The sequence below is a fragment of the Setaria italica genome, chromosome I, assembly GCF_000263155.2.
Source record: "Setaria italica strain Yugu1 chromosome I, Setaria_italica_v2.0, whole genome shotgun sequence".
Classification (NCBI taxonomy): domain Eukaryota; kingdom Viridiplantae; phylum Streptophyta; class Magnoliopsida; order Poales; family Poaceae; genus Setaria; species Setaria italica.
The window spans coordinates 30,332,329-30,472,272 of record NC_028450.1 but is presented as its reverse complement, the minus strand read 5'-3'; the positions used below and the strand labels follow the sequence as shown (position 1 = coordinate 30,472,272).

Here is a 139,944-nt window from a genome sequence, read left to right as displayed (position 1 = left end):
ACGGAAGTAGCGCGCCAATTCGTGAACCGCAAGCTCATGGATCAGTGTAGCTTTCCTTAGAGTATTCCCCCAAGGTTATCAATCCGTGGAATAAGTGGATGCTGACTCTTACTTATACCAATCTTTATAACCCTAGGGATGTTGCGGACTTCCTCCTGGTGAAAGGGGTTGACGAACAGAGCCGAAAATGGGCCAGGCCAATCGGCCTGCCCTGTTTTAGCCTCCAATGCTCAAGTGTTGCATACAAAAGTTGTAGATCTCGTCGAGCCATGCAATTTTCTCAATAAATTTGCCCCAATCGGAGTGCGGATGACCCCACCCTCTGCCCCCTCTCCTCTACTCTCCTTGCTCCTCTCCACCCCTTCCCTCTACCCTAAATCCCGGTGAACCCCGATCGCATCTCCCTGCTGGATTGCTGACGCCGGCTGCTAGAAGTTGGATCCGCGCCTCCCATGGCCGGATCTACCTTCTCCACCACCATATCTACGTGCTGACCTCGTCTTTGCTCCTTCCTACCGCCGCCATGGATGCGTCGCACCAGCGCCGTCATGGCCTGGTCGCCCGCCGTCCATAGCCGGGCGCTGTCGCCGCCCTCGCGTTCCTGGGCAGGCCATCCGACGCTAGCCCGGCGGGTCACTGCCCCGGCCGCACCCCGCTACGGCCTTGGTGGTGCTCCCTGCTGCCCCCTGGCTGAGGCTCAGTGGGCACCGCCCGACCACGCGTCGCACCGTCGGTCCGTGCTGCTCCCGTCGTTGGCCCGCTTGGCTGGCCGCCGCCGTGGGTCTGTCAGGCGCTGTTGTGGCCACATCAACGAGGGATCATCGGTCGTCGTTGTGCCTAGATTCGCACGGAGGGGCCTCGGTGGCGCCCCAACCTCGTCGCGGTGGGTTCGGCAGCTACCCTCGCTGTGGGGCATCGCCGTTGCCGGATCTGGGGGAGACGGACCTGTCCGACATGGTGGATGGTGACTGCTCTCCTCCAACAGGGACTGCCGAGGGGTAGCCCACCCTTGGTGCGTGGTGGCGGCCTGGAAGGTTGGCGGCGTGCTCTAGGAGTGGGGTAAGGCAAAAGCCTCTGTTTGCTTGCGAGCAAATGACGGCTCGAGCGCCGTTTACCTCCTTGGAGGCGTCATTCTTCTACCCCTCTCCCCTCTTGTACCTATGAGCTTCCTGGGTGTAAACCCTGCTCGTGTCGGTCGGGCGACAGTGGCAATAACGGTGTCGTATCCCTCCTTGGAGGTGTCATCTTGAAAGTTCATGCTAATGTGTAGTTGTCGTGGTGGTGGTCGTCGTCAACTCTACACGGGATAAATTTTCTTCTGCACCTACCTTCGCTTTGAATTGTCCATCGTTGTCTTGGTTGCTTGGATTGCTGTCTTCTAGCGGATACTTTGCCGCCATGGTCATGCTGTTTGGTGCTTGCCGTGGCCGTATGCTTCGCCACCCAGGATGTAGTCATTGGGTGGGTGCTTTGCCACCATTCTTGGTTGAGGTGGATGCTTTGCCACCGTTTGCTTGGACGAATGCTTTGCCACCATGATGCTACTTGGGTAGATACTTTGCCACCATTGGTTGGTCCAGGCAGATGCTTTGCCGTTGTTCTTCTTCTCTGGCGGATGCTTTGTCACCGTGGTCATGTGCTTCAAACTTGCTCTCTCTAGGCATCTTTGGCGACGGTGTATCCCTTTTGCAGGTTTAGTTATTAGGGTAGCCTTGTTAGGGTGGTTGGGTTGGGTGTGCCCTCCCCTCCCTTCGTGCTTCTTCTGCTGTTAGTTTGTTGTGGTTGCGGCTTCAGTCAGTTGTGTGTTGGTTGTACCTTTCTTCAGTGTTTCTCTATCTCTAGTCCTTTGTATTTTTATGTTGGCCAATCCCTACTTGGCTGCATCAAGCTTTGTCTGTAAGCTGCTTTCTTTTTAAGGAAACACGTGGTAAGGCACGGTCGCTAAAAAAACTGCTTTATATGAGTTCGAACCTGAATGCTTTTTTTTACATATAATAAACTTTCTTCAATGACCTTATCGGCCTCTGCTACAAAAGGATGGTATCACTGTATCATAATTAGGGATGTTATAGGTCCCTCTAATTTAGCCTAGCAAATTTAACAATCGAATTCAATAAGGATGAGGCCATAATAATATATGATTTTAAACAAAAAAAATAGATAGGTTTGAGTTGGATTACGAAGGAGGTATAAGGGCCACGATACATTACCACCCCTAATCATAATGCATCGATTCTGTTATTTTTGTGTTAGTGTAAGCCAACTTTTGATGCGTGTTGTTGGATTAGATGCCAAATTAATACCCAACTATGACCGATGTCCACATAATCCCTTAAATTATAAAACTGTTTACGTAACCCTCTAAGTTCTCAAAACCTATAATTTCAGAACCCAGAAAGTCCACGCTAGACCAAAAGCAAGAATTTCATGGCCCAGGATACATGTGGTACAAGATAGACAAATCGTAGCATGGGAGACCTCCAGCGTCGCCACCACCGCCGCCGCTCTAATCTCCCTGCTCCGTCCTGGTCCACGTAAGCCGGCTGCTGATCAGAGTTCTCCTCCACACGCTCTCTCCATTCATCCTATCGGCAGCTCATCTCGTTGTGTGTGGGGGGAGATCAAGAAAAAAGCTTCATAGTTGCTGCGGCCAGCTGTTTCAGCTCTGTGTGGCGATGTGAGCCTGCAGCCTTCGTCGTTCGTCATCTGTCAGGGGCGGATCTAGCTAATGGACATGGGTGTACAGATGTACACCAAATAATTTTGAAAAAAAGGCTACATGTAGTAACGAGTGAAATAGCTTGCTCAAAAGTGTTCTAAGATCCTCCTCCCTTCGTGTTGATTACTTGGTGCTGGCATGAGGAATGCAAGCATGCATACATATGGGTCGTTTGGTTCACAGCCGATGCTTGCCCGACCAAATAATTGGTTGACCAGACATGGTGAGTTCGTTTGGATGGCAGCCAATATTTGGCATGCCAACGGAATTTGCCCACGCTAGTTTATTTTGGCGCTCGCGCGAGGGCAACACGGCAGCGGTAGAATCCTTCAAAAAAATGGCATCGACGCGTTGGCGCGGCGGACAGGAGCATAAACTAAATGACCCCTACCATGTACTCCCTCCGTTTCAAATTATTATTCGTTTTAGCTTTTCTAGATACATAGCCTTTAACATACACCTAGATATATAGTATGTTTAGATACATAGTAAAATTTATGTATCTCGAAAAGTTAAAATAAATAGTAATTTGGAACGGAGGAAGTAGGACACAAAGCCATCATCACATCATTGGTCTTCCTAGCGCGGCTGCGAGAGAACCTGACACCCATCCCTAATTCCAATTCGTTGTGTCCTCTCAAGTGTTTAATGATATTTTTTGCAATGAATTTTGTGAAAAGGCTATGGAATAACATGGAAGATCAATACTTGAATGACTTGTTGCTACATTTATTGAGAGGGATTTTTTTCTTACATGTTGCTGATGAATATATAATCTCTTGTTTTCAAAAGCCTCCTCATTAAATTAACTGTAATTTTCCTTTAGCTACTTGGGAGCTGAGATGTCTAGGAGTATGGATTAAGGAAGTATTCATACTCTACCATCTTGATTCATGGACTTTTATTTTTTTTGTATGCGGAAATGTTCTATTACCTATGTACACCCAATTTTAAAATCCTGCGCCCGCCACTGTCTTCCATCGTCCGTCTTCGTCACCGCCGCCTCCAGGGCTCTCCAGGAGGCTCCTTCTGTGGGTGAACCTGCAGCCTACGCTACCCCCATGATGTTGGAGCTAAGGAGACCTCTGAGATAGGAAACCGCCTACCGCACCACCTGCCGGAGGCCCCTGCTCTGCGCTGGCTCAGCGCAGCCCCCCTCTGTGCTCCTCCCGCAGCCCACCTCGCATCTGCTTGCCGCAGGCCGCAACACGCCCAGGCCCCCAATCAAGATTCAAGAACCGCCGCGACACAAGAGGAGATGTCGCAACACAAGAGGAGAGGAAACTAAATTGAAGACAGCCCCCCTCCGCGTTCCTCCTGCAGCCCACCTCGCATCTGCTCGCCGCAGGCCGCAACACGCCCAGGCCCCCAATCAAGATTCAAGAACCGCCGCGACACAATAGGAGATGCCGCAACACGAGAGGAGAGGAAACTAAATTGAAGACGGGTGTCTCCAGCACTGTCGTCGCTCCGATCTCCTAGCTCCGACCTCCTACCTCAACTGGCCACAAATCGAAGCATTCCTCTACCTGGTTCCTCCCCTCGTCCCAGCTGCAGCTCTTTTGGTTGCACGGGTGGGGAGATTGGAGAGCACTTCGCTGTTGCCGCCACCAGTCGATTTCACTCCCAAGCCGGTCGCTCCTGAGAAGGAGGTGGTCCAGGCCGCTGCTGCAGTTGCCTGCAGTGGTAGTTTTTGACCACCGGGATGCTGCGGTCCGTCGTTGTTGCCCCATGTCTGACAACTGTGGCTTTGGTGGAGATGGCCGAGCCGTCAGCGCCCACGCTCACCAACCGCAGCCCTAACCACCCTCTGGAGATCGACTCGGACGACAATGATGTCAATGAGGTCATAGTGGTAGATCCACCCCCACCACTCGTGAAGCCGGCCCATCACAATGACGTGATCCCACCTTCGGGGACCTCTGCTACTCCATCCTCTCTCATCCCTCCACCTCCGCCAACGTCGTTGCCATCGCCTCCGCCCCTACCCGTTCCCTAGCGCCACCTCCTCGGTTAGCGTCACCCATGCTTCTACGACAGCTCTTTCCAAACACGTTCATCTCGTTAGGAGGGTCGGCACCTTCTAGTGATTTAGGCTCGAGCTACTTCAACATCGACACAGCTACACTGCCACCCAACACCAAGAATGACCCCGTTGCGCAGATGTAGGCACGCCATGAACAAGCTATCCTAGTGCCCAATCGGGGGCGTAGGATGCAATCAAGATGTAGCACCTCACCAAGCCCGCGACGCCGACGAGACTGCCACTCAAGGTTGCAAGGAGAAGGGCAAAGCAGTTCATGATGCCCATTCTTGACATCTCATCCACTACACCACCAATACGTCTCGTCGGGACTCCACGCCTTCCGCGACAAAACTAATGGATGATGTTTTGTCTGCCTTGCTCGTGACCACCGCGCCACAACATGCCGCAAGCCTGTTCATTGCTTCACCTGCCTCCACTCCAACCATCGTGCCCGTGACTGCGGTCGTGATGACACCACACGTCTTTCCTCACGCTCGTGTGATGCATGCCAAGGTTGTCCCCGTGCATCGAGCTTCCAACAACCTCTTCAGCTGCTGTTAGAGCTACTTAAATCCAAGGAGTTATCGAGCCTACAAGCTTTTTTTTGCCAAGAGAAAATACGTCCTTGATCGTGAGGGTCCCAGCACTTGTGGGGCATTTCCAAAGCGTGAACGCCTACCACAGCGCGATGTGGCTAGTAGTAGCCAGGAGGCTCCTAGTCTTCTTGCGCAACTGCCTTTGGTGCCAGTTCATCAGGTGTACAACAGGCTTATGCAGGACATGCCATTAGTCAAGATGAACTTCTCTTCAAGCCCTGTCTCTCACCAGGACGTAGAGGATGCGCTCCAAAGGCTCGAGATGGCTACGAATGGTTACGCCAAAGGGAATGTGGATAATAGGTTGGGTCCTTCTAGCAAAGGTCCAGGCAGATGGTCCCTTCCAACAAAGAGTTAGCTAGCAACAACACTCTGCATGATGAGGTAATTAGTGATGTGGTGGTCACTAGGGTAGAGACTGAACATGATGAGAAGGTCCACATCAACATGCCACAGCCGACTATCCACGTTGCTACAAGTCCAGCCGCAATTACTACCATCAACAACAACCTTGTTGGGTGCAGCCCCATCACGTCGGGGATATAAAGCCTCTTCGTCACTCCACCTTTGCCTAACAGTAACAATGACAACACCTGAGTAGGCGTGTGAGGTAGTTCCACCTGCTGATCAGCCTGCAAGCCCGTGGGTGGGCATGACAAGCCTCTTCACCACCCCACCTTGGGCGATGCTTCAAGCCCTAGCACCACACAGAGGGATCCAGCACAAATGCTAACTCCTCGTCGATGCCGGAGATGCACTTTCGACATGTCATTAGTACGACACAGCGCGCGTCTCTCCACCGCACAGCCAATGACTCAAATGCAGCAAGCACAGCGTAACCTTTATCGCAAGCTTGATATTTCAAATGATGAGGCTGCCCCAATTGAGGTTGCGCTGCAAGAGTTTGTTGACATGTTCAATGGGCCCCTACCAACGGATGTGGACACTGCTCTGAATGAGATGTTCAACCTCAACGATGGCGAGATTGAAGCGATGGACAATGGTCTAATTGGAATGGTTGGGGAAGGTGTCGATGACCTACTAGATGCAGTAGTACATGAACCAGTTTGAGGTGAGTTTCCACATAGTGACGGATGTATCAGTCAAGCGGCGGCTATGATAACGTTGAGTTGTAGAGTTTGCGAGGACTGAGTGGTGCAATGTTTGGAGTATTGGCTTGATGTTTGTGATGTATTGAGTGGTGCGATGTGTTTGTTGAGATGCTTGATGTTGGGTTGTTGTTTTTTCATTTTGTTGTTTTGTTGTATTGCTCAATCTGAGCTTTCATCTTCTTTTTAATACAATCGGTAGCTCTCCTATCTGGTTTGTTTAAAAAAAATTCTCAAAACCAGCTCATTTTGCACCTTTGGCACAAATTAAAACTGGTTTTGGCCATATAAACAGTGATTTGCTTGTGTTTGATGACTGGATGGCTACAACATCATTCATTATCCTCATCTGCCACTAGCCCGTCCCTCCTATTCTCTTCTTCAGCGAGTTAGCAGCACCTTCCTCCTCTGCTCCTCTCTCCCATGTGAGTAAACAATCCAATCCATGAAGGCCAAGAAAACCAGCACTCCTCTCCACCAGACCACCACACAGCTTCTACATCCAGATCCAAATTTAACAGCTTCAGCACCACCTTACTCTCTTCCCCTCTCGCCTCTCCTATTTTCCTCTCTCCACCAAAGCAATCCGGCAGCAACAGCTCCAAGCCGAGCCACAGCACCTCCTCACGCAAGCAAGTAGCCAAGACCCAAGGCCAGCTCACGTGCTCCTCTCCCGTGAGTTCGTAGGCACTAGGACTGCAGTGCCTTTGAGCCATCCCGTCGCTCCCTGGTGAAGTGCTACGGGTTCAGAGCTGCGCTAAGCAAGCCGGAGCTCGATGCCCAGTGTAGTGTGCCCGTGCAAGAGCTCCTGCGACTTGAATTCTTGAATCAGTCATCGTCCGTGTCGGAGCTGCGACGGTTGACTGTGCCGACCATCGTCACTTCTACGGCTCTACGGCAACCAGGAGCTCGACGCCCTCAACGACAGGCCACCCGCTAGCCCTTCATCGAGCCCTCACCCTTTGGCAAAAGTTCGTGTTTTTCGATGCCAAGCTGCTGCCTCTGTTGTAGCAGCAAGAGGAAGAAGTCGGCATGACACGTGAACAAAGATTGATGTTGTGGCTATCCTAATCATCAGAACAACAAGGCCAAAACCGATTTGAATCAGATGCAAAGGTGAAAAATAAACTGGTTTTGGAAATCCTAGGGTTAAATAAACGATTTTATAATTTAGGGGGTTACGTGGATTTCAGCTATAATTGAAGGTAGTACTTTTTCCTATCTGAAAATATGAAAATGGCCCTCCAAGAATCATTGATGCATCAAATTGAGACCCAAGATAAGCAAGGATACGTAGGTGCACCCGGCCGGACCGTGAGACCCAACGGCCTTGGATTTAGGTACACCATGCGGTTGCTGTTTACGATGTAATGTTGAATTCTAGGTCTGCAACACGGACGGCATCGTGACGGGAGGATTTCCACACCTGCGTAATGATAGAATGAAGAATTTTCATGTAGATGCCATTCGTTATTGCTTTCCGTTATCGAAGAGTAAAATAGGCACCGTGATCCTTAAACTTTGCACCGAGGATCAAGTTCGTCCCTCAATTTTTAGATTGATCAATTTAGTCCCTCAACTTCTATTTTAGATCAAACTCGCCCTTATGCTGATGTGGTGCTCAATATTAGCATGAGACTAATGCAAAAAGTCACTTTTGCCCTTACCTCTTATAGGTATGTGCTCATACTCCCATAATACATACACACAACAATATATTTTTTAACTAACACAAATATGATTTCTAAAAAATCTATATAGCTACTCATACTCTTTTAGTCATACATGTGCTCATACGAATTTGATATGCAAAATGTATGTAATCAAACAAGTATGTAGTCATATTATTTTAGCATATATACAATTCAGTGTATCTACGCATGCTTTAAAATTAAAATTTACATGTGCTCACATACTTAGTACTGTATACATGCTCTATATGTATTCATTCTATCTCAATAAACACATATATATTCATATGTATTTTGGATCATACTGTTATTATACTTCTAACATTGGAAATTGAGGAGGGAAGGGGGCCAAGGGTATAAAAAACTTTTCGCATCAGTTTCATGCTAATATGGAGCTTCATACTAGCATAAAGGATGAGTTTGATCAAAAACAAAAGTTGAGGAACTAGATTGACCAATATAAAAGTTGAGGGAGAAACTTAACTCTCTGCGTAAAGTTCCGTGCAAAGTTCAGGGATAAGGTACCTATTTTGCCTTATTGAAAACGACTATTGGCCAATTACAACAGAATACACTTGCCTGCAGCTTGCGATGGTGCGCCCCTGCTGCATGGTCGAAGAGGCACCAACTGCGCAGCACGTGCCGCGTGCCGCCCCGGCAGTCCAGGCAGAAGAGCAGCCATGACGCAGAGGCAGAGGTGGGGCTCAGGGCTGGTCAAAAGCTGCGTGTGATTATAAAGGCAAGGGACGGTTCCCCCTTCTATAAAAACTCTGCCCCTTTATACCATGCATACAGTGGAAACTGTGGAGTCGTCCATGCGAATTGTGGCGGTTGACCGGGACAAGGTTGATGCACTGCGTTGGGTGAATCCGCTTGCATGGATGGTTACGCGACTGTGCATATGCAGAAGGTCTCGATGCAGCTCTCTTCCTTCGATGGACAGCCAATACTTTGGTGCCCGAACTGCAAAGGTGCATCGCTTCGTCCTCTGTCTAGATCCGTACACTGGAGGTGTCAGGTGATCACAGATACTAGTAATGCTTGCTGCACCACCACGACCCGGGCCGACGCGCTCTGTCAAAAAAATCGTGCGCTCGATTGGATGGCAATTGCATCGTGCGTCGCTACCCACCGTGGCATCATGTTATCTGTATACTTCTTTCATTTTAAATTGTACTAGTTTATTTTGACTTTTTCTAAATAAATAGTTTTAGCTATGTATCTAAATATAATATATATTTAGATGCATAGCCAAAGCTACGTACATCAAAAAGCTAAAACGACTTGCATTTTGAAACTGTGGTGGTAGCATATTGTGCTAAACAACATACCTATGCATATAATCTCAGCCTTTGCAAGAGGTGAGAGAGAAAGCAAGCATTAAATGAGTTAATGATAGAATCAATAGGGAAAAATAAAGAATTTCTTCGTCAACTTTGGAGCAACGAGGAATGTGAAAAAAAAATGGTATAAAGTAATGGTAGAAGGATCCATCTTCACGTCATTCAGTAAATTTCCTTTCAACTTTTTTGCATGTGTTAGAGCTCAAAAGTGGCAGCAACGCCGATCAGGCTGGAACAGCCGGTCAGACCGGTCTCTATAGGCAGTCTGACCGGTCCGGTCGCTGCAATCGGTCTGGCACGCGCCCACCGGTCTGACCGGTGGTCCCGACCGGTCAAACCGGTCGCCCCGAGTCCGAGATGAATTTTGGAGTCCTGGTCAGATTGGAGTTAAAAAAGGAACTACCTTGCGAGAAAAGACCTCCCACCCTATAAATATAAAGCGCCTTGGCCCATTGAGGGCAACCAACCCAATTGACAAACGCTTTTATCTACTTTTTATCTCCAAATGTTAGCTTTTCCAACCCCCTACTTTCCTCCGTCTCGACGGCAGTTGAGGACGTTCTGAGCGGCCTGCCGATCTCAGAGCAACCCTAAGTTCGCCATCTCCGACGGGGTCCCTCCCGAGGTGGTGGACATAGGTTTTCGCGACGCCCCTGTGCTGGACTGGCCTGACCGGCTTGCCTGACCGGTCTGACCGGCCAGGAGCAGGAGCTCCGATGAGGTGACATCCTGATCTACGCGCGAACTAGCGCACTCGTGTGTTGGCCAGAAAAAGCGCCAACACATTTTGGCGACTCTGCCGGGGAAGAAAGATATATTTTTTACAACCGTTCCGAAAAAAACCTAGCAAGATGGGATCTACTACGGAGATCGACAAGGACAATATCATCAAGGCTTCCATGGAAGACCTCAACGAGGAGGACCAAAAGGATCTTGCAGCATTGCAAGAGTACGTTAGAGGGAAGTTCCTAGCTGGCGTCAAAAAGGATCGCCACGGCAAGACTTCGCGAACTCAAGATTTCGAGATGCCGGCAATCAAGATGAACCACAACCGTGTTGAGGAAGTGAGCAATGTAAGCAAATCGTTCCCCAATTCCTCTACACATGATAGGCTCGCCTCAATTATTAAATCTCAGAACGAGCTTTTTGCTGCTTTACATGCGCGTATGGATAAATATGAGAAGGGTAAATTGGCTGAAATTATTGATTCTACCCTCCCTCAATTAGATTCATGTGGGGTAACACATGGAAGTTCATTGGCAAATTCAGGGGCTCCTACTGGAAATCCTATGTATGGCATGCCGGCCAATTTCTTTCAAGGGCAAATGCCACCTCCCGGCCAACTATCAAAGCCGATCACGGCTACAATGGTCAGACCAGTTGGGGCTACCGATCAAGCTAGTCAGGCCGGCCAGCTGACAGTTGTTCCGGAAACACCAATACCGCTCGTTGTTATACCCGGTTCAATTCCTCCTAACCGTACTGGCGACATTGGACTAGGTGCACCTTCATCCAATGCGATCGCATACACGTCGCCTCCCATTCCTAATGTTGGTGTGTCTTTCAAAGACATACTGAACGACGTGTATGATGATCTCTATGCCATTCAGAGTGGTAGCATGCCTCATGTGAGTGAGATGAATACGGTGGCTACAATGCAGAAACCACCCAACACATGGGATGAAAATCTCAAGTTTAGAGAAGAATTGCTTAAAACTATAAGTAAACTTGGGATCGATATTGGCAACTCTAAGTTGCATCAAAAACCTTATGATGCTAGTTTTGATTATGTTCCTCTTCCCCCTGGTTGGCGTGTGCCTAATTTTGTTAAATTTAATGGGGAGGATAATCGTACTACATTGGAACATGTTAGCCAATATCTTGCTCAGCTAGGTGAAGCTAGTACCTATAATACTTTGAAAGTTCGGTTGTTTTCTTTGTCTTTGACGGGTACGACTTTTTGTTGGTTTTCTTTGTTGGCTCCTGGTTCTATCGATTCTTGGGATCAATTAGAACAAAAGTTTCATGATCATTTCCTTAATGGGAGTCTTCAGCTAAAATTGACAGATTTGACATCGGTTAGGCAAAACAAGGACGAATCTGTTTCTGATTACATGAAACGATTCAGAGAAACTAAAAACTGTTGTTTTAACTTGTCACTTTCTGAATCAGATTTGGCCGATTTAGCCTTTAAGGGTTTAAGGTCATCTATTAGAGATAGGCTGGAAGGTTAAGAATTTATTAATGTTGCCATTGTGCATGTGAGAGCTATGGCACAAGAAGCTAGATTAGCTAAAGAGAAAGATAGCTTCAAACCTCGTCGTTCAAATATGCATGATATTGAATATGATTCTGATAGTTCGAGTGACGTTGATAATGAAGTTTATGCTACTGAATTTGTTTGGCCCTCTAAAGCTAAGTCTTACTCTTGTGCATCCCTTAAGCCGGCCCATAAGAGTCGGAAAGAAGAAGTGAAATTTACTTTTGACATTTCCAAGTGTGATCGTTTGATGAATTACTTAAGCTTCATCTAAAAATATCTCATACTATGCCTCCGCTTGAAGAGCTGAAAAGGAAAGCATATTGCAAGTTTGATAATACTTTTTCTCATGCAACTAATTATTGCAATGTGTTTCGTCGACAGGTTCAATCGGCTATGAATGAAGGCCGTTTGACTTTCCATGAGATGCAAGTGGATAAGACACCATTCCCTGTCAATACCATGGACATACAACAGCCTAAGGTACTGGTTCGGCCACATCAAGCCGAAGCTACTAAGGGCAAGAATGTCGTGATCGGGGAAGAGAAGCCCGATTTAACGGGAAAAGAGTTGATGAGGGAGGTGGTGTATGAAAAAACTCCAGATGGCAGAGAGTCATTTAAAATTACTATAGAAGCTTCTGGACACCAGGGGCAAGCGACGCCCGCGACATCTGGTCAAAAGTTGTTCGAGTCTGCTGGGCAGACCGAATTGGTCAGACCGGTGTAGGGGATAGGTCGGACCGGTCAGCCCCAGGACTGCCCCCGGATGCTGAAATCGAAGCGTCCAAAGATTGGGACTTGGAAGCTTAACGTGGCAAAAGATTAGGGGAGCAGCCCTAGAGAAAAAATCACCTTTGATATGCTTCTGGACAAGTATTCCAAGCAAAAGACCATTACAAGTGTTCGGCCATTGAAAAAGAGAATGAGGTCACCTACTCATCAGGGGAGGCAAGATTCACCGCCAAGAGCGGTTGCAAGACACACAGGTGACCAAGCTCAACCAAAATAGTTCCCCTCCACATCTTGGGCTCTTCCGGCATCAAATCCTCCATGCCCGGTGTGGGACGATAATAGGATAATGTGGATGCCTTACTAGTCCATACAGCAGTCGTCTTTTCATCCTGGATGGGGAGAATCGAGAAAGTTGGCTTTGGATAGAATCTTACACCCCATGCAAGGTTGTTGGGCACCCCGTTCATCTGGTCCGGGTGCACAGACCCGACCGGTCAGACCGGTCTACCCCAACCGATCAGACCAGCCTATCCAGGTACCTAGAGTGCTTCCTTCAAAGCAAGTATATCATACTAAGAAAAAGGAGGAGGAGGTTCATAATATTAAAATAGACTCAGGGAAAGGCACAAAGAAAGCTGTAATCCAGATTGGGTCCATGGACGTTCCCGTTGAGACTAATGTGAAAGGACCAATTGGCATAGGCAATCTGGTTGTGCTGTCTGTTCAGAAGGCTCCTGCTACTAATGATCACGAGGCTAGTAGCAATGGGTCAAGCTCCAAGTACTTCTTGCCAAGGTGGTGTCCTCCGGGTTGACTCGCACCCAAAGGAGAAAGTTGCAGAAGCTGAGGCTGCAAGAAAAGAGGGAACATGAGCTTAAGAAATAAAGGGATGAAGCACTCATTAGATACAGACCCATGGTCCCTCTAAAGAAGGAAGAGTCAAGGCCGACGCCCTAGCTCCACCGGTCAGACCGGCCGAGGAACCGGTCAGATTGGTCGAGGCGTCAGCGCTAGTACCTGAATCGGTCAGACCGGTCGAGCCAAAGTTGCCATCCGGTTTTGCTTCTTCTGCTCCTATGGCTTGTGACAATGAGTTGGCATTAGTCCATGAATTAGAGGACAATGAGTAGCTTGTTGATTACAGTTTTTCGCCTGAGTGCATTAACCTGGATATAAATGTGATTCACATGTTGATGGATGGTTATGTTATCTCGGAGGACGAGTTGGCTCACCTTGACTTTGGGCCTAAGGAAGCTGTGTTCCAGAAGCCTGAAGCCACTAAAAGTCATCTGAAGGCGTTGTACATGAAAGGCCATATCAACGGGAGGCCAATCTCTCGGATGCTGATTGATGGAGGGGCTATTGTTAATTTGATGCCCTATTCTTTGTTCAAGAAATTGGGAGGTTCAGATGAGAAGCTGATCAAGACCAACATGACTGTCAGCGGTGTTGGAGGAGGCGGGCCTATGGGAGCTAAAGCCGTTGTCTCTATGGAGCTCACCGTTGGGAGTAAGATATTGGCTACCGTTTTCTTCGTCGCCGAGACCCAAGGTAACTTCAGTTTAATTTTGGGTCGTGATTGGATACATGTGAATCAATGTGTCCCTTTTACTTTGCATCAATTCCTAATTCAATGGGTCAGCGATGAAGTGGAGGTTGTGCATGGTGATACGTCGGCTTGTGTTGCTGTAGCCGATAGTTCTACCATAGGCGGGCAGGATAATGTTAAGTGCTTGTCTGGTTTAGATTTTTTTGATTGTGAGTTCATTAGTTGCACAAAGGATGGCTTTATCGTTGTTGTATTAAAGCCGGTTGAGGATCGGCTAACTTATCACATATGATGTAATGGATGTAAATCTAGAATGGTTGCAGCAAAGGCTAGAACACTATCGGGCGCAAAAGAACGATATATGTGAGGCCATTGAGGACCTTGATGATATGAGTAAGTTAGGATAAGGGTTTACGTCAGCCGATCCTTTGGAGGAGGTGGATATTGGTGATGGTACTACACCAAGACCGACATTTGTAAACAAAAATCTTGAGCCTACTTTTAAGGTCGATTTAATAAAGTTATTGAAAGAGTATGTCGACCGTTTTGCATGGAATTATACTGAAATACCCCGTTTAAGCCGTGAGCTAGTTGAGCATTGACTGCCCATTAAACTTGGTTTTAGGCCTCATAAACAACCTGCTAGACGCTTTAATCCTATTATTTATGATCGAGTGAAAGAAGAAATCAATCGGTTGCTTGATGCTAAGTTTATTAGGCCTTGTCGATATGCTGATTGGGTTTCTAATACTGTGCCTGTTGAGAAGAAGGGCATGGGTAAGCTCCGAGTATGCATTGATTTTAGAGATCTTAATAGAGCTTCACCAAAAGATGAATATCCATGCCTATAACCGATGTGCATATTAATGCTGCATCTGGACATAGAATGATTAGCTTTCTTGATGGCAATGCTGGATACAATCAGATCTTTATGGCCAAAAAGGATATATCGAAAATGGCCTTTTTGTGTCCAATATTTGTTAGTTTATTTGAATGGATCGTTATGACTTTTAGTTTAAAGAATGCTGGTGCTACTAATCAAAGGGCTATGAATTTGATTTTTCATGACTTGCTTGGAGTAGTGTTGGAAGTTTACATCAATGATATTGTGGTTAAATCGGCTAGGTCGAAATCCCATTTAGCTGATTTGAGGCTTGCGTTTGAGAAAATGCGTCGATATGGTTTAAAAATGAATCCACTCAAATGTGTTTTTGGTGTATCGGCTGGGAAGTTCTTGGGCTTTGTAGTGCATGAGAAAGATGTTGAGATTGACCCTAAGAAAATTGAATCTATTAGGAAACTATAAGCTCCAACTTACAAAAGAGAGTTGCAGAAGTTCTTGGGCAAGGTGAACTATTTGACAAAAATTATTTGTAACTTGTCTGGGAAGGTAAATGCGTTTACTCCTTTATTTTGGTTGAATAATGAAGCTAATTTTACTTAGGGGCAAAATAGCAAGAAGCTTTTGAGGAAATCAAGAATTATTTATCTTCACCATCCGTTCTTTTGGGGCCGAAACATGGTATTCCTTTTAAACTATATGTGGCAGCTGAAAAAGGTGTTATTGGGGTTGTTTTGACTCAGGAGATCAAGGGGAAGGAGCATATTGTTACCTATGTGAGTAGAAGGTTATTGGATGCCGAAACAAGGTACACTTTTATTAAGAAGTTGTGCTTATCGTTGTATCATGCTTGCACCAAGTTGAGGTATTATTTATTATTAAATACTTGCATAGTGGCTTGTCAAACCGACATAATTAAGTTTTGTAAAAACCTATTTTGAGTAGTAGAATTGGAAAATGGGTTTATTCTCTCATTGAATATGATCTGGTTTGTGATCCGTTGAAATCAATGAAAGGTCAAATTGTAGCTGATTGTATCATTGAGCATAGAATTGATGAGCAACTTGATTTAAATGTCAGTTATATCACTATTACCCCTTAGAAATTGTACTTTGATGGATCAATTTGCAAGAGTGGTTGCGGCGTTGGTGTGGTTCTTATTTCACCAAACAGAGCTATTTTTGAGTTTCTTAGCCGATTGGATCACAAGTGTACAAATAATCAAACTGAATATGAGGCTTTGTTATTCGGTTTGGAGATTTTGCAAGAGATGGGGTGAAACATGCTGAAGCTTATGGAAATTTCCTACTGGTGGTACAACAAGTACACAAGGTATGCTAGTGTTTGGATGGGTTTTTAAATATCTATCTTGATAAATATCTAGACATCATATCTTGCATGGATGAATTTACTATTTATCACGTACCACGGGAAGAGAATCCAAGGGCTAATTCTCTAGCACAACAAGCATCTGGCTATAACATTCAGAAAAGAAATTTTCACAAGAAAAAGCTGGCGCTTTACGAGGCTGAGGGTTATATCCTGGAGGAACCGGTCCAACCGGCCTTCGAAACCGGTCTAACCGCCCAGACAGCCGGTCTGACCGGTACGTCTGGTGAGATTCCCACTTCGGCCATGGAGCGTTCCAAACTTGCTAAGGATGAAATGGATGACGGGAGAAAACCTCTTATTGATTATTTATAGAATCCTAAGTGTTCAGTTGATAGGAAAATCCGATGTTGAGCACTCAAGTTCACTTTGGTTGATGATGAGTTATATCGTCGGATTGTCGATGGTTTACTTTTAAAATGCTTGGGTTCTAATCAGGCCAAAGTGGCCATGGCAGAGGTACATGAAGGAATTTGTGGTACGTATCAATTGGCTCGTGTGATGAAATGACTTCTTAGGCGAGCTCTTTTATTAGCCTAATATGATAGCCGATTGCTTTCGTTACTACAAAGGTTGCTAGGAGTGTCAGAAATTTAGAGATATTCAATTGGTGCCTGCTTCATTGATGCACCCAATTATCAAACCGTGGCCGTTTAGAGGATGGGGATTGGATTTTGTTGGCAAGATTCATCTTTCTTCATTGAAGGGACATTGTTTTGTGATTGTGGCTACTAATTATTTCACCAAGGGGACTGAAGCAATTCCCCTTAAGAACATGACACATCGGAAGGTGATTGAGTTCATTAAATAGCATATTATACACAGATTCGGCATTCCACAGACTTTGACTACAGATGAGGGAACTTCATTCATATCTAAGGAAGTGCGTGAGTTTGTGGAACCTTATGGAATTAAATTGTTCAATTCATCTCCTTAGTATGCTCAAGCTAATGGTCAAGCCGAGTTTATCAACAAGATTTTAATTAAGTTCATTAAGAAGAAGATAGAAGACAATCCTAAAAGATTGCATGAGGTATTATCTGAAGTTTTATGGGCTCATCGTATTTCTAGACATGGTGCCACTAAAGTTACTCATTTTGAGCTTGCCTATGGTCAAGAAGTCGCTTTACCCATTGAGGTGAATTTGAGTGCATATAGGTTGGCTAAGTAAAATGATCTTGATTTTGACACCTATTATGCTTTAATGATGGATAATATTGATGAGGTGACCGACAAGCGAACGAAGGCTTTAGTTGAAATTGAAAAGGACAAAACTCGGGTAGCTAGAGCATTTTGTTAAGGCCAAGACATTTCAGGTAGGAGATCTGGTCTGGAAGACGATTCTACCTATAGGAACCAAGAGCAATGAATTTGGAAAGTGGTCTCCAGGTTGGGAAGGACCATATAAAATTACAAGTGTGCTTCGTGGGAATTTCTATATGGTAAAGACATTGCATGTATTTCAGCTACCTAGAGCTCTGAATGGAAGATACTTGAAGAGGTATCATCCAAGTGTTTGGCAAAATGCTTGAAGCAATATGGCCGATATTCTGAAATATCGCCCTTAGACAAGTGGCCGATGGAATTCATCGTCCTGACGCTTATTTTATTTCTTGATACGTAAGCTTTACCAAGAAACAAGGGGGCATGTGTTGGAGCCTAAAAGTGGCAGCAATGCCGACCGGGTTGGACCAGCCGGTCAGACTGGTCTCCATGGGCGGTCTGACCGGTCTGGTCGCTGTAACCGGTCTGGCACGCACCCACCGGTCTGACCGGTGGTCCCGACTGACCGCCTCGAGTCCGAGACGAATTTTGGAGTCCTTGTCGAATTGGAGTTAAAACGGGACTTTCTTGCGGGAAAAGACCTCGCACCCTTATAAATATAAAAGGCCTTGGCCGATTGACGGCAATCAACCCAATCGACAAACGCTTTTATCTATTTTTTATCTTCGAATCCTAGCTTTTTCAACCCTTTACTTTTCTCCTTCATCCCGACAGCGGTTGAGGACGTTCTATGCGACCTACCGATCTCAGAGCAACCCTAAATTCACCATCTCTGACGGGATCCCTTCCAAGATGGTGGACGTAGATTTTCGTGACGCCCCTATACTGGACCGACCTGATCGATCTGACCGGTCGAGAGTAGGAGCTTCGACGAGGTGACATCCTGATCTATGCGCAAGCTAGCGCACTGTTGGCTAGGAAAAACGCCAACAGCATGTATCCAATATCCTTATAAAGAAACTTTTTTGTGCACGTACAAATCTACGGTACCAATTCACGTTTTAAATCGAGTTTTAAAAAAGCCATTACGACGAATCACGCAAGCGCAATGCAAACCAGCAAATGTGCAGTAGCATAACCAAACAATCGAGGGTCCTAAATCGAAAACCGCCGACCCAGGATTCCTAGGTCCCCGAATCCCACTCGAATTTATTTTCCACTTCCCTCGTCCCCCATTCGATTCTTCCGACTCCGCCGCTTCGCCTCGCTTCCTCCGCCGCCTTCCATGGCGACCGCCGCCGCCACCACCACCACCTCCTCATCCGCCTCCACCACCACCGCCCAGAACCCCAACCCCTTCAACCTCAACATCAACCTGCCTCCATGGCTGAACGGGCTGCGCGGCCCCTTCACCTTCCTCTGTCCGCCCCCACCGCCGCCGCCGCCACCTCCCCCTCCTCCTCCGCCTCCGCCGCCGGAGCCTGTGGTTCCGCGGTCGCGGCGGCTGCCGGGCCTGCGGGTGACCACGGAGTACGACAGCGAGGAGGGCGTGTTCGCGAACAAGGTGTCGTGCAAGCTCGCGGGGGGCCTCGCCAAGCTGCGGCTCTCCTTCCAGAGCGACCCGCAGGGGCAGTGGCAAGGGGGAGGGGAGGAAGGGGACCCGCTGCAGCACCTCTTCGCCAGGCCGTTCCTGGGGCTCATCACCAAGCACTTCTCCGTGCTGTACGACGTCGAGGAACGCAACGCGCTGCTCAGCGGCGACGCCGCGCTCCCCGGCGGCGCCGTCCGGCTCCGTGGCTCGCACGATGTCAAGGTATTTACGCCCTTATTTTGATTCGAAACGCCTTTTAGAAAGTGGTCAGGTAACCATACATGCATTTTTTTTTTCGTGTAATCATATAGTCATTTGTATTTGGCGTGTTACCTGCATATAGAATTCTTATTTTGCTTAATGTCTTTCATCCAGTAGATCATGCTTACAGTCTGTTGAGTTGAGTTGCCCATATCTTCCTTTCGTCTGGTTTGATGTCCCTTTCCTTGATTTCTCAGCTGCAAAAAGGGGAAATTTCGGTGATCACTAGGTTGGGTGACCCATTGTATAAACTCGAGCTGTCATCTTTGGTGCCTTACGGTGGTCTGGTGAGTATCTACATTCCTGCAGCAGGTGACACAATTTTATTTTCATCATTTATCAAATAGACTAAGCAATTGCAACGAGATTCAGATATATCCTATTAGTTTGCTGCCATTTTATACAATTAGAAAAAAAAATCTTTGATCTTTAAAGTTGCAATTGGTAAGTTCACATGAGCTCCGGTACCACTTCTATCCTTGAGAACTACTATAAATACTACTATTAGGAGTTGCAATTAGGAGATTTTGTGAAAAATGTAGACATTTATGATTTAGGAGGCAAGAATTCATCCATTTCTCTTTTGGCTAACACATCCCTATTAAATGTAAAGATTTCTCCTTTTTATATGGCAGCCGAGGGCAACATTCCACTTTCCTATTGGTCAAGTTTCAGTGGAAGAGAGGAGAAATGAAGAGGAGGAGAAACTGTTGTCCGTATATGGAATTGCGAAATCTGATTTCTTGGATGGTGTTCTTACTGCCCAGTATGATGGAAATAATGTTGATCTAAGATACTGTTATAAGGTGATCTATCTAATCCCTTCCTTTATTCTATTTTTATAGGTCTCTGCTTAATTTGATTTTGTTCATACCTTTTCCGTGGCAGGACAATAAATTGACTTTGGTTCCAAGTGTCTCGTTGCCTTCCAATGCAGTATCCATAGACTTCAAAAGGCGTTTTGGCCCTTCTGATAAATTGAGGTGAGGTTACATTGTTCTCATGGCCATTAATAAATGCATCAGCTAAACATTTTACACTGTTAATGCTTCAGATCTTTAATTTCTCAAGCTGCTTCCAGTACATATTATGCAAATTGCATTTGTGTTCTTTCTGTTTCACCGAAAATTAACAGAGTTTTCCTGACGATATGTTCATTAATGAAATCACCAAGAAGATTTCAGCAAAGAAAGAAAAACTGAATTACTTTATCTGCACAGAAACTTTGCTTCAGTAAACCTGAAGGATTTGAAAAATGGACAAAAGACACACTTGCATGGTGCAACTTCTGCATAAGCATCATCTTCTTAGTACATTTATTTTATACAAAAGATCATATTTACACGTGTTCAGCATGTTTTATGCTACTATCCAAATTCTTGGATGTCTGTCAGCTACATGGTCTGCTTGATGCTTATATGTTAGTCGTGTTCATGGATCTTAAGCCTGCAGTGTTCTGTTTGCTAACTATCTTGTTATGAACTTGAGAAGCATAATTAATCAAGCACAAGCATAATTGGCTATTTGGCTTCTCGAGTGTCATTCTCCCCTTTTGTTGATCATTTTCTTACTATTTTTTGACTTAACGCAATCTGAACAGTTGCTAGCACTTATGGACATTCATCTTGCCAAATGCCAATGTTAAGTTTGAAAAATTTTCAATGGTTTCGACGGATTATTGCATGGTGCTTGACTGCTTTCATTACTTTTGATTATTTCAACAGTTGGCTTGTTTTCCAGTGGATCTTTAAAAAGTTGATTCCCCTCTTTTCAGCTATCGTTACAACTTTGAGACTGATGACTGGAATGCTGTTTATAAGCATACATTGGGTAAAAATTTCAAAGTGAAAGCTGGTTATGATTCTGAGGTGCGAGTTGGATGGGCTTCCCTTTGGGTATGTACATTACAGTTACTCTGTTTTTATGCTTCAACAGCATATGCTGCTTTATTTATAAGTTATGGAGTGGTTGAGCAGATTAATTTGAAGCATTTCACCCTTCATTCCTCATTAGTTATTGCACCCTTTGTTACAATTAGGGGTGGTAAAGGGCCCTCTTATCTAGTCTAGCAAATTTAAGGATTGGGCTTAACAAGGATTGGGCTAAAATACTATATGTTTTTGAGCTAAAAATAGATTGGGCTAAGTTGGATTGTGAAGGAGGCAGACCGCATGAGGGCCATGATCCATTACCACCCCTAGTTACAATGTATTCAAGGTGACAAACGTGACATCCTTATGGAAAACTGCTAAATGGAGTGTAATATTTGCTATGTATAAGACTATCTGTCAGCTATGCTTGTGGGGAAAATTCCGTAGGCTAGGTGGTTTCAGCTATACTTGCTAAGGTGGTAGATTTCTGTCAGTAGTCCGAAGCCCTACCATATTTGCACACATTTAAAGCTGTGGAGATATGATTGGTCTCTTCTCGTTGAGGCCTTTGGTGAAACGGCTATTTGAGAATATTGTGAATCGTTTCAATTTTTTATAGCTGATGCTTGCGAACCCTGACTTCACATCTGTGACTAGTAATATCTACACTGAAGCTATTATTGCCTTCTGACGGCTTGAATTGCATATGACCTGCCTGAGCAATACATGAATTTGTGGCATGCTTTTGATGTTAGGTTGGAGAAGAGGGGGGCAAAACAAAGACTGCGCCAATGAAAACAAAGCTTCAGCTTATGCTTCAAGTACCTCAGGATAATTTCCAAAATCCTGCTTTCCTCTTTAATGTGAAGAGACGATGGGATCTGTAACCTGGTAAAGCTACCAAATGGAGATTCAAAAGGCTTCGGCCAACCTTTTGTTGCAGTAGGTCAGCAATGACTCCAACATTCCATGAGCTCTTTCTATCTACCACATTCAACTATTGTACATAGTCTTCAGCGCCAGAAGCAATCCAAATTTATGTAAGCGTACTGAAGATCAAGGTTAACCAAAGTTTGCAGCGTGTATGACCTCTTCATTCAATGGGATCATAGTCTTGCCCGCAGGGAGATTGTACTTAATTCTTTTGATGGCTTAATTGGGTAGAGCTGGGAAGCTGCAGCAGTGGGGGCTCCGTTTAGGCTAGGAATTTGGGGATTTATGTAAGAGTTGTGCTGGATGATTGTTTCATACATTATGTCCAATTGTCGAGCCTGTTTAAAATGCAGGAACTTCAAATGAAGTTAATTAATTCCTGAAGAAATTAGGGGAAAATAAGGAGCATGTTCTCTCGTTTGACCTCAGCTTATTGTCACATGGTCCAGAACAGAAATGGGCGATGCCCATCAAGAAAATTAAACAACATTTTCCATCACTCGTCCTATAAGAATTATCTAATATCAAAATTACATGCAGGATTAAACAACTGTATTTGTTTTTTCCGTTCGTGTTGACAAATTAGTTTTGACGTATGCCCTATGATATCTTTTCTTAGCAGGCTCAAATATCGGTTCATCAAAACATGCCCTTGAACACAAATCAAAATATGTTGAAGATCTAACCAGTTCGCAATGAGAAACAAACTAACGGACTCGAAACAAACAATTTGCACCAAAGGTCCGAGCGCCTTTATGAATGTGATAAGTTAGCATGAGAAGATAACACTTCAAAACGAAAATCATAATGAATGTATTTTTAGCATGAGAAGACAACACTTCAAAAGAAAATCATCTCATCTAGTGCAACGATCCCAATTACTATGTGCTAAATCTAAGGCTTTCGAAAGTTATATGAATTTTTTGGCGACTAGACTATCAGCGTGTTCGGGGCGCTGCTTTGCAGCTGCCTACTGCTGCTCGGGTGAGAGCAGCTGCAGCGTGCAGCGTGCAGCGGCAGCAGCAGCCGTTCGAACACGCTGTATAACATGGAACAGAGCAACAAGAGGAACATCAAGCTTCCAGGGTAACAGGAGTGACCATGACATATTACCACTCTCTTATCCAAGGTACCAACAGTTAGGAGATACACTGTCAGTATGACCACACGATGTACTTGTAGGAACGCACATGCTTATCAAAGCTCTTGTCTGAAACAAGGTGAAATGCGCACACTATGAAGTAGAATTGACGTTGAGGTCCAAGCATGGAGCGGATCCCCAAACCAGCCAAAGCAGAATCTATGCTTCTGCATCACAGCCAGCAAATATGTATTAGGCGTTTGATGTGCTTGGAGGTTTCTCCTTGGGATGTTTCGATCCATAGTGATCAGTCAGCTGTTTTTCATTTGCCAATTGTACCTACACAAATAGCAACACTGCGTAAGCAGGTACATTCCTTCAAGTGCAACAACTACCCATGTAAAAAGCATGGCAGCCGGATAAGGCATAATGAACCTGCAATTTTTTCCTTAATGAGTTCGATGGAATTTATATAATATGGAAGATGAGAGCCAATGTTCAATAATAATCTGTGTGTTATGAACTTATGAAGAAATTACTCATAATGGAAGAGTGGTATAGAGCTGAAACAACTCAAACAAGTTTTGACAAACCCACAAAAGGTTCAGCAACAGGACTGCATTTTGACTCTACTTTTGGGGAAAAGGGTGATAAAAGTCTATTTACTCATGGGATCAATTCATGGCAGGTTGCAGCGAAGCTCATGTGGCACCTTTGCTACTAACTACTAGCAAGACTCAGAGACAAACCAGTAAGAGATCCTACTTCTACGTACTCATCATCATAGCTACGGTATCTTACTACTCCCAGTTCCTAGGGCTCAAATAAAAGGAGATTGGAAGAACATATGTGGACGGTTGGCCTACAAACAGGCTGCTTACTATCAAAATCCGGCTGGGAGCAATAAGATGATAATCCGCAAGTAACATTTCAATTTCCTAGCACTGATTTTACTGGCATAGACCGGTTACTTTGGTCTTCGTGGCGGCGCGGTAGGTACTGTTCTATCGCCTGAATTTTGGGTAAAAAACACGAATCCGGGGAAATCGGGCGGATGGACCGGATCTGCTACCCAGGCGACCCAGCATGTCCAGGCGGCAAGTCGCGAAGGTGGTTAGGCAGTTAGGCCAGCGATCGGGGGAGGGGCTTTACCTTGCAGATGGGGCAGACAACCTTGAGGCCGACGGCGCGGGCCTCGATCTGGGACCCCTTGGCTTTCTGGTTCTTCTCGGCGTTACGCCGCTGCGCGTCGATCTTCTGCTTCCCGCGCGTCATCCCTCCGTCGCCGCTACCCTCTCAGCCGCCGGTGGTCTCCTCCTCTTTTTCCGGCGATCGGATTCGGATCGGCGCCCGCCCTTGGCCGTCGAGGGAGAGTCTGGATTCTTCCTCGCTTACGTTCCCGTACTTTCCTGCCGGATGGGGGCGTATGCCACTGCCACGACCTCTCCCCTCCGATCTCCTCCGCTCTGTTGTGGGCTACTGGGCTCCTTTCCTTTTGCAGGCCACAACATAGACAGTTGCACGGCCTCCGGCCGGGCCGATTGGCCCAAGATGGCGTGCGATCGATCACTGGGCCCCAAAGCAGCGACCACCAGCTAGCCCAGTGCCGTGCGTGTGCTGGGCTGGGCAGCAGAGCAGCGTCTCCACGAGCAGCAAGAACACGCGCCAGTGCGCGCGCGCCGTGCCAGTCGATTTGCCCACAGCCCACAGGGGTCTCAGACTCCGATAGTCCCATGGGCTACAGAGATGCGGAACAGCGAAACCGCGGGGCATACGCGCAAGCCGCAGTCCAGAGGTGAGAGCAGCCCTCCATTTCTCCTCCAGATGTGCAATTTCTTGCCAAATCACCATGAACAGAATGAACGATAGGAAAATACGGGCCAGTTAATTTTGGACGCTGTCCACATCCCTCCCAACTTAACCAAGAGGATACACATGCATCTTATTCTGACTGTCAACGGGATATATATTGGAGGTGTTTGGTTCGTGAAAATGTAACGTAACGTTAAGCGATAACGTTTGTTTCAACCTCCTCCGTAATTTGATTACCCGTAACCAGATAACGGCCAACACCCCTCCCTCCCCGGTATTGCATCGTGATACCGCTCCCCGACGTCACCCCTCTCTTTTCCCCTTGGTGTTGTCCCTCTCTTTTCCCCGACACCGTTCCTCCGGCCGTGCGCTGCCCTTGCCACTCCACGTGAGCAGCTTCGCTGGCGACCACACACCACCACGGTGAGCACTGCTCCTTCCCCCTCTCACTCCCTCTCTTCCTCGTCCACGTATCCAGAGCAGTTTCTCTCCTAACCCTAACCCTAACCTAGGTTCTTTTTCAGAGGATGTAGAAAGATCCGAGGGCAAGGAAGCCCAAGGACAGGAGGAGGAGGAGCTCGGCCACCATCCGTTTTACTTACGGGAAGATCGATGTGCACCACCGATATTCCACCCTTGGTGAGTTCTGCCTATCTTCCTCCACATGTGAGATATCTTCCCCTTTCTTCAATCTCTCTAAATTCCCCTTGTTTGATCTAGTTTTGTGTCAATTGATTTCTTGAATCAAGGTATTGTTGATGATGTGGTTGATAACTCAAGATGGATCTGTGGATTGTATGTTTTTTACAGTTAGTTCTGATTTTTTTTTTTGCTTCTATTCATGACTACAGTGTGCAGTTAATCACTTCTTGTCCTTGCCTTGAATCAGATTCCTAATTTTGCATCACTGCTCCAATTATGCATGTTAATTTGTGGTCTAGTACAAGTAAACTCGTATACTTGTGTGTCAAGATACTTCATAATAGAGGAACAGATCTTTGCTGGTAAATTAGATGTTAGGTTGTTTTTTTTCTTTTTCCTAACATGGTTAAACTAAATATGCTCGATATGGTTAGCTGAGAGCCATTGGTGGTACCTTTGTTTTCATATTGTGAGTGAAATCAGGATAACAGTAGCTCCCCGTTGGTTACGTAAGGATAGCTCATGCATCTTTATTTGATTGAAATTAAAGCAAGTTACATTCTCTGTCAGGACTCGGTAGTTCAATCAAAAAGATAACATTGCAGACACATGTTTCCTGTAGTATTACTCGTAATAGTTTTTTCTAGCCCTAGCTAGATAGGCATGAGACATGATTAGTGATGTCAGCAAAACAATTTGCCATGGTGAGATTCTGTTTAACTTATTGAAGGTTGACGGTGTTACTCGGTTCGGCGCAAAGATAATCGTTATTTTCCAAAAAAAAAACAACCCTTAAACCTAGACAAATATTCAGTGCATGCTTTGCATTCAAAAGCTGATCCTATGGCAATGTCATTCACAATTCTTTAGATGATGCTTCTCAGAGAAGTAGTAAAGAACTATGCTATTTGTTCCCTGTGACCAATTGCTTGGTGGTATGTGACACTTTGCTATCTTGTTTTAGATGTTTATTTACTACCATAATTCAGATGCTGGTTCTTTCACAAGAATCCAACCAAGGTTACAGATATATCATGCCAATATATTCTAGTATATGTTGTTATATGTTTGCAAGTTAAGGATGCTGATCTTGAGCAGAAAATTCGATCAACTAGAAGTACATCTTATTGGACATTGTTGATGAATCGATATACCATTATTTTAAAAAAAATATAACACCTCCTTAACTGTTCACCATTTTTGTAGAGGAGAGAAGATAGAAAGTGGAAGATCAGCAATCAAGCAACAACGAATCTGAAGATCAAAAGGGTGCTGATCATGCTTGTTGTCTTCCATTTGAAGTATCTCATTTTACCTATGTCTCCTTGGCTAGCTTTCAGTCTATGTTGAATATTATTTGCATCGTGAGGCTGCAGAGATATGCTAGTTGCTATGTTTGATCTCATGAATAGTTGTTAAATTTGAAAATTGTCTTCCGATACCTGAGTTGCAAACCAAATAGTTGTACCGGTATCTAATACCGTTACATTGTCCAACCAAACAAATCCTGTAAACAGCGATCCCACCTCAAATGCTCCTGTGATTTATTTTCAGTCCCGTTAATGTTACCAGTGCGGCAACCAAACACCTCCATACAACCTCAGCTTGCGTCCACCAAGGAGCATATTATTAAGAAAGAAAGTCAAGGAGTCGACGAAATGAAATGAAAGAAACAAGTCCTGCAGATGCACAAAACCGAACAAGGGTTCCCTACACAATCTGCTCTAGCAACCAGGCACGCGCTTTGCTGGGCCATCATCACAAATGCCGGGCTACAACGGGAGCGAGAAGCCGCGGAGGTACTTGGAGTCCACTCCGGATTCGCGGACCAGCGCCACACGACCTGTTCTGGCGACCTGCCATGTGTGCAACACAAAGGTGAGGACCAAGGGGGCGAGGAAAAAACATCTATTAAGATTGTAGGTGTAAAATCGAAGAGAGCATAGAGCAATTGCTTTGCAGAGAAAGGAAAGCTAACGTATCGATCCAACGTGATAAAACAGGTGCACAACTGATTGGGAATGCTTTAGTAGCCGCAAAGATTTTCCCTTTTCTCTAACTGCAGATGAATCAATTAGATTATTAATTGGCTAACGAAATCTAGAAATGATCCCGCTTGCCAAATGTCAATTGGCTGCTAAGAAAACACCTCTGGGTATTTGGAACATTGTTATTAACCATGTGCAATGTTGCGCACAATGCTTTGATTGACATTATTAGAGTAGTTAGATTCTGTTTCATAACTAATCTTTGAAAGGAATGTCTGTTTCACAGGTACATGAGAAAAACAATAAAGTAACAAACGTGGCCAAACAAAAAGCACACATACCTCACAAATGCCATAATGCTCCAATAACCTTTGTAATGCAACCATCTTGTTAAGATCCCCAGAGAGCTACAAATTATCAATAAGAAATCCATTATGTAAGAGTTTTGCAACACGCCAATAACTTGGAAGCAGCGAGATAAAGCAGGATGAAGAATAATGGTGGTGTCACAGACTCAGTGTTTCTATGGTAATGTTGCTGTCATACTAAAAGAGTGCTCTGGCAAAGAAAATGGTAAAAGCACACCATGATCTAATTTGTCGATTGTGTGCAAAGCTTGTTCTAACACTGACTCTACTATGATCAGTGTTGGTAAAGCCACTGAAGTAAATCTGGGAGAAACACAATTATTAGGAAGCTAACCTGCAGCGTAACTGTGTGGTCAGAAACATCGACAGGTTTCGCTCGGAAGATTTCAGCAATATCTAGGATCTCCCTCCGAGCAGCAGTGTTTACAGAAACCTTAATAAGCATCAGCTCCCTTTCAGAAAAAGGTAAGTGAGTAATGTCATGAACCTGCAGGGGTTACATGTTTATGTTAACATAATCAAACTGCAACCACAAATGATTTCGATAAAAGTTACATACAGCTCACCTCATGCACATCAATAAGCTTATAAAGCTGCTGAACTAACTTCTCAATGGATTCATTAGTACCAGGAACGACTGTTGTAATACGTGAAATGCCTTCCTTCTCAGCTGGGCCAACAGCAAGGCTCTGACGAGAAGTTCGTCTCATTAATAACTAGCCTGGAACTAGCAAGAAGAAAGATAACTTTTCAATAAGGAAAACCTGTATATTGTAGCCCCTGCGAGCAAAGACCCCTGTTACAATGTTGAGGACACCAGGACAATCATTCACAAGGATGGAGAGGGTATGTGAGCGAAGTCCAGTTGACTGTCCAAACAAAATCAGTACTAGTTAGCAGCTGTTCCATAACTATGGTATACATAAACATGCAGACTAGCGGTTTCACCATTGCTTAAAGCTATATAGGCTTTGCCTATGATTGACTTTTTGCACACATTATGAAAGTGGTAATTGGTAAATGAGAACTCACTACAGTCACATTAGAATTAGATTCAGGATGCAATTATGCATACATCAATACATTCTATATAGCACTAGACACTAATCACATGATGGAAATCTCTAAACTTACATCATCATCATCATCAAGAACACCCCAATGGGCATCAAGTACTTGGTTCATCGATAAGCTCTCATAAGGTTCCACAGGATAAACATCACCCTGAACAGTTCAAAAGTCAAAACAACATATGTTATACAAATGTATAGATTGTACTATCGCATCACATTAATTCAATGGCTGAACAATTTCATTAATGATATTAGTAATTAGCCCAAGTTTTACATACTGGGCAAATGTGAACTATGACTAGGACTGCAATGGCTCACCCATTAGGAGTGCTGTTTATGTATGTTTGTGCACTATGGCGGGCAACACCCAACAATATGTTCCCGCATTAACGTAATAGAAAATATGTACAGTCCACACCTCACAAGTTTAATGTACCAGTTGTCATGGTACTGGCCATACTGCAATGACTCGTCCATCAGGAAAGTTATTGATGCATGCAAATATGGAGTATGTACCTTCAGTTATTGCTTGATAACTCATAAGAGCATTATTATAGTGCATTTTGTGACTTCTGAAAGTAGTATCATGCACTGGCAAAAATGTATTATCTTTGGTGAACTAGCCCTAACCACTTCACAAGACTCAAGGTAATTATTCAAACACATTAGGTCCAGCAAACTATTATCTCTGCATCACTGCAGGTAATTGCTTAAACATAATAGGTGATTATCAGCACTTTTATCCATTAGCATATAAGTTTAACCATATTTGGTTAAGTGAATAGGTATTACTGATGTGACAGGTTTTTTCTATTTAATTCGTCCAGCTCAAATTGCTTAGATGCATCTTCAAGAAAACAAAGAGGCATCTTCTCAGTTCTCAATTTCTCATCCTAACTAAGTGTTGTAAAATTATAAATAGAGCAGGACATAATTAAAGGGGGAAGGGTAAAGGGAACATACCCCAGCATTGGATGGTTGATCCAAACTGCCATTAACTGTCCTATTTACAGATGTAAGTGGATTTTTTGGCAGTGCCTCTATAAGGTCTGGGTAAGAAGCAGCAGAAAATCGCCAGAAACGGGCAGTGGCACCAATCTTTTCACGTCTCAAAGCAATCTAAGAAGGTAGAGCATTAAGAATTAGCACTACGAAAAACAATAATCGCATCCATGTAAGGAAAGAATATTCAGAAATTACTTTTCCCGTTCGGCAAATTTCTTTGATTCCAAATTTCCTCAGGTTCCTCTGCACTGCAGCAATTTTTCCAGGATCTCCAGCTACCTAACGTTGGTCAAATAAGCATCATACACATAGTTCAGTGCACAAAAAGGGATACCAATCAAAATATGTACACCGGTTAGAGAGTTTTTTAACCTCCAGGGTAAGGGTGGTATCAGATATATCAACAACTTTTGCTCTGAAAATATCAACTAAAACCATGACCTGTCAGACATGACAAGAAGCACTGCAATAAGATTCACCATGTAATTGAGTATCATAAATAGAGTATGCTTTTCAACTTTTGGGGTACAAAGACATAGTCAACACCATATCATACCTCAGGGCGCTGATCAGGTTTGACGTTTAGTTTTATAAGCATCAGCTCTCTCTCAACCTGAGGTTCTTTAGATAGATCTTCGACCTGTCATTAATGGTTCGAAACAAAAAATAAATATTTAGTGGTATTGTCCTTATTGCGACATAGCAAAAGTAGTAAATACTTTTCCGAAAGAAGATGTCACAGTATTGAAACCCATCTAAATGGTAGTTGGGACAAATAGTGCAGGAATGGTGATCCATATAGTAATTTTCAGAGACTTTTCCCTAATAAATCAACATTGCCAAGAGCCAAGAAAATTCAGAAACATTCCACTTCTAAGGCTGCTTTATATTATAGAATATAGACTTGCCAACAGGATAACACTAAAGTTGAACTAACTAACTACCGCATCAAAATATCGAAGTCATGTTTTTTTTTGTGATGATTAACCCAGTAAACATGATATGACAATGTCACTGTTGAGTCATTACACAACCAGAATAATAACATGCACATTTCAGGCGCCGCCTAGAAAGGAATATGTGCACGCAGAGGAAGTGCATGACAATGCGTATAATATCGATGCACATTTGAAGTAGGGTGTTTGGGAACACCGTGCTAAACTTTAGCACCTGTCACATCGGATGTTTGGATACTAATTAGGAGTATTAAATAGTACCGTGCTAAACTTTAGCACTTGTCACATCGGATGTTTGGATACTAATTAGGAGTATTAAATAGTCTAATTACAAAACTAATTGCACGGATGGAGTCTAATTCGCGAGACGAATCTATTAAGCCTAATTAGTCCATGATTTGACAATGTGGTGCTACAGTAACCATTTGCTAATGATGGATTAATTAGCCTTAATAGATTCGTCTCGCGAATTAGACTCCATCTGTGCCATTAGTTTTGTAATTAGCTCATGTTTAGTCCTTCTAATTAGCATCCGAATATCCGATGTGACCCTGCTAAAGTTTAGCACCTCGTATCCAAACACCCCCCGAAGTATGTCCCTGATGTTGACATGACTGTGAAGCAGTGATTCTATGGGGAAAAGTAACAGAATATCAAAAAAGGGTTACAGCCGAATCAGGAAAGCAAAAGGTTTTGTATACTATACTAAGAAAAGATGCTCCACGAAAGTGGAAATTGTGTTGTAACAGACTGAAAGGGATAGGGCATTCAGCAAGCTATACTCACAGAACACAATCTCACCATGTGCTCGAACCCCAAGACACCAAATTAAAAGGAAATTTCAAGTAATCAAGTATGAATTCGCATGACTCTGCTGGAATTTCAGGGTGGCGAACTCACACTGAGGACGTTGACAAGCTTATTGAGCTGCTCGATGACTTGGTTGAGCACCTTGTCGGTCCCGGAGACGACAATGGTGAAGAGGGCTTTGTCCTTGTTGAGCCCCACGGCGAGCGACTCGATGTTGTAGCCTCTCCTGGCGAAGACCCCGGCGATCCGGTTGATCATGCCGCTCTCGTCCCCGACGAACACCGAAATCGTGTGCCGCCGCACCCTGCATTTGCCGCCAGAAACCCGACCAGCCCAATTGGAACAAGTTTTTTCTAAAACAAAAAAAAGGGCAGCGGAGGGTCCACGAACAGTAACCGCGCCACCACTGCGCGGCGCGAAAAATTATAAACAAGGACGCCACGATTCGGCGTGGGGGAGGGGGGGGGCGCTTACTTGTCCCTGGCGGCGGCGGCCGCGGGGGCGACCGCCGTCACCGCGGCGGGGGCGGAAGCCGCCTCGCCCCCAGCGCCCGACGCCGCAGCCGCGACGGCGCAGCGGCCGCGTGACGGGGGCGACGCACCGCCGGGCCGGAGCGCCACGCGCGGCGCGGCGGCAGCGGCGAAGCCAGGGCGCCGCGCCGGACCGGCCGGCGACGGCCGCAGGTGGTGGGAGGAAGCGACGGACATGTCCATGCCCACGACGAGCTCGGGGGGTGGCGGGGGCTTGCTGGCCTGGGGGGCAGTGGCCAGTGGGCGTACTTGCTCGGTATGCCTCGGTGGCCGGATGGTTGGTGGGCTTGGTTTAGCCGTAGGGTTTATGAAGGGGCGTCGCCGCGCCGGGCGAAATGACGGGCCTGCCCCCGCAGCGGCGCAGGCCGAGCCGGGGAAGCTGTCGCTGCGCGTGTGATCCGCGCGCGAACCGGTGATGTGGGATCACGGGTGGTGTGACCTGCCGTCGCGTCGGGCCGGGTGCGCGACCGGGACCGCGCGGATTACTTCCGGTATCTCGTTGACGTCGAGCGCGAGGCGAAGCCGAGGCCGAGGCGCGGCACGCTTGCGCGCTCGTCGCCCGCGCGCGGCACGCCCTGGCTTTGCCGTCGCCCACCCAAAGGTTAAAGCGACAAAGCGTGCGGCGCGGGGTTTTAGCAGTTCGCGAGCGGCGGATAGGTGCGCCGCCGTGGCCCGTGGCTAGGCTAATCCGTCGTTCTCCTTTTTCTTTGCACATTAGAAAGGCATTGGCCATTGGGCGCGTTTCGTGGGGGTGCCTACATATCTTCGGTGCGATATCCTTTGATCGCACAGCCCATATAGCCCACCAGACAATGCAGCGCCCCATGCGCACATGCAAGGCTCAGGGCTTCAGGCGCCCAGCGCTCATCGCATGCATGCAGATAAAAAAACCATGCATGCATGCATGGTGCATTATGTTAATATTTGATTTTGTTTTTTCCAACACGATACTTGTAGTAGAAGATTCAACATTTTGTGAAACTGAATCAACATCTTAAAAAACTAATCCAACAGTTTGGAAAAACTAATTCAGCATTTTCTTTAAAAATGTTGAAACAGTATATTAAAAATGTTGAAACAATATATTAAATGGTGAAACAGTATACAAAAATGTTGAAAAGGACATATTTAAAATGTTGAAATCATATACTCCCTCCGATTCTACAAAGCATGTCGCTGGGAGGTGGTGGCGGAAGTGGCGAAATACTAGTCGTTTCTCACTTTTGAGCCTATTCTACAGTAATGCTAGTGCTTTGTCTCCCGCGTCAGTTACTCGCGCGTGCGTTGCTCGCTGACTCTCGTCTTCCCGAGGCAACGTTCTTCTCCCATGCGGCCACTCCTCTCTTATTCTCGCGTGCGTCGCTCGCGTCCGACGTCAGTGCTTGTTGTTCGCGTCCACGCAGCCATGGACGAGCTCGACTTTAGTTTGCCCAGGCGGACGATGTCGATGCGCTGAACGATGCCGACGCCATGGGAGAGCTCGCAAAGAACACTAACGACGCCGACACTATGGGCGAGTTGGCAAAGGACATCGACGACTCCGAGGCTATGGGTGAGCTCGACATCCAGTTTGCCTAGGCGGACGATGTCAAGGTCCATGCTCGTGCAAGAGACCAGGTCATCGTTGTGGTCTCATTCACTGCGAATACATGATCTCATCTTGGATGTACGGTCTCGACTATTTCGACTGCAACGTATTCATCCCCGACCTCAATGAACACAAGATGGATGGTGACATGATCTTGCTATCTGAGCGTGTCATCAAGTTTCTTGACGACTTGGCTGAGAGCAAGCGCAAAGTCGCCGAGGTCAACAACGACCCTGTTGATGACTCCAATGAAGTTCTTTTTGTGGCGGACTCCATGGCCGGAGACACGGAGTTGCCGGACTCACAAGAGGAAAATGAACAAAACGCAGAAGGTAAATAATCATATTGTTCTAATGCTAATGCCCATCAGATTATATAGAACTACCATCAAGGTAACATACTAATATTGTTCTAAATATTTCTACATGTTCCATGCAGCAAGCTTGGCAGTGGCTTCAGTAACTAATTCAGGCTCACAAGCAATCTGAACAGGAAGGCGACCTTATCTTTCGAGGCTTACTTTCTTCGTGTGAGGGATTTGGAACTTGTTTGAACCTTGTACTTTCATTGCTTCTTTCCACACTAGCTGTAGTGTGAGATAAATTCGATTAGCCTTGCGTGAAGAGTATTCTTGAAAGGCCTGTTTCATGGAAACAATTGTAGTTGTAGTAATAATGAATTGAGTAGAGCTTGAAGTAAAAATATGAAAAACATTGTACCTGTTGAACGACTGGAACAAGGTCTGCAACTGTTTTGGCAACTTTCTTATATTGAATTGATTGGATTGCACGAAAAATCTAAGGTCTAAGATATTAAAATCCAGTGAGTTTGCTAGTTGCCAAATGATTCTAATATCAAAACCACCTTCCTTAGCAGCTTTCAAGAATATTGGATCATCAAGTGCTATATGAGAAGGTGCATTATCTTGTTGTATGTAGATAGGCCTATTCACATCTTCATATGGTCATTTAGCTCGAATAGCAGGAAGAACCTTTTCTATCATGAACTCTCTAATGACATCTCTTTTAATTGATGCTATCGGCTTCACTTCCATTGTCCCAGCTGGCCGGTTAACACTACTCCTCTTAACAGCCTCAAAAGTAACTAGAGGAAAGCATCCAATCTTTCCATCAAAAATGCATACCCTATTCTCATCAAACCTTGGCCGAGCAATCACACATAAGAACATTAATTTAGGAATGTTGTTCTTACTTCTACATGTTCTTAAGGGATCATCCTCCTCTGGAAGCAAATAATAATTCTCAGATTTCTTAGTAAGGTAGCACCATTTTTCATCAATGAAAACAACATCAAACAATCCCTTAAACTTTGGATCATTTGACGAGCTATCTTGATCAAGCATATCCAAACACCATTGTAGCATTGCTTTCTTATTTGCATCCATTAGGTGTGGCTTTATACTACTTGAATGTCGCTTAATGAGACCTTTACGCATGTATTCCAGCAGCTTCTTTTTACTACAATGCAACATGGCACAGACTTGTTCTAACGTCATTCTGTCCTTAAGATCAGCATTTCGTAACACTTCTAAATCCAATGGAATAGGCTTTCGGCCTACTCTGCCACGCTTTCTACTAGAAACATCAACCGGAATGCCTTGATCAAGTGATGGTTTACCTTGATCCCATATACGCTAAACCGTGTGTATATGAATTCCAAATTGCTCGGCAACTTCCCCGGTTACATGTCCCTTGAGCTTGTCGTCCGTGCTTCTTGCCAACAAAGTTTGGTAGACCCTTTTTTTATCTTCATCAGAAAGATCTTTCCTTCCTAAAAAAATGTTATTAAGGTTCAAGTCAATCCCACCGTCAACATCGTCGTCTTGAGGTTCCAAGGTCAAGTCCATCACATCTTCAATACCATCATCTTGAGGTTCTAAGTTCAAATCGAATCCACCTAGAAAAGCATTGACAGTAGAGTACATATTACAATTCAGAACTTGTGTACATGTAAATTTCAAACAATGATTGTGCAGGAAATGAAAAATAAAGGAAGGAAAAGCTTTACCCATAGCATCTTCCAATGGAGCCTCCAGGTTTAGATCGAACCCAGCAAAGAAACTTTCCTCCGACTCAATGTTCAAGTCCATCTTTTTTGCTTGGAGTATTACTATGAGTGGTTGCTGGCACTTCACGTGCTGGAAATTAGACTCCTAATTAATAACTTCTTGGTATGTGAGATCATGTCCAAAACGACATGCTTTGTAGAATTGGAGGGAGTAGTAAAAATGTTGAACTAAAGGTTGAATAGTAAATTAAAAAACATAAAATAACAAATTGGATCTCATTCTATCCCATTAATTTAAAAATGCTATGGTTCAAATGGATTTCAAATTGAATGTACGAGAAAACATGATCTGAAGTTTGAAATCTCATTCGAATCCCACCCACCTCCCTCAACTTGCGACATGACACGTGTCCCTGCAAGCCTGCATGCTGCGCTGTGCGCCTGCTGCTGCTCCACATGCACGCCGAACCGTGTCTAATGTGATAGGTGGCACGAATCTAAAATATTGGAAGGTTAATATCCTCCCACGTTCCGGAAGATGGATAGGATTCCCGCCTTTCGTCGCGCCTCTGGGCCTGACTACCGACCAAAGATTGGTGCTGCCTCGTGTCATGTGCGGCGGTGGCGCTATCTCTGTTGCTGCACGTCACGTGCAATGGCTTTTGTTATTACGTGCAGCTAACCGCGCGTGTTTGTTTCTTTCTTTTCATCTCTGGAGGTTTGTGCGTACTATAATGGACCTCGGAGCTCGGGTCTTCTGTAGTCAAGGAAAAGAATGACAAGACCACAAGCCTCTAATGTTTGTTATGATGGTGAATATAAGCGGATTAAAGAGATCCACCCAGCAGGAGCTACCAAAGTCACTGGCGGTGGCGCTATCTCTTTAATTTGCTGCACCTGCAATAGATTTTGTTAGGTGCACCATGTGGGGTTTTGTTTTTTCAATCTTGGAGGTCTGAGCAACAGTACCATGTCCAATTTTGAAATCCCAAAGGAGGTGGAAAGGTAGTGTTATGATCCGGTACTAAAGGCCTCTCCACGGGTTACTTTAAAAGAAAAGTATATCTATCTTCATCACATGTGATGTGTAGCTGTGTAGGTGAGATGGTACTAAGAACCCATTTAGGGCCTGTTTGGTTTGAGTTGCTTATTATAAGCAACTTGAAGTTGCTTATTTGGAGTTGCTTATTTTTAGTCTAGCTGTTTGGATACCCTTGCTTATGAGATGGACATTGTCATATTTGCCCCTTGTGTTGCTACCCCTCCAATTTGCCTCCCCACCCTTCTTCTTCCTGCACATGCCCGATCCCGGGGGCCGGCGGCGGCCGGGAGCGGCGGCGGGCGGCTCAGGGAGCGGCGGCGGGTCTACGCGGCGGGTGGCGCGGAGGCCGGCGGCGGCGGGTGGCGCGGCGGCCGGCGAGCTGGTGAGTGGTGACGGGGGAGGGGGGAGAGAGAGATAGGGTGCATTGAATGAGGGCAGGAGGTATAAAGTGCACCTTTTAGTCCCCATAAGTAAGAGTTGCTTAGAGTTGCTTATTTGCTTATAATAAGCAACTCCATAAGTAAGAGTGATTGGTTTCGTAAGCAACTTATTTGCTTATTTTAAATTGCTTATGCATAAGTATGTGAAACAAACAGGCTTTTAGTACCAATTTATTAACGGTACGGTTGAACAATCGGTAGTAAAGGGAAGTTTGGGACCGATATTAAAAGTCGATTCCGCGGTCGTGGACCGGGAACACCGGTCTTCTAAAAAGAAAAAGAATGGCAAGGCCGCGTGTCGGGTCTTCTATGGTGAAGAAAAAAGAATGACAAGACTATGTCTCGGGACTTCCGTAGCGAAAAAAACGAACGGTAAGACTAGAACCCTCTAATGCATGGGCTCGGAATGACGGTGAATGAGCGGATTAAGACCCAACTAAAATTTAGTCAGGTTGCAATTTTTTTAGCTAGCTAAAGGTATAATTTTATGTTCACTTAACGTATGGGCTCGATATGATGGTGAAGCTATTTTTTTTTTCTCCTTCCCTTGGTAGGGTTTTTGCCTGATTTCGAGCCGTTTTTAAATTACCTCTTTAGTAGGTTTTTATAAAAAATTGATGGAGAAACTGTTTGAGAAAACCTACCAGGTGGCTCTATGAATCCGTAGTAAATCATTTTGTGTTACTGTTCACTCATAAGCCTGTCTTGGGCCGGTTTTGACCCACACCATTGTTTAATAGTCCATAGTAGAGAGCCATTTGAGTTTCTCAAAAAGAAAAATAGTAGAGCCATTTGAGGGAAGCCTGGCCCAAAAGAAAACAACAAGCCCGATATGGTCTTGCTGGGCCAGCTTAGCCAACCATATTAAGTCCCGAAACAAAACTGATGGATTTTTTTCGAAAAAAAACTAATGGAGGTATTCCATCGTATCGCACTGTCTGTCGTGCACTCTGCACTGTATCTGCATGACTCGAAGCCTCCTGGAAGCGAAGTCTTCGTCGCCATTGACGCAGATTGATGGAGAGAGTTTCGTTCAAAAACTAGTAACAAAAGATTGATGGAGACAGTGTGCTCGTTGAGAACTTGAGATTTTCTGAAACAGTAAAGAATGCGCAGAAAGGTTGATCGCCTCAGTAATTACCGTCTGGAGGATGACTCGTGGAAGAGCGGAACCAGAGTACCGGACGACAACAGTCAGTTCAGTCATTCTCACCTTCCCTGGCCCACCGTTCTCGGCACGTACGAACGAGTGCGCGTCACACTCCCCGCGCGTCCCGATCTGCTGCAAGAACGGACACGCCCGTAACACCACCACGTCCCCACCAAATGCATCATCGCAGACCCCTCGTACGTCGTAGGTGCCAATAATATCCATATCCATATATCCCTTGACCCTTTGCTTTATAAAGCAAAGGACGGAGGACAAGGGGACTCGCCCGATCGAAGACGAACTGTGCCGATGGCGGCGGGCGCCGGGCGGCAGCCGGTAGCCGAGCCCCCACACCGCGTGGATCATGCTCGAGATGCTCCTCGCTTGCCGGTTTCCTGCGAGAGCGAAGGGGAACACGACTACACGAGGTTGGTTGGCATACACTCTCGGTTGCGTTACGATTTACGAGTGGCTCAGCGGCTGGCGCTCCATCCACCTTTGAGACAGGACGACGACTGGCGCTTTCGCCGAGCCCGCAACGCGCCGGCGCCGGCTGGCTCGCGGTCGCGCGCGACGGCGACGCGCGCGGCCGACATGGCTACGGGGAAGAATTGGTTCGGTGTTGGGTTCCGTTCCATTATTATGATGATGACGAGGAAGTCCAAACCACATGCGACATTATCTGGCATAATCATCCTCAGCCAGAGGACACCGGCTGCTAACGTCGACGGCAAGGAAGCTGCCACCGTACCCACCACCGGACCCACCTGGCGGGTCGCAAGTGCTAGTGAGTAGAGTAGTGACCTACTCCTGCTAAGTAGACTCGGTCTCAGTCCGCGTGACCAACAGGGAGTCCAAGGACAGGTCCTAAAGGTCTTGTTTAGTTGGCCAAATTGGAAGGTGCTAAATTACTGTGCTGGCACTGTAGCATACTGTAGCGTTTCATTTGTATTTGTGAATTATTGTCCAAACATTGACTAATTAGGCTCAAAAGATTCGTCTCGCAAAGTACAACAAAACTGTGCAATTAGTTTTTAATTTCATCTACATTTAGTACTCCATGCATGTACCGTAAGTTTGATGTGATGGGGAATCTTCTTTTTGCATAATGCCAAAGTTGGGAGTTGGGGGTGAAGTAAACTAGGGCTAAAACTGGGGCATTTTTTAACCTGACCGCAGCGGCGGATCAATCCAAGGAGAGGCCGATGGCTACAGTCCGCTTAAAATTAGTGCCGGCGAAATTCTCGTGGCTTAGAAACAAGATAAACATATAAAAATTGAAATAAACAACCTTATCGACACCTGACAACTAGCAGCAACAAGCAGGCAACTTTGCAGTGGTTTGGGAGGGCTTCGGAGGTGCGGAGGTTAGGGACACATTACCATTGAGCTATTGATTGCATCAAGGTCTTGCTATGGCATGAACAGGGTCTCTGTTTGATTCTAGATGAACTACTCCCTCCATTTTTATTTATAAAGCGCACACGTATACCAAGATTTAAACTTTGCAATTTTTCATTAATAATTTAACTATTAATTTTTTATTTTTATAATATATACTTTATATGGTTGGATTCGTAATCAAATATACTCTGCAATGACTATAAGTTTATAACCATTAACAATATAATATAAGATAAATAAATGATCAAAGTGGTACTTGGAAAATCGTGACAAGTCATATCATACCTTATAAATATAGATGGAATAGATGGAGGGAGTACTAATTGGCTAAAATTGTTATTGCATGTTTCTGAGTCAATGGACGAGAGGGTTGTTATGTTTGGCTCTTCATAAACTGTCGCTAGGCAAGGGGGGCGTGGCCCACCTTGGCCAATAGCTCCGCCAGTGCCTGACCGTTCCTATGTGCAATTGGTTTTTATGATTCGCTGAGATAACAAACCGAACGCCCCACTCAAAGTCAGAATGGAGTGTTTCCTATTCATTCACCTTTGTGTCCCCTCAAATTTTAGTCGATGACGGTAGTTTGTGGTTCGGAAAGAGTGGCGCCAAACTTAAAAGAGAGGACCCCAGTGCTCTTGAATGATAATCTGATGTGCACGAGAAAAATGCCTCATCATCAGCTAACCAGATCCAGCCCCCACGCTCCCACTGAGATTCCCGATGGCAGACACGGCGAGTCGGCAGCGCAACGTTGAGTTGGCGCTCGCGCGCTCCGTGTCGCGTGACGGGAGGAGCGAGGGGCCCACCGGCTACGTGCTGCTGCCGTCCGTTTTTTTTCTCCTTTTCCTTTTCAATTATTTTTTCAATCCAATTTGTAGTAAGTAAATATTGTTATGCGTATAAATTATATGTATATAGTAAAAGTACGAATAACGTTATGTGTATAAGTTATGTATATTATGAAACTGCATTACAAAATTTATCACATAAGTTGTTAGGGAAAAATTATACGTACTAATCGTGCGTGTAAGTTATAAATTACCAAAAATGAAAGTCGATTCGTTCTTTTAAAAGTTGTAAGCATAAGTTTTGTGTGCTAAAAAATTCTCTCGTAAAAATTTGTTAGTACAAAATCATACGTCAAAGTTATGTGTATAAGTTATAATATTCCAAAAATAGAAAGTTGCGGGATTTAAATTTTTCCAAAAATAAAAGGTTCGGAGAAGGTGGGGGGCTGTCGGGATTCGATGGCTGGAAGCCATCCCAGCGCGCGCTGGTTAGATAGCCTCAGTCGGTAGCCACTTATGATGAGATGCGCCGAAAAAAATAATCTTGGGGGCGGGGGGGGGGGGGATCAGGCGTCCTCGATCCCTCGATCCAAAGCGCTACATGATGTGCCACCATCTCTACCTTTTCTGATGATTCCAAGAAAAAGAAGGACCAATCCTTCAATACCTGTAGGCTTGCCACTGGGGAGGGTACGGGCAATCCCACTCTTGTTCACACCCAAATCCATATAATTATTATCTACTCCTTGCCCTCCCCGATCCTACTCATATCCAATGGATAATTAACTTTGTACTACATATATATACATATCTAATTAATTTTGTACTCTTCTCATACCCTCTTTATTTTTATGGGTATATAATTTTTTACCCATATTCTAAGTGGGTGTGAATTTGAGGAGAAGATACGTATACTGGTGGCAGGCCTAACCTGCTGTCCACATCTCGTTTGTGATGGCATAAAAGAGGTAAGAACGCCACCGAACCATGATGCCGCTACGGCAAAAGCCACCAAATCTCAACAGGACCCAATAGGCCAATACCAACAGTAAAGTGATGGCACTACTCAGAACGTCTTTCTAGCAGATCAACTAACGTGTTCACCTGTGTTTCTTTCTAGCAGATCAACGTTTTCACTAGGCCTTTACTTCCAAAAGAAAAAGTTTTCACTAGGATAAGAATCGAACACCTTATCATTTCAATAATTTCAGCTACTGTAGCAACCGTTCGCATAATTCCAAAGGATTACATTTAATCATTTTCCGTTTAAAAAAGTCTCGTGGATTGCAGGAGAAAACTATAGTACACGCCAAGAAAATTCAACGTATACAAGTCGCAGGCTGGCTGCTGGTCCGATGGCCCATCCAGGCATCCAGCATTCCAGGTTGGCAAAGATACAATAAACAAACACAAACAACTGGAGTGCGAAGCAAACAAAAGAGAAGATGAAAAAGTCGTCGGTAAGCGTTCTCACGAAGCGAAAACACGGACCGACACCCAGGCCACCGTCCCCACTCACACTCACTGACAACCTGACCAAGCCCCGCTCCGGTCCCGCCTCTCAGTGAGTCTGGCTCCTCAGCATCTCAGTAGGTGACACGTGGCCGCGTTTTAAAACCCCTCCCACCTCACCGCGCTTTTTCCCCCGCACCGGAGCGGTTACTCGCCCCGTCGGCGTTTCCATTATCCCCCCCGCACTCCCACACCGCGCTGCTCGCAACAATTCCTTATTTCCATCACAAGAGAACAATTTTCCATATATATTTCCATCCCGTTGCTGCTTGAGCTTAACTACCAGTAGTACAACCAACACCCAGCGCTGCTGCGTGTAAATTTGTACTGCTGGCGTCGATCGAGTCGTCGGCCAATTGGTTATTCGGGGGGGCAGAGCATCCGCCCACGCCCAATCATCCGCCCCCAATCCCCAAAAGCACCCACCCCTCGCGTCGCGCGGTCGCGAGATCCCACGCGCACTACCCCTCCGCGGCGCGGATTCTCTCCTCCCCTCCCGCGGCGGCCCCAGGGCCGGCGAGCTAGCAGCGATGGACGGGGCGGCGAAGAAGATGACGCGGACCATCTCGCGGCAGCTCTCGTCGGGGGCGGCGAAGCTGTGGCGCCAGCTATCGCTGGACCCGCACACCCCGCGGCGCGGCGGCGGGCCGGGGGGCGTCGGGGCGGGGCCGACGCGGTTCGCGATCGCGAGGCAGTCGTCGCTCGACCCGACGCCGCGGGGTGGGCCGGACGGGTCGTCGGCGCACCAGCAGCTCGCGGTGCCGGAGAACCTGGACGCCACGATGCGGCTGCTCTTCTCGGCGTGCCAGGGGGACGCAGGCGGGGTGGAGGAGCTGCTCAGGGGCGGGGTGGACGTCGACAGCATCGACCTCGACGGGCGAACGGCGCTGCACATCGCCGCATGCGAGGGGCAGGGGGAGGTCGTGCGCCTGCTGCTCGACTGGAAGGCCAACATCAACGCCCGCGACCGCTGGGGAAGCACGGTGCGTCAACTGTACCTGCCGCTTCATCAATCATCGCTAACTCTCTCTGTTCCTCGTCCAGGAACGTGATCGTTCTGGTTGTGGTGTCTTGTCCAGTTCTCTGAACCGGAGCATGTGCATACAGTATACACGGACTGATAGACCTGTTAGTTTCGGTGTACTTCAGTTCATGCTAAAACTATGGCTGCATAGCAATGTTAGATCAATACGACGCTAACTGAACGAACTTTATGGTTTAACCTATGGAGCTCTGGGTATTGATAGAGAATAGTCAACGAGTTTGATTAGACCTGCATGATAAGAGGAAGTACTTATCTAACTTAACTTGGTCTCTGCTTGACTGCATTTTTTTGCACGATTTTCAGCCGGCGGCAGACGCAAAACATTACGGCCATTTTGAAGTATATAACCTTCTGAGAGCACGAGGAGCAAAAGTTCCGGTACTATATTTCACTTGCGCAAAAATTTCAGAGCTATTCTTCTTCTCTTGCTTTTCACAGATACACATATATTTAACATGTGCTTGTTTTACTCCCCAGAAAACCAAAAAGACTCCAATGGCCGTGTCAAATCCTAAACAGGTTCCAGCGTATGAGCTGAACCCACTTGAACTTGAGTTCCGAAGAGGGGAGGAGGTCACAAAGGCATGTGTTTTTTATCAACTTTGTTCATTTATTCTTCACTTTGCTGAGTTTGCTCTGTTCTTGTTTGCACGAACTTTTCAGAGAATTTTGACAGTGCTACTTGCCATACTATTTTTACAGGGTACCTATCTGGCGAAATGGTATGGCTCAAAAGTGTTTGTTAAGATACTTGACAAAGACAGCTTCTCGGATGCAGATAGCATGTAATACTTGCCTCCACGAACGCCTATCTTCAGTAACCTTCGATAATAATTATAATGGTTCATTCTTTTAATACACTGCTTTGTGCCAAATAGTGTTGAATAATGACTACTATGATTTATTCCTTCTCATTCACCCAGTGAAACTATCTTTCATGTGTACCATGATTTCAGCAGGCTGATGTTTTTATTAGGGATGCATATCCAAATTTGAGATGTTGGGCTGTTTAGTGCGTATTCAGACTTTTTATCCATCGTATTTAATAACTGATACTATAAGAGAGTTTGCCATATAATTAATCTGTAAATAACCTAAAAAAATCTGAAGCATTGTTATTTGTTATTCTTTTTCACAGTGAATTAACCTATTAATTAACTTTTGAATTTCCTGTTTCTTTTTCCATGCAATATTTCTAAGTTCCGTTGTTATGTCAATTCAGAAATGCATTCGAACACGAGCTTACCTTACTTGAAAAAGCACGGCATCCCAATTTGGTCCAATTTGTGGGAGCTGTCACACAAAATGTACCAATGATGATTGTTTCCGAGTACCATCAGAAAGTAAGTAACTGTGACGAATTTAACAAGACAAATGCATTTCAAGTAGCGCTCCTTTCCACATATATCCTATGACTCTTTTGTCATCAACGACTATATCTGTTTTCCCCCCTGATTTTTTTGACTAGGGTGATTTAGCAAGTTATCTTGAGATCAAAGGTCGCCTGAAGCCTTACAAAGCTATAAGATTTGCTCTTGACATTGCAAGGTGTGTGAGTACTCAGGACATTATCTCTTTCTGTATATGTTTGTCCTTTCTTGAAGTTCTATTTATCTTGCAAACTGTTGATTGAAACACTACATATACTCATTACTCACCTGGAAATAAGATACTCTCTTCCGGTTTATTGATCACAATGATAGGATAGATTTTTTAGTTGTGGCATTATAGATTTGTATTCTCATATTTAAATTTTGTGTTGTTTCAGTTGAACTCAATTGAAATTACACTATCAAGCTCTACCATTGTACCCAAAAAAAATTCTTCAAGATTTCTTTTTTGTTCAGGGGACTGAATTATCTCCACGAGTGCAAGCCTGAGCCAATCATTCATGGCAATTTGTCACCAAAGTAAGCTAATTAAGCATTATTTCATCAATGGATTTGTTCAAGACTTCAAATATGCGTTGCTACATGTACACTATACGCTATGATACTTTGGTAAGGTTGCAGAAACATCGTGCGGGATGATGAAGGACAACTTAAGGTTGCTGGTTTTGGATCACTGAGTTTGATTAAAGTCTCCGGAGATAAACTACAAATGGCTCAGCCAACGACACAGCTAGACAGTATGTAGTACTCACTCTGTTATTCAGATGGATTTTTCATTTGCTGGAAATTTTTTTTTGGGTTTTTCGATGGAACTAGTTGTCATCATCTTGGAAAACTTAGTCCAATCCATATGCTATACTACTGATGCTGATCTCTCTAATCAGTCCTCTTTTTTTACTATGACATTATTGTTGAAATGTAAGTCCATGAGTTTTGTTAGTGCCTTCTTTGCGGATGTGGTGCTAGTTTGTTCCTATTATCAATTTCATGCCAAATTTCTTTTATAACACCTGATTAGAGATACTTAATGTTTTGGGCAAGGTTTGATCAAACTTTTGAAACTTTGACTATCAATAAGATTTGGCACATTAGGTTTCAGAACTTGAAAGCAGCATGTATAGATTAGTCTTGAAAGATATTCCATAGTCTCATAATTTTTTTAGATTTTATAAATATATCTAATAGAAAATAATGGTCAAAGACACATTACATGTCTAAAACGTAAGTATTTGTTACATGACCATTTTAACTAGTGTCAAACGTTTTATTTCCCTCTACCCCCATGCGAATGGAACAATGCCTGTTATCTGGTGACTCCATGTGTTTTATAGTCTTGCTGATACATTATATTGTTTTCTACTTTTCTCAATGTGCCTAGGTGTATACACTGCTCCAGAGATGTACAGAAACGAACCATTTGACAGAAGTGTAGATGTATTTGCATTTGGTCTCGTTCTTTACGAGGTACACGAAACTATTCAATCTACTTGCAAGGAGTCATGGCTAATTATTTGTTGCATCTAGGTCGATGCGTCATTCGATGAGCAGAAATGCCAAGTTAACTTCGCAATTTCCACATTTACATTACTTGTCCGTTCTATTGATGTTCCAGATGATCGAAGGTACTCCTTTTCACCCGAAGCCACAAGAGGAGGCAGCTAAGATGATTTGTTTGGAGGGGCTGAGACCACAATTCAAGAATAAACCCAAATACTATCCCAATGATGTGAAAGAGTGAGTGGATCACACGCTCTAGCTTTGCTTTCACTTGATCAAGCGAGTTTAGCTGTTGCCAACTAGACCGCCCTAGCAGGATGCTAAAACGATTAGGCTCATGGTTGGATATTACTTAACGGGATGTTTGAATACTAGGTGCTAAACTTTAGCAGTGTCACATCGGAAGTTCGGATGCTAATTAGGATGACTAAACATGAGCTAATTATAAAACTAATTGCAGAACCCCTGTGCTAATTCGCGAGACGAATCTATTAAGCCTAATCAATCCATCATTAGCAAATGGTTACTGTAGCACCACATTGTCAAATCATGGACTAATTAGGCTTAATAGATTCGTCTCGTGAATTAGACTCCATCTGTGCAATTAGTTTTGTAATTAGCCTATATTTAATACTCCTAATTAGCATTCAAATATCCGATGTGATAGGTGCTAAATTTTAGCGGAGCATCAGGGCCTTTCTAGGCGAAAGGCTGTCTAGCGTCGTGCCATTTGGCTGCTCATGATGTTTCTTTGGCACGCTGCAGGCTGATTCAAGAATGCTGGGATCCAACGCCTTCTGTCAGGCCGACATTCGCAGAGATAATTGTGCGGCTGAATAAGATACACGCAAGCTGTGCTAAGCCAGCTCGCTGGAGAGACACCTTCAAGCTTCCATGGTACGTCTCTGGCTGATCTTATCATACGAACAGCATCAGTTATCAACCCCAAATCCAATTCCAGAGAGAAGCTCCATGTCAACTTATGCCTGTGATTTGGCATCGGAATCTGTCTTGCCGTGAGTCTCATACTGTCGCGTTTTATTACCTGACGCAGGAAACATGCTGAAGAAAGGTAGCTGTAAAGTTCCGCGAGGCCGTCATCAAAGATTTCCTCCTTTCCCTTTAGCAAAATGTGAGTAAACATGAGTGAGAAATCCTGCCGAGTTACGGAATAGAAGCCAGTTCCTTTTCAGGTTTTATACGGTCCCGAAGGAGAATGCAGTTTGTGTAGCCCGTATGACTGTATCTAGGCTTGTGCCTCCGGCCCAATCTCTTCTGAGCTATCTTCATCCAAACGGGAAAAAAAACTGATCAGTGTATTAAGTTTCTGAATATTCAGCACGTACCACTTCCTTCTTATGAACTACGGCACGTGAACGTTGTAAATTCTACACGGGTTCGGGGATCCTTTCCCAGTTTCCCTTTGGACGGCTGGCATGTCCGAATTTTGCGTCTTGAGGTTAAACACAGATGGGGATGAGTTGATACGGAAAGGCACGGGTGGAATATGCTTGGATTTGAAGGATTCCGTCGGTTTGTGCAGTGTGCGCCGAAAAGGAAGATGAAGCATATGCCAAAAGAAATATGCTGCACCTGCACGTGTACGCTCAGCGAGCGAGCGGAGAAAAAGAAGAGAAGAAACTTTCGCAGCCCACAGGTGTCACGGCGATCGGTGAGCCAGCCAGCCGGGCATGCCTGCCCGGGATATGCCATCTGGGCAGGGCACCCCATGCGAAGTAGTATAACGGTCAGCGCGGCCACGTATCAGTACTGATAATCGCCCTGGCGAATTTTCAAAGTCATTCGCGTGTTTTTTATACGGGCTGCCAAGAAGTTTGGAACTGATCACTCGACATTCGGCAACAACATCAAAAATTCCAATTTGTTAATTTGAAATAAGAGACGTCCAATCCAATGGGAGTCAATAAACAACGATATGATACGCAAGCATACATGATAATGCGGGCTAGTTGAGCTTGGTTTGCAGTTTGAGAACTTTCCGTTCAAATCGTAGCCTCTCCGGTTGGTTCGATCACACGGCCAGCGCCCAGCAGCAGTCCACTCCAAAGCAGAGGACTTGGGCCCGCTGGCCGTCCGTCCTCTGCAACTGCAAGACGTGCGGCGGCTTGCGGCAACTCCAGTCCCTTCCTTTTCTTTCTTCCTCCACACGGCTGCTTCCCCTGCCTCCTTCCCTGCAACTGCCCCTCCTCTCCTCCTCTGCCTCTTTCCCCTTCCCATTCCCCTCCTCTCCCTCTTCTCCACTCGTCCAAAGCCCTATCTAAACCCTACCCCGCGCAGCTCGCCGGGCCGGCCCATCCACCCGCCCTCGTTCGGCGCCGCGTCCCTCGCCCGGTGAGCCCCCCGCCGTCTCGCTCGAGGCGACCCTTTCCCAGTATCCCTCCCCGATTATTTTTGGCTGGCATTGATTTCTAGTTCCGTTTGGTGCGGGTGGAGTTTTCTCTCCGATTCCTTCGGTGCTTGGTGATGAGCCTGGGATGGTTTGATCAGTGCGATCATCAACCAGTGACTCCGCGCGGGGCTCGTTGTATTTTTGTTCTTTTTTTTTTGCGAATTTTTAGGGGGATTATTTCAGTGGTGGCGATCGGTGAGTTTTGGGCATTTGGGGGCCTTTGCGGTAGCGAAAGGGGCCGAATTTAAACGGTGCTTAACTGCTTATCGATCCCAATGAGCCAATTATTTACCTTTTTTTTTTAAATAAAAGATTGCGGTGACGTACTAGTGATACGCGTCGTTGGCTCGTTGCTCCTTCTGCCACCGTAATTATTTAATGTTTGCGCTTCCATGATTCCAGCCATCCTTGCACATGAACTGCACTGTGGGGGTGGTCGCTGATGAATGATGGTAATTGGGAGTATTGACATTCTGCTTGACCATGCGCTTAAGTTATGAACTTATGATGAATGGATTTCAAACATATTCTAGTAAGATGACCCCACCCACCTGTTCATATGTTCTTCAGCTGTTTAGGATGGGTGCATTAATGTGGATTGCGATTGTAGCATGAACTGAAATGTCTGAATTGAACTGTTGCTGATTGCAAAAGTGTGGGAATACATTGATTTGAATCATCGCCTCCTTACAATATGTTTAGTTTTTGTGTTGATATGTGGATAATCGTTAGATCCCTCGTTGGAATCAGATAAACACATAAAACTCTGGCCAAATTGGATGGATTTGTCAAAGTGAACTAGGAATTTCTTGGAGTGGTTGGCTACTGATTTTTAGTCTATCTGTTACTGATGTTCACGAAGTTTCATCACTTTCTATGATAGTTAATAGTGATAAAGTATTAACTTCTTACCAGCATCTGTGGGAAGACTCTAGATATTTGCCTAGCTGAGAATTACATGAACTAAATGCTGAGGTCACATGCCCCCCAAAAAGAAAACAACATTGTAAAGTTGCTTGTTGTAATGCCTATTCGATTGGACGGACTATGCCAAGCTTGGATTAATCACACTATATCAGAACTAAGAAACTGAGCCTATTGGTTCTTTCTTACGGCTTGAACAACTGACTTTGGGTGTAAAACTTAGTTGCTAGTTGCTTTATATGTGGAAATATATGCATTACTGTTTTGTTTTTTTGAATAATTATGTTTAAGAAAATTCAGTAGAATTCTATTGGCACAACATCCTAGAATTTCTTGAAAAAAGTTTACTTTTGCCTGTTTTGGAATTATGAAATCGTTGTTATGGTTGTTGAGTCTTATTTTCACTATGCATCTTTGTTCTTTGCCAATATTTTCTTCCTTTATGTGGATAGTCAAAGCTTATAATTCTGTTTGAACAATGGGATTACTTCAGGATTCTACCTTAAAAGGCATGAACTTGGACTTCCCAACTGTAAAGTGAGAAGATGGCTTCACGAGCAATCACTAGGAGAAGGAAATATCTTTTGGATCATGTTAACACACCTATCCTCTCATCTTCCTCTACCTTCCAACATGGAAGAACTGGTTTGGAGGCTGAGCCAAGAATAGCACAGCGATATCTGGAGCGAAGCTCTGGGGATTCAAACTCTGAGAAGGAGCAATATAGTGTGAACTTGACTAAGAGGAATTTGGCAGGTCTTGCTAATGGGTTTCTGCGACGCCCAGCTCATGGGATAGCTTTTTCTTATTGTGGAATTGGAAGGAATGACTTTGGGCTGCCGTTTGGAGCTAGATCTATGCTGCAGTCACTCCGCGCATCATCAACTGCAACTGCAGGGCAACCTAAGTTGGATATTGGTGATGAACAGAGTGAGGATCAAAAGCAAAATACAAAGAAAAAAGAGGCATCCCCAGAAGAATGTGATCAGGCTGTGGAAGGTCTTAGCAATGCAAAAGCTAAAGCCAAAGCTAAGCATGTACCAGAATCTCTGAAGACTAGCCAATCAGTTATACAGAAATTCTGGGCAAGGCTTCTGGGTATTGGCCCTGCTCTCCGAGCTGTTGCTTCGATGAGCAGGTCTCAGTTCTTTTCTTTTGTACCTAAATGCATAGATAAGAATGGTCTGTTTCTTTCTTAACTTAAGAAACGTTACTTGTTTCTTTGTCAAGGGCTGATTGGGCTGCAAAGCTTAAGCACTGGAAGGATGAATTTGTTTCTACACTGCAGCATTATTGGTTAGGGACAAAACTACTCTGGGCGGATGTTAGGATCTCATCAAGATTGCTGGTGAAACTTGCTAGTGGAAAATGCCTTTCTAGAAGAGAGAGGCGACAGCTGACACGCACAACAGCTGATATCTTCAGGCTGGTACCATTTGCTGTGTTCATACTTGTTCCTTTCATGGAATTCTTACTGCCAGTGTTCCTCAAGTTATTTCCAAACATGCTTCCATCAACTTTCCAGGACAAAATGAAAGAAGAGGTATGTGTTTGACTGGTTTTAACTACCTGAGATTATATTAGTTTGGTGCTGCATTTTTCTGCATGTGAATACTACATGATGTATGAAACTTGCTGCCACACATTGTGGTAGTACATTAGTCCACACATTGTGGTAGTACATTAGTTCCATGGAACAGCATACCCTACTGTCACTCTTGTTGCAGTAAGATTAATCATTTTTGTGCATCTCATGTGTGAATAACTCCTGTGCCAATTGTATCATAAATATAGACATTATCATAGAGTGAACTGATCATAAGGACATGGTTCGTTTTCCTGTGCAGGAAGCATTGAAAAGGAAACTAAAAGCAAGGATGGAATATGCAAAGTTTTTGCAAGATACAGCAAAAGAAATGGCAAAAGAAGTTCAAACATCACGTAGTGGAGACATAAAACAGACAGCTGAAGATCTAGACGAGTTTTTGAACAAGGTATAGATTCTTTCTGTGCTCCATTTGTTACTCTATGTATTGTAAACTGCCTCTGCTATTTTTGATTGGATAATATAGTTAAATTGTAATTAGGTTAGGAGAGGTGAACGTGTCTCCAATGATGAAATCTTGAGCTTTGCGAAGCTTTTCAATGATGAACTTACTTTGGATAATATGAGCAGGTTAGACATTCTTTTATCATCTGTGCAAATTGATCAACAAAATTACACTAGTGACTAAACAGTTTATTCATATTTTTTTTGCAGACCACGCTTGGTAAATATGTGCAAATATATGGGTATCCGACCTTTTGGTACCGACAACTACTTGAGGTTCATGCTTCGCAAAAAACTGCAAGAGTAAGTATTTGAATTGAGAACCGTAAAACTTAATGCTGATTTAGTGGAGCATGTATATATTCTTATGGTGTTATGTACCTAATGCCAATAGAACAGAAATGGTCAATTTTGGAGATCAAACAATATCTGTGGTCTGTCATTCATTAAGCTTATTTGGCAATTATCAAATGAAAAGCTTATTTCATTCACCAAGAGAATGTGCAGTACTTTAATGGACGTGCAAGCTTAGTAGGCTTTCTAAATCATGTTGACTGTCTGCTCTGGAGTGGATTTAAATTGTGTTTGGGTCGAATAATAGTTTAGGTTTAGCACTAGATTTGTTTTCTAATATATATGAGATAGTGTCATGATTTCTTTTTTTGTTTACACAATTTGCTAGTTCTTTATCCCTTTATTATATCCTTTTTCTGTTTGATTTAATACAGTACCATTTGAACTGTCTTCTTAAAATGCTACCTTTTCTTTTGGTAATGGTACTTATCTTTGCAGCATTAAGAAGGATGATAAGATGATTCAAGCTGAGGGTGTTGAGTCTCTTTCTGAAGAGGAGCTTCGGCAAGCCTGCCGGGAACGTGGTCTCCTAGGTTTGCTGTCAACCGAAGAGATGCGACAACAGGTTATCTCACTTAATCTGATGATGTGCACTTAATTTCTTGTTTTCAGATATTTATTATGCTGTCCATTCTTGTTTAACTCAAAGACTCCTGTCTTTCCGAGATAGATTCTAGCATTTAATTGCAACAACATATATTTGCTAACAATTCCAGATTTTCCAATGCACCTTAAGCAAAGCTAACATTGCTCATTCCAAGATAGCCTTAACCTCTTGTGGCTAGAATTGGAACTACTATGAAATGGAGTAGCCATACTCCCGTTTCCGTGTAGGTCCTGATTTCTGTTCTTCCAAATAAGTGTCATGTTTACTTGTCCTAGTAGCTATTATATTTTTCTTTAACCTTTGTTAGTTGACATTTTTTATGGCCTTATTGCATGCTTGTTCAAGTCTGTGTACTGTCAAAGGAAAGTTAGTGTTACTACAGCACTTAGCTTGTGCTTTGAATTTTAACGGGTGCGTATGTAACCTAGAACCTGTGAGGTGTGTGTAGTGTTGGTGTGTGTGGTATTGTATGGCTATATGAGCCTTTTATCTCCTTTCTTAATGCAATGATACGCAGCTCTCCTGCGTATTCCAGAAGAAAAAGGTTTACATGGGTCTGAGTTTAGCCAAGAGTTCAAGACAGCTATATATGAAAAAAAACAGAAGAAAAAAAAATCTAACTGATGCCATGTAAATGCATACAAAATTATGTTAGTAACATTCATTGCATCATCTTTTGCCCAGCTCCAAGACTGGTTGGATCTCTCACTAAATCATTCTGTGCCATCTTCACTTCTCATACTTTCAAGGTAAGTTTAGTAGACATTTTCCCAGTTGTCATGCTATTTCTGTTTGTGTTCTTATGTTTGGAAATGCTGTCAGAGCTTTTACTGTATCTGGGAAAGTGAAACCTGAGGAGGCTGTTGTAGCAACAATATCTTCACTACCAGATGAAGTTGTGGATACAGTTGGGACAGTACTGCCATCTGAAGATTCTGTTTCAGAGAGGAGGAGAAAACTGGAATTCCTTGAGATGCAGGAAGAACTTATCAAGGTGATGTATACATAGACAATCTTTTTTATTGTTAGTAGATATAATATAACACATATATTATAACAACTAAACATTTGGTTTTTAACCTCCTATTCTGCCAATGCAGCCATAATATTTGGGGATATAAAACCACTGTACTAATAATTTGATAGAGAAATTCTCTCCGTTGCGTGGTGCGCCTGCATCTTTCTTTCTTTTTTGGGGGGTGGGAGGTGGGAATGGGCTTGCGCTGGCCCATAGTTTTAGAACTTATGTTTCATTATTAGTTCAAAATCATATTTTCTTAAAGAGTTAAGCCACAGATCTAGTTTTATCTGACGGCCCAATGAACTGTCTCAGATTTTGTGATTACTTTTGTGCACCAATGTTGCATACCCTGCTGCACCCTAGTTATATCTCATGCTTGAACCCCTAGTTAGATCTTATGTTTAAACCTCATAGGAGTTCCTGTTCATACCTTTTCATGTGGTAGATGTTCAGATGAACTCAATTTCTTAGCCTTTGTTTGGGTGATAGGGATTAGGTTGAATCCCTAGGGATTGGTAGGGAAATCGAACTAGAATCCCTTACTGGGAATATGTCTAGCCTCTGTATATCCATTGAAGTTTCTCACTACATGGTTTATGCAATTTCATGGCAAGCCAGAAGATATTCAATTGAGAGAACCTAAAATGAAAATGGTATTATAAATGAAACTTGGCAATTGATATCCCTATCTGTATTGCTATCTGAGGAGTGCTTCCAATTTGTGTAGACTCTTCTTGTCTAACCTACTTCAAGATTCACACTGTAATATTGTCGATTATATTCTCTTTCACAAATCTGCTAACACAGTTTACTCGATAATTATCCAATGTTTGCAGTAGCATTTATTTAGCTTTGACTCGATTATTTTATTTTGTTAACGCATTGATGCAACCCTGTTATTGATGCTTTTGAATCCCAAAAACGTTCAGGAGGAAGAGAAAAAGAAGGAGAAAGAAGAAAAAGCAAAACAAGAGAAAGAAGAGAAGGCAAAGCTCAAAAAACCAGATGGTGCCTCTGAAGATTTAGCTTTGAAGGAAATGACTGAAGCTACTGTTAGGGAAGAAGAAGAACTGCAAAAGGCAAAACAGTCTGACAAGGAAAAACTCTGCAATATTAGCCGAGCATTGGCTGTGCTCGCATCTGCATCTGTATGCTCCTAGTCAACCTTTATTTTTTTTCTTTTAATACACGTTGACAGTAATTACACTGTAATTCTGTAGCACTAGTATCTCCCTTCCTTTCATCTGACCTTTTTCTAACTTATTTGTATTTCAGTCTGTAAGCAAGGAGCGCCAAGAGTTCCTGGGCCTTGTCAACAAGGAGGTATAATGTGAAGCGCATTAGACTAACAAATAATCATGCAGCCATCTTCCATTGTATTGTATATATAAGATGTACCCTTGAGCTTTAATGGACTTTTGTGCGAGTGCAGATAGAACTATATAACTCCATGCTCGAAAAGGAGGGCACAGAGGGCAAAGAAGAAGCTAAGAGAGCATACATAGCTGCTAGTGAGGAGTCAGACCACCATGCTGAGGCTGCTGCCGAAGAAAAGGTCTCATCAGCACTGATTGAGAAGGTAAGAAATCCTTCCGTGGATTCTATAGACAATAGTTGAGCACTCACTTGCTAAAATCTGTTTATATTTCCCATATTTTGTTGCTACTACTCTTGGAACTCTGCTGCCTAAATATCCTTGAATAGACTGTGAAAACTATAAACAAATATCTGAAAAGTTTGAGATAAGGAGTGGAAACTGTTGTTTGCAGACTTGTCAACTAATGGACTCTGAATTTTAAGTCTACCTGAATTAAATATCCTTTTTTTGGCAATTTAAAAAATGCTGCAAATGAAACATGCATCTGCATGCTTTTGTATCTTCAGTATGCGTTGGCATCTGTATGCTTTTATATCCTCTTTTTTTAATATATATTTATGATTTAGGTGTTCATTATTCACATGAATCACATATAGCTTTGGCCTTTGCTGCATTCAGGTTGATGCTATGCTTCAAAAATTAGAAAAGGAGATCGATGATGTGGACGCACAAATAGGAAACCGTTGGCAACTGCTTGATAGGTAAGTCACTTGTATGTACAGAGTTGTTTTATGTTGCGTGCTTGTCAGTCAGTGCATTTTGTTATTCGTAAGTTCTTACTCATAGTAAACTTATTTTGTTTTAAATTGCGGTCAGTGGTAACTCTATTGCCTTGCATCACACAGTTCTATGGCATCTGTTTCTGTGATTTACCTGACAATGTTCAGAAGATTGTTTTATGAAATACACTAGTGTGATGACTCATAGCTTCCTTGTGGAAGTCACTGTAAAAGCATGGTATTTCTGATCCCAATAGCAAATATGTGGGATAGATTACTTTATCAAGCTGTCATTTTTAACATGCCACCATAACCATTCTGCATGTAGGTCCTCAGCATTCTGAACTAATTTGCACTGTGATTTGCAGGGACCATGATGGCAAGGTAACCGCTGAAGAGGTGGCGGCAGCAGCGGCCTATCTCAAGGACACCATAGGAAAGGAAGGAGTCCAAGAGCTCATCAGCAACCTTTCTAAAGACAAAGGTTCGTTCACCCATGATATCTATGTGCTGTTTCATTTGCAGCATCTGTACAATTTTCTTGTTATTTCTGACTATTTTCTTTTTGTACGCTTACAGAAGGAAAGATCCTTGTCGAAGACATTGTGAAGCTAGCATCACAAACAGAGAACAATGAAGAGGAAGAGGAAGCACGGCAGTAGCTGGAAGAGCATTTGGAAACATCACTCTTGTTTAGATACGTGGCCTATATATATATTATTTCGTCAGGCAGAAAATTCAAGAGATCTCGGCTACTAATGGCAGTGTGCCGTGTGCAAATCGAAAGGCATTGCAACCATTATTTTGTGCCTCTCGGCTGACTTCGTTAGGGTGACTTCCAACTAGTAAGGTAGAATTGCTGTAAAGATGTTGACATTCGTATTGTTTGGTGCTGTGCTGTGGTTCAGGCAGGTAATCGCAACAAAAACATCAACTGGTTGCTATGGAAGTGGAAATACAGATCGGTTGGGCAGCTTTATGGTACTACCCAATCTTGAAATTTTGGCCGGTTTCAAATTCTTAAGCAATGGTTACTGGATGTTTGGGTAATTTATGATAGAGGATGTTTATGGATATATGGTTTTAGCTGCTTTACTGTGCCGGTTCTGATTTGTGTACATGTGGACTTGGTTCCTGCAAAGCTCCACATTCATAAAGTGATCTTAACAAGTCATTGCCCATTACATGTAATTAAATTATTCCATTCTCCTTCAAACTCATCTACTCCCTCCGTCCTAAAATAAACTTTTTAAGTTTGATCAAAATGTATAAAAAATGTACTACTATTTATGATGTATAATAAGTATCATTAGATTGAGCATTGAGTATACTTTCCTAATAAATTTATTTGGAGATACAAATATTGATACTATTTTCTATATTCTTAGTCAAACTAAAAGACGTTTGACTTCTCGAGAAGCGAGATGTGCGTTTGTTTTGGGACGGAGGGAGTTTAAAGAATCATATTCAGCCTTATGCATTGCCTTGTTAATAGCTCTCTAACAGCCCACTTCACCGCTCTGCAGCCTTGCTCATTATCTGAAACAAGCACATTCTATGATGGACTCCAGGAATAACCTCAGCTACAGCACTTTGGATGCCCCTACAATAGTCGGTGACAATGGCCTTCGGAAGATTGCCCAGATAAGCATGCTATCCAAGCCTTAGTGGTCATGAATAGGTTTTTGCTGTTTCATCACAAAGCAGGGCACACCCCATCAAGACAGATTGCCCATGATAATTCACTCCGATGAATGTTGCAAGAGGCCTACCATGTTTACTAACCACAGTACACAGAGGAAGTATCAAGTGTGATGACGTCACTATAATACTCATGCAGCTATCGTGATAAAACACATGCATAAGCACCCTCTCTCCATTTATTTCCTGCGCTTTAGAAGGGAACAATAGCGGCGGTTTTCCTTAGCTTTGCTATGTATTGGGAATGAATATGAGTAGCATTAGTGTTCAGGCCACAACAGTGTCTCATCGTGGATAACTTGCTGACAACAATGTCTCCTCTTCCATGGTGTATTGTCTGCTTGTTTCCACAGCGAGTCCTCCCAATGACATGTAACGAGATGCAGTTTGATCCTTCTCATATTTTCTCCTTGAAGTTGTGTTGTGATGAACCTCCATTTTTGTGATTCTCAGGTTTTCGAGTGTCATCTCAACCCCCCTCATTGTAGGCCGGTCTTCTCCGTTCAATTTTGTGCACATTCCTGCTAGTGTGGCAACTTCATTGATTTGTTCACCCTCTTCTATGATTTGAGGATCTATTATGTCAACTAGGCTACCTTCGGCGAGTAGTGATGCGAAATGTGAAACAAGGCTGCCACCGTCATTGGTCCGGTAGACAAATGGTTTCTTCCTAGCAAGTAATTCTATAAGAACACCAAAACTAAAAACATCACTTTTGTCTGTTAGTCGGCATGTGTAATAATACATGGGATCTAAGTAGCCAATGGTTCCTTGGATGACCGTAGTCACTCCAGTTTGATCAACCTGGATATACTTTGAAGCTCCAAAGACTCTGTTAAATTATCATCAAGAAGTATGTTAGATGACTTGATATCTCTATGAAGTATTGGTGTTGAAGCAGCTGAATGTAGATAGGCTAGAGCTTTAGAAATTTCGAGAGCAATCCTTAATCGGTCATCCTATGATAATGATTTCGGCCCTTCGACGTGAAGATGGTGAGCAAGAGTACCATTTGATATGAACTCATAAACCAACAGTGGGACTTCTGTCTCAACACAACATCCAAGAAGCTTGACAACATTCCTGTGATTGATCTGGGAAAGAATTGCAACCTCATTTATGAATTCATCAATTTCTCTTTGTACTATGATCTTTGATTTCTTGATTGCCACAACTTGTAGGTCTAGAAGTCCTTTATACACAACACCATGCCCTCCACCACCAACTTTATGAGATGCATCAAAATTGTTTGTAGCCTTCTCAAGCTCCGCTAAGGAAACAATCATCCTTCCACCAATGTCTGCCTTTTGTGACATTAACTGCTGGAGTAGCACTCCATGATTTTGCTTGAAAAATCTCTGTTTCATGTTTCTAGCCTTTTGTACCTTGATTTTACGCAATATAAATGGGGTAGCAATGGCCAAAAGCAAAAGACTTATGCTACCACCAACTCCTATCCCAATCGCCAGAAATGAAGAATGTTTTTTAAGCGCAAACATTAGGATTTTGGACTTAGAGAACTTGCTCAATTTAGCAAGGATTAGATAGTGAATGCAGTCACCTGGGAAGCTTGCGGTGCACCCTCCTTTAGTCAGAGGATCCCCAGAGGTTCCACTAGGACAAATGCAGTGGAAAGTTCCAGGCATATTTATGCAAATTCCATAGCATGGGTAGATATGTGCACACTCGTCAATGTCTAGAAAAATACAATGTAAAAAAAAAAAGCATGAACAAGGTACGTGGTGTAGAACAAGAAAATGTTAGTAAGAAATTAAAAAAAGGACAGTATCTCCGCCCCACCAGTATCTCCGCCTGGAAGCAGCCGACGCCGGAGCAGTGGCCGGCGACGTAGATGACGAGACCGCCGTCCCGGTCCTCGTTGCAGAACGCGGAGCAGGCGCTCAAGGTCTGGTCGGGGTCCCCCGTGAGGAGGACCTGGGCGTCGCAGCCGCTCGCCACGAGCTTGTTCCTCATCTCCGCCAGGTAGAACGGCCCGCCCTCCCCAAGGGCGCCTCCCCACGTGCCGTGTCGTGCGCCGGCGGCGCCGCCGGGGAACTTGACGACGGCGCTGTTGATGCGCACCGTGGCGTTGGGGACGGAGACCGCGAGCACCTCCACGGTGCCGTCGCCGAGGAACAGCCTCGGCGGCCGGTGGTGGTCGGAGTGGTGGTGGCTGCAGGTGAGGTTGAAGCCGGTGGCGTGGTAGCAGCCGGGCTCGATTCCGAACGGGTACGGGATGCTGATGTTGCCGCAGCTCCTGGTGCAGCCGCGTGGATCATTCTCGGCTGCCGCCGCCGCCGCCGCCGTGGGCAACACCGGCGGCGGCAGTAGCATCGCGGAGGCCACGGCCACCGTGGTTAGCACCACGCTCCTGCTTATCGCCACCACCTTCGCCTCCTCCATGGATGCAACCACTGCGGCGTTTAACCCCGTGGAGGCGTGCGAGTAGCACTACACCAAGACTTCCCCTGCACTTGCATAGAAAACATTAGATTTTCCCCTCACAAAACAAAGCGTAACTACTTCATATTGTTTTGTATTTCTGAAGTCCACTATTTCAAGTACCTGTCACGATTGCATCTGTCACTGTCACCTTGAGTGATAATGGGAAGCAGCTTCGACGAGTATTGTGCTCGTATACATGAAGGAGAATAGAGAAGAGAGAAAAGGAGTAAGGGCATATGTCGACGAGTGTTGTGCTCTCGCCCGGTACTCCCCGGAGACTCACTAGTGTAATCAATAAGCACCCAATTAAAAAGCATTCTTCTGAACATGTACGAGCATTCTTTTACTTCGAAAGTAACAAGCCTACCATCAACTTTAATTGGCATACCATCGCAATACATTGTGGCTTTCAACTCATCCTGGAATTTTCTGAACATGTTTATTGTGTAGGCTTTGGCCAGCTGCTCTTCCATGTAGAACTTCGTTACTGTTAATGGAGTCCTATGGGAGGATTCTTCATCTGCTTGCCACTCCTTGTATCTGTTCTCTAGTATCATCTCATATTTACTGAAAAATTGCTTCAAAGAAGTTTTTGGGTACACAAAACCATCATATGGAATACCTCCTGTAAGAAAATTTTGGTCCATTTTCATGGTTGCTAAGTTTTGACATTGTCCTAAACCATCAGGAATTCCCCCGGTGAGCTTGTTTAATGAATCGATGTACTGTTCGGCTGGACTTATAAGCCGGCTGAAAAGCTGAAACGGCTGATTTGTTGTGAGAGAAAAATACTGTTCGGTGGCTGATAAGCCGGCTGATAAGCTGAAGTGAACATGCTGTAGTCGAATTAGTTGTTTAAGGTTACCAACCCCGAGAGGTATATAACCTTGTAGGTTGTTGTAGCTAAGGTTCAAAATAGAGAGTTGTGATAGGTTTCCAGGCTATATATGTGGTATGAGAGATTCGAATTCATCATTTTGTAGATAGAGCAGTGTCAACTGAGTAAGGTTGCCAATGGAGGGTGGAATTGGCCCAGTAAAACTATTTGCAGACAGACAAAGGCCCTGTAGTTTTTTTAGATTTCCAATCCATTCTCCAACAGGGCCACTCAAGTTATTATCACCTAGCCCCAGTTTAATTAAGTTACTGAGGTTTCGGGAGTATACCAGATAGGTAGTTTCTACCCAATAATAGACGCTCAAGACTGACTGATAGATTACCAATGGAATCTGGTATAACTCCCTGCAGCCTATTATCATAGAGCGAAAGCCTGTGTAGATCCCTACAGTTACTCAATGCATGCAAGAACTCCCAGCTTTGGCTATCCCATGTTTCCAGCTGGTTTGACTCAAGGTTTAGAAAGTTTAGGCTAGAAAGCTTTCCCAAAGAAGCAGGAATTTGACCCGTGAAATGGTTTACTGATAAGTCAATCAACTGTAACGACGAAGCATTGCCTAGGGAAGCTGGGATATGACCTTCGAACATGTTAGCATCCAATGCTAGCTTTGTAAGACGAGGAACAACATCCCCAAAATTGGATGGTAGAGTCTTGCCAAGCCTATTGAAATCTAAAGCTAGCACTTGGAGCCGAGACATATTAATTGTTCGTGGAATCTCACCTGAAAGGGTATTATTACCAAGGAGCAACAGCCCCATATTTGACATTTGCCAAAGCCCATCTGGAATGCTTCCTTCCAGTTGATTTGATCTAAGTCTGCAAAAGGACAGACGGGTGAGGTTTGGAAAGGTTGGAGGGATGACCCCAGTGAGATTATTACTGGAGAGGTCCAAGAAATCCAAATTGGAAAGGAGCCCTATTTTAGGCGGAATAACACCGGATAACTTGTTACTGTGGAGGTCTAGATTGACTAGGTTGGAGCAGTTTGTGAGTGCATCAGGAATAGTCCCGTCTAGTGAATTGTTGTTCAAATAAATTGTCTGCAGCAGTTGGAGACCACCAAGAGGAGGTAACTGGCCATAGAAGCTATTAGAAGACAAGTCAAGCTGGCTAAGGAGCGTCAGATTGATGAGAGAGGAGGTTATCTCTCCTGCCAAGCTTTTGCCAGTGAGGTTAAGCGCCGATACCCGCCATGGTCGCGTAGGCGTGCACATGACTCCGCTCCATCTACAGTAATGGACACTGGTGTTCCAAGAACTCAAGGCTCTGTTAGGATCGGTGGTGACGCCCTGCTTGAAATCGAGAAGTGACTGCAGATCTTTGCTGTTCTCGTGAACGCAATGGACGTTTCCAACTCCATAGCACAGGAGCAGCAATGCCAGTTGAATAAGCATGGCGAATTTTGCCAGGTGCTTAGAGAAACACATAAGGCACTTGTCACCTACAAAATGCAAAGCATAAACTTGATGCATACTATGTACTATATGTGCAATTCTGAAACTACATCGTGCATGCGCATGCTATATAGCAGGCTCGTTGCTCGTACAAACTTGCAAGTTCCTGGCGGAAAATGAACAAGCTTGCAAGTATTTCGAATACATCTGCTGGTCAGTTATTTGAAGCGGAAAGGATGAATTATGTCGAATGCTCAGACTTGACTCCCAGCGATATATATTGCCAATAATGTTTGAGTAACAGCAAAATACTAGTAAGAGTATAATCAGGAGGGGAGAGAGAACTGGGTACCTCTGCTCTGCCGGAGCGCAGAGCACAGCAGCCCCTTTAATCTCCTTGGTTTTGCCGGTTGGTGGTGTTGTACTGGTGCCGGAACTGTGAACTTTGAGTTGGATGCTCAGCTGGCTGAGGCCCCAGGGCTTTAAAAACAGTTTTTACAGCACCATTAGTCCATTAATTACATCCACACACTTGCATTGCCTTAGCTTGACCGCCCATCAGCGGAGACCAGAGTCCGTCAAACTCGCCGGTCACCGCCACATTTCAGCTTAATTACACCTCCTTGCCCACTACCCGCCGCGTAGCTGTCGGAGCTGGACAGAGATTGTTGCGGCGTGTCCAGCCTCGAATCCCAGAATACATTTCAGCAGGAAACGGACAGAGATATTCGGGATGATGTGCGACCTGTCTGGTGTGCTTTCGATGCTGGCAAAAATTAGCTCGCGGAACGGTCTACCCCGGTGCTGGATTTTAATTTCCATATCCGATTGGTTCTTTGTGATGATCGTGTTTACAGAATGTTTTTGTGTGGACAGGATTCGTTCGCAGGTTATCTTTTACAGTCAACCTGTATGTATCCGATCTGGATAAGAATAGTCTTACAATGCCGTGCTTTATAGGATTTTTGCAGATGTTGAACATCGTTTTAATTGGAGAAATATCTAGCGATCACAATTAGTTGTATTGATGCTCACATACACTACGCACACTCACCCCTACGAACACACACCCAACCCTACTCCTATGAGCCCCTCCGAAAGACTAAACCGGCAAATCCTCGAGATTGACGAACCCTACTCCTATGAGCCCCTCCGAAAGACTAAACCGGCAAATCCTCGAGATTGACGAAGTCACCACTGGCGCCTCGCTGTCGACGGGCACGTCGCTAAATCATTGAAAATATGAGCACAAGTACTGAGTCGATGACTCGAACCCTGGTGGGTAGGTTCCACCGCAACCAGTTGAGTTACGCTCAAGTTTGTGATCTGTGAGCTGTACGAAGGTGAAAATATGTGCACTTCCCTTTTTTAAAAAAATTATTCATTTGAGGGATGAGATAACTGTAGGATATTTTGCAAACAATCATATATATGATCTTCGTGTTGTCGGTGTTTAGACCCGGCAACCTGCCGAGGGGTAGTCGAGGTAGTATTTTGTGCATGGGGCTTGTCGAGATCAGGAACTCGAAGGTGAACTCGAACACACGATTTAGACAGGTTTGTGCCGCTTATGTCGCGTAATACCCTACGTCCTGTGTGTTGGTTGGATTGTATTGATTGAATTTGTTTGAAAGGGATCCCTGCCTCGCTTTATATTGCCGGGGCAAGGTTACAGGTTGGTTGTTTACAAGAATTCTAGTCGGATTCGATTAGATAGTCCTACTCTAATTGCCATGAGTAGTTTTCTAATCATCGATTGTCCTCCACATAGACCACGCCGTCCTGCACCGTAGTCTCCATGTCTGACACGTCTCGGTATACAGTCTCGTATTTAGGACTGTCCAGACCTCCCGGTGGACCCATAGACATATGGCCAACACGTGTGTTTTTTTTTCCAAAGTTTGAAAATTAAGTTCAAACTCTGCTAAATCACCATCGTCGAGGTGGTTGGCGATGCAAGTGCTTCAAAAATACTATCTACTCAGCACCTTCATCAACGCAACTTTCACATGCGTTGCCGTAATTGCACCAAGTAGTTAGCCCATCTTCGATAGCAAACCTAGTAATTGATCATCAGAAGATGAATGTAACGTACTTGAGAGCAGTTTGTACAAAACCAGCACAAACAACTTGTCCGGTTGTCCCAATTGCCGATCCCACCATCCGCAAGAAGCCCGCACAGAACCACCCAACCCAACGTATAACGAATTGCAAAATTCCAGCTGCTGCTTGCTGAGTCGCTGTACACGTACGTGCAAGTTAGCGTGCCACTCGTCCGAAAAATTGGACCCAGTCGAGTCTCGGGACACGATTCACCGTCTGACGGGCGTCCGGCCGGTGTGGGATCAAAATCTAATCGACTTGGATTGTATTGATTCATGCATATACTGAACAGTAACGAGACGCAATGGTATTAAATATTATTTTAGTAAAAAATATAATTAAGTCATCATTTATGGTGGGATGCCAGGAATGTGTTTGGTTGTACGGGACGATCCAATCGGAAATCATCCGATTCAAAAACCAAGTCTCACCTGTTCGTTTGGTTTGTGCCGTTAAAGATATTTCCATGTAGTGTGTGGTGTGCATCCGCTCCAGAAAAACGTCGGACGAACCGGCCGGTTCTGGTTGGTTGCCGGACGAGCTCACGACGCTAACCAAACGAGCTGAAGGAGAATCCACCTGACTGCACTGCAGCGAAGAGAGAGAACTTGGAACCAAACTTCCGTTTCACAAAGCTAGGAGTACGTACTTCCTCTTTGGAAAAGATGAACGAGAGCCGAGACGAACCAATTTATCCAAGTGATGAATCCCACTTACAATTTGCCAAATAACCATGATGAGGAGTTGCGAAAGCTACAAAGTCAATTAGCGAAGTACACTATCACATAATACAGCGGCACACAATTAATCGTGACGCAGTGGCGGCACATCGCCGCAGATTAGTAACATCGCCACAGATAAGCAACCACACGCACACGCTGGTGGAATACCGACGTCATGAGGCTCAAGCTGTCGTCCCTCCAGGTTGCTTGGCGCTGCAGCCACCGTACGGAGGTTGAGCCGGGTATTGCTGCCCCATGGCGACGCCCAGCGTGGCCGCCGCGCCGTCCGGTCCCTGTGCCGCATGATGTCGACGTAGGCCGCGATCGCGCACGCGACGCCGATGGCGGCCGCGATGGACGCCGACACGAAGATTCCGTCCGTGAACCCGGAGCAGACGACGTCGTAGTCGCGGCCGTCGCTGCTGCGCCCGGGCCGCCGAAAGGTCACGGTGAATGCCTCCCTTGTTCCGCTCCGCGCCGGACAGGAACATCACCGCCGCCGGCACCACGAACAACCTGCAGGACGGAGCTAGCGCGAATCAAAACTAACCCGAAGCGCGCGCGCGGCGTAGCCCGTGCAGGAGGAGAAGGTGCGCACCACAGAGATGGTAAGGCGGGCGTCTAGCTTGCCTTGTACTTGGAGTACTCCGCGGCGAACCCCAGGACGGCCGCGGCGAGCCCGAGCAGGGCCGCCGCCGCGCGTTTTTGCATCGCGTAGCGTATCGATTGGCCTTCCGGTCGCTCTGCTCTGTCTCTGTGAAGCTTGGGTGCTCGGTGAGGCGATGCACGAAAGAGGAAATATCTTGCTGCAGCAAAGGACTAAATGGACTATCTTGTTGGGGGTATAAAAAGGACTCGCTCCACGTGTTTCTGGATTTGGTCGACCAGCACATAACACTAACGTACGACCTGATCTCCTGCAGCGAAATATTCAATTCCTACTGTGACAGAGCCACCGATCAGTCTAATGGATGATCTCATCGAGAAAGATTATATGGAGGATGGACGCGAGGTCCATATCGGGACAGATGACTCCTGCGTTGTCCGTCTTAAAACGTACGTGCAGCTGGGACGTTCGTGTGGCTGGCCCTTCATATCGATGTCGGCCTGCAGAGCGACTCCATCGCCGGGGCATTTGCGGACCGACAGGATCGGAGGTAGAAACAATTGACCACTGCACCTGCTCATTGCTTGGGCAACTGATGTGGTTTCGATCATTCGATGGGCTGTGAGCTGTGGAGATGTTACGTCCATAGCAACCAGTAAGTATTACTGAGAAGACATACTTCATCCAGAGATTATCTGGCTTCATTAACATCTTCATATGTCTCATACTCTTGAAAATATCGTATGATATCCTGTGCTGTCTATTTACCATGCTTTTAGATTTAGCATTTTCATCCTATTTAATGATGAAAGTTGGGAAGACATACTTCAGACGGCAATAATGTGCTATTTCGATTTTTTATGGGCTCTCGTATCGAACAGTGCTTGCAAATACAACTGCAACTATATTCTCCCCTTTGATTTTTTTTTGTCCGTCATTGATGACTGATTGTCACTCATTTGGTCGACTGCAAATTATGTAATTAAAGTGAACCAAGTGTTGCATAAAGATAATTTTAAGTTTCTTTTGGACGACCAAAGCTAACAGTTGATGATCAGATGCTTACCTTTGGGTACCTATGTAATTGCTACAATGTACATTGCTCTTGTTGAAGCATAGATTTTCCCAGCAGCAAACATAACTGCACAGATAATAAGAAACAAAAGCCAGTGTAATCATCAACCTTGGGAACCTCATGTCTTTCACTAGTTGACTTGTAGTTATAGTGAAACTTTTGCTTTTTCTATAATTTATATAGAATAGGTGTAGCTGAAAATTCAGTTGTGGAACTCTCTAAAATACCTTATTTTTACAATACCTTCAATGTGCATGTAGAACTCCTTTAAATAATCTGATTTCTTTTGCGTTGGGGTGGGGGGGGGGGGCATAGGCACTCCGTGACACCTTTTATGTTGCTCATAAGAAAGCTTCATGCATGTTCATGAAGCTAAGTTGGTATTAACGAGATCAACTATGTTGAAAGACATGGACTGTACATCAAATTGTCCATGACCACTGCAACTACAAGTACCAGTAACGAGATTGTAAGATATTTTCATAGTTTATTTTGTTAGGATTTATATGTTTGGTCTATAAATTCGTTGAAAATTGAACATGTATTTTTATTGTAGGCTAAAGAACATGGTTCGGACCAGCCGACGGAGGAGCACCTTGTGGCAATCACTGAAGTGCAGTGAAGTGCAGTATATATGTATCAAATGAAAGATTCAGCTAAACTAATCTATCTAACAAATACTAGGTCTACAACTCTCTACTCTGTGCAACGAAAGAAAGAAAGGGCCAGCACTGAGAACAACAGGTATTGCATCACCATCGGAACGTTGCTGTGGAGGTAGGACATGTACCTTAAATTCTTTCTTTTTGTTTGGAATTTTTCTTCTTCAAATGCACTTCAACATGTAGATGATAAATAGAACGAATATTGTCTCCTTTATATTTGTAGCATCAGGTCGTGAAGTAAGTCTTCAAAACAAAGGGGGTGATCTCAAGTTAACAGAAGGACACATGGTGCGATTTTCTTTCTCAAAAGATCTAATCATCCTCAGACACAACAAGGTGCGAAGAACCCTTATACTTTCATTCCATAAAAGAGTGAATGTAAAATTTACAAAGGGGTAGGGATCTCCTTTTATGGTAGGACTCCCCTTTTATAGTGTCTTGGAGGGCACTTTACATTCCACATTTACCCCTACCCAACCACTACATTTCTAGAATATGTTTTACACAAAAGTTCTTTGGAGATCACGCTTCTTACGCCTTCCGACAGCTCCGGGAATCACACTCTCACATAGTTCCGTGAATTCCGTCTTGACTGCTTCAACACTTCCACGCTTACCTCGCGTCCGAAGCTAACCTAGCTTCGGGGGCCTGGATCGCCTTAGCTTCGCATTCGGGAAACACACAACCTCGCGCTTTGCTCCCTGGTCCAAAACTGCGATCCTGCACAAGATAGCGGACAACTCGATACTCGTGGTTAGCTTCGAGTTCTCGAGGTCAGACTTTAGTTAGTTAAAAAGATCAGCGAATGTCTTCTGGCTTCGGGTCAAAGTTTAGGATTGCGAGGCTGAGGTTGCTTCTCAGCATTATGTTTTCCATCCGAGGTTAAGGGGTCTTACCCGAGATTAAATGTCCCAATGAACTGTGCTATTGACAGTGAGCAGAACGACATCAAGGGTGACTATCTTTTTGGGCGATCCCCAACACCAGTCATAAAAAAGTGAAACTATTCCAAACTTTAATTATAAGTTACATTTCATACAAATAGACTTCTATCAAAATAGTTTTGCTATGGGTTAAGTAAGGGGGCATACCCCCCCCCCCCCCCCCGAAAAAAAAAAGAAGCAGCAAATTTCCATTAATTTTTTCAAATTTTGACAGTATAGCTCTACAAACACATTTCTAAGTTGAAGAACCTAGAACTAAGTTGATACATAGGGACTATTCAAATTAAATAGGTTTAAAATGTGAGAGAGTGAAGACATTGATCATTCTAAAATGAAGCCATCATCGTAAAGAGATATTGCATGGAGGCATACTAAAGGAGGCATTGACATTCATCCTATCAACAATAGAAGAACAGACACGGACACAACATATTTCATGGAAGGTGAAAACAACAATATTTGCAATAGTAGCCTGCTCACATAAGTTGGTACTCCAAATAATAATATAAATGGAAGAAGAAAAAACATAGCAAGACTCACTGAGCCCAAAAGAATCATAACCGAAGCATTGTTGTCTCCACAGATATTTGCTTAGCATTATGCAGAAAATATATCAACATGCAGTGACATTCTACATTGGACATAATTTCTTGTGAATGGAGCTAGATTATTATAAATAATAATATGTATAGGAGCAGCGACACACACAAATTGCGGATCCATGCCATTACCTCGATGAGTGAACTGCACTAGGGGTACCTAAACTATTCCCGCACTCACTTAGGTCCATGAACTTCTAGATTAACCTTGGTTTGGATCTTTCAGGTTAACCTTCATCTTCAAGACTTGAGCACGTTCCATTCTTTCCATCATCAGCCCTTCTCCTTGTCCTCTTCCACTTGAACAGGACCCCATATCTTCTTCGGTGTTATTCTCCCTTTCTTCTCTGCTTGTTGCTTAATCATCCCCACTGACCCAACAGCTTCCTTTCCCTCCTTCACATCATTTACTGTAGGTGCTTCTTTGCATTCCAAGTCAATGTTCCAGTCACCATGCAAGGCAAACCGCTATTGAGCCTCTGAGATAACCTTTGTCCTTATCAGCATCACCCTTTTTCTATCCAGATTCCAGAGAAACAACCCAATCTTCTCCGGGTAAGGTACTAATCTCTCCTCTATATGTTTAGCAGACTCCTCTGATCTCATCATCTGTTCCTCATCAGAACACGTTACTAACGCAATTTCCTTCAGAAGTTTCTCACTGGTAAATGCCCCTAGCTCATTGTTGATAGATCGATCAATCATCTCATCTTGGAATAAACTGACCACGAAGGAACTTACCACAAGCAGACCCTGTAATGTTTTGCCGATATTCCCCGCACCACTGATCTGTGTTTTTTATTTATTATGATCAGGAAGCGGCATTGCTTGTTCTATACAAAAGCAGAATTAGTTGCAATCAAGACTCTACAATAATAATTTTAATTACATAATTTCTTGTCCTAGGTATTTGAAAAGTGTGGCATTCGTAAAAATCATTGAGGATGGGAACGGGATTATATGTGCTACCTATCCTTTTCCTTTTATTCTCTTTTTGGTAACTAGCAAATATGCCCGTGCGTTGCAACGGGAGAAAGAAAATTATGGCACAGCGGTAACTCAATAAATATGTACAAAACTCAGATGATAAATTATATTTTATACTCCACATGAATTATTTATAATATATAATTTATGGTCCACATATACAATGTAGGTGTATGTCAGAGTCAACAAGATGCAGAGGTATAAGTGGTGACACCAATAGTAGTACATTAGCGATATTGGTTGGTTTACTTTTCTTACGCTTGTTTTCTTTTGAAATCTGGATTTATATTAAATAAATAAAAGTTTTGAATGACTCATGGACGCAGCAGATCCGAGGAGCAGTTGGAAGTACCGGAAGTGGGCAATCCAATGAGATAATGACAGAAGCCCTGAAAATCCTGCTGCTATGGCTGCAAGGGTTATCCATTTCATAGGCGAGGGTACATGGACCGCATACAGGGTAGTTCCCCGCACTTGAAGCATAGCCCACGAGCAAATAAAAAAGACGGTAGAGATTACAGCAGCCGCTCAAGCTCGCTTGCCCCCGCTCCCCGAGCTCCGCCGCCACCCCTCCAGCTCCGCCCGGACCTCGATTCGCCGGCCCTCGAGCTCCCCCCCGAAACTCCACCGCCCTCGAGCTCCACCTGGAGATCTGCCACCACAGCCTGTCGTGCTCCCCCACCGGTGCCGCGGCCGCCCAGAGCTCTGCCGCCACCGCCCGTCGGGTCCCCCGCCGGTGCTGCGGGCAGCACCGGCAGATCCACGCCACCGCTGCGAGCTGGGGGAGCTGCACCCCTGCACTCCCTGCGCCATGCCGCCGCTCAAGCCCTGTCGCCCCACGCTCGGACCTTCCTCGCCGGATCTTGCGCAGCCCCCATGCCCGGCCGAATCCAGCCAAGATGAGCTGCGCCACCCCCAAATCGGCGGCTCGAGAGCCTCGCTGCGGTCCAGCACACCGGCCACCGGCTCGATTTCGACCTCCGCCGGTCGAATCGTCACGGGAGAGGCCACTGGCCCCTGCGGGACTCCCATGTACAGATCCAGCTCAACCGTCGATGCTCCTCCGCACGAGTACTGCCGCTTCAAATCGACGGATCCCAAGCTCCGATTCGGTGTCTAGCGAGAGGAGGGGCGGTGGAGGAAGGGGCTCGCGTGTGGACGGAGGCGACGGGCGGAGAGACTTGAGGGAGCGTGCGTGCCGTTGGGCGGCGTAATTTAGAGAAGAACTTTCCCTTTAAACCCCCTCTCTTTCCTCCTTTTTCAATCCGACACCCAGACTATTCATAATAATGGACTGCGGGTTGATTACACAAAACATCAAGGTTTTTTTGCAAAATGACCACGACGTACGAAAATCCGGGCAGAGAAAGATTATTTAGAGGTCCGGCGCGTGCCGCTCTAAATAATCTTTCCAGGTATCCAGATTTCTACATTCTCCAATTCCAAGCACTTAATGGTCACATCGCTTACAAAAGGGCGATTGACCACTATCCTATAACAGTACAGTGAGACGATTTCCAAAGTATTCTATATAAAAACTTGAAAAAGCCTTTTCAGATTCTGTAAGTCAAATCTAGCAAACCATAAGTGCAGGGGAGTGACATGACAGACATCAAGGGTAAATATAACTACACTTGAGTCCTGACCAATCCAACATATATCATTTCAGCGGACACCGATTTACTTCCTCCGGTTGGAAGAACCTAACAAGCAACAAGCTTGTAATTGTTCAGTTCACTGGGTCGCAAAATTTTGGCTAATGTCAAGCTAGATTCAACCTCGATGAAATGCAATGACATTCATATGCACAGATGCAGTTGAAACGGGAAAACTGAAACGAATATAGCCAAAGATGTAATTAACATTAAACAGAAACATAGCAGCAGCAACATGACAAATAGGCATAAGTTAGCACCTAAGCACATAAAGCATAACCTTTTTGGGTGGATAACAAGTAGCGTTCATAACTCCTTGATCTAGGTTTAGTTGGGATCAAGGACATCATATCCTTCGCCACAAAAGTAGAACAACGAACCATATATCCATAACATTAGACCAAGACTATTCTAGGCAACTGGAAGACTTAGGTCCCCCTTTTTGAGCAACATACTCACCGAACCACAGATTCCAGAATCCAGCAGTTCGTCAAATTCAACCTAATCAGTATGAACCCTCCAGTGCATCAAGCACCATCCGCATTGTCTCCTTCATCAGGTCCATCCGATGCAGCTGTTGCCTTATCTCTGACATTCTGAACTTCCGCAGCTTCTCCTCCATAGCTTGTGCCTTTGACTTCTCAAGTACACCAAATGCCTTTCTGAATATTGGTCCGCTCGGGTGCTCCTTCGATAGCTCCGCAACAGCCTCCCACAGGTAAGGGTACATTTGTTTTCCCTTCTCAGCATCATCTCTCCCACTACCATTGCCATGGCTAGCCCTACCCACAGCCGCAAGTGCATTGCCATTGCCATTTTCAAATCTAAATGCCTTTGGTTTCTTGCCCGGCCGTTCATGGTGCTCCCACCCATTCTCCATAGCATCATCACTCTCTTCAATCTCCTGCTCCTCATTGCTCTCCGCATCTCCAGTATCCTCATATGCATGAGATCCTCCTAAGATATCACCACTCTTAAATCCCCATACTTTCTTGCTAAGTTCATAGACATCACGCTCATGCTGCGTTGGCAAGTCAGGATCCCGTCCATTCCTTGCACGGGTGAACAACAACTTGTACTTATGCTTCAGGCGCCTAACCTTATCACTAAGCTGGGTAGTGGACGCATTAGCAGTGAGCTGACCACTAATCTGGCTGTGTACCTTGCCTGTGTCCTGAATCGACGCCGGGAGCTGGCCTTTCTTGGCACGGCACTCAACGAGGGCACTCAGTATGGTGATCTCGTCTTCAGGGCTCCAAACCCGGGGAGGGCGCTTCTGATGCTCCGGGGAGGCCCGCCCCGGGGAGCTGTGGCGGCGCTTGGAGCGGCGCTGGGAGGACCCGGCGGGGGCGCGGCGGGGCGCCTCCATCGGGCGCGTGCTGACGGGCTTGATGTTGGAGGTCTCGATGCGGGAGGAACGACGCGCGCGGGGCAACGACGAGGCGTCGCCCGCGCCGGCGCCGTCGTCCTCGGAGCCGGCGGCCGCCGCGGAGTTGTCGGAGTCGGAGTCGGAGTGGAGGCGGGGGGTGCGCTCGCGGTTGCGCCTCGGGGACGGCACGCGGCCGCCGGCGTCGGCGTCCGAGTCGGAGTGGAAGCTGGGGGAGCGCTTGCGGCGGCGCCTCGGGGATGGGGCGCGGCCGCCGGCGCTAGCGTCGGCGTCCGCATCGGAGTCGAGGCGGTCGCGGGGGGCACCCTTGCGGTCCCTGCGCCTAGGGGACGAGACGCGGCCGCGGCCGCCGCCTGCATCGGCATCGGAGTCGGATGCGGCCGCAAAGTCGGCCCCCGCGGAGGTGGGGGTGGAGGAGAGCGCGGCGGCGTTGGGGCGGAGGTTGGGGGGAGGGGTCTTGGAGCGGGATCGGGATCGGGATCGGGACCGGGACGGCGAGCGGGAGGGGATCGGGGACGGGGAGTTGCGGCGGCGGCGGCGGAAGCTCTTTTACCTTTAACACCCTCCCTTTGCACTTTTTAGCAACCGAGCCCCCCGTCTCTTCAAAGGTGGACCGCGGGTTGATTGCACGAAACGTCAGGGGTTTTTTTGCAAAATGACCATGACGGACGAAAAATCCAGGCAGAGACGTTACTTGCTTTAATAATAGGTAAAGATAAAGATAAAGATAAAGATTGGCTATCCTAGTTCTAGGGCTTGAATGGATGGATGGGCAGGTTAAACAAATTTACACTCGGCCGAGAAAATTTACTTTATGAAATAATGCATTTGTGGAAGAAACAAGATCATTAGATTCAATGAAGGTTTACACATGTAGAAGAGTGATTCATTGAAGAGTTTATGATGGTATAAACGTATTGTATGTGACTTGTTGGCTCAAATTTACACTTTTCTTATTAGCAAACTTGAAAACAGAGGCGTATACCAAGTGATGAGTCACACTTACAAATTGGCAAGTCGTAAGTACATGATGAGGAGATGCGAACGCTACAAAGCCAGTTGGCACGTAAACTAGCACAGCACCACAGAAAAGGCAAAAACACGCTGGAGCCGACCTCATCAGGCTCAAGCTGTCCCTGCAGGTTGCTTGTTGGCGCCGTAGGCATCGTACGGAGGTTGAGCCGGGTAAGCCACGGGAGCCTGGTTTGGCTGCCCCATCGCGACGCCCAGCGTGGGCGTCCGGTTCCTCTGCTGGAGGGCGTCGACGTAGGCCGTGATGGCGCAGGCGATGGCGATGACGGCCTGGATGGACGCCGACGCGAAGACCCCGTCCCGGAGCTCGTTGCAGACGAAGTCCAAGCCGCCGCCGCCGCCGTTTTGCCCGGGCTGCCGCCTGACCGCGGTGAATCCCCCCGTCCCTCCCGCGTTCCGCGACGCGCCGTACAGGAAGCTCACCGCCGCCGACAGCACCCACAGCCTGCAGCTCGGCAGCAAGAATTAATCAAAGCTGGTAGATCCGCGGCGCAGCGTGTGATCGGACTATCGGAGGGCCGTAGCCTCTAGCCTGTGTAGGAGGAGAGCAGCGTACCACGAGACTGCCGCGCACGCGTTCCTGGCGCAGCCGCGCCGCCTCTCGGGCGGGAGCGCGGCAGCGCCGAAGCGGCCGAAGCAGCCGCTGGCGGCGGTGACGAGCGCCACCGCGGCCAGCGAGAGCAGCGCGGCGAGGACGCCGCAGCCCAGCGCCGGCGTGCGCCGGTACTCGCAGCGGAACACGTCGGACCTCACGAAAGCCTGCGCGGCCGCCGGGAGGTTGAATCATGATCCGATCAGGTTAATTACAGCAGACACGGAGAAGGGAATAAGAACGCAAAGTTTGAGTAGGAGCAGATAGTTAGACGGGTGCCGCTTGCTAAGAACTTGCCTTGTTCTTGAAACGCTCCGCGGCGAACCCCAGCACGGCCGCGGCGAGGCCGAGCACGGCGGCCGCCGCGCACACCACCAACGCGCGTTTCTGCATCGCGTATCGGCTGGCCCTTCCGGTCGCTCTCCTCTCTCTCTGTGAAGCTCTGGTTGCTCAGTGATTCGATACAGGAAAGAGGAAATATCTCGCTGCAGCAGAGGGGACTATCAGCACGTTCCCGGGATTTGGTCGACCACTCGACCAGCACGCTAGACTATTGCACGACCTAATCTCCTACAACGAAATATTCAGCTCTCAAATCGTACTAACCACTTCATCGAGCAAGATTATATGGAGCATAAAAAAGACGAGGTCCATATCGGGACAGATGACTCCAGCGTTTGTCTGTCTTGAAATTGTGCAGCCGCGACCGGAGGGAGGATCAGCTGTTTCTGCAAGTGGTGTCTGCATTCGTGCAAGTGGGGTTTGCACCTCGCCGTCTGCTGACCTGGCGTCCTTCAATGCCTCGACGGGGCGATGGAGTAGCCGCGCGGTGGCGTACGTGGCTAGGAGCTTAGCGTGGGGCTCGCTCGTTGGCGCCACTGAAGATGTCTGTGTGGTTGGCCGTTCATATCGATGTCGGCCAGCCTGCAGACTGCAGCGACTCCATCGCCGGGGCATTTGCTCCTGTTCATAGCGTGGGATAGATAGGGACGTGAACTTTCGGTCCAACATCAGCCCATCCTCTCCTTCCTAGCTTCATCTTCTTCCCCGGGCAGCTCCCCACCCCCGCCGCCTCCACCACCCAGCCGCCCGCCCACTGTCCACCGCCGCCCTCTACCCCGCCTTTCCTAATCCGAAGCTTGTTGTCACGCCCGCCACCAGCCACCGGCCATCCTGCCCTGCCCGGCCAGCGCCGCTCCTGCACCGTCTCGCCCTCCGCCACCGGTCGTATCACCACCGTCGCTGAGCCTACCGCTGCCTCCCGACCTTCTCCTCTAAAGCCGGCGGCCATTGGAGCCCCGCCTCCCAGAAACCTGAAACCCTAAATCATCGCCGTCTCGACCACCACGTCTACTAGGAAAGTGGAGACCCCTCCAGGCCGATCGGCCTACCCTTTTCTTCGCCCGTTCACCTTCCAATTTTACCCACGAGCTCTCTAGACTATAAATACCTCGAAAATTCACCAAGCCCGAGGGGGATCAACCAGAAGTCGACGAATAGAGGGACACGCACCAGAGGGAGCTGAGGGCCGCTACAAATCTTCAAGGTTGTCTAGAGATGGCTTAGGCTAGACCCTAGCCGCCATGGTCGTCCCTGCGTGGCGAAGCCATGGTGGAGTTTCAGAGCCGAGCCTTGTCATCATCATGGCCTATGTACACACGATGGTGATGTCAATCTAATCTTATATTTACTTTGATCTACTATGATGCATGCTTATTCTCATATGACTAGCTAGCATATATTCTTAGTAGGAATAGATGTAATCGTGGTGATTAGTCTATATCTTACGGATACATCTTAGTAGTGCGTAGGAAGTCGGTGTGATTACTCTTGTATGGTGACAGCATGCGGGAGGAAAAGGTCGAACAATTGCGTAATGTTGAGTAGGATCGATGGCGAGTATTGAGGGAGTCGTTAAGGTAAAGCTTTAGGAAATTGGAGACGTGAACACGCACCTCGCAAGGGCGACCATAAGAAAGTAGACCGCTTGCGAGCCGCCTTTTTAAGAGATACTCTTTACCAAGGTGTTGCATAGATTGGCTACCACTTTGGCTGGAGCTCCAACAAGAAGATAATAGGCTCATGCTACCTTTTGTTGTGTTACCTTATATATACATGGATGTGATCTATTTACCCTATTTATAATGCTTATCTCGAGATTGGGTTACATTTATATGCAATTCATACTTCTTAATAGGATTAGAGCTGTTTAGCTAGATAGAGAACCCTAGTCAGTTCGCTGCTGATCTATGGATTGATAAACCTTGGATATAATACTCTAAGGGAAAAGCTACAATGATCCGTACGTTTGTGGTTCACAACTTGATGTTCATGAAATATTGAATAAAAGCACAACCATGAAAAAAGGTTGTTCATCTAGCATGTGTGCAACGCTAGTCTGTATGACCATAGTACACGCGCATGTGCACGAAAAATGGTACAGGAAATACCCACGCATCATGCATGATGGCCTTGCTAGTTTGGGCCGACATGATATTGGGCTTTCCTGGTTCCTGGGCTATACGATTCAGATGTTTTCTAAGCTACACGATTCAGATGTTTTCTATCTTTCACGAGATACTGTCTATCTTGTGGAAGATAGAAAACATCTCCATCGCACAGGAAGCATCAGGTCCAGGACCTCAAACAACTGGCCGGTCAATAGTGTCTGTTCGTTGTTGTCGCAAAAGTTGCGGTTTGAAGTCTTGAATGCAGGAATGGCATGATTGCAGGCTGGAGCTTAGGTGATTGTTGCGAAAATGTACGTTGTAATAAGTGACAGTAGCATATTCTGGTGGGTTGAATTTTAATTTGTTCCCTGAGTAGAAAATGAGCTAGAGTCTGAGAATATGGACGAAGAAAGAACAGTAAGTGTAACCAAAAGTTTAAACAATGAGAGCACGTTAGCACAGACCAGAGCATCAATATTGCCCAAAAGACTACAACTCAAAGAAACAAGTAACGTTCACGTGCCTATAATGGAATATCAAAACCACATTTGCTGTCTGGTGACATCAGACATGCCATTACACATTCAGAATCACTGTGATGAACTGATGGTACATAATCAAAGATGAACCAAAACTCTTTTCAAAGATGCGTCAAAACTAAAAGAGACAACTGAAGTTGACATGTTCAGTTCTGAACCACATTTGGTGTCAGGTGACTACTTGCACAACATACATCAGACCTTTGCACTCAGGTGATATTTGATTCAGGCTACACGCTTGACATAGCAACACATACCACACCAGAATCCAGACATACTGTACTATCCTACTCCACTTCAATCTGCGGCGCTCTACGCGTCGGCCTTGAGAAAGAGCCCGAGTCGTTGCATGGTGCCCGGACGACCATACTCCGCGATGGAGAGATCCTTCAGGTCCCTCTCGTCAGGCAGCACCGCCCTCTCCATCTCCAGCAGCTCCCGGCGGACCTTCGCCTTGGCGATCAGATCGGCCTTGGAGTGCTCCTCTGCTTCCGTGCTCCGCGGCCATCCTCTTCCGAAGGGTACCCTGCGCAGGGTCTACGGACGTCTCGACGACGCAGCTGCGGGTCACCTTGGTGCGCTTCGGACTGGGCTCCGGGAACTGCTCCTGAGCGGCGGCGGCGCGGCGAGCCGACTTCTTCTCCCGCACCATGGCGCCGCAAGTAGCAGTTCCGACGACCTGCGGCCGCTTCATGAGCGGGCGGGCGACAGGTATGATCTCCATCTCGACGACGGCACCGTTGCGGACGAGCTTGGTGTACTTCGGCCAGGGCACGGGGAGCTTCTTCCGGTCGGCGCCGACTCGGCCGGTCGACGACTCCCGGGGACGCTTCGAGAACGGGCGGGCGCTGGGAACGGGAGCGGCGCGACGAAGGGCGCCCATTATGGCTCGCTGCATGGCGAACGAGCAAGCAGATAAACATTCGCGGGTCTCGCCGCAAGCGATCGAGAGGTTTCGCCGGGAGGGAGAAGATCAGAAGAGGGCCGGTGGGAGGATGGATCTGGATCGATTGAGGAGACGGGATCGGCATGGATCCGTCGATTGGTTTTATCGTTCCCGGGCGAGGGGCCTCGACTCGAGTCGGAGACGGTCGCCAGCACGCGCTTACGCCGGCTGGTTCCGACTTCCGACTTGCAAGTTCCAACAAGAATTCGAACAAGAAGCAAGCTTGGCGCCTTGCCTGTTCACCAAGCACCAGGAGGCGGGAATTTGTTTCCGTCTACCCACCAAGGAAACGTAATCTGATTAGGCAATGGCGGTGATCCTTCCGATCTTCTGTACAGTTGCAAAGCGGCAATCGAGACCGATTGGCACCAGTCACCAATTGTTTGCCAAGAGCACAAAACCGATCTTGCACCTGGAGGATTTTGACAACATGATACAGGGGTTTCTCAGGAACTCAAACGTGTGTATCGGTGCACATTCGTTTACTACGAATATACGTTGAAACGATTATTCAGAAAAGATACATCTTCTTTTTTTTTGAACGGAAAAGATACAAATGCAGATCCAATCACTGAATACGGTTGGAGAATCACACAGGTCAGAGCGCATAACCCTTTTGGGCTGTCTGCGATGCGGCCAGTGGCACCTCTGCCCAACGGCCCAGCTGGACTACCAGGCCGTATTTTGCAGGCAGACCGCGTCACTTGGGCTTTCGAAGCCCGTCTAGAGTTTGCAAGCCCCAGGCCTTTATGTAGTGATGACGGTTCCGGTGCATAACAGTGAAGCCTGGAACAGTCAAACAGAATCCTCTCTTCATCTCTTGAGTAGAAAAGAGAACTCTGAGCCCACCGCGCCATGCTCACCTCATGCAACTACTCCGTAGCTGCTAATGGTTATTCCTCCTTGTCGCAAAAGTTGGGGGCTGAAAACTTAGATATAGGAATGACATGATCGAAGGCTGAAGGAGCTTGGTTGATTGTTGCCAAAATATGTGTTCTAATAAGTGACCCTTAGGCAAAGCTGTCATGTGCGTGTGCCAAGAAACTTGTATGTGAACCTGTTGATGCATCCAGGGTGGGAAGTGGAAACAAAGTGCATGATTCTGCAAAAGTCTTTGTATTCTGATTGTAATACGTGTAAGGCTGCACCTTTGTTTCCCCTCGATTGAAACTGAGCTACAGTACGAGAAAATGAATGAAGAAAGAACAAGAAGTGTAGCTAAAAGTGCAGACAAATGAGAGCAGTTTAGCACAAGAATAGAACATCAAACCTTGCATGAAAGGCTGGAAGCCTAGAACTGAAAGAAACGAGTAAAGTTAACGTGCCCATCCATAACACACATTTGCTGTCCGGAGGCGTCAGACACATTCAGAGCCACTGTGATGAACTGATGATACACAATGAAAGATCTATGCATCAGTGAGAGTCACATGAGACTTCATCAAGAACTCGATCTATAGTTACAAATAAAGCATCAAAAGTTGCCCAGAACTAAAAGGGACAGATTAAGTTTACATGTTACATGCTGAAATATTGGCATACCCAGCCCTGAAGCACATTTTGCTATCAGGTGACAACTGATTTAAGCTACATGGCACAACATACATCTATCAGACATTTACTCTCAGGTGATATTTGATTCAGGTTACATGCTTGACACCACAACACATACTGCAGCAGACTTCAGACATGTCCATTCAGACAAACTATCCTACTCCAGCTCAATCTGCACCGCTCTACGCGTCGGCCTTGAGGAAGAGTCCGAGCCGTTGCATGATGCCGGGACGGCCATACTCGGCTATGCACAGGCGCCGCAGGTCCCGTGCGTGGATGCTCTCGTCGGGCAGCACCGCCCTCTCCATCTCCAGAAGCTGCCGTCGGATCTTCGCCTTGGCGATCAGATCGGTCTTAGAGTGCTTCTCTGGTTCCTTACTCTGCACCACCTCCGATGCCGGTTCCGGTGCCGGCTGCACAGATGTTCCGTTCTCCTGGGGAAGGACCGCCTGTGGAAGTGGAACCGGGACGTCGACGGTCTCGTCGGGATCGCTGTCAGATTCGCTGTCCGAATCTGAATCACTCGAAGATGAGCTTCCGGAGTCGCTGTCTGAATCTGAATCGCTCGAAGACGAGCTTCCAAAATCGCTGCTTGAGATCGGGCTATTGCCGGATTCGCCAGCCTTCTCAACGGGAACGGCAGGGGAGACGCCGCCGCAGATGTCGACGAACTCGTTCTTGTCCTCCGCGCTCTCGAACTCAACGATCTTCGCGGGAGTAGAAACCTTCGTCCGCTGCGCCGGTGGCGTCTTGATGGAAGCCTCCGCCGGCGCTTCCGATCGTGGCTCGGCGGCGGCCATGGACCGCTCGTTGTTGCCGCTGGACAAGAGCTCCGCCTTCCTCAGGAGGGCGTGGAGGGCGTCGAGCTCCGCGGCCATCCTCTTCCGAAGGGTTCCCAGTGCAGGCTCGACGGAGATCGTCTTGACGCCGTCGCGGGTCACCTTGGTACGCTTCGGACTGGGCAACGAGAACTGCTCGTCTGCGCCGGCGCGGCGAGCCGACTTCTTCTCGCGCACCATCGTGCCACAAGTAGCGGTTTCGACGACCCGCGGCGGCTTGACGAACGGGCGGGCGTTGGGCACCTCGCCGTCGCCGCCGACAGGAATGACCTCCATCTCGACGACGACGCCATTACGGACGACCTTGGTGTACTTCGGGCAGGGCGCGGAGAGCTTCTGATCGCCGCCGACTCCGCGGGTCGTCGACGATGACTGCCGCGCCATGGCGCCGCAAGCCGCGGGTGCGGCTGCCCGCGAACGCTTCGAGAACGGGCGGGCGACGGGAGCGGGAGCGGCGCGACGAAGGGCGCCCATGGTTGGCCGCACGTCGAATGGGCGAGCAAACTCTCGCGGGTCTCGCCGGACGCCGGGAGGGAGAACTCAGAGAAGAGGACCGGTGGGAGAGGGAGGATGGATGTGGAGGCATGGAGGCATGGTGGGGTGCTATTAATCGTCCCCGGGCGAGTGATTCGAGTCGGAGACGGTCGCCGCCACGCGCTTCCGATGCGCCGGATGGTTCCGAGTCCGACAAGAATTCGATCGAGAAGCAAGCTTCGCGCCTTGCCCTTTTTCCAAGCACCAGGAGGCGGCAGTATGTTTCCGTCTCTCCCGCCAGAAAACGTAATCCGACGAGGCAATTGTTTGCCAAAACACAAAACCAATCTGTTGCCGGAGACCGATTGGCACAAGCCGTAAATTGTTTTGCCAAAACACAAAACCGCTCTTGCACCTAGACGATTTTGACAAAATGAAATGCCCAGGCATGCACGGATTACCGATTCAAAGCTTACATTACGAACTCATGGTGTGTATCAGTGCAACACTTCATGTACTCCGAACGTATAATGAAACGATTATTCAGAAAAGATCAAAAGATACATATTCTCGCTCATGGTATTGCGGTTCCCATCACTGAACACGGTTGGAGAATTATGTAACAGCCTATAACACTGATCAACAACAGAAACAAAAATCCATGCAAAAAGAATACAATCTCATCGATGCATCCAGGAATCTCTTAGGCCCCGTTTGGAACCCTTCATTTTGAAGGAATTGGAATCTATTTAATGGAGTAGACTAATTTATCTTGGAATGTGGGATTCCACAACTTTCCAAAGTTTAGATATAAGCCTATGTTAAATTCATAGGGTGGGAGATGGAAATTGATTCTATAGATTATGATTATTAGAATGGAATTTAATTCTTATAGCACGCTCTTCGACTCGCTTCCATGTAGCAGAAATGCAGCACATAAGTATCTCTCTCATATGACCAACAATAATATACAAATATATTTCACATACAATTATATTAGCTTAATTAATTTATTTTTAAATTATGATTATTAGAATGGAATTCAATTCCAAGGATCCAAACAAGACCTTATGGAATTACCTCGGCGCATGTAAAGTGCAAAATTTAAAACAAACTATTGTTATTATGGTATTCTCGGAAGAAAACACAATTGGGATATTTCCAACAAAGTACTAAGTCGTGCATTGGCATTATTTGTCATACATGGAGGGATTACACGTAAGAAAAGAGAGAAGATTATTTGCCGCAACTAACTAGTCTTTCGAGTCATGACTAAGTGCTGTTTAGAAGTTGTCTTAAGTCAGCTATTTTAAACTTTGGTTAAATGTTTTTTTTTAATGTCAAGTTTGGGTATTTAAAAATGACACGAGTAGCTGATTCGTCTCCAAACGTACTTTCATGAAACACACTTTTACTTTGTTTTATAAATATTTTCTAATAAAAGTACTACTCAAAGGTGTTCTTTGTCAATGTCCAAAATATCCTTAATTGTGACAGGAGGAAAGTTAGCGTACAACATAATCCAATATGTGTGAATTATTCAATGCCCATATATTAAACTAGTTGGAGAGGTTGTCTATTGTGTCATTTATAGATGACATGGACACTTACTTTTTTTTTGAAAGGATGACATGGACACTTGTGAATAAGCCTTTCATTGAAAAATAAAAATATATCTTGTACTCTCATAAAATGGAGGGAGCAATAGATTCCACATTTGATAAATTGCACTTACAAATTCGTAATATATTTCATGACACGTACACCGGTACACCGTACACGGTGTGGGTTGGAAACTTGGAACTGACGTCAAGCTGTCCCCGCAGGTTGCTTGGCGCCGTAGCCGCCGTACGGCGGAGGAGCAGGGTAAGCCATAGGCGGCGGCGGGTAGGCCGGAGGCGGGGGGTAGGCTGGCGGTGGGTACGGCTGCGACCACTGCGGCTGCCCCATCGCCACGCCCGGCGCGGCGAACTGGCCCGGTACGGCCGGGTAGTCGTCCATCCGCTGGAGGTAGACGTAGGCCGCGATCGCGCACGCCGCAGCGGCGCCGGACAAGATGGACGCCGTGGAGAAGATGCCGCTCTTGAGCACGACGCAGCCGTAGTAGTAGTAGCCGCGGCCGTAGCGGCCCCGCCTGCTTGTCGAGAGGCCCCGCGTCCCGCCCCTGTTCAGCGCCGCGCCGTAGAGGAACATCGCCGCCGCCACCGCCACCAGCACCCTGACGAGGCAAGGCATCTCGGCAAATCAGATCGATGGTCTAGCGACACGCAATTGAGCGGCGGCGCGCGGCGCCACGCGCGGAACGGCGGGCACCACTGCGAGTTCACGGCGTGCGGTTACAGCAGCAGCTTACCACGCGACGATCGACAGCCTGACGACGGTGGCGTGCCGGCGGCCGGTCGCCGGCGCGTTGCGGCCGAAGCAGCCGCTGGCGGCGGTGGCGAGGGCCAGCCCCGCCAGCGCGAGCAGCGCCGCGACGACGCCGCAGAAGAGCGCCGGCGTGCGCCGGTACACGCAGCGCCGCCCGTCGAAGGCCACGAAAGCCTGCGCGTCCGACGCGATCGATCATGACCACCTAACAACGAAGGCAGGACGCAAGCTTGAGGAGCAGAGATGCTTCACTTACCTTGGACTTTGTGGCCTCCGCGACGAACCCCAAGACGGCGGCGGCGAGGCCGAGCGCGGCCACCGCCGCGCTCACCAGCACCACGCGTTTCTGCATCCTTCGAGTCTTCAACGTCAGACCGTCCTGTGCGGCTGTGCCTATCCAAAAACCGATGTGAAGAGAACAGAGGAGCAAACGAAATATCTAGCTGCAAGAAACGCGTCTGCCACTGGGAGAGCCGGATTTGCTAGTCAAATAATGGAGGGTTTAATATTTTATAACAAGACGAATTCGGGGTGTGGCCATCATGACACGGCATCATCGGAAGGATACAGAAGTATCCGTACGATAATGTATTGAGCACGGAATAGGTCCATCTCTCCGGCTAACCTGATTCCGCGAGAGACGGCGTTTGCCAACTGCATGAAATTTCTTTTAATTTTCCCAATTCCTTATCAGTATCACAAAGCAAGAGGATAACTTGCCTGAGTTACTAATTAACAGAGGCTTCGAGAGCAGTGACTAGACAAGATCTGCCAGTTTCACGAGATTCCATTTTTTTTTTACAGTGAACCTAGGACATGAAGATACGATAGCTTAGCTGGAACCTGGTTTTCAGGGGAAACAGGGGGCGTGCTCTGTTCGAGCAAATATGTTAATACGGCAAAAAGAAAAAAAAACGGCATATCGTAAAATTTGCTTCTCACATTAACATACATACCTCAGATACGTAACCCCTAAAACAATTACACGAACTTAACTATCCATAATAGAATAAAGCTTCGTTTATCTGATAAAAAATTGAACTGAAACGGTAGGTACAATAACTGATTTGAGAGAACAATTAGAGCTACCTTGTTAACATATGAACAGAAATATGAGAACTGAGCATGAACTAGGCCATGTATGAACTGCGCACTGGATCGAAGTTAAAACCACATTTATAGATGAGGAGAAAGACCAGATCACGACAGCTGATTCATGCAACGAGTAAATAACTTAATATTAGTATCGGTGGTTTTTACATATTCCAAGAAAATAACACAGAAACTGAACCACGTTCCCATTCAACATGCATGTATTGCTATGCAGCCAGCAGGCACATCGACATGCACCTAGGGTTACATATATTAGTATCACCTAGAGGTAGGTCCTGAAATCTGCATCCTGGTTGGACTTGGACCTACTATACTGGGTTCGGACCAGCACACACCATGTAATCCCAGAAATGTTCACCATCGAACCATAAGCTAATGCTCAATTGCTCATCATACGCATCAGCTTCGTCTTCCAAGGTAGATGGAACATTATCATAAGATTATTCAGAATCGTACAAGAAGCCGTCCGCATCACATCCGTACATGAAGGGGAATTCTGTATCTGGATTGCCTCTGTCATATACACCTATTATAGGATGCCTCAGATCATCCATCCCTTGCTTCTTGCATGCGTCGCAATGGCCTATTACAGAGAAATATTTCATGACATGATGTTGTGTGTACAAATGAGCAAAAAGTAAATGTTATTGCACATCAATAAGATTTCAGCTCAATAGGATGAAGATTTTCATACCATTTTCATACAGCTCTAGAGGAGTGCAGAAGTAAATTTTCTGTCTAAATATCTCCTTCACTTCCGCAAAGAAAAGTGCTGATGTCCAATCAGCAGAACCATTAACCTTCATCTTGACAGTGAAGTTGAAATGGTGAAAAATCTTGTGATAATTTTCCACACTAAAACACTGGTGCTGAAGCTCATCAAATTCATACTGAATATCCTATAACCAAAAAAAACATTTGTTAGGAATGAGTACCTAAAAGAAGTCATTTGGTAGTAAAAACTGTAAGTAACTGAAACAACTAGAAATGCAAACAAACCTCAAAATCATCTTTGTCTTCAATGTATTTATTAAATGCTACCATCACCTCCTCCCTCATCCATTTCTTCCCATTTTGAGCAATTTCTTCGTAGGAAGCTTCAGAACATCGCCCTTGCTCTGGAACTGATGGAGCTTGTTCTGATGCTGGAACTGATCCAGCTTCTTCTTGTTCAGGTGCCACCTTTGACTCTGATCCAAACTCATAATTGTCTAGTGAAGATTGCTGGGACATTGCAGCCAGAGCATCTTTTTGATTATTCCAAAGATATTCAAAAGCATCTTCCACACTATCAAACGTATGCTCCTTCAAGTACTCCTCAAGTTCGCGAAGCCCCTCTGACCTAAGTAAAACCATGACCACATGGTAATCAAAGGTTAGTTTTATTTTAATCATACAGCAGGCTAACACAAAGCCCCTCAGACCTAAGTAAAATCATGACCACAAAGTCATCAAAGTTTAGTTTTATTTGAATCATACAGCAGGCTAACACAAAGATACACCCTAAGTAAAATCATGACCCACGTAAAGATGTTTCCTTGCTTTGGAGGTATACCCTAAGTAAAATCACGATCTAAGTTAACACGTTTCTCATTGCTTTTAGTGTGGAAGGACAGCTAATTCAAATCACACTCTAAATGGAAACAATGAACTTATAAGTTATTATGAAGGGTACCATTACGCAAATGAACTCGTTTTCCTAAAATTGAAAAAAAACAAATAGCAGCTGCTTAGAAATGATTATGTAAAGCAATAAAAAAGTACAGTAATATTCATGTATGGAAGTGGTAGGTTGGACACTTCCGTGGTGGCATTGTTAAATACTAGGACATGTTTTTATATGCAATTGTCTCAGAACATTATGCTTTATAGCAGCAACAATTTTATTTATGGTGCTTAAAATATAGGGCACAAACTAATCTCATGTCCCATTGCTATTTTCCGTTAATTAGTCCACATGCACATAAAAATAGTTAATACCTTATGCTTATAATGAAAATTGCATGTAAAAAAAATCTTAAAGGAGAAATCCAATTTACACATAGTATCAAATAGAGTTGGGATGTGTTTACTTGGGCGACACAACTTCCACGGCAGCTGATGGCTCCATAATTGCAGAATCAGGTAGGCCACTACTAGTATCACTAGTATGCACCACAACCCTAGATTAAAGCAATTTAAACTAAACAAAGTCAGCCAACATTTATTAAATCTTCTTGCAAACAGAATTTTGACTATAATGATTCTAGAACAGAAAGTACTTGTAAAGTTGTAATCGTATTGCACTTGTCCATATTCTATACTCAAGTTCTCAAGTTCAAATGAGTCCAATCAAGGTATCGCATAGTAGCAGTTTGCTGGTCAATCTAGAGATCTTGGAAAGGTTTTTTTCAACATGAGACCTCAGTTGGGAGGCACAGGCTCAGGTTCTATCAGTACCCAAACAAATATTCCTCTACTAGGTTAGTCAGGTCACAATCAGTATCAGCACCACCGTCCATCACAATGATAAAGGTGACTGCTTTCTGGTGGCTGGTTTGTGGTTTGGAGAATTCAGGGTATTACTCCACCTTGTTTCTCCCTCAACTCACATTAACCCTCACAGTCCTACTTTGTCGGTTTGGGTTGGTTGAACAAGACAAAACTACATTGAGTAGGTCAGGCTAAGCCAAGAAACTCCCAAAGAAACTGTAGATTTACTAAAATAACCATACACTTTTTTTCTCAAGCACAAAGTTAAATCCAACCTTTGGAAGCACTGAGACAATTGTGCGAAAAACTTGCAAGGATGAGAACATAACTAGCAGTTTTTCACCACAAAAAAGGTATGGATCTCTTCCTATGACATAACAGATTCCGTAGCATAGTAGTGCAAAATGAGTTTCTTTACCAAACAAGTGCAATCATTTTGCTGAGCAAAACAGGTTGCGCTATTGAATAGAGCTAGGACCTCCCACAAGTCAGGGAAAGATGAGGACAAATTGACATTGGGTTTAAAAGTCGTGGGGGACAGGATCATCCAGTCATGTTATCACCAAACAAAATAGGAAGGATACTATGAGAAGTAAAACAAATAACAAGTAGGTACTACACCCAGAACAGAAACAATAGAAAGCTCAGTCTTCTGGTTTCACTGAGATACATACTTAAATGATACAACTTGTCTTAAGAAAACAAACCAACCAATAACCGAACAGAAAAATGACCAAGCATCATAGTAAACATGCTTGGGAGACTTACAGTGGTGATAACACTTTTTGACATGCTGACAACCCATCAGTTGTAGAATTATGCTCAGGACTGCCCATGTCACCCAAACACACCACAGCCCTAAGTCAACAATTTACAACCATGTTGTCAATCAACATCTATTCAGAGTAAAAGACTTGGGGGAAAGGAACCTTATAAGAGAACAAACCAACTAACAATCAAACCAGATAATCATCATAAAACAAATTATAGCAAACAAGAGTTGGGATGTGCTCAAGTGGAAATGAGTGTGGGGGAGACAAAGAAGCAATTTGCATGTGCATCTAGAGAACTGAAAATATTTTCTTCAGGGAAATGAATCTCATGAATTATGATTGCAAGGCACTTCTCAATGACACTGGATATCGCCAAAAGAGGGCAACATTAAGCACCAGGCCAGGGTTAGTGGGATAGGCGAAAAGGAGAGTACTTCTACAGTTTTCAGCAAAAATTCTCTACTATGTTCAGAAAGGGGGTCAGGAGTGGTCTAACTCTTGGATGAGCACTGCAATTTGTGCAAACCACATCCAAGGATGCCGTGAAGTTATAACAACAAAAGGCCCATGATTTGAATGAAAGAAACAATAATGGTCATACCCATCAGTCGAATCAAGTGTAGAGGGTGAGTCATTCAGCGACAGTGCCTCGAACTTTGATGTATCTGGAATTGTAGGGCCAATCTCATTGCTGCTCACCTCAGTGACATCCTCCTCAACCCTGATCGGAACATGTTGTTTGTTGAAAATTACAATGGAGGTATTGCATACAAAGTAATAGATATTCTAGGGTACATGGCCATTCTGTGCCTTCTATAAGAAGGCCAGCAGGAAATACTAGGCAAAAGGAATGCAATGGTAGCTATTTTTTATGGAAAGCAGCAGATATATACATTGACCAAAAATGGAAAGAGCAAAACAGTAATTAAGGCACTTACAGTAAGTTGGTTGGTGGCCGTGCTCGTCCTGGATTACGTCGAGATCGCCTCGGGTGATCTGAATACATGGAACTCTGCCAAATACGCGTTTGAGCTGCATGTTTTGGTCTCCGGCGAGAACTGCAAAATATGTAAAAGGTAAATTTTTACCGACAACCGTATGATTGTATTTATCCTGAGGCTAGCAACAGCGGTCTCTGCTCATCCTAGAATCAAAGAACAGAAGTTTGGAGGGGGCAACAAAATGTAAAACAGAGAGCCCAAAGGCTAAGACATTACAATCAAAATTCTTTTTCCCTGCCAGGTCAGAAGCAAGAGCACCCCCAAAGCGCTTCAGAGAGTCATCATAAGCTCTTGAGCTCCACGAAATGCCACTGACCACAGGGAACATCTGCTCCACACCTTCTGAGCTAAATATTTGGTGAACCGGAACGTAAAGGGGAAAACGTTTTGAGGCGAGTGAAAAAATAAGCTACCTTTAAAAAAAATTCCCCATTTCTCCTCCTTTCCCCAATTCCGCTCACATGGCTGCTGCTAAGGAAATATGAACTGAATGGAACATCAATCTTTCTGGCTATATAGGAGCAGTGAACAGATGTTCCGCAGATGGATGATCGGATTAGTGAGCATGGGGCAGCTGAGGAATTTGCTCGGGACAATATTCGTCAAATCTACTTAGAGCAGAGGAGAGGAGAGGAGAGGAGAGAAGAGGGGAGGGAAACTAAACAGAGGAGGGGGAGCGGAGGTCACTCACCCAGTTCCACGGGAGGAGGTCCCTCTCACGCCGCATCTTCATCGACCGGTCGGCGTAGGATTGGATTACCATGCCATAGTCATGCCCAGCGATACAGAGATGGACGAAGCCGCGACTCGAATCGCGATCCATGGCGAAGGCGAGAGCAATTTCGAGTCGCTCGCAAGGGAGGAGCGTTTGATTGGGGGAATTTGGTGGCTAGGAATCCTTCACACACAGAAACAGTCAGCTTAGCTCGGCGGGGAAGCGGTTCCTCACAGGTGCATAGTGACAGGTAGGCCTTAGTCCACACTATGAGATTGGTTTGGGTTCGGTCCGGTTCGGTCGTCATGTTTGCGTTTGGTCGTACGCATGTCAGCTGTTTCAAATTTTATTTTTTAAAAAAATTAAAGGCCTCCTACATTTTTAGACGAATTTTCAGTGTTTCGGATGTTTATGCCACTTTTACCGGAAATGCACCATTGTCCTCAAAATTGGGTCAGGGGACACACCATTTTCTCTCTAAAAAGAATTTGAGAACCTATTTTGAGAAGAAATCACCTCATGTCAGATTTATTTTCAATTTCCAATAGATTTAAAAATATAAATCTTTATCGTTTGTTTAAAGGTGACACCAATGAAAATTGTTAAAATTGACATAGGAAATTATTTTTCTATACGGTTGGATTCACCGTGAGTAGCTTTTTAATGAGTTTCATTAATTTGGCCACTCACCTAGAAAAATGGTTGCGCCTTTTTTTTAATGCTGATTTGGCACAATAGGTTCAGATTTGGTATCTCCAATTCTATTAAATCTTGATTACTTTAGACTAAGTTTTAGTAGGTTGTGGTGGAATTTCCAACCGGCCCATTGAAGATAGAGCTCGAGGTGGAGGGTTGCGATCGGTGCGCCACCACTCTGAGCAACCCCAATAAGCTTTGGCGGGATAAAGACTACTAAAGATCATTGGAATAGTTCCGAATATCCCTCAACTAAGTGTGAGACTTTCTAACATAATTGTGGGAGCTAGAAAAATATAAGAGATCCCAAAAAATTGAGAGAGGACAAGAATCAAGCATCGTGACACCAAAGCGCAACAATAGTAAACGCTATATTTTCTTAAAACAAACCATCGATATGAATAATAGTTCTTCTATACATAATGTATGTTTGTTCTCCTTGATGATAATACAAGCTGTCCAAATTTCCTTTCGCAGTTTTGAAAAAAAAATAATGCTTGTGATACGCTCTAACTACATTCGTATTAAAAAGTATCCTACGTGCTTATTACAACCATAGGCTAGATTTGGAAGGAAAAAAAAAAGAAGGAGCGAGTGCATACCCGTGTGCCGCCGAGTCGATGAGTGGCAAATCCTCCTCCGATCCTCGAGCATGTGGACGCGACGAACCATTGTCGGCGCTGCTTCCGCCGCCGCGTCCTATAGCGCCGCCACGATAGGACGTTTCTGCTTCAATGATCTATGGTTCCCAGGCAGTTTCTAGGCGATTAGGGATCCTTATCGCAAAGAGAAAAGGAGCCAGGCCTCCTGACACGAGGACACCATACTCTTGTGTACATCGGATACACATAGCCACGGCCCACGGCCACGGGGAGCGAGGCGGGCAGGCGACGATGCGAATCCGAGTCATCGTCATTCTGGACTGGAGTACGACCACAAGTACGGAAGAAGTCCGCGTCTGATTCGAACTCGTATCCTAATTCCTCTCCGATCAGAGTAAGGAGCCATCTATACATGGCTTCTGATCTTTTTGGACGCACACGCCGGCTTATCAGCCACCAAATAGTATTTTTCTCTTATAATAAATCAGTCGTTTCAGTTTTTCAGTTCAGCTTACCAGCTGAAACGGACAAGGTACAGCGCGCGAGCCCTGCCGCGGGGAGCCGGACGGCGCGGAGGCTGAACTGGCCCAACGCGAGCCGCTCCAGCGAGTTCCCTGCCTAGAACACGTCGTCGGGGAGCTCCAAGAGCACAGCGCTTCCGCAATCGACAATCGGAGCGCGCCGTCATCTTCCTGCGGCGCCGCCGCAAGGTCCACCTCCACCTCCGACCTCCCGCTGCCCTGCCAGCCTTCTCGCCCGCGGCAGCCACAACCAACCCCGCAGCCCTCCTAGCCTGTCGGGGCCGCTCTACCTGCCACCACGCAGTCCAATCGCGACGCCTGCTTGGGCCCTGAGCTGCGTCGCCGCCTCGCTGGAGAGGGACCACACCTTGTTCTTTATTAATCTTGCTATTGATTAATTGATTCCTAATCTAGGTGCCTGAAAATGGCATGGAAAATCTAATGAAGTTAGTGTGATCATCGTGTCTTGCTGGTCTGCTCAACCAGGTGCAATGCCCTGTTCTTGATTATTTTCCTTACTATGTAGCCGTGAATCCGTGATGTGTCCTCAGTTACAACGTGTTCGGTTGGCTGCTGCTGCTCGGCTGCTGGTGCAGCAGCAAGCAGAGCCTCCTACGATATCTGGAGTAGCTGTTCGGCTGGCTGTTAGTTTCCGATGCCAATTGCTGATTGATCTCTCTTCGATTTTTATGACGTGTAAAACATTGCACCCTGCTAATTAGGTCTCGTTGACGTTATACTTGCGCTAAGGTGTACCATAGTGCTTGTAAACATACATGCATTATAATAAAACAGCAAGAGGTAGGCTTATCGATAATCTGAGAGAAACTGCTAGTTTATCAATGACACGCACTTATAGCTAGTGAGAGCTATCGTGTCTTAGTGCTCACGCTCTACCCTTTCACATATGCACGCACACTCTGACACTCATGCGCAACACACGAATCTAACAAAATATACAGGTCTCAAGGTGCAGAGCGTGAAAGCATGTTTTATATTCACGCACTGCACGGGCTAGCAATGCAATTTCATTTTCAAGTTCGGTTAGAATTTGAGTTTATCCAGCAAGATCACTTGCAAGCTAGGGCATGTTTGGCTCCCCATGTTAAAGTACTTTAGCACCCGTCACATCGGATGTTTGATACTAATTAGGAGTATTAAACATAGTCTAATTACAAAATTAATTGCACAGATGGAGTCTAATTCACGAGACGAATCTATTAAACCTAATTAGTCCATGATTTGACAATGTGGTGCTGCAGTAATCATTTGCTAATGATGGATTAATTAGTCTTGATAGATTTGTCTCACGAATTAGACTCCATCTGTGCAATTAATTTTGTAATTAACTCAGGTTTAGTCCTCCTAATTAGTATCCGAACATCTAATATGATCCTGTTAAAATTTAGCACCTCATATCCAAACACATCCTATAGCGATAAGCTGCTTTCCCTCAACTCAAAGCAGCACCGAAGTCCAATTCCTGTTCCTGGCAGCAGCCAGGGCATGCGCGGCAGCGGAAGGGAGGTGATTTGCCGAAGCGGAATCACAGGGCCGGGAAAGCCAAAGTCACATCTGCTGGCCTGCTGGGGGATATGCCAATGTCAGCTCACACCTCTGCCGGCTGCCGCTCGTCTGGTCACGTGTGTGAATCGATCAGTGTATACCGAGTACATATACACAAACAACGAGGGCGTAGATAGGTATAGCCCGTAGGCCGTAGCCAGCTCCTCTCGATTCCACGCGAGACTGAAATGATACTTTCAAGATCGTATCGTAGGCAGCTGCTAGCTTAGCTGCAGGCTATTGAAATGATAATGCATGAACCAGCAGCGCATGAGACGGAGAAGTTACCCTCTATTTTTTCATTTGCTTTTCGATCTTTCGATACTTGCTGTAACTTTGAATCTTTTATTCTTTTAATTGCCTTCTTCAGCAAATGAAAAATCCTGCGCTGGAGTTTTCAAAACCCACCATGTTAGATGTGCAAAACTGTGTGGAAAAAAGAAAAAAAAGTTCATTTTACTTCCCTCACTTATCCACTTTGTCCGCTTAACTCCCTGAACAAAATTTTGGCTAACTTTACTCCCCTGGACTATTTCATTTGGTCTAATCTACCCCTAATTAGATTTCTCTTTTTTGTTTCTCTTTGTATGAGCTAAATTTTGAGTTTAAATTGTGTGAGCAAATACAAACATGATGCTTTATGTTAAAAATTATACTAAAACTTTTTCAAGGTTACTTTCATAGGTTAGAAATATTTAATACGAAATTGGTGTTAGATGTATAAAACTATAAAAAAGTAATTACGAAAAAATTCTAATATATTTTTCTAATGTAGAGCATTATTGTTGGGGGAAAATATTAACGATCTCCTAAATACCGCTTAAAGAAACAATCATGAAGGCCCAGTCCCATCTGGGATAACCAAATCGCCGTCAAGCCCAACATGAGTGGGACTCCGCCTCGCCCGACCACGGTCCCGGGGTCGGGAGCGTCCAATCTGAAATATAAGCTATTGAGAGGGAAATATCTTATCATGTACTTTCTGTGGTCCACACCGACACACCTGATGTATACTACATCGATATTGATGTGCACCAGTTAGGTAGTTGTTCTCATGTAGCTGAAGATGACGACATTTTTTTCCTTGGAGAATGGAAACATATGATTGGGTGTTTTGCTATTGTGGTTGGAGTTGGTCGCAAGACTGGCTTCCATAGAAGTTTTCGACTCCTAATCCCCCAGTATCACAACAATGTAAAGTTTGAAGCAATAAAAGAGATTACATTCTTAACCAACATTATGGAGGGCATAAATCTTTCAAAAGCAATGAGATATATCAAGTGTGTATGTATCTCCAAGTCAATTGCTTTTAGTGTATGCTTTAATATTTTCCATAAACTGTTTGAACGGGGAAAACCTGGATATTTTCCTTCTATCTATATGTAGTACATTTCTTTATTTTTCATATGTGTTTTTGTAAAGTGCTCATTTATCCAAAAAAATATTCATTCTCATAACTTATAATGAAAGCCAAATTTATGTATAAGGTTAACAAGGTACCATCCGCATTTAGTTCAGTTGAACATTACCTGCAGATTCATTTATAGCTCTTCTGCTGGAAGAAATTCGTGCAAGCTTACAATCTGAAATATCAGCTACTAAGAGGGAAATATCTTATCATGTACTTTCTATGGTCCACACCGACACACCTGATATATACTACATCGATATTGATGTGCACCAGTTGATAGTTGTTTTGCTATTGTGGTTGGAGTTGGTCGCAAGACTGGCTTCCATAGAAGTTTCCGACTCCTAATCCCCCAGTATCACAACAATGTAAAGTTTGAAGCAATAAAAGAGATTACATTCTTAACCAACATTATGGAGGGCATAAATCTTTCAAAAGCAATGAGATATATCAAGTGTGTATGTATCTCCAAGTCAATTGCTTTTAGTGTATGCTTTAATATTTTCCATAAACTGTTTGAATGGGGAACACCTGGATATTTTCCTTCTATCTATATGTAGTACATTTCTTTATTTTTCATATGTGTTTTTGTAAAGTGCTCATTTATCCAAAAAATATTCATTCTCATAACTTATAATGAAAGCCAAATTTATGTATAAGGTTGTTGACGCCGGATTTCGTCATCAGTAGAATCGGCGCCAAAGAAGAAGGAGATCGAAGGAATACGGATGGGGATCGGCCAAAAAGGTGCTACAGTGCGGAATCGGTCAAGTGGCTTTTACCTCGCTTCGGGGTGAACGCGCCAGGTTCCCAATCGGCAATCCTTTAAGAAATCGGCCGATCGAGAAGGTGGACTAAGGTGGGCCTGTATGGGTTTGGAAAGATGGAGGGATAAGGTGGAATTCAGCCCACGAAGCGTGGGGCAATTAGTTTAGCACGGATTGTGTTTGTAGATATTTATTTTCTGTTTGAATTAGAGATAGAGTCCTAGTCGGTTAAGAAGATTATTTGTACGGGGCTATAAATAGCTACCTTTGTAAATCTGTAAACACAACAATCAATCAATACAACAAGTTACTTTATTCTTCATACTTACTTTCAAGCAGGCGACTTCGCCATCACTTTTCCTTCTCACGAGTTCGTGCGGGTTGGCGGGGCTGCCTCATCTTGATCTCCGGCCGATTCTGTAAGTTCCGTTTATCGAGTAATATCTAAGCTTTAACTTCCGGCGCATCGCTGTTGTTTCGTTTAGATTTATTCATCAGTTATCGATATCAATTAGATTCATAGGTTTTTACCTGTTTCTCTAGTTTTTATCACCAGTTATCCTGCTAGGGATCGGTAGTATCGGCTTTCGTCGCTTTCTATAGTTAGATCCATTCGTCGCCGATTAGATCTTTTCCTAGTACTGTTTTCATAAGCTTTGTACCAATTGCTTTAGCATTTATCCGTTTACAAGGCTACAGGGGTCGTGCTGTCTTATAGCCGATTTCATCGTCACAGTAAATCGGCCGATCTGCTGATAAGCTATCTCGATCGGAAACTTAGCCGATCGTGGTTACTGAATTTGACACGTGTTCTTCCTTGCCAATCAACAGGTCAGATTGGCTGGCACGCCGCGCGAACCGCACCAGGGCATTCACCCGAACAGGAGCTAAGCAGATTCTCCCGGGTCGTGTGTCGGTTGCTGGGATTCGGTTGACCGATTTCTAGCGCCAACACACTTTTGTAGACCAATACAACCGCTGTCATGTCGAAAGCTGCTGAAGTCTCCGAAGATAACGTCATCGAAGTGACGGAGGCAGATCTAAAGGACGACCAAAAAGAAGAACTGAATCAGTATCTGGAGCAAGTCCGTAAAACTTGCTTGAAATCCTTCAGTCGTTCCAGGAGCGGGGAAACTGTTAAAAAGTCTCCTTTCCCTACTCCCCGCCAGATCACAATTTCAGAAGATTCGGATAAAATGTCCGATATGATTCAACAATCTCTTCATCACGCCTTCATCAACCAATCCCCGGTACTTTCAAACATGGTGCACAATGCTGTTGTCAACTCCTTCACCGGGGGTATACCTCAAGGGTACAGGGGACCTACGTATTTTCAGCCGATTCCACCAAATCAGGCTTATCAGGCTTCACAGCCGATCCAATCCTCAGTCAGAGGATCTGGTGCTTCTACGTCATCAACTCCTTTGGGATACGGCTCCATCCAGCCGTCCTCTGCACCACTCCCTCCAGTCATCCCTTTACCCTGGGGGGCACCCATACACACGACCGGTTTGAATCAATCGGTCAGCCAAGGAAATTCTCCGTTCCAGACACCCTCCCAAACGGCCACTCGGCCGATCATACCACCATACCAGCCTATCGCTCCGGAGGTCAACAAGACGTCAGAGCTCATGCTATATGATGAAACAAATGGTGCCTACAAGCAGCCGTCCTTTACTACACCACCGGCTTATACTCAGATACCACCTTTTCATCAACCTCCTTTTATTCAACCTCCGATTTATCAGCATGTGCCGATCCCACCGCCAACTATTCCCCAGCAACAACCAGATTGGTCGGCGCAAATCGCGGAGGTAATGCAAGAACAATTCGGCCTTAAGTCGAAGGTGCAAACGTATACCTACAGGACACCATACCCATCTACGTATGACTTGTTGCCGTTTCCCCATCGGTACAAAGTTCCTGATTTTACCAAATTTTCGGGGATGGATGATACTTCCACCGTGGAACATGTGAATAGATTCATCATCCAATGCGGGGAGGCAGCTACGCAAGATGCCCTGCGGGTACGGTTGTTCTCGTCATCCTTATCTGGATCGGCCTTCCAATGGTTCACCACTTTGCCACCAAACTCAATTATCACATGGGCCGATCTAGAGAGGCAGTTCCATAAGTACTTCTATGCTGGGGTCCACGAAATGAAGCTATCCGATTTGACTAGCCTCCGGCAAAGAAGTGATGAGCCGATACCCTCATACATACAGAGGTTTCGGGAAATCAGGAACAAATGCTACTCCTTGGCTCTAACCGATGCGCAGTTGGCCGATATAGCTTTCCAAGGCCTGCTGCCACACATTAAGGAGAAATATGCTTCACAAGAGTTCGAGAGCCTGAGCCAGATTGTCCACCGATTGTCCGGGCAGGAGGTGCGTCCATTCGATCCAAGAAGGAATTTCCAGAAGAAAGTAGCGTTTCTGGAAGAATTAGAGGATGAGGAAGACGCCGACATCGGACTTGCAGAGTGGATTAAAGGAAAGAAGCCGATATCATGCCCGTTCGGCAAAAAGGAGCCAGAAGCATTTGGTTTCGACACAACTAAAGCTGACAAAATCTTCGATCTTCTGCTCCAGGAAGGACAAATTAAACTCTCGCCTTACCACACGATACCCTCTGCCGAACAATTGAAGAAGATGAAGTATTGCAAGTGGCATAACGCCACATCACATGATACTAACGAATGCAAAATCTTCAGGCAACAAATACAGTCGGCCATTGAGCAAGGCAGACTCAAATTTGAAGTGCCGGCCAAACCGGCCAAACCAATGAAGATTGATCAACACCCTTTCCCTACCAACATGGCGGATACGGGTAAAAATCCCCTCCAAACAAAAGTGCTGACATCCGAATCGGCAAAAAGGAGTGGCTCTGTCGATCCCAGAAATCAAGTTACGCCCGAAGACGTCAAAGGGAAAAGGCGAATGGAGGACGACGATGGTGAGTCTGATAGACCACGTATTACTTCCCAGTTCCTGCTCCAAAAGTACCAACGCCAACATGAACGTTCGAGGTCCCGAGAGGAAGCGATGCGTCGGCATGAGGAGCACTGGAGATGCCCATTCTTCATCCATTGCTGGGAAAATAACCTCAGGCTACCATCAGCCGATACTTGCCCAGAGTGCAACGGTCCCTATCGAGGCAATCGGCCGATCACCAGGTTTCGTTCCAGGGATGGAAGGCCAGATCCGATCAGCAAGAATCGGCGCAACCCAGATGATCAGCGCCCTTCCTTGCGTGATCGGCTGGGGGGCAGAAGTGACCGATATGATCGGTCAGAAGGTGGAAGCTATAATAGGCAGGGGGGCAGGACCGATCGATACAATCAATCAAATAGCAAAGCCAGCGTTCACAGCCGGCTCGAAGACATGGCCGATGCTCGGGTAACGGACGAGAACCCGTTAGGGCGCGAACCGGAATGGGAACGCGCCGGGAAAGAAGGGAGGCCAATAAACCCCAGATGGTGCCCCGACGGTCTAACCAAATCACAAAAACGGAGAATCCAACGCCTCCGCCAATGGGAACAACAAGAAGAAGAGAGCGCGATGGACAAGAAGGAAGGGAGGCCTCAAGTGTGGCGCCCCAAAAGAAACGACAAGGGCAACGATGAATCGGCGGGTGATGAATCGGCAGCCGAAATCGGTATGGTTTTCATATTGCCGATGGAGTTTATGACCCCTGCCGATCAACAGAACGTGTCGGCGATAGAGGAACAAACAGCACGGTTGGCTTTAGAACCAATGATGGCCACGTTCGAAAAACCCGAGGACGACGAACGACAACATATGAAGGCATTGTTCCTTAAAGGGCATGTTGACGGTCACCCCCTCACTAGATTAATGGTCGACGGAGGAGCCGCCGTCAATATCATGCCGTATGCCGTACTCCGAAAGCTGGGAAAGAGCGACGACGACCTGACCAAGACAGACATGATGCTCAAGGACTTCGAAGGCAAGGTGTCAAACGCCCGCGGTGCCCTCTGCGTCGACCTCACCATCGGCAGTAAGACCCTTCCTACTACGTTTTTCGTCATTAATGGCAAAGGGTCCTATAATATGCTTCTTGGCCGAGACTGGATACACGCAAACTGCTGCATCCCGTCAACTATGCATCAATGCCTAGTACAATGGGTCGGCGATAACATCGAGGTGGTCAAAGCCGACTCCGCGTACAGCATCGCAGCAGCCGACGCGCAGCAATGGAGCTGCGAAACCGTCAGATGCATATCAGGTAGGGTGTGGGAAACCGATTTCCTGAAGGTCACCGACTTTGGCTTACAGCCGATCCGAGCAGTCGGCTCCGAAGAAGCGCAATAGATGGATCAGTTCGCCCGAGAAGACGGGAAGCTGGGACACGGATTCACGTCGGCCGATTCATTGGAGATGGTAGATTTAGGTGACGGAACCAAACCAAGGCCGACTTTTATTAGTGCAAATTTAGATCCAGAGTACAAATGTAAATTGACAAATTTGTTAAGAGAATTCAAGGATTGTTTTGCTTGGGAGTCTCACGAGATGCCCGGATTAGATCGGTCTATTGTTGAACATCGGCTACCCATAAAGCCAGGGTATCAGCCGTACCAACAACCCGCACGGCGATGCAATCCTAAAATTTTACCAGACATAAAAGCTGAAATAACTCGGCTAATTGAAGCAAAATTTATCCGGCAATGTCGTTATGCCGAGTGGATTTCTAATATCGTACCGGTGTACAAGAAAAACGGGAAGCTACGCGTTTGCGTTGATTTCAGAAATCTTAATCAGGCCACACCGATGGATGGCTACCCCATGCCTACGGCCGATGTACTGATCGACGCTGCCGCGGGGCACAAAATTATTAGCTTCATGGATGGGAACGCCGGATACAATCAAATACTTATGGCCGAAGAGGACATACCCAAAACGGCTTTCAGATGTCCAGGCCATCTTGGTCTATTCGAGTGGGTGGTGATGACTTTCGGTTTGAAGAATGCTGGTGCTACATATCAGAGGGCCATGAACTATATTTTCCACAAACTCATCGGCCTCCTGGTGGAGATCTACATCGACGACGTCATGGTCAAGTCCAAAAGCCACGAGGAACACCTAGCCGATTTGCGAAAGGTCCTAGAGTGTACCAAAAAACATGGTCTTAAGATGAATCCCAACAAATGCGCTTTCGGCGTCTCCGCCGGACAGTTCTTAGGATTCATGGTGCACGAACGAGGCATTGAAGTCAATCAGAAGACTATAGCGGCTATCAACAAAGTCGTCGCCCCACAGAACAAAGCTGAGCTACAGTCTCTAATCGGCAAGGTAAATTTCATCAGAAGATTTATATCTAATCTATCTGGACGGATCCAGGCGTTCACACCACTTCTGAAGTTGAAGCCAGACCAAGAATTTATTTGGGGAGAAGAACAGCGCAAGGCGTTAGAAGACATCAAGCGATACTTGGTCTCGCCCCCAGTCCTGGTTCCCCCTCAAACAGGCAAGCCGTTTAAACTATATTTATCAGCCGATGAAAAAGCTATTGGGTCGGCTCTAGTCCAAGAATTTGAAGGCAAAGAACGGGTGATTTATTACGTTAGTAGAAGACTCCTGGATGCCGAAACAAGATATCCTCCAGTAGAGCGTTTGTGTTTGTGTCTTTTCTTCTCGTGCACCAAACTCAGACACTATCTACTGTCGGCAGAATGTATAGTCGTATGCAAAGATGATGTAGTGAAATACATGCTGTCACTGCCGATATTGAAAGGGCGAATCGGTAAATGGATTTTAGCTTTGTCAGAATTTGACCTACGGTACGAATCGGCAAAGGCCGTCAAGGGTCAAGTCATGGCCGATTTCGTCGCACAGCACTGTGGGCCGGAGATCGCCTTCGTGGAACTAGCGCCTTGGCAGTTATTTTTTGATGGGTCATCATGCGGAGTCGGATCGGGAATCGGCATCGTTCTCATATCGCCTCGGGGGGCAAGATATGATTTTTCTCTGCCGATAGAAACCGCCGCCACAAACAATCAAGCGGAATACAGAGCTGTATTAAAAGGCTTACGATTATTGAGAGAAGTCAAGGCCGATTCTGTCGAGGTCTTCGGAGATTCGATGCTAATTGTGGATCAACTAACCGGAAGAGCTGAGTGCAAAGATGACATATTGCGAATCCATCACGAAGATTGCTTACAGCTTTTGAAAGAATTCAGATCGGCAGTAATCGAGCACGTCCCAAGAGACCACAACGAGGAAGCAAACAAACTCGCTCAACACGCATCTGGGTATCGGCCGATTCCGGGCGCCATGGCCTTAGAGCTTGCAGCTGACGATTGGCGTAAGGAAATTGCCGATTACCTAAAAGATCCGTCCAAAAAGGTGGAGCGACGAGTGCGCTTTCATGCTACCAAGTACGTGTTGCTCGAAGATGATCTGTTCTACCGAACGATCGATGGTGTTCTTCTTAAATGCCTTGGGACAGAAGAAGCCAAGACTCTGATGGGAGAGATCCATGAAGGGGTATGTGGAGCTCACCAATCAGCACATAAGATGAAGTGGATGATCAGAAACAACGGGTACTATTGGCCTACGATCCTCGAAGATTGTTTCAAATATTATAAGGGTTGCCAAGAATGTCAAAAGTTTGGAAATGTCCAGCGTGCACCCGCATCGGCCATGAATCCTATCATCAAACCATGGCCGTTCATAGGGTGGGGAATAGACCTCATCGGCCAAATTTATCCACCATCGAGCAAGGGGCACAAGTTTATTCTGGTTGCCACTGATTATTTCACCAAATGGGTGGAGGCAATCCCACTAAGGACCGTGACGTCGGCTATCATGGCCGATTTCGTAAGGGATCACATCATCTACCGATTCGGTATCCCTCAAACTATAACAACCGATCAAGGAACAATGTTCACATCGGGAGAATTTGAGGAGTTTACGACCGATATGGGCATCAAGTTGTTAAATTCTTCTCCATATTACGCACAAGCCAATGGTCAAGCAGAATCTTCCAACAAAGGAATAATCAAGTTGATCAAAAGGAAGATTGAAGAATACCCGAAGAAGTGGCACCTATGTTTGACCGAAGCCCTGTGGGCATACAGAATGGCCTGTCATGGGGCTACCAAGCTATCTCCCTATCGGTTGGTATACGGCCACGATGCAGTACTTCCATGGGAGTCAAGGGCAGGATCAAGGCGCATTTTACTTCAGGACCAATTATCAGCCAATGACTACTCATCTCTGATGAAGGAAGAACTTGATGATGTGGCCGGTCAGCGACTAAGGGCTCTAATAAGTATCGAAGAGAATAAAAAGAGAGTGGCCAGGTGGTACGATAAAAAGGTCAAAGTCAAGCAGTTTTCCCCCGGAGACTTGGTGTGGAAATTGGTACTACCGATCGGGTCGAAAGATCCTAAATTCGGCAAATGGTCTCCTACCTGGGAAGGGCCATATAAAATCGGCAGATGCGCTCCAGGGAATGCCTATATCTTAGAAACAATAGAGGGAGAAGAATTCACTAGAGCTCTGAATGGGAGATACTTAAAAAGATATTACCCAAGTATATGGGTCGGTGCCTAAGGAATTAACATAATCATACATGACCGATACTATTCGGTTTTGAGATATACATAAAGTCGACCGGCATAGCCGATTACATGCATTCGGTACGGGCGACAGATTACATGGCCGACAAAACACTAAGTCGCCCTTAGAACAAAAAATATAAAAAACAAACTAATTGCTCTTCTTCTGGGATTCCTTTTTCTCCGATTTAGCTCGAAGGCGCGAAGCCTCCGCTGCTGCAAGAACGACGGGCCGAGGAAGCAGGCGAACCCGATCGGTAGAAGACTGCTGGCCGCCATTCCTTTCTAAAAAGTCCAAGATCGTGCGGGCTGTCGAAGTGATGTCATCTCCAAGAACGTCACGATGACGATCCCTTATGGCTGGAGATCGGCGACGGTTCTCGTTCACCACGGCCTCCAAGACTACACGAGCATCCGCAGTAACGTGGTCTTGGAGATCCTCTTGATGAGCCAGGATCAGAGCCTTGTCCTCCGGGGTCAAAGGGTCTTCTGAATGAATGCACTCGATGGCGCGCACGAGCTCCGGGCCAAGGCGTTGAGGCTGAAACAAAGAAGGAATAAAGTGGTGCATTCTTTTCCTAAGATCCAAGGGGAGAAGACGAAGCGTCACCTGGTTGACGGAAGAGGACGACGACGAAGCCATGACAAAGTAATTGCGCCGATGAGAGAAAGAGGAAAGGTGAAATGGGAGCCAGATCGATGCTATCGGGAGGAGGCGCCGAGGTCGATATTTATGGGAAGAATACATGGAAAACTGATAAGGCCACGTCCCATCGGTAATAAGGAAGGCAGTAAATAGAAGACATCACGAAGGGTCGGTCAAAGAAGGCAGTAAATGTTCGTACAAAGCGGTCAGTGTTTTACAGATTACCCAAAAGGGTATCGATAGCCGTGATGGCCCGACGCCGGATCTGATCGGCAGAATCAAGAACCCGTTGGTCTTCTTCTGCCGATCCAGGGACCTCCGATGCGATGCGATGAAGTCTCAGGGCCTCCTGAGCAAAACGCTGCCTCTTCTTTGTCAAATCGGCAATAGCCGAGGGCAACTCTTGAAGTTTGTTCTCTTCGGCGCTGATTGCCTTGGTCACTTGCTCCATCTCTTTGGCAAGATCGGCCCTCCGTCGTTTGAGGCGGTCTATTTCGCTGATGATCGCCGGCCGCGAGTCTTCCAAGACATGGATTCGCCGATTCGCTTCTTGAGCTTGATGCTTGAAAGCATTTTCGTCCTCACGGGTCTTGACCAGTTTCGCGCGATCGGCCATATGACGAAGGGCTCTAAAAACGGGAATCCTCATGGACTCAATAAAGGCCGCTGGTGCCAAGGCCTCTTCCGCTTCCTCTGGAACCCGTCCGCTGACGTCACTGAAGAGCTGCCGAATCGGCGAGGCGTCTTCCACCAGTCGAACGATGTCCCCTTGAAGGAGGGACCTGATATTGGTGAGTTTAGCCCGGACGTCGTCAGGAACGGAGCTTAAGGCGACTTGACGGGATGTGGTTTCCTCGTCATCGGAGAAAGCAACCGCGAAAGAGAAAAGGCTGTTGTTGGGAGAATCCTGTTCCTGAGAGAGTAAAGGGAAAGGGTGAATCGGCAGAAGAACAGAGCAAATCGGCTGGTAAAGCTGGTTCAAGAACTTACCATCTTAAAACGGATTTCTTCATGCTGCGCTTGTAAAGCCGTTGTGTCTTGTTCAGTGGCCTGTGTCGTAGGTTCATCCGATGAAGAGGACTCTACAACAATCGGCACGGTGCTCGGACCGGCTCCCTGAAAAGGAATCGGTTGTCGGGAAGCGCTCGGTGTGCCGATGGTCTGCATCAAAGAGTCGGTTAAAAATATTATGCAAGTATCGGAGGGAAGTCCGTAAGACGAGTATCGTACCTCAATGGATGAGGGCAAGGGCGCGTTGGTATCCGGTTGAGTTGTCGCCGATTGTGGCATTCCCATGGAAGAACCCTACAAGATACAAAGTTAGGAAGAGTTCATGTCAAAATGACGATCGGAAACGGTAAAGCTTGAACTCACTCGTAAGGCTTCCAACAATAGTGAGGCGGCAGCCGCTCCGGCTTGCGTAATAGCTTGAGTATCGGCAATTGTTGTGGCCTGCGGCGATGCAGAAAAGGTTTCTGCCGATACGAGCACAGGAGGATCCGCCGATGCCGTACGAGCCCGGACTCGGCGACTGGTTTTCTTGACGACCTTCTTATGAACCTTCTTCGATCGGCCAGCAATCATGTCAACTGACGGAGCGTCGTAGCCGATAAGAGGATAAGTCGTGTACGGATAGCTCTCCATTAGCCGACCACTGCGGCTGTGCGTTGGAGGGGCTCGACTCTCAGCCTAAAGAGACAGTGGAATCATTAGCGCTCAATCGTGTTGAAAAGAATAAAAAATCGGTAATCAGAAATACCTCGGCATTGGGATCAATGTTGGCCGGGTCTAGGAGGTTGCAGTATGCCGATGCTGAGTTGCAGAATAAGAATTGCTTCCATTCAGCCCACCAAAGCTTGAACGGTTGGACGGCAAATGGGTATAATAGCCATTCATTCAAATTGATCGTACTAGAGTCCGGAATTCGGTCTCGTAGCCGACAATAGTCCAGGCCAGTTTTAAGCGCTTCTCTGAACTTGATTCGGCCAGCAAAATATACTCGTATCGGCAACTGACCCATGCCGAATTGTCGTGCAGCAGTAGATGGGTTGTAGAACTCATATGTAGGGGCATCTTTCCCCGAAAAGAAGTTGGCCGGTAAAAGTCCTGGTTTGATCAATTCTTCATAAAGGTTTTCATCAAATCGGCCAGAGGTCGAATCAAAGCAGGAGGGGAGTTCGAAGACTGGGATGTCTCGCTGATATGGAAACCAGATGGTTGCGTCCTCGTTAAATCCATTATAGAAGCACCGAAAGTACTCGGCTACCTTTGTAGCGGAATACGCACAACCTGGAAAAGCTGATGCTGCTTCACCATAAGACATGCATCGGCGACGCTCGGTAGGGTCTTCCGCCGATTCAATATTGGGAAACGTCATGTGGTCCACTGGCTGCCGGGTGATCCTGTTCATATAAAGGTTCAACCATAGATTGACGAACCACCAAGGCCCACCTGGGTTGCCGATTGGTTCTCCCTTGGAAAGTTTTGCGCCGATTTGGTGGAGCATATGGTACACAGCACCCAGAAGATGTTTTCCGAGAGGAATGTGGCTTCCTTTGGACAGTGCCTCGGCTAAGGATTGGGTGTTGGTTGTTGGGCCGGCGGCTCTTCCACAGAAGAGGTGTTTTTCGAGCCACATCATCAGGAAAGCGGTGTGCTCCCTGTTATCAACAGTACCGGTCTTCTTATTATCATTAATAAAGCCCTTCCAGCCGCCGATTCTTCTTGTGTCCAGCCGATGCGACGGTACGGTCAGAAGTTGGAAAGGCGTGTCAGGGGAGGATACATCCAGGCCGGTCAAGAGGACCACATCGGCCAGAGTGGGGGTCATAGGACCATGACCAAATAAGAACGCATTAAGTGCGTCAGACCAAAAATAGGAAGCTGCCATCACTAGCGGTTCATTTTTCTCCATTTGAGATAGGGAAAGATTGATACATTGGCCGATTTTGAGCTCATCCCATGAGACGCCCCTTGATGCGGACACCCGTTGGTACCATTCCCTCCAACCCGGGGTTTCATTCGGCCAGGATCTAAAAGTGCTTGCCCATTGATCTAAGTTCATATCGGACCGTTTGAAAGGTATCCGATCAGTTTCCAAATCTATAAGAATCGCCGGATCTGGATCTCCCGTGGGACCAAGGCAAACAAGGCCAGGACTATCCGTGAGGTGAATAGTAATTCTATCTCTAACCGCCTAAAAAAGAAAAGGGGCATAGAAATGTAAGGAGTAGATCTAAAAATATTGCCGATAAAGAGGGGATTCGGTACTTACCTCCGGGATAAAGTTCTGAGTAATCGGCGTGGTCGCCGACGTTGGCACAGATGATGGGGCTGTGATGGGGACCGCCATTGGAATTTCTGATGAAGCCTTTGCATCTGTTGAAGAAGTGACGGTTGTCGCCACCGTTATCGAAGGCACTACCTCCACCGGGGGCATTGTCTCTGGAGCATCGCGTGCTGGGGAATTACCGGAAGGAGTCGCCATTGAAGGGAAAGGGGAAGAAGTGATTGGAGCTGAAACTGGAAGACTTCGATGGCAAGATTGAAGAAAGAAGGAGGTGCGCGCGCTGGAAAAGGAGATGCGAGCTTGAAGACGAGTTGCGGTGAAATGGTATTTATAGGGTGCCTGAAGGAAGGGTAAAGATGGAATTTTCACCGCGCCGGCGCGTCGGGTTTTTCGGGGTAGTGGCTGTCGTGGGCGCCCGTTTCAAAAAATTGCAATGATCAGCCGGGGGACCGCGAAACGGAAGGATATTTTCACTGCGGCCGTTTCGGAGGATAGGTTATAAAGAATTTCGAAGTAAAAGATTATGTTTTACTCCGAAACTGGGGGGCATGTGTTGACGCCGGAATTCGTCATCAGTAGAATCGGCGCCAAAGAAGAAGGAGATCGAAGGAATACGGATGGGGATCGGCCAAAAAGGTGCTACAGTGCGGAATCGGTCAAGTGGCTTTTACCTCGCTTCGGGGTGAACGCGCCAGGTTCCCAATCGGCAATCCTTTAAGAAATCGGCCGATCGAGAAGGTGGACTAAGGTGGGCCTGTATGGGTTTGGAAAGATGGAGGGATAAGGTGGAATTCAGCCCACGAAGCGTGGGGCAATTAGTTTAGCACGGATTGTGTTTGTAGATATTTATTTTCTGTTTGAATTAGAGATAGAGTCCTAGTCGGTTAAGAAGATTATTTGTACGGGGCTATAAATAGCTACCTTTGTAAATCTGTAAACACAACAATCAATCAATACAACAAGTTACTTTATTCTTCATACTTACTTTCAAGCAGGCGACTTCGCCATCACTTTTCCTTCTCACGAGTTCGTGCGGGTTGGCGGGGCTGCCTCATCTTGATCTCCGGCCGATTCTGTAAGTTCCGTTTATCGAGTAATATCTAAGCTTTAACTTCCGGCGCATCGCTGTTGTTTCGTTTAGATTTATTCATCAGTTATCGATATCAATTAGATTCATAGGTTTTTACCTGTTTCTCTAGTTTTTATCACCAGTTATCCTGCTAGGGATCGGTAGTATCGGCTTTCGTCGCTTTCTATAGTTAGATCCATTCGTCGCCGATTAGATCTTTTCCTAGTACTGTTTTCATAAGCTTTGTACCAATTGCTTTAGCATTTATCCGTTTACAAGGCTACAGGGGTCATGCTGTCTTATAGCCGATTTCATCGTCACAGTAAATCGGCCGATCTGCCGATAAGCTATCTCGATCGGAAACTTAGCCGATCGTGGTTACTGAATTTGACACGTGTTCTTCCTTGCCAATCAACAGGTCAGATTGGCTGGCACGCCGCGCGAACCGCACCAGGGCATTCACCCGAACAGGAGCTAAGCAGATTCTCCCGGGTCGTGTGTCGGTTGCTGGGATTCGGTTGACCGATTTCTAGCGCCAACAAAGGTTAACAAGGTACCATCCGCATTTAGTTCAGTTGAACATTACCTGCAGATTCATTTATAGCTCTTCTGCTGGAAGAAATTCGTGCAAGCTTACAATCTGAAATATCAGCTACTAAGAGGGAAATATATTATCATGTACTTTCTATGGTCCACACCGACACACCTGATATATACTACATCGATATTGATGTGCACCAGTTGATAGTTGTTTTGCTATTGTGGTTGGAGTTGGTCGCAAGACTGGCTTCCATAGAAGTTTCCGACTCCTAATCCCCCAGTATCACAATAATGTAAAGTTTGAAGCAATAAAAGAGATTACATTCTTAACCAACATTATGGAGGGCATAAATCTTTCAAAAGCAATGAGATATATCAAGTGTGTATGTATCTCCAAGTCAATTGCTTTTAGTGTATGCTTTAATATTTTCCATAAACTGTTTGAATGGGGAAAACCTGGATATTTTCCTTCTATCTATATGTAGTACATTTCTTTATTTTTCATATGTGTTTTTGTAAAGTGCTCATTTATCCAAAAAATATTCATTCTCATAACTTATAATGAAAGCCAAATTTATGTATAAGGTTAACAAGGTACCATCCGCATTTAGTTCAGTTGAACATTACCTGCAGATTCATTTATAGCTCTTCTGCTGGAAGAAATTCGTGCAAGCTTACAATCTGAAATATCAGTTACTGAGAGGGAAATATCTTATCATGTACTTTCTGTGGTCCACACCGACACACCTGATGTATACTACATCGATATTAATGTGCACCAGTTAGGTAGTTGTTCTCATGTAGCTGAAGATGATGACATTTTTTTCCTTGGAGAATGGAAACATATGATTGGGTGTTTTGCTATTGTGGTTGGAGTTGGTCGCAAGACTGGCTTCCATAGAAGTTTCCGACTCCTAATCCCCCAGTATCACAACAATGTAAAGTTTGAAGCAATAAAAGAGATTACATTCTTAACCAACATTATGGAGGGCATAAATCTTTCAAAAGCAATGAGATATATCAAGCGTGGTGGCTCTGCAGCAGTTGAGTCAGTCCTATGCATTGCTGGGAAGGTAAAAACGATGAATCTGTCATTCGGTGGAGTACCAAAGCATTTTTTTTCTAACCTTTTTTCTGGGCCCTTTGTTTGCAGGTTGAAAAGGAATGCATCCTCTGTGATGAACTTGCACAAGGTGAATTCGTTCATGCAAAAGGATTCAATGATGAGCAGCTAAATGCTGTAAAATGCATTACTTCAAAACTTTTTTGTCCTCACATCAATGCATTGGAAATTCTTTGGGGCCCTCCTGGAAGTGGCAAGACCCGCATAGCAATTGGTATAATTCAATCCATGTTGAACAGGAGGTCCAGAATGCTTGTTTGCTTACCAAGTCAGAAATATATTCTTAGATTTCTTCATAGTTTAAAGGATATATATCCTTCATTCAACCTGAGTATGGTCCTTGTGCTTAATGACGTAAATGCCATGAAGAACTGTAGCATATTCGGTGAAACAAGTTTAGAAATTAGAGCTTAGGAGCTCTTTTGCTGCACCTATATGTGGGGAAAATTGTTGAAGGAGACAGCTTTTGTGTTAGAAATGAAGCCGTATTGCAAGGATAATTGTGATCATGAGGGACAAATCTGTACCATAAGCAATTTAGCAGTCTTCTCATTTGTGGCTTTTAGAAAGAAGGTTCGTGCGCTTGCCTCAGATATAAGAAAATGTTCAAAGGCTATGCTTGGCAGTCTATTAGAAAAAGTTATCTGATAATGACATTGACAATGTGAACAAATTGAACAGTGAATTGTCATGTTTTGATAATCTTCTTCTAGAGGCTACCATGACCAACTCTGAAGTTCATCGACATTTAGTTTCAGAGTTCACAAGAAGTGGTAATACAGAGCCATTAATTGCAAGTAGAGCGAAATGTCTTCAGTTGATAGAGATCCTTATAGACTCTGTTGTATTACCTCAGCTGGAGGATAGAAATGATATGGAGGAGTTCTGTATTGCAAACTCGTGTATTATTATTTCTACACCTTCCTGTTCCTCACGACTATTGGGTCTGAAATCATATTCGGTTGACATATTAGTTGTTGATGCTGCTGCACAAGTAAGGGAAAGTGACCTCCTGATTCCACTTTCACTTACACCCAGTCACATTGTGCTATTGGGAGACCATCTTCACTTGCAGTCGATAGTGAAAAGTGAGGTATGCATGTTCTTCTGCATAGTCGCATAGGTTATATTTTTTTATGTGATTGTGAATCATGTTAATTAAAAAAAGTAAGAACTCTAAATTATTTATGATAATTTTACTTCTTAAGTTTCATGACATTAATGTTTTGATCTTACCTGTTTACTCTAAGCATATTTGCTAGTTTGAGTAAGTATCCATGTTTGCACAGCTGAATGACTCGCCACTTGATAATTACTAGGTTTGCAGAGAAGCTAGTTATGCATGAAGTCTGTTTGAACGCTTGCTACTTGTGTCTTCTGAAAATAAGATGCTGAGTACCTGATGAGCCCCATAATAAGCAAGTTCGCGTGTGACCATTGGGTTTGGTTGAGGAGGCTTGTACTGTTTGACTATAATAAGAAGCTAGTTCCTTATGGTTTCTTTGACATCACGGCTGTCGATGAGTTGAAAACAAAAGGAAATGCTTTTGTTGAAAATGCCGTCATCATCTTCTTACTTCAGATCTTGTGTGCAAACGTATGTGATCTTTTATTTTTCTTGTTTTCTCTAAACAAAGCATTCCTTTTTGGGGAAAATATAAATCTAGCTTTTTTGTCGATGAAAAAGAAAAAAAGATAGAAAATATGTCTTCTCGTGATTGAAAATCGGTGTTTGTCTTGAACTACTACAAGAAATTATCTTCTTCATTGTCACGATTGGTTGCTATATATGTAAATATGCATGATTTTATTCAATTGTTTTGTTTTATTTCAGGTCTAAGAAGTGCTGGTAGAAAGCTCACAGTTTGTATAGTTTGTCTATGCAGCAAACGGGTTGATGCAATGAGAAATTTCTTGAGTGATGAATATAGAAGGCATGAACAAATTAATCTAGAAATCAATTCTCTAGATAATTTGTATGAAAAGTGGTATGATGTGGTAATCTTGTCAGCAGTTGTTGACAGTGAGTCAGGACTTCCCAAGGGCAACAAAATAAACACAAGCCTTACAAGATCAAGGAATGTTCTAGAAATGTGCTCATCGCTCATATTGCTTTCGTATTTTTTCTGAAATATACGTGTTGACACAAAATCTTCCCCTTTTTCTAGCTATTTTCTATGGATTATTGGTGAAGCTACTTGTCTGCGTGCTTGTGGAGACACGTGGAATGAGTTAGTTAATGATGCAAAGGAGCGTCATTGTGTGGCAAAATTGAACAACGATAAGCTCTCCAAAGTCACGGAAAAGTTAGAACTGAATGATCATCATAGACACGCTACTGCTAGCTATGCATTTGAAGCCAATGCTGTGCAGAAGGTAAATCTAAATACAAGAACATAGTTACTTTTGACTGTAAAGATGTTTCTAGTTATGTGTGTTCTAATGACCTCTCACCATGGGAAATTAAAAAACAGTTTTGCTGGATTTAAGGGATAACAAGGGAAACGAGCATTGAAAGTATAGTCCAAATTTCATCAAGAAAAATGTATTCGTGTAGTGATCCTATCTTGTTGATAAATGCATGGGTTTCTAATTATAGTCATAAATGGAAATTGTTGCTTTGCGATTTCAAGTATGGTCTGAAGTCCCTTATTGTTTTTTTAAGAATATGATTTTTTGAAAACTACTTTGGCAATGTACAGTAATGAAAATATCTCCTGGAATTAGAATAGAAGCATACCTATGTACATATTTTTTTCCTACCTGAATCATCTCTTGATTAATCCTTCATTGTTTGGGCTTGTCTTTTGTGTTCTGCTACTCTTGACTGTTACGAGCTAAGCTGAGTCTTGTACTAGTATTGGTTGATCATAAGCATGTCTAAAATACAAGTTTCTTAATATGAGAAAGTAAATTGGCACTGGAATTTGGTTCCATTTGATAGGAAAATTTATATATATATATATATATAACTTTAACAGTTCTAATTCTTCTTTTTATAGATTTTAAAAAATAAATAAGGGATGTCAAACTTTTGCAGATGGGGCATGAATTTACATGGGAAGGAAGACCCAACAATACAAAAAACATCTTGGCTCCTCTTCGAGATTAAAAGGCTGGTACCTAATACTGTCATAAGATATTATCGTACATTACTTTTATAAAGATGTCTATCCTGCTAAGTTATTATTCCTTATTTTTACACCTCAAAGTTGCATAACTTCATCTAATTTTATACATGCAGACATGTACATTTCAGGCCATTTTAGGGACAGTCGAATCATTGAACAGATTTAAGTGTTCATGCTTGAACCCTCCACAAGTGGCCATTTTAGGCACTTGTGTTCGAATAACCTCAAGCGTAAATATGAGGAGATTATATATTACTAAAGAATTGGCATCGGAGGAGAGTAGCGAAAGAGGGAAGCTTCGACTAGAAACTGGATTGGATGCTATAAAAGACAATGGCGTTATAGGCAGCCACAAAGATGAATCTAAGGTGAGATTTGCTTTTAGGTTTACTAATTTGTCATGGACAATTCGGTAAGACAACATTTCGATTTTACACTTTGACTGATTATTAAAATTTACTGTTCTCTTCGTTATGCAAGTTTCATGCATATAAATTTAGATTATCACGTAAAATGAGATGAATATTTAGAAATAAATCTTACTACTTTAGAGTATCTATTTGCAAAACTCTTTCAAAAATATTTTAGTTCTTGTATTCAGCTGGGATAAGGTGATTGAGCAAGCCGCTCAAAGAAGGTATTTTTGTTATACTAGGCTTCTCTGAAAAACAAGGCTATTAGTGGGTTTGACATCATCCCTTGAGGGGTTTTAGAGTTCATTTGTACTTAACATGTAGGTCGTTAAGCTCATTGTTGTGCACATACTTTGACCTGGGTCACATAGAACATAACAGAATATCTTTTTTATTCTAAGAGAGTGCTTGCAGAATAATTGTGTGTTGTCTCTCAGGATCCCACACACTTTGTCCATCAGCTCGGGTAGTTGGAGACAACGCTACTAGAAAAATGACCTTTTGTCCTGAGGCTCAGTACCGGTTGCATTTTGACCCGGTACTAATGTGAGCATTAGTACTGAGCCTAAAGGATAGTCCCTGAGGAGGCCCTCGTGACCCCCTTTACTACTGGGTGGGAACCATCCAGACGCTCCCGCGCGCTCTGCTCCCTCCTCCCTCTTCCTCCACTACACGTACTATCTCCTCCTCCTCCTCCTCCTCCTCCTCCTCTCACAGTCTCCTCCTCCTCCTCCTCCTCCTCCTCCTCCTCCTCCTCTACTACCTCCCCTCCCCTCCCCCCTCTGCTCGCCCCTCACCGGCGGTGAGGAGCGGCGGCGGGGCGAGGTGAGGTGGCGGCGGTGACGGTGGGGCGGAGCGGAGGTGGAGGCGGAGGGGAGGGGCGGGCGGGACGGAGCGGGCAGGCGGGCGGCCGGCGAGAGAGGTGGGGCGGGGTGGGAGGCCGGGGCCGGCTGTGGGGCGGCAGCGGGGTTGTGGGGATTTTGTTTTTTTAATTTTTTAATACCCTTTACCCGTTATTTCAACTGGTACTAAAGGATCCCACCTCTAGTACTAAATTGCTCGTACCGATTGCGAAATCGGTATTAGAGGGGTGTTCCCAACCGATACTAGAGCCGTTTTCTCTAGTAGTGCAATCTCCATGTTTTGGTTCATCAAGCTAGCGGTTATTCCACGAGGGGTGATATCCTGTCAACTTGGGTAGTTTCAGATCATGGTTGTCAATGTATCACCACTTTTCCTTCCACCCAGCATCTAAATACTAGCTCGTAATCCAGATACTAGCTGCTCACTGTTTCTTGCATCTAAATATCAGCACCTCCAAGCAGGAGTGTGTGATATTTCGATGGCTGCGGCTTGACATGGAAGAACTTCTGAAAGAACTGAAAATGAGGCCTGATCCCCAGGAAAGCTTCACAAAAGTGAATGAAAATAGCAGTATGGAGGATCCTATTGGGGTTCAGATGAACCAACTCCAATTTATAGTAATCAAGGGGAGCTCGGAAGAAATCATAGGAGGGCAATCCAAGACCCCGCTCGATGAAGTGGGCAAAACTTACCGTTTCATCGGGATAAGTTTCCAACGGGCAGGCGTCGCCATAGGCAGATCTTTAGTTGATGAAGTTCTGATCTTGGAGTAATTTGGTGGCTACGAACATCTTGATTTTCTTCTCTTTCAGAGTCGACCGCTTCCAGGCACATACGAGATTTGGCGCCATGGTATGGATGGTTTTCCCATATTTAGGCGCAGGCAACTGCAGCTCCTTCTTCTTATCAGACTTTTTTTTCTTCTCGACCTCACCTGCTTTGGACGCAGCAGCGTTCCTTCCCATCTTTGATGTCACAAGCGTTTTCACTCGCATACGCTCGGGGGCTGCTTGGTGGGGGATGGCGGTGCAAGTGTTTGAAGATAGAACAATGGCGGTGGCGCTAGGGCTAATGTGTGGAAGTGGGAAAGGCAAATGGCAAAGGTAAAACGGAAGGGATAACTTCCTCTGTTATTTATAACAATAGCACGGTAAAAACTATGCAAGTGATGAGATTTCGATTCAAAGGATCCCCAGAATTCTGGACACCTGATTGGCAGTTGCCTTAATTTCAGGAAAAGATAAGATCTTCTAGAGATGGTAATGTTGACCAAAGGTTGACCCTTATACCCACTAAACTAGTCGGCTAAAGGCTCAGGGGCTGTGTACCACGTGCCCATCGATAAAAAGTTTTTTCGCCAGGTTTTAAGGGGAAAGTGATGCAAATTATAGATTGACCCTCAGCCTGATTCTTTGATTCGACCTAAGGCTCGGGGGCTGCTCCATGTGGAGGGTGACTTTCATCACACTTCCATATAACATTCAAGATTGAAGGATACCAGACTACGTTAAATAAGGCTTGAGCAAATTCTAGCCGCATACCAATTTTCAGGTACACTTGAAGATTCAATCAGATGAAGTACTCAAAGAGCACTAGAACTAGTAGGTGAAGTCTACAAAAGTACTCGGAACTGCTGCATTTGACTAAAAATTACTCAGGGGCTTGTCGTACATACATCTATGGGCCCACCAAAAGATTTGGACAATCCTAAATATGAGGTTGGACACCGAGATGCATCTGACATGGAGACTATAGCGTAGGACGGCGTAGTCGACATGGAAAGATACAAACTAGTCGAGGATTAGGAAAGTACTCGCTGTAATAAGAGTAGAACTCCTCTAGTCATATCCGACTAGTATTCTTGTAACCAACTGACCTGTAACCCTACCCTCGGCTATATAAGGCGAGGCAAGTACCCCCTCCAAAGCAATTCAATCCAACCAAAACACATGACGTAGGGTATTATGATATCTAGCAGCCTGAACATATCTAAATTGTCTATCTACGTTTACCTTCGAGTTCCTGATCTCGGTGAGCCTCACTAACCAAAACACTACCTCGCGCACCCCGTCAGTAGGTTGCCGAGTCTAAACACCGATAGCGGCGTCAGCGGGGCCATCGCACACGACACGACAGGCGTCGTCATGGGCGCACGGGACCTAGTCGCACGCGTGGCGTGGGCACCCGCGTATCCTCTCCTGGCAGCATCATGTGTTGCTGCTGCCGTGCCGGTTGGCCAAGCTCCGTCGCGTACGCAGGTGCTCCAGTCCCTGCCGCTTTCACGGCAAGGTGTTCCGCCCCGTCATCGGGTGGCAACTTGCGCTCCTCCATGGCGCTCTAGCGCAGTGGAAGCGCTCCGGCAACAGGCGGTCGCTGCGTGTGATCCCCGCCCCTCACGGCGAGCGGCCTGGGAACTATGCTAGAACAGGTCATAGGAGGTGTTCCAAAGGGGGCTCTACGACTCCGCGAGCACGGAATTCAGAGATGAGGGCCGGAAGCGCCTCCTGATGTCACGTTGAGAAAATTGGGCCGCATTCCAGAGACCATGGGGAAATACGATCATGGGATCCCGGAAATCACTTTCCGGGGGATGGAGCGCCTCCCCCGCGGGCCTTATGAAGGTGTTCGCCAGCGCGATCGGTGTGCACTAGCTAGTCTCTAGTCCGCAGCTGGCTCTATGGTGTGTGGCAGCCCCCGGCGTAAGAATGTCGTAGTCGATTGGCAGCACGCCGTCATTGCCGATGGGTCGCTGCTCCGACGGCTCACGGGGGGTGAGCCACTGCTCCTCACAAAGGTGGAGAAGGCCGAGCCACTCGATCGGAATTCCCAGGCTCCCGGGACGGATCACCTGGGCGGGGGCGAGGTTGGGGGTGAGCTAGAATTCACCCTCAGCCTCTATGGTGGATTCGAGGCTCTCGAAGCGGATGATTTCACCTGAGATGGGACCAAAAGATGCCATCAGAAGCTGGTGAAGAAGGCGTGAATGCCCCTACCGGGCACGCCACCTGTCGGTGTTTCGTACCACCAACGAGTGATTATGCGTCGTGTTCCCTCACTCTCGATGGTTTGCACACAAGAAAAAGAGGTTTATACTGGTTTGGAGGCAACAGCCAGAGACCATGGCAACGAATAGTCAATCTGAATCATCGATGTGCAGATGAACGGCTACGAGGAGTAGGCAATGCCCGCCTCGCTGGCATGTTTTCTATTTCCATAAATAACTTAAAAATCCAATTCCTACACAAGCGTGCAGTTGGTCTGGTGGTATGGACTGCCCACTACAAACATGTGATCTCGGGTTTGACTCCTGAGGAGTCACATTTTTCATGTCATATTTTTTTATCAATTTTTTTACCAGAGTATTCCTAGAGTAAAAACATTAACGACTTCACAAACAAATTTTTTGGCAAGTGCCTCAGGATACAAATTGACAAATTCAGAAAAAATTCAGATGGTTGACCATAGATAGGAACATCACAAATACAGACAAAGGAAACTACGTTAAGATTGTTCACCATAGCTACGAACTTCACCATCTACTTAATTAGCCTTGCCACCGATCATCAATCTTGCGACAACAACAAATAAAGCAAGCAGCACGTGCGCGAGTTTGACATTGTGCCTATAAATCCCAATTGATTTCAGTTCGGCAGTAAGCCTTCTGAATTTGTTGCCGCACCTTTTTGAGCCCATTCCTAATCTCTCTAAACTCACAGTTAGCTTTTCCCAATTCTTATTCCCACTTCTTTGCATCCTCTTCAGCTTGCACCTTCTTGTTCACGAGCTTCACCAGAACATCAAAGGCCCTATCATCCCATTCTGGATCAACCCAGATCATATAACCGTAGTGCTTTTTTTCTTTCGGCAAATTAAATGCCCCTTTACAAATCACCGTCGACAACAGGTACATGAAACCATAGAATCAAAATCTCTATGAAGTAGGTAGTCATTACCTTCGGGAAGTAAGCAAACCGATGGCTAGGGTTAAGAAAGGTCAAAGAATACTTCACCATAGCTCTCAACTCGTGATCGCACTTGTTTTCAGGATGCCAATGGGTAGTATTGCAGGAAGATGTCTCCGAGCAGTAGCTACCAACGGAAAAAGATGATGGAATACTCGGATGCTTTATAAAAGTCATTGTAACTTGAAATCAATGTTTAGTTTTGCACTTCATAAACTATAACCTATCAACTTCTAACACCAATCGGAATGCAAACCTAAGGGTAGGACGAAATCAAAATCTACTGCCTTTCAACCAAAATCCCCAATTCCAGAAATCCCCTTCCCTTTGACGAAAGTGGAAAGTAGCGGCACAAAATAAGGGACTGACCTGACCATAGCTCCTACTCCTCCCTTCGCTATTAGGATGCACTATTCCCGCCGCCCATTGCAGATATGCGCACTGACGCCTCTGGGCTCAAGTTTTTGCCACAACCAATAGGAGCGTGCTGGCAAGTCCCTTGCAGTGTACGTCGTTGCAGATATACCCGTTGCTCTAGCCTGCAACTGGGAAGTGGACCACACTTATTAGAATTGTAATATAAAGAAGTTTCTTTGTTCAAAAATCATAAAGTGCATTATGTCTCTGTGGTAGTGTTGTTTCTTCAGAAACAAGAGGTCGTCGTAGGTTCGATCTCTGTTGTGGACACTATTACCTTTTTATTTTTCTTCCTTTTTTTATCTCAAATTGAGTTGTGAGATCGGCCAGATTTTATTATCCCAGCCGCCAGTTGTATTATCACACAACATATTTGTATATATACTACCAATATATTATTAGTGTTCCTCAATTATGCAGCATATCTGAATTCTGAATGGTAAATATGCTGGTATCAAATTGAAAGTAGATTAAACCAAAGCAGTATAATCAGATTGCATGTCATAGCCATTCATCACTACAAAGTTCATAATTATCGTTCTTGCTTATCCTAATTTGTCACATAGTACATCACAGTACGTCTTCCTTTTATTTTACCGTACTATTTATCAGCTTAAACTTACATGTAGGATCCTGGTGGGTTTATGACGTTTTCGCGGAGCTTATATCGTCACAAAACCACCATGTAACCGCTAGTGATGATTTTTTTTGTTGCTACAGTTGCAACTTTTATGACGTTCCATAACTTTGTCACTAAATTTGCTTGAATGTGAAACTTTATGACGTTTTCAGCTAGAAACGTAATAGATCTATGACGAGAACAAATGTGTCATAAAATTTTCATCATAGATCAACACATTTCTTGTAGTGCATCCAAACCTCAAATTATCATCCAAACCCAGCCGTTGTGCTGCCCAACCAAAACCATAGAATTTTCTCGAAATCTAGCCGTCCAAGCCATTAATTATTTAGAAGCCTAATTCTAAATAATTAATGGAATATTCATCCATTATCCTGGAATTCACCTCTAAATACCAGGTAATTCCAAAAATACCCCTCACCCTTTTCTTTTCCAATTCCATAGGTGTTTGATTGATGTATTGTCTTATTGATTGTTATTTTATGCGTTATTGTCAGCCGGTAGACGACCAGAATTTGCCCGAAGCTGAGGATCTAGAAGGTGCGAAACCAAGACTTTGGTCGCCCTAGGAGATGTTAAGGATTTTCGATGAAGGCAAGTCCCGACTCTTAGTTCATGTTTTATCCTATTGAGTGTGAGAGTTAATAATATTGCCAACCTAATATGGACCGCATTGTTTTCTTCTTAATAACTATTTATTTAGAAATAAGTGCTTGCTAGATTAACCATTTTTGCTATTGAAATGCCACATGCCATACAACCCTAGGAAAGTACATTTCCATAAGCCATCCCATATAGAAATCCTAGGCCAGTCGAGTCTCGCCCCATAAAGGGGGATAAAACACCTGTTGGATCCTCCATGGAGATGATCTAACAAAATATCATTTTATATTAAACAAGATACTTAGGAAAGGTTTTCTCTTTGGGAATGCATGAGTTTAAATGATAAAATGATAGTAATAACAACCCCTAGGGTGTATTCTGAACTTGGGAGTAAGGGAACAGCCTTAGTGGAGGATACACCGTCCCAGAGCTTACTCCGGTCACATAAGGACCGATTCATTAGGCGAGTCTTTCTTGTGATACGTACAGCCAAACGTGCCAGAAAGGTACAACCTTTGGAAGTGCTTGTTTATGTGAGGCCTTGATTCAAACCCGTTAGCTGAACCTAGTTATCCATCCCAAGGGGCCAAGGTAGGCAACGGGTATGGTCGGCACAGGTCGACTGTTGGGAGGGCCGGAGGCCTTGATAATTTGTTTATGGATGCATTTCCCGAGATAGTATCCATAAGGCGGATGTTAGTGACCCCTATTTAGACCCCAGTATATCCGTGGATGGATCTAGGGAATGCTGCCTGGAGATAGGCACGGACGGGTATGGATCTCGTAGGTCGGTACCGCCTTTTCGCGAGGGTATGGGCTGGTCAAACGTATGGGAAAAATGTACACCTCTACGCAGAGTATAATCTATTTAAATAGCCATGAGCCCACTAAGTCAAAGCCCCCATGATTACCTAAACTCTTTGAGAAAGGAATTAGTATTTGGAAACACTGGATGAAGGTCAATGGACTAGAATCCAGAATAAAACCTGAAGACTGGTTGGGGAGGTAGTTTTCGCCCCTCAGAACCACAACTTTCATTCTATAAAATAATAGTAACTTTCTTAGAAAGTGCTTACAAAACTCACCATTCTAAAATCACCTTGCATTCGAGAGATACTTTAGGCTTAGGATTATACCCATTAACCTCTTCCTTGTCCACATCCTAAAATGCATATAATTACTTAGTAAATGTTGGGACTTGCTGAGTACCAACCATAACTGTACTGAGCCTTACTTTCATCATGCAGGTATAGATCTCCGAGTGATTAGACCATCTTATTAGTGGATGGGCACCACTTCACGGTATAGATCTTCGGGTGATTAGACCTTCTTGTTAGCGGATGGGCACCACTTCACTGCGCTAAGGTGAAAACCTTTTTTTATTAAATTATACATCTTTTTTATTATTTAAAATACAAAACTGTGACGATGACTGTATTAACTTACGAAGGAAAATCCCCGCACAGGCCGGCAGTAGGCGCGAAACCGCTGACGCGCTTGCGCGGTGTGCTCCATGTGCGTCGGCTTTGCCCGGTGGCTGTGCGCCTGAGCCACCGAGCGGTATGTCTCCCATCCGGAAGAGCCAATTGCTAAGCTATGCCATACGCAAAGAGCCAAAGAACCAAGCAATCCGCGAAGAGCCAAGCAGGTTGGTTAATGTGATTTTTGTTATTAGTTTCTCTTCATTTGGATTCAACTGTTTAAGTAATACCTCAATTTGATTAGTAATTTAAATTTTAATGGTAAATTGTTAGCAACTCAAATTTTAAAAAGAGCAAATTTCGCATATCAAAAATTTAATGATACTAGCAAGAAGAAGGAATTCCACACAAGGTTCATAGTATGTGAGAGGCAGTTTATAGGACCGATTCAATAATATCTCCATAGACGTCTAGAAAAACTGGCACCATGTAAATGATAGTAAAAATCACATATTTCTACAATATGAAGACCATTTTTCCCTTATGATGTTTAGCCCCCTCTACATTTTTATCCTGGATCCGCTCCTGCTTACAAAAACTTTGCCTGCCAATTGCCATCCATAAACACAGCATAAGCCATATCACCTTGTTCGGAAAATGCATTGAAAATAAAAATAAACCGAATACTGATGATACATCAATAGTAGTACACTAAACTGAATAAGGGTTCACGAATAAAAATGTTTTGTCCTATAAGTCAGAGATGCAACAAATCGGGTAGAAAAAGTTCACCTAAGCTTGCGTCATTGCACCAGGTATGGCCTAGGTAGAGGGCGGGCTCGGTTCTGGCAAACGGGGCACCTCCTCACTAACGCTTACCTGCAAGTTTGCAGTAACTATAAAAATGTAGATGCCTAATATATATGAATGCCACAGCTAAATGGATGGACCTTAATGCTTCAAAAACCATCACAATGACAGTTTTGCAACCTGTAGCTGATCCAAAAACTATACATGCATCCAGCTCCAGAGTTTGCAGTGAAAATCTTGAAAACGAGTGAACCAGGAGAATTCTAGTATCACTTTGCAGCAAAGCAACTGAGTTTCAGTCACAACCATACGCCTCACACATGATGGCTTCCAAATAAGTATCCTAGGTTTGTTTGGAAAATTGTTCAGATTATTCTCCCATCCACACATGACGCACATGTTACCATTTTCTTCAATTCGTATGCGCACAAAAATTGTTATGTAGTACTATGTAATTTCTTGGCTCAGCTTGTCCTGTGCAAGATGCTACCACAAGACATCTCAAACTTATAGGATTTCTACAGTTACTGAGATGTCTTGTGGTTTTCTTCGAATCTTCAAAACAGAAAAGTGGAAGCAACCGCCATGAAAACAAACAAATGCTATATATGCTGATTTATAAGGCAAACAATCACCATTATAGGGCAGCTCGAATGGAGAAACTTGTTATAGGACCATGACAGAAGTAAACCTGCGATCAGCATAGAGGAAAAAAAATGATAGAAAACTGAGTGTAGCTCAGCTAGTAAGATTCCTTATGGTGGAACCTGCCCACTAGGGTTCGAGTCCTTGACTCGGTACTGGTGCTCGCATTTTTCTTGATTTATTCCAGGATTTAACCGGCATTATTCTTCGGTGGTGACTTCGTCAATCTCAAGGATTTGCCGGCTTGGTCATTCGGAGGTGCTCATAGGGGTAGGGTTGCGTGCGTTTGTTCGTAGGGGCGAGTGTGCATGCGCGTTTTTGAGCATCTGCGTGCTCATAGGGTTAGGGGTTGAGTGCGTGTGTTCGTAGGAGCGAGTGCGTGTGCGTGTTTTTGAGCGTATGCGTCTGTACTGGATGATTCAAAAAAAAAAGAAGGATTTGTCGGCTCGATCATTCGGAGGTGCTCATAGAGGTAGGGTTGCATGCGTGTGTTCGTAGGGGTGAGTGTGCGTGCGTGTTTTTGAGTGTCTGCGTCTGTACTGGATGATTCAAAAAAAAATAACATCAAATAAAAACTTCGTGTGCAGATATGGAAGATCGAAATCTAAAGAAGCATTTCATAATAATGACTGATAGGGAACAAAGCCTTTTTTCAGTATCCAATCATATAGTCCCATTGATATATTCTGCATATTCTAACAAGATCCACGAAAGTGGCATTTGTACCAAAACAAATAATTAATTGTGATAGAGAATCAAACCTATTTTCATAATTCGAACTATAATTGCATGAAGTATAATAATCTGATGGGCTTACACTGAGCTATTCAGACACTTCTACATATGCAATGCAAAATTTGCTATGCTGCAATTGAGTTTTCACTGTAATCAAGGTTAGTAGAAAATCATGTATCACTGTAGACCATAATTTTCGACACGTGAACCATGCAAAAGAACTCTAGTGCCAAGGTAATCCTGCAGGTTATTAACAGAAATATTCAGACACTCTTCTTCCGAGGAAGCCTCCAAGCAGGAAGAATTCTATGCAAAAACAATGCTCTTCTGAAACACCGTACAGTCAAGAATCCAGCGCTAGCAAGGGATGACATATAGCACTTATCCTTATTTTCAAAGAAGCAGTCACCTGATTTGTAAACAAAACATGACAGTCAAGGTGAATATAGTTCATATCTAGAGTTCTAGCCAACCAAAAATGTTGTTCTTTAACAATATGGAAAGCTTGAGGAACACACTACATCTTTCTTATAATTTTCCGGGACTGTTTCGGCCATCAACATGGCCTAAAAGCGAATAGATCTATTTCCTGTCTAATCTCGTCAGGTAATTAAATATAGTTTTAGAGTACTGGAACAATGTTAATGATCAAACAGAAACACACAGCCCGAAATGGCTTTTGCTTACAATTCAGGCCCTATGCCCTAACTATACGGAAGCTAATCATGAGTTGCGATTAGGATTAGGGGCTAACATGTATGTCGACAGGAGTTGAAGGATCTAACCTCCTCAGACACCCCGTGAGCCCAAAAGGGTACCTTGTAGCTGAAGCAGGTGGAAGAGGAGCAGTACAAGGATGACCAGTACTTTTCAAGCATATCCTTCATTGGCAATATCTACACGAGTTGATGCGATCAGATCGTCTCAATAAGCATGGTCAGTTGGTCACTGAGAGATTCTCCACAGAATCTAAAGGCACCAAGAGGATTAAACGGAAGCTGCCATGCTTTGCAGCCAATCAAACACCCTGGATTTGGTTGCAGCGGCAGCAGTCCCGTCGTTGTATAGTTCGGCTACAAACCATCTGTTCCAGCAACGGTTGTGAAATCTCTACAACTAATAAAACAAAAGTGGTGACGTTTGCGAAATTTCACATCTGTTTTAGCTTTGTAAAGAGATGCTTCGTCGAAAGTATAAGTCTCCCATCCAAACACGCTATGGCCTATATGTATCTCGTACTATAAATTATATCCTAAGATATCGAGTCATCTTTATTTTTACAAAAGTATACATGCATGCAGTAAAAGTCTGCTGCTGTGCTTGCTATTGCTACACTGCAGTGCAAGGAAATTAAGATACGAGCTACAAGAGGCTCCCAGTGTAAATTGTCATCGAGCCTCTGAAATCTACACCCATCTCCATTACGTCTGTAAGAGCCCCTGTGCTTGGGTTGTAAAATTGAAGGATGCACTGACTATCAAGAAAAGCTTCATCATCGTCGTCTTTCTCAAAGTTGTTCAACGTCAGTACTCTTCCATCTCCCAAGATCGCCAATGCTTTAAAATGACAACAACTTTTGGGCATATGTATTGTATGCTTCTTAACCCATATGCTCTTCTCAGGATCAACAAGAAGCCATATGTTTGTGTAAGGCTCTCGGTCTCTGCAGTTGTAGAACGCTACAGTTTGAACCACGCTCAAGTTGCCCTTGAACTCAGCTAGTACCATATCCCATTTCTCCTCCTTTGGACACTCGGTTACCGGGCCATCAATCACCATCTTCCACTCCTCGCTCTCTAGGTCGAAAGAGGCTATGCGGTTCCAACCCGGTGATCCTGGACGTCTACCATGGGTGGTGGTGTCGGCGGGGCGTCGACCACGATCCATGAAGTGGAGAACACCATCGACAACGGCTGTGCAATTAGAGCAGTGGCAGGTAAGGATAGGGGGCTCTGGCCTTTGCCTCCACATGGGCTCCGCGGCCATACCGTCGCACAGCGTGGCAACCTGGCAGATCTGGATAACGTCTCCGTTCCACAGAACCGTGTCATAAAGACGAAGAACCTTGTACGTGCCGGAAGAAGTGGCACGGCCGAAGCTGCAGTGGCACGACCGGCTGTAAATGTTAAAGATGTTGCTGGTTCGGTTGTAGTTAGCCGTGGGATATCTGTCGGGCAGCTCTCTGTTGAACTTCAGCACTTGTCCGGTTGCCGGATCGATTACCCTGGCACCGTGCTCCCCTTGGTCGACGAAGACGAGGTCAAGGCGCGTGCGCATCAGCTTTGTGCTCTTGACATCCTTGACAACCCTGAGGACAGTGCCGTCTGCCGTGTCGATCACCCGCAGCTCAACTGATTCCTCGGGATACAATGGTGGTCGGGGAGGGTAAAACTTCGTCCATCGGCGCGGTTTCCCGAACACGCCGACGACGATGGGAGCGGAGGCGGCGGCACGGGATTGCTGCGCGGCGGCGAAGGCCGGGTCCGAGATGAGTGCGCGCCATCCCTTGGACACGCACCGGAACCGGCAGAGGGCCTTCACTGGCAGCCTGGCAAGCACGTCGAAGATGATGTCCTCCGGCAGGGAGACCGAGACGCCATCGCCATCGTCGATGATGTCGTCCTCGCCTCCTAGGTTCACCTGCTGGATGGTTTCCTTGGTGCGCTTCCGCCCGGAAAAGAAGAGACACGAACGCAGCAGCCGAAGAGCCCAGGGTTTGCCCATGCCGATCTTGGCTGTTGCGGTAGCTTGTGCGCGATGAATTGCCGCCGCTGCCGGCCGGACGGCGGCTTGCCAATGTTTATATGTATACACTTGTAACTACATCATATCTATCGTAGTCGTACACGGACCGGTATCGTATGGCAGTCGGCAGACCAAGTACATCTATCGTAGTCCTATCGTAGTCCTACACGGACCGGACAATCCCGCCTGCTGCGATCCCTGCATGTCTAGGCTGTCAGCAACTCAGCACTGGTATCAGCACAATTCTGTTGGCACTTAGCAGCTCTGTTCTGATCGTGCGAGTTAGCTTGAAAAAATTGGCGAACTTAACTTTGTTTCCAGATTTTTTGGATGAAACCTGCTCCTTCCATCCACGAAGAGTGCGATTCTAACATTAAAAAATCACATAAAAAATGCAATTTTAGCTTTTTAACATGCTTGTTGAACGTTATTAATTGCACTCTTTTCTTTAAACTTTTGGATGCATATTTAATTGCACCTTACTTCTATATGCAGAATCAATTTTTTTTTTTGCCTATATCTATATCTATAGTCTGCCAAAAAAAAATTCCATCCTGGTCATTTTGCAAAAAAGTACTTCAATATTTTAGTAATCAACCCGCAGTCCAAATGCTGAACAGACGAGGGGCTCAGGTGGAAAAAGGAGGGAAGGGAGGGGTTAAATCAAAACAACACTTCTGCCACGCATCGCTCGCTCACTCGCCAAATCAGTCACCCCTCCGTCGGCCTCTATCGGATCCGCGCCCCCGCCACCCGCGAACTCGTCAACGGCCACCGGAGGAGGAGGAGGAGGGCGCGATGGACGACGGCGGGATTTAGGAGGAGCCGCCGACGGCGTGGTTCCTGACGCTGACGCGCTCGGGGGGCTCGCGCTGGGTGGACGGCAGTGAGGTCGACTCGTCTGAGTCCGCGTCGTCAGCTGGGTCCAGAGAAGGCCCACCCGCCGTGCCGGGGCCGGCGGCCCCATATCCCAGCCGGACCACACCACCGGGGTCGCAGCAGCCCACGCTCGGCCCGTGCAGCGTCGTGGCCGGCCGGCACGCGCCCCTTCCCTTCGAGCCGCGCCCCGCGCCGGATCTGGATCCGGCGGGAGCGGGCGGCGATGGCGGAGAGCAGGGAGGGGCAGCCGAAAGAAGGGAGGGGCGGAGCGGGGGAGCCGGACGGCGGGGAGCGAGCGCGCCTGGGGAACTCCTGGAGCGGTGGGTGAGGCTTCCCGGCGTGCCCGACAGGGTCCAGGACCTCGGCCACCATGCCAGTTACTTCCGCCTGTCACACACGCACGACGCCAGCTGAGCGAGGCCTCATTGCCTCTTTGCTCCGAGAGATTAGTAGAATCCTGCGCTCTTATGTTCTAAAGCTTCGATCTTTTGGTGGGAATTTGCTTTTTTTCCCTGGATGAAATTTAAATCTCCAACTTAATTAGTAACGGCAGTCCAATGCGCTCTTGGCTACTGATGCTTCGATCTTTGGTTGGGAATTCCGCATTGATTTCTGTGGAATTAAATGTGCCAAGCTTTGTAACGGTTCTTCAGAGGACAGTTTCGCCATCTGAAATACTAGCTGACTAGCTTTAGAAAGATACGACCTTGCCCATTTTCATGTCCTATCTTTGCTTGTAGTTGATGTAAAGAATAAGCCTTATATGAGTTATATCTATGAGAAAACTTCGCAATTCAAACAATTGAGCTTTGTGTGCTTGTGGTTGGTGCTGCAGGATGTTCTACTTCTTCGAATCGAGAGGAAAGAAGGAGGACCCAGTGTTGTCTGGCTCACGGGAGGGCCTGGTTGCAGCAGTGAGTTGGCCGTCTTCTACGAGAACGGGCTCTTCACCATTACAAAATAACATGTCGCTTGCTTGGAACAAGTTTGGTTGGGACACGGTAAATAATGATATCATACCCATGTTATGATCCCTGTTAGGTCAGGGGAAATCAGTATGATCACGTAACACCCAAAGTCTGAAACTGAGGTGTTCGAGAGAAAAAAAAAGTCTGAAACTGAATGTTGCAATTTTTTGATGGAACCAAATTTGATGAAGATGTTAAGACCTACTCCCTTCGTCCCTTATTATTTGTCGCTCGGGAAGCGGGTTTGTGAGGGAAACACGGTTTTCTAGAGACAGATAAAAAGGGACAGAGGGAGTAGCTATTTCGTTCTCTTCCACGGTTTCTGATATGACTTGATTTCTGCAGATCTCCAATATCATATTTGTTGATCAACCCACTGGAATTGGCTTTAGCTACAGCTCTGATGATCGTGATACTCGTCGTGATGAGACTGGTGTTAGCAATGACTTATATGACTTTCTCCATGTGCTACTTCTGTATCAAATTCATGGAATATGTGATTACACCATATGAGTTTGTTCAGTTCATTTTTGAAGAGTACTCGAGGATAGAAACACTGCTCTTAATCGTTTCAGAAAATAATGAATACACTCAAGATTTTTTTAACCTTTTTTACTAATAACAAACCTTAACCCACTAGAGTTCCAAACTTGATCTCTTTGGCCAGACCATGGGCCTTCACACGGTGCCTAAATGGGCTGCTTTAGCAAGGACGGCCACAGATTTTTTTAGCCCATCCGTCCATAGCTAGCACCTGTGTCCCAACATGGTTCGCACATTGTATCCTTTGGGTCTCGCTTGATTTTTTATATGATTTTATGTAACTAAAGGGGTGTTTGGATACTGGATGCTAAACTTTAACAGTGTCACATCGAATGTTCGGATGCTAATTAGGAGGACTAAATATGAGCTAATTATAAAATTAATTGCAGAACCCTGTGCTAATTCGCGAGATGAATCTATTAAGCCTAATTAATCCGTCATTAGCAAATGGTTACTGTAGCACCATATTGTCAAATCATGGACTAATTAGGCTTAATAGATTCGTCTCGCGAATTAGACTCCACCTGTGCAATTATTTTTGTAATTAGCCTATATTTAATACTCCTAATTAGCATCCAAACATCCGATGTGACAGGTGCTAAATTGTAGCAGGGTGTATCCAAACACCCCCTAAGTATAAATTGACAACATTACTATTTGCACTGGCTTTACAACACATGATAAAAAAAATATGGTACGCTACCCAACACAATAAAAACATCATATGCTAAGCAACGTTGTTTCGCCGTAGCAACGCATAGGCATCTTGCTAGTTATTGATAAAGAAGGGGAATAATCAATTAGAGCCGGATACACAATCCATCTGCATGTGCCTGAGAATTCTTCCGAAATTGTTAGAAATAATTAGACATGTGATCATTTAGTCCTAACCACGTAATTAGCACATGATTAGTTGTTAATCCCATCATTAGTGAAGGGATGTGTCTGTTCACCGAAAGGGCCAGTTCCGAACGGGCGTGTCCCTTCCGAACGGGTGTTCGCGTAACTCTGCACGCAGTAACCGGCAGAGGACTGCAAGAGCCAAGAGCTCGATGAGCAAGCGCTAAGTGGCTAGTTCTCCATGAACTAGTAGTATTAATGTTGAAGTCATTGGCCAATTTCCCGTTCCTTCTCACCTTCTTTGCTCCTGAAACTCACGTGACATACAGCACATTTCCCCTTTTTTATCCTTCCTTCCATCTCCCTCTCTTTTTCTTTTTTCGTTTTGCTTCACGTTGTTCTCATGCCATGAGCCCTTGACCATGCCTGACCGGCTGACCGCGCGTGATGTCACTGCAGTGTGGACGGTGCAAAAAGCAGGACGCCACCAAATGGCAACCGTACCCAACACCCAAAAAGGTAATACTAGACTAAGCACCCTATACTCCTATCTCGATGAGGGAAAACACTACGATCTCCGGCCTAATCGAGCTTAACTAACTAAGCACTCCAGCAATCTAGCGGCTGACAGTTTGTTTAGCTACACACACGCATTCTGCTGTACGATTCAGTAATGTTATCTGCTAAAAATAATCAAGCAATGACGAACGAATCGCCGAATCAATTCGATCAGCCACGATTCACGTGGTCGGTGCCATCCCTGCTGCCCCTAAACAATTCGCTAGTGGCGTCTATTCACTGCGTCACGTTGTAAACCACTGCGCATCCCTGTTGATTAGTAGTAGTAGTAGTAGTAACTGACCTTTCCTACGTCTGACGACGCCTAACTACTTTCCCCCTAATACTTTGGTGTTTTGTGTGCAAGCCTGTGTGATCACAACGGATGGATCAATTAATATAATCCACTAGCAATAACTAATGACCACTATTGTGTATGCACAACCTGCATCTCGGTTTCATTTGGCATCGCGATGGTACGGGACAAATAAATCGAATGTGAAAAACGTGAGCAGATCTATCTAAACCGGTCCATTCTTTTTTGTTGGATTTATATACGGATCATGAATCTGTGATTTTCAAATGTCTTTTCCTGGTTTTCGTATCTGTTTCCTTTTATTACTTTGTTGAGTTCAAGAAGAAATGAATTTCCCAATCTCCTAACCAAAAGGGAGCCAGGGAAAGAAAGCCATGGAAATAAAAATATAAAATGACCGTGTGCCCCGCGCAGCGAACGAAATGCATGCGTGTGGCGCATTGTTGTTCTCTTCTTCAGACGAAAATTCCACCTGAATCGAATGATTTCTATTATCAAATAATTAATGCTAGAGGGATGGTGCATATAATTTTTTATATGCCAGTATGCGATAATGAGCTGATGAGTATCTGTTACATGACACACGTGGACCTCATGCTTGCATGCATGAAGGTCTTCATAGGTTGAAAATGGAGTATTTGGTCGCCTGGATTCGTTGTTTATTCCTTCACAGTTCTGAGTTCTAACTCGATCTTGGAGCAAGAGAGATTCTTCCTTCGCCCCCAACTACTTTTCATTAAGTTGACAATGCCGTTGCGTAATGTAGTATAGTATTTTTTTTTTGCGGGAAAATGTAGTATAGTATTTCCTGCGATCTTGGAATGTAGTAGCAATGTAGCATTCGAGGTCATTTTTCTTTCTTCTCTTTCTTCATCAGGAAAATCAATGTAACGGAAAAGTAGAGAAAAATCCGGTCCATCATAAAAAAAATACCGTACTAGCTGTCGTTCACTGTCACTCTTGCCATCAAATTCTTTTCGGGTTTTCACTGTCCACTGAGACGAAATTCAGTCGATCAGTCTGGCCTGAGTGCCTGATCACCCTGATGGCCTGGAGAAAACTTTCGACCGGTGTGCTGATATTTTCCTGACGGCCCATGGGCACTCGACCAACATGGGCTCCACGGTGCACAGTCGCTGCTGCTCAAGCTCAATAATTGCGTCCGTTCCAGGAAAGACATTTTCAAATCAAGCCGGCAAAAGTGGAGGTGGAGGCGTGGCGTGGAGCAGCTAGCGCAGCGTGTGCCGAGCGTAGACCATGAAAAATCCCACAGTCTTCCACTAAGCTAAAGTACGTATGGTGCTAGAGCCCTGTTGAAGTCTCGTGAAAATTTATATATACGTAGCATTTTTACGTGCCGCTTAGCAAATTTTAACCGGTTTCAACTCAGAAGATCGAGCACCTGAGCTAACTATAATTGGCTTTTGCAGAACGCCGTCGGCCTGTTCGGCTGAGGTATAAGCCGGCTGAAAAGCTGAAACGGCTAATTTGTTGTGAGAGGAAAATACTGTTTGGTGGCTGATAAGCCGGCTGATAAGCTGAAGCGAACAGGTATGCATGTGCATGTTTCTGATAATTCAGGGTACCTAAGTCATTTTCCTTCACTACTTATCTGTTTTGTATATCCTAGTCCTGCATTCTTTTTAGGACCTGCAAAATGCCAAATGGACAACAGCGCTCTTATGTAAGAAGTGATATCTTGGACTTCCTCCAAAGTGATATCTTGGACTTCCTCCTCATTTGTCAGAACCTGTACTTCGAGCTGCATGCACACTGGTGCTACTCCCGATCGCTTTCAGACGCGGCTGTACCGTATCGTTTGGCACCCGTTAGAAGAACCGGTGCTCCAACTCGACCAGTCCGCTCGGTTACGTTGACCGCAACTAATCCCGCGCACTTGCTCCCCACCTCCGCCCACTTGCTCCCTTTGAGTTCCAGAAATTTAGAAGCCACAGACAGCTCACGAGCGAACCTGCCCAACTGTCGATGGGTCGCCTCACTAGAGAAATTTATATTTTTGACACCCCTAGCTTCGCATATTTAACATTATAAAGATTGGTTTCACAAATTTGACACCCACAATATTAGCACATTAATTTACTTGATATTATGCCTTTTTAATGATTAGTGGCTAGCTCCAATCTTCACAAATTTGATACCCACAATATTAGCACATTAATTTACTTGATATTATGCCATTAAATCTTTTTAATGATTAGTGGCTAGCTGCCATGCCTTGCAACCGATGCACCTACGAAGCAAGATCGGTGGCGGCAAGCACCAGTACCATGACGCGTTCTGGGCAGGCGGCGGCGCGTCCGAGGGAGGCTATCGCGACACGTTCTCGGCGGGTGGCGGCACATCTGATGTGCGTTCAGGGCGATTGATTTGATTGAACCAGAGATAGAGAGACACAAGGAGTAGTTTAGTCCTTTCACAATCCAATAAATGAAAAAGGAGGAAAGAAAATTATTAAAGAGGTATAATGTTAAGTAAATCAATGTGTCAATGTTGTGGGTGTCAAATTTGCGAATCTAATTTTTAGAGTGTCAAACATGCGAAATCACATGTTTGGGGTGTCAAAATACAAATTTCTCCACCTTGCCGCTCGCAAGCCTTCTTCCCTATATATAAAGATCCATTTCCCTCGCTGCCTTGCCCTGTCCCTCCTCACTTCACCACCTTCCACACTCCAACAAGCTTAGCTAGCCGTCCAGGGCAGCAGGCCAGCGAGGCTGATCGATTTGTCTTCCAAGCTCCAGGTAGCTGCGGGCTCGCGGAGGATCCATCGAGCTGAGCGCGTAGCTAGGCGACGACGACGGTGACCGGCCGCTCGATGTCGTCGTCGATGGACTGCGTGAGCTCGAAGGACGACAAGGAGACGACAGATCCACCCAAGTAAATGAATGACTCGCTGGCCGCCTAACCTGGCCTAGCTCATCCGATCTCTCATCTTGAGATGATCTGATGAGACTTTGCCCGTGTACTATTCGCAGGGCGCCGTGGTGGACGGGGGAGACGGTGGCGGTGGTGACGGGCGCGAACCGGGGCATCGGGCACGCGCTCGCGGCGCGCCTGGCGGAGCAGGGCCTGACCGTGGTGCTCACGGCGCGGGACGAGGCGCGCGGGGAGGCCGCCGCGGCCGCGCTCCGGGCTAGCATCAGGCCGGCCGGCCTCCGCGGCGGCGCCGTGGTGCGGTTCCGCAGGCTCGACGTCGCCGACCCGGCCTCCGTCGCCGCCTTCGCGTCGTGGGTGCGCGACGAGCTCGGCGGCCTCGACATCCTGGTGAGTCCCCGAGTCCTCCGCCGTCTCGACGCGCGCCGTCGTCGCGCGCCGCCGCGCCTTGCTTGCACCGACCGCCGCCTGGCCGCGTGACGTTTCCCCAACGGTTCCCTCGGGTTCCGGGCGTCTCGGTCGGCTCCGTTCCCGACTCCCGAGTATTCGCTTTGTTTGCCGTTCTCGTTTCACCTTGGCCTAGAAGTAGAAGGGTTTGACTTTCGAAGGTTAGATTATTCCAACTGACACGTATTGCTTCAACTAGTAGTGGAGCACCAACGTGGTAAAGCACTGTGGCCCGTCACGATTGAATTCTCTATAGCTTTTTAAAATCTTAGCAAGTAAATATAATGCGAAGCTGATGGAGGCTGGTAATTCGGCGGTTAATTGGTCGTTCTACTATGAACGCGAAGAATGATGTCTTTTTCTTGTCACAAAATAGCTAGAACACCACTCAGATTTAAAATCTGATTTGTTCGTAGCACGTATTTTATATGCGGCGAAGCTTGACAAATGCAAGCACCGTCAGTCTGTCAACACTCTTACGGTCATGCCTGGATGAAGAAGTCACACATGCCCAATGCCAAAGTCAGTAGTCCAACTGGAGGAGTAAACGTACAAGGTCATGGTAGTCGCTCGCTTGCCACTCGCAGTTATCTTACCATTTCGTTCGTGTAGGCGCCGTGTACCATGTCCTCGGAGTAGCTTGCTAAACTAGCATTATGTTCTAACGCAGCAAAATGTCTGAAGGCAATCTAATTAAACTTCTGAAACAAAGTATATTTACTGCGTCTATTTGGATTATTTCAGAAATCACGAAACCATTTTGTAGTATACAGTTGGACAAGAAGTAGTCACCCCCATGGGACAGCCCTCATGCTCATGCAAACCTGCTCTGCACGTCTGGTTAGTGTTCAGTTCCAATAAACTAGAACATGTACGGTTTAATAAGAAGCTCATGCTACACGCTACGGCTTTTAAAGGCAGCTACCGCAACCACACAAGTGAGCAAAGCAATGAACCAGTGCGATCCAGATCGTATTTCTTTTAGCCCATGCAAACGCGCAGGTTTTTATTTTACGCGAACTGCTCCCACTACCCCATATATAGAAGGCAAGCTATATATCTCGGGCACCATGAGTCCATGACGATCGAACAGTGCAGCATCACAAGAGCTGTGCTCAGATTACTAGTATAGTACTGCAAGTGGCGGCAGTTACCACGTTATTATGATATGGAAGTCGTCACGATCCAGAATCATCCGCAGCATTATTGTAGTGTAGATGATGTACGTAGTAGGTTTCGATCGTATCTTATATTATTACCACCGCCGTTTGACGTCAGAGAATATAGAGGGAGATCGCCGTTGATTTTCTACGTCCAGACGCATGGCCTGTAATCTGAATTCTGACACTTCTGAACCTTAGCTGAGCCGTCGTTTGCTGCTGGTGGTGGATCTCCATGCAGGTGAACAACGCGGCGGTGTCGTTCAACGAGGTCGACACCAACTCGGTGGGGCACGCCGAGACGGTGCTCCGGACCAACTTCTACGGGGCCAAGATGCTCACCGAGGCGCTCCTGCCGCTGTTCCGGCGAGCGCCGGAGACCAGCCGCATCCTCAACATCAGCTCCCAGCTCGGCCTTCTGAATGTAAGTCACCATCACATGGCCTCGGAGTACTAAATTTTCGTCGAATGGACCCTTTCTGTCAGGTTGCAAAAGGGTAGTTGTAGCACATAACACATGAGTGAGTGACGGGCAATGTGGCAGGAGAAGAATTGATCGATTACTGTTGCCCTGTCAGGCTGCCACTACTGAACTTTCTCTGCATTTTGATGCTGTTTTTCTCACCAGCAGTAGGATTCAGACAAAACCGCATGCATAACTGAAGAGTCACTAGAGTTTCTTGCCACTCCGATCACCTGAACACTATGTCAAAAAAAATGCAGCATTAGATTATTTTTCCTTTTTTTTTCTTTTTGCTACAATACATACATACATACGTGTGTGTAGTCATAACACTTGACAGCACATAAGGGATACGCTGCACGATGACTAACGATATTGGAATCAAATCTTTACCTGCCTTGTCTGACACCTGCAGTTGCATGTCATGTCAGTTGAAACCATCGTGCTGCAGAGATTAATGATGGCACATGTCTATGCTGACTTGACCTTTCAAATCAACCCAGTGCCCAATGCCCAATGCCCATCAAATCAACCCCCATCGAGATTATTTGACTAACGGGGCCTAAGCAGCAGGTTGATTAAGGGTGCGAGTACAAGTAGCCTGATTAAGGGGGTGTTTGGGAAACCCCTGTTAAAGTTTAACACCTGTCACATCGGATGTTTGGATGCTAATTAGGAGTACTAAACATAAGCTAATTACAAAACTAATTGCACAGATGGAGTATAATTCGCGAGACGAATCTATTAAGCCTAATTAGTCCATGATTTGACAATGTGGTGCTACAGTAACCATTTGCTAATGATGGATTAATTAGGCTTAATAGATTCGTCTCGCGAATTAGCACAAGGTTCTGCAATTAGTTTTATAATTAGCTCATATTTAGTCCTCCTAATTAGCATCCGAACATCCGATGTGACACTGTTAAAGTTTAGCACCTCATATCCAAACAGCCCCTAAGTTTGAACGCCCCCTATCACAGAGACAGCGTTACTTCGGTGTCGCTGTCATCGCAGATGATCTCAGCACTTCAGAACTGCCCACTGTCGCCCGTGTTCACACCATGTATGAAATGCCCAAACTCCCAAGCCATGTGACTGCAACTAGCCACCCACATGAACAGGAGTACATTGGCATGTCAGTGATGCAAACGTAGCTAATGGCATTCAGATGTCGTTTTGAGACGAAGTTATTCCTAGCAACGTTCCAAGAAAGATGAACTATACTGACTATCACTGTAGCATGCGTCAGAATGCCATCTCACGTGTCTCCTTTTTTTCTCTCCCTCTCTCTTGGTTGCTGCATGCAGAAGCTCAAGGACCCGTCGCTGCGGCGGATGCTCCTGGACGAGGCGTCGCTGACGGAGCGCGACATCGAGGGGATGGCGTCGCGGTTCCTGGCGGAGGTCGGGGACGGCACCTGGCGCGGGCGCGGGTGGCCCGAGGTGTGGCCGGACTACGCGGTGTCCAAGCTGGCGCTCAACGCCTACTCCCGCCTGCTGGCGTCGCGCCTGACCGGGCACGGGGTGAGCGTCAACTGCTTCTGCCCCGGGTTCACGCGCACGGACATGACCCGGGGCATCGGCAAGCGCACCGCCGAGGAGGCCGGCCGCGTCGCCGCCGGGCTCGCGCTGCTGCACCCCCGCGACCTGCCCACGGGCAAGTTCTTCAAGTGGCGCACGCCGCAGCTCTACTCCAAGTTGTGACGCGGCCGGCCGGCCGGGCCGCTGCTGGGTCCTGACCTCCTGGGGGGTGGGGTGGCTTTGGCTGGCTGGCTGCACCGCACCGGCATGCCCGCGTGCGCGCGGCGTGCAGGTCGTGGTGTGCGGTTTGTGACTTGGTTTGGGTGCACCGCAGGCGTGCAGCATGCATCGTGATTTGCCTTTTACGCGTTGGTGACTGTGTACTTCTGATTTTGGAATGGTGGTGGTAGAGAAATATCAAATATGCCTTCTTTTCTTTGTCTTTTATACATGGAAATGTGCGTCCTTCACTGCTGTTTATTACCGTGCTTCAGTAGTTTTTCTGTACGAGTTTTTCACTCGGGCTGCTCCGCCCACTGATCAGCCAAGATGGATTCCTTCAGAGCAAGCCGGGTATCGCTGATGCTAAACACTTCCCGGTTCCCCTCCCGATTTCCTAAATATTTTTCCACAGATGCATTCGATCTGAGGCTTGAGCTGCGATATATGAAACTGCACATGTACGCTACTCATTCGGCGGTGACTTTAATTTTTCCACCGAAAGAGAAAGTTCCGTCTTTGAAATAGAAAGGATTCTGAGTTTATTCTAAATTAAACTATTATAAATTTGATCAAATTTATAAATAATAATTACTATTATTATTATGGTATCAGATGAGCATAATTAGATATATTATTAAATGTATTTTTACCATTTTTACTTCTTCTATGTGATGTTAATATTCCTCTCCATAGGTTTTAGGTTTGATCAAATTTAAAGTAGTTTGAATTAGATTATCTAGTACCACTAATAAGGCCTGGTTTGGTTCGTTTGCTTATTTTTAAGCACCCGTCACATCGAATGTTTAGATACTAATTAGGAGTATTAAACATAGACTATTTACAAAACCGATTACATAAGTGGAGACTAAACGGCGAGACGAATCTATTAAGCCTAATTAGTCCATGATTTGACAATGTGTTGCTACAGTAAACATTTGCTAATGATGGATTAATTAGGCTTAATAGGTTCGTCTCGCTGTTTAGCCTCCACTTATGTAATGGATTTTGTAAATAGCCTACGTTTAATACTCCTAATTAGTATCTAAACATTGATGTGACATTTGCTTAAAAATAAGCAAAAGGAACCAAACGCACCCTAAGAAGGCAAGGTCCGCGTCGACAGGCATGGTTCCGCCGGCAGAACCATGGAGGCCCATGCGTTGACAGGTGGGCTTCCTTCCTCCCTTCATGCTCACTCCTTTGTAGTTGCAGCATGCAAAATATTTTCTTTGAATTATATTCTTGTGCTCCCCTCTCTCTGTGCTTTGGATCTCTCTCTTGACTTTTCTTAGGAAATTTTACTACTCCATCCGTCCCAAATTATATGTCGTTTTGATTTTTCTAGGTACATCATTTTTACTATGCACCTAGATACAACATATGCATAGCTAAAACTATGGATTAAAAAAGCTAAAACGACCTGCAATTTGAAACCGATGAAGTATTCTAATTGTTTTTTTATCCATTGCTTTCAATCTCTTTCCACTTGCAAATATTTCCTTGAAGCTTACTGTGGAGTTGGAATTTTCACTTGCAAGTTGCTTGCAAACTGCTTGGGAGGAAGCGAGGCCATTAATGCCGGGTGACTCGACTGGACGGTCAACTGTGGGAACCGTGCCCGCCAAGTCGCACCTAGGGGTGTGTTGGACTGCCAGTTTTGGGCCGGATGACAGTAGATCGACCTTTTGGGCCAATTTTGCTCCGAAAATAGGCTGGAACGCGCATCATTGTTGTTGTGGGGCGGCCGTTCCATTCTCTCTCTGTAGCGTGTAGCGATCCTACCTCGTTTCCAGTCGGCGGCGGGTTCTTTCCAAAAATTAAAAAAAATCGGCGACGGCGGCCTCCTCTCCGGCCACCTCTGGCGAGGGGGTGCTAGCTCCGGCCATGCGGAGGAAGGGCAAGGGAGAAGGCTGCGGAACCCTGGTGCGCCGGCGCCGGCGATGGAGAAATGGGACGGGCGGCAGGCAATCGGAGTCCCTCCTCGTCCTCGGCTTACCTCACGCGGGGGCGCAGGCAAACACGCGGGCGCCAGCTGCGCAAGTGGGCGGCCTGGCCAGTACGAGAGGCGTGGGAACCGCACCGGGCACCGGCCCCACGTCGGGCCTTCGTCGAGCGTCCGATCACGCGCGGGCGGCGATCGCACGGACGAGGCCGCCCGCGCCCCGCGGGCGGCGGACACGAGAGCCTGCGTGCGAAGCTGGTAGTGCGGTTCGCTGCATGCCTATAGCGCAACTGCCTCTGCTTTGCAGGCAGGAGCAGCATTGCAGCAGAGCAAAAAGGTGAAGCCCGTTTGAAGGTGAGACCGGCCTCCCACTTCTCTCCTCTCTCTTCTTCGGGTTCCTCCGCCTCCATCTCCCCTCCCAAAACCCCCGTTCCGCCGCCAAGCCCGTAAGGTTCGTCGATTGCATCCTGCTCGAATCGGAGCGTCCCGTTGCGTGTTGTTGCTATTGGCGTGCTGCTCGTGCTGTTCTCTTCGTTGTTCTCGATGCACTGCAATTTTTTTTTGTCTCCGTATTTTTCCCCCAATCTCAATCTGGGATGCACTTTTGCGGGGGGTTTCACTCCTCTTCGACGGCGCCGCGTGTTCGTGCGGTCGAATTCGCTGCTGCTGCTTGCTTCCGGTTTTGTGGGTTTTTTTTGGAACTTGGAAGAGGGGCCCGACGAGCAGCGATAACCCATGGTGATCTCTGTTCGCCTCTCCACCTCGGTTTCTCCTCCTTTAATTTGGCGCATGGGCGCAGCCTTTCGTTCGCCGCTGCTGTTTTGTTTCGACGGGACCAGCATTTCACCGTTGCTGCTGCCGTTGCTTTCGAATTTGGTGGTGGTTTTCCTTGGAGGAGAGGTAGTAGTACTACTTCCGAGATGATTGATCCCTGCCTTGTCTCGCTTATCTGACACGATGCTCGTGATGCTAATCGCAGACCTTTTTCATCGCCTCTTGTTGTTCTTCCTGATTCTATCCGAGAACCTGCGTGTCCATCGCAATTCGCGACGCGGAGACATCTGCTCGTCTGCCGAATTTTTACTCGTCTGCTCGCTGCGGAACCCTGGTGCGTTTCAGAAGTGGGAATTGCTGCATGTGGGGGTGCCTTTTTCTTCTGACGGCAGGAGGATTTGCACTGCCGTTCCTCGATTCCTC

The 139,944-nt window shown here is 45.6% G+C and overlaps 11 protein-coding genes, 1 long non-coding RNA gene and 1 pseudogene across 20 annotated transcripts; 4 read left to right on the top strand and 9 right to left on the bottom strand.

The window, feature by feature from the left end:
* Positions 1-18,696: 18,696 nt before the first annotated feature.
* Positions 18,697-22,539, top strand: LOC101771919 (outer envelope pore protein 37, chloroplastic). The gene is made up of 6 exons (XM_004952996.3): positions 18,697-19,294; positions 19,531-19,620; positions 19,969-20,139; positions 20,222-20,316; positions 21,108-21,228; positions 21,960-22,539. The coding sequence occupies exons 1-6, from the start codon at positions 18,767-18,769 to the stop codon at positions 22,089-22,091; spliced, it is 1,137 nt and encodes a 378-aa protein (XP_004953053.1). The 5' UTR covers positions 18,697-18,766; the 3' UTR covers positions 22,092-22,539.
* A 4,643-nt stretch (positions 22,540-27,182) lies between these two features.
* LOC101771128 (acetolactate synthase small subunit 2, chloroplastic) lies at positions 27,183-32,674 on the bottom strand. The gene is made up of 12 exons (XM_004952994.3): positions 32,347-32,674; positions 31,963-32,176; positions 30,663-30,746; positions 30,479-30,547; positions 30,302-30,385; positions 30,065-30,220; positions 29,163-29,252; positions 28,793-28,897; positions 28,595-28,717; positions 28,363-28,515; positions 28,002-28,067; positions 27,183-27,528 (listed from the first exon to the last, which is right to left on the bottom strand). Exons 1-12 carry the CDS (start codon positions 32,583-32,585, stop codon positions 27,445-27,447), a joined length of 1,467 nt encoding a protein of 488 aa, XP_004953051.1. The 5' UTR covers positions 32,586-32,674; the 3' UTR covers positions 27,183-27,444.
* A 9,848-nt stretch (positions 32,675-42,522) lies between these two features.
* On the top strand, positions 42,523-47,673 carry LOC101770735 (serine/threonine-protein kinase STY17). The gene is made up of 12 exons (XM_004952993.3): positions 42,523-43,337; positions 43,703-43,777; positions 43,877-43,981; positions 44,102-44,184; positions 44,622-44,742; positions 44,868-44,947; positions 45,247-45,309; positions 45,412-45,527; positions 46,169-46,254; positions 46,403-46,524; positions 47,053-47,184; positions 47,342-47,673. Exons 1-12 carry the CDS (start codon positions 42,885-42,887, stop codon positions 47,361-47,363), a joined length of 1,458 nt encoding a protein of 485 aa, XP_004953050.1. The 5' UTR covers positions 42,523-42,884; the 3' UTR covers positions 47,364-47,673.
* A 743-nt stretch (positions 47,674-48,416) lies between these two features.
* Positions 48,417-56,826, top strand: LOC101770330 (mitochondrial proton/calcium exchanger protein). The gene is made up of 15 exons (XM_004952992.4): positions 48,417-48,639; positions 50,115-50,759; positions 50,852-51,164; positions 51,469-51,615; positions 51,709-51,797; positions 51,882-51,974; positions 52,464-52,590; positions 53,317-53,381; positions 53,455-53,626; positions 54,583-54,801; positions 54,929-54,976; positions 55,086-55,232; positions 55,650-55,732; positions 56,119-56,234; positions 56,330-56,826. The coding sequence occupies exons 2-15, from the start codon at positions 50,167-50,169 to the stop codon at positions 56,410-56,412; spliced, it is 2,295 nt and encodes a 764-aa protein (XP_004953049.1). The 5' UTR covers positions 48,417-48,639; positions 50,115-50,166; the 3' UTR covers positions 56,413-56,826.
* A 770-nt stretch (positions 56,827-57,596) lies between these two features.
* LOC101768981 lies at positions 57,597-58,968 on the bottom strand (annotated as a pseudogene).
* Positions 58,547-62,722, bottom strand: LOC105914272 (LRR receptor-like serine/threonine-protein kinase EFR). 7 transcript variants are annotated; one of them, XM_022827416.1, is made up of 4 exons: positions 62,541-62,717; positions 60,017-62,235; positions 59,252-59,919; positions 58,547-59,147 (listed from the first exon to the last, which is right to left on the bottom strand). In XM_022827416.1, exons 3-4 carry the CDS (start codon positions 59,852-59,854, stop codon positions 59,100-59,102), a joined length of 651 nt encoding a protein of 216 aa, XP_022683151.1. In that variant the 5' UTR covers positions 59,855-59,919; positions 60,017-62,235; positions 62,541-62,717; the 3' UTR covers positions 58,547-59,099. The 7 variants fall into 7 exon arrangements, 5 of the variants coding, with proteins under 5 accessions (XP_022683151.1, XP_022683149.1, XP_022683150.1 ...); XM_022827414.1 differs by having other exon boundaries at positions 59,088-59,919; positions 60,017-60,178; positions 60,264-62,235; positions 62,541-62,714; XM_022827415.1 differs by having other exon boundaries at positions 59,088-59,919; positions 60,017-60,178; positions 60,285-62,235; positions 62,541-62,714.
* A 2,241-nt stretch (positions 62,723-64,963) lies between these two features.
* On the bottom strand, positions 64,964-65,968 carry LOC105914677. The gene is made up of 2 exons (XR_001164382.2): positions 65,612-65,968; positions 64,964-65,529 (listed from the first exon to the last, which is right to left on the bottom strand). It is a non-coding gene; the product is annotated as an uncharacterized LOC105914677 (long non-coding RNA).
* A 5,763-nt stretch (positions 65,969-71,731) lies between these two features.
* Positions 71,732-74,052, bottom strand: LOC101786642 (STOREKEEPER protein). The gene is made up of 2 exons (XM_012845384.2): positions 74,048-74,052; positions 71,732-73,476 (listed from the first exon to the last, which is right to left on the bottom strand). The coding sequence occupies exons 1-2, from the start codon at positions 74,050-74,052 to the stop codon at positions 72,051-72,053; spliced, it is 1,431 nt and encodes a 476-aa protein (XP_012700838.1). The 3' UTR covers positions 71,732-72,050.
* LOC101768168 lies at positions 73,805-75,203 on the bottom strand. Its single transcript, XM_004952988.3, has 3 exons — positions 74,854-75,203; positions 74,521-74,723; positions 73,805-74,409 (listed from the first exon to the last, which is right to left on the bottom strand). Exons 1-3 carry the CDS (start codon positions 74,947-74,949, stop codon positions 74,058-74,060), a joined length of 651 nt encoding a protein of 216 aa, XP_004953045.1. The 5' UTR covers positions 74,950-75,203; the 3' UTR covers positions 73,805-74,057.
* Positions 75,204-80,227: 5,024 nt separating this feature from the next.
* Positions 80,228-81,268, bottom strand: LOC101786244 (surface protein-like). Its single transcript, XM_004955012.1, has one exon. The coding sequence runs from the start codon at positions 81,266-81,268 to the stop codon at positions 80,228-80,230; it is 1,041 nt and encodes a 346-aa protein (XP_004955069.1).
* A 1,729-nt stretch (positions 81,269-82,997) lies between these two features.
* Positions 82,998-84,219, bottom strand: LOC101767760. Its single transcript, XM_004952987.3, has 3 exons — positions 83,985-84,219; positions 83,712-83,902; positions 82,998-83,576 (listed from the first exon to the last, which is right to left on the bottom strand). Exons 1-3 carry the CDS (start codon positions 84,078-84,080, stop codon positions 83,168-83,170), a joined length of 696 nt encoding a protein of 231 aa, XP_004953044.1. The 5' UTR covers positions 84,081-84,219; the 3' UTR covers positions 82,998-83,167.
* A 719-nt stretch (positions 84,220-84,938) lies between these two features.
* On the bottom strand, positions 84,939-90,028 carry LOC101767362. 3 transcript variants are annotated; one of them, XM_004952986.2, is made up of 8 exons: positions 89,779-90,028; positions 89,025-89,144; positions 88,688-88,807; positions 88,082-88,171; positions 86,914-87,003; positions 85,841-86,183; positions 85,536-85,740; positions 84,939-85,424 (listed from the first exon to the last, which is right to left on the bottom strand). In XM_004952986.2, the coding sequence occupies exons 2-8, from the start codon at positions 89,090-89,092 to the stop codon at positions 85,282-85,284; spliced, it is 1,059 nt and encodes a 352-aa protein (XP_004953043.1). In that variant the 5' UTR covers positions 89,093-89,144; positions 89,779-90,028; the 3' UTR covers positions 84,939-85,281. The 3 variants fall into 3 exon arrangements, with proteins under 3 accessions (XP_004953043.1, XP_012698801.1, XP_022680199.1); XM_012843347.2 differs by lacking the exon at positions 89,779-90,028 and adding an exon at positions 89,501-89,747; XM_022824464.1 differs by lacking the exon at positions 88,082-88,171.
* A 42,742-nt stretch (positions 90,029-132,770) lies between these two features.
* Positions 132,771-137,018, top strand: LOC101766964 ((+)-neomenthol dehydrogenase). The gene is made up of 4 exons (XM_004952985.4): positions 132,771-132,996; positions 133,095-133,383; positions 134,842-135,024; positions 136,371-137,018. Exons 1-4 carry the CDS (start codon positions 132,935-132,937, stop codon positions 136,764-136,766), a joined length of 930 nt encoding a protein of 309 aa, XP_004953042.1. The 5' UTR covers positions 132,771-132,934; the 3' UTR covers positions 136,767-137,018.
* The last annotated feature ends 2,926 nt before the right edge of the window (positions 137,019-139,944 follow it).

Excerpts from the sequence above, each read along its gene's own strand:
- LOC101771919 (XM_004952996.3), top strand. The coding sequence starts at position 18,767 with ATGGCGACCGCCGCCGCCACCACCACCACCTCCTCATCCGCCTCCACC. Across the intron at positions 19,621-19,968 it reads TGGTGCCTTACGGTGGTCTG|CCGAGGGCAACATTCCACTT; the intron begins GTGAGTATCTAC and ends TTTATATGGCAG. Across the intron at positions 20,317-21,107 it reads GGCCCTTCTGATAAATTGAG|CTATCGTTACAACTTTGAGA; the intron begins GTGAGGTTACAT and ends CCCTCTTTTCAG.
- LOC101771128 (XM_004952994.3), bottom strand. The coding sequence starts at position 32,585 with ATGGACATGTCCGTCGCTTCCTCCCACCACCTGCGGCCGTCGCCGGCC. Across the intron at positions 30,548-30,662 it reads AACCTGATCAGCGCCCTGAG|GTCATGGTTTTAGTTGATAT; the intron begins GTATGATATGGT and ends CATGTCTGACAG. Across the intron at positions 28,516-28,594 it reads AGCTTATTGATGTGCATGAG|GTTCATGACATTACTCACTT; the intron begins GTGAGCTGTATG and ends TAACCCCTGCAG.
- LOC101770735 (XM_004952993.3), top strand. The coding sequence starts at position 42,885 with ATGGACGGGGCGGCGAAGAAGATGACGCGGACCATCTCGCGGCAGCTC. Across the intron at positions 45,310-45,411 it reads CATGGCAATTTGTCACCAAA|AAACATCGTGCGGGATGATG; the intron begins GTAAGCTAATTA and ends GTAAGGTTGCAG. Across the intron at positions 46,525-47,052 it reads TATCCCAATGATGTGAAAGA|GCTGATTCAAGAATGCTGGG; the intron begins GTGAGTGGATCA and ends GGCACGCTGCAG.
- LOC101770330 (XM_004952992.4), top strand. The coding sequence starts at position 50,167 with ATGGCTTCACGAGCAATCACTAGGAGAAGGAAATATCTTTTGGATCAT. Across the intron at positions 50,760-50,851 it reads GCTGTTGCTTCGATGAGCAG|GGCTGATTGGGCTGCAAAGC; the intron begins GTCTCAGTTCTT and ends TTCTTTGTCAAG. Across the intron at positions 53,382-53,454 it reads TCACTTCTCATACTTTCAAG|AGCTTTTACTGTATCTGGGA; the intron begins GTAAGTTTAGTA and ends AAATGCTGTCAG.
- LOC105914272 (XM_022827409.1), bottom strand. The coding sequence starts at position 62,221 with ATGTGTTTCTCTAAGCACCTGGCAAAATTCGCCATGCTTATTCAACTG.
- LOC101768168 (XM_004952988.3), bottom strand. The coding sequence starts at position 74,949 with ATGCAGAAACGCGCGTTGGTGGTGTGCGCGGCGGCCGCCGTGCTCGGC. Across the intron at positions 74,724-74,853 it reads CGGAGCGTTTCAAGAACAAG|GCTTTCGTGAGGTCCGACGT; the intron begins GCAAGTTCTTAG and ends GCGGCCGCGCAG. Across the intron at positions 74,410-74,520 it reads GCGTGCGCGGCAGTCTCGTG|GCTGTGGGTGCTGTCGGCGG; the intron begins GTACGCTGCTCT and ends GCCGAGCTGCAG.
- LOC101786244 (XM_004955012.1), bottom strand. The coding sequence starts at position 81,268 with ATGGCGCGGCAGTCATCGTCGACGACCCGCGGAGTCGGCGGCGATCAG.
- LOC101767760 (XM_004952987.3), bottom strand. The coding sequence starts at position 84,080 with ATGCAGAAACGCGTGGTGCTGGTGAGCGCGGCGGTGGCCGCGCTCGGC. Across the intron at positions 83,903-83,984 it reads CGGAGGCCACAAAGTCCAAG|GCTTTCGTGGCCTTCGACGG; the intron begins GTAAGTGAAGCA and ends TCGGACGCGCAG. Across the intron at positions 83,577-83,711 it reads AGGCTGTCGATCGTCGCGTG|GGTGCTGGTGGCGGTGGCGG; the intron begins GTAAGCTGCTGC and ends TTGCCTCGTCAG.
- LOC101767362 (XM_004952986.2), bottom strand. The coding sequence starts at position 89,092 with ATGTATTCAGATCACCCGAGGCGATCTCGACGTAATCCAGGACGAGCA. Across the intron at positions 87,004-88,081 it reads CAAAAAGTGTTATCACCACT|GGTTGTGGTGCATACTAGTG; the intron begins GTAAGTCTCCCA and ends GCTTTAATCTAG. Across the intron at positions 85,425-85,535 it reads TCTAGAGCTGTATGAAAATG|GCCATTGCGACGCATGCAAG; the intron begins GTATGAAAATCT and ends TCTCTGTAATAG.
- LOC101766964 (XM_004952985.4), top strand. The coding sequence starts at position 132,935 with ATGTCGTCGTCGATGGACTGCGTGAGCTCGAAGGACGACAAGGAGACG. Across the intron at positions 132,997-133,094 it reads GAGACGACAGATCCACCCAA|GGCGCCGTGGTGGACGGGGG; the intron begins GTAAATGAATGA and ends TACTATTCGCAG. Across the intron at positions 135,025-136,370 it reads CCCAGCTCGGCCTTCTGAAT|AAGCTCAAGGACCCGTCGCT; the intron begins GTAAGTCACCAT and ends TGCTGCATGCAG.